The following is a 137,403-nucleotide window of genomic DNA, read 5'->3' as shown; positions in this document are numbered from 1 at the left end:
TGTTGCCCCTAGCCAGGTATGGGGTTGCTGCTTAGCAGTTCTTGCTCTCACTGGCTCTCTTCTCCCCCCACTGCCTGGTGAGGTGCACAGGATAGTGCACTGAATGCTCTGTTCTCCTTGGCAAAGAGGAAAAAAAAGCGGAAATAACAGGTCCTAACTTGCATTTCACATTCCAAAGCCTTTCCACTTCACGATCAGCGGACATCTGAGCAGGGAAGATGCCAGCCTCATCCTGCCGGACCATGTTCAAAGCAACATCTAGCAGGCCTCCTGCCCCTTTAGAGCAGGTAAGGCAGGGTTATTTGCCAAGCTGAGGACTAGCTTGTTGCTTGTGTTAAGGTGTTCTTCATATGTTTAAAATGAATATAACTAATAATTAAAGTGGCTGATGCCAAATGTTCTGCTTGAGCAATGACAGTAGCACAAGTAACCATGGCTGACACTGTGTGGCTTGGGTGGCCCTGACCCTCCCTCCCTGCCAGGGAGTGTTTGATACCATCACACTCACTGGTAGCACTTGTGGGAAAAGGTAGCAAGAGCGAAGTGTCTTGGTTTGAGCTAGCAAACTGCCAACCCCCCAAGTACAGAGAGAAAAGCCTCCCTCCTAACACCAAGGAAAGGGAGGAAAAAAGAGGGGAAAGAAAAAACACTTCAAACCACGTTTATACTAAAACTACATATATTTTTACAGAAAGAAAGAGACAATTAGAAGAGAGTACAAATATACACTCACACAAGTCTGCAACAACAAACAATTCCCCACTTCCTAACACACAAATTCTACTGTCTTAACTGCACATTACTTCAAAAAATTATTCCCCAAGGAGACAAGCTCAAGCAGAAAGCAGAGACCCAGAACAACACATTTTACTTTCCTGAGTTACCCAGTGAGCCAGTGGTGGGCCTGGCCCTCTCCATCCCCCCTGGGGCAGCATCGTGTGTCCTCCCAAGAGGAAGGCTAAGAAGCGACTGCCTTAACCACTCCCACACTGGTTCCTACTTCCCTGGAGATGATGTAATGTGGTATGGAATACAAACTTACTGGCTAGAAGAAATCAGCTGTTAGCTCAGCCCAGCTCAAGTCAGCTAACAGCTTCGGCCTAGTCTGAATTTCAGAACCCAAATTTAGGCTCACCTAGGTGAACCCATAACACAAAGCTTCACTAAAAAAATCCCTAAAATCTGGTGCTGGGTTAACATATACAGTGGAACATAAAGTGTAGGGTTTTCTTGTTTTAAAATGAAACATTCTTTCCAAGTCTACATTTCTAGACAATCTTCTACACAGTGTGCTTAACTTCCATCTACTCGAGGCTCGAAGGGAGTCGGTGCAGCAAATTATTTGTGAATTTCATAAAAAGCAGTCGAACAATAGATCTTCAAAGTATAAAAAGATAAAAACTTATGGAAGTTAACAACTGGACTAAATATTTATATAGATGAAAATATTCCCTCTGAATGAAAGTTTATACTGGGATATTCCCCTGATGAGGTGGGAATGTAGGAGATCTGGATGGGTGCATGGGTTACCTTGGAGAGAATATTTAATCTCAGTTTTCCATGTATGAAGATAAGGTTAATAAATACTCTTCTTCCAGCATTTTTTTAATTTGGTGTGTTCCAGCTTTGGAAGACAGTGGACAATTTGCAAGATGATCTGTGAAAGACCATTAAACAACTTTATACAATCTAAAGTTTATAAAGTCTAAACTAATACCAACAGATCCAGAACATGTACGAGTGGCCATGTGTGCACAGGGGTAGCTTTAAGGACTGGTCTGTCTGGTCCCAAGCAGATGCCCAAGGACAGGATGTGTTTTCAGAGAGTCCAGTTCTGGAACTAAAAAAATGAAAGGTTTCTTTCTGACTTGGATTCAGATGATAAAGGAACAGACAGCTTGCTTGGGTTTGAGGAAGGGGTTGAGCCCGATGACTCAGCTCATGTTTATCCCACTTCACCCACAATGTCCCCAGCCCAGCTCCTATGGGGCTTGTCCCTCCTTGCTGGGCACCTGAAGTGCCTGCAAGCTGCACATTGCATAGCAGTTGGAAAGGTAAGCTCGAACACCAAAACTTTAAAAAAATATTACAGAATCCATGTTTCAGTATTCCCTTAAACTTTTAGGGTTTAGCACAGCTTTGATTGTACCACATAGTTAACTTTGTCTCCAAAGCCAAAGAAACCTGGGATCTTAACTACAGAAATCAGTGTTACTCAAGGTATCAAAAAGCAGTTGTACATCCCAGCCTAGAGGTGGATCATACAGTCTAAACCTCTCATCAGTAGCACCCAAGTGGTTTAGGCACACTGTCCACTCCCCAACAACCTCACAGCAGCTGTTTCCTGCCTGGAAAGCTGAAGGGTTGCTGTGGGCAAGACCTGGGAGCTCCTCTACCTACCCACAGTCCTAGGAAAGGCAAAACATTCTCCCATTTCTCTGCTCCCTCAGCCAAAACCAGAGCTTGAGGATTTCTAAGCTTGAAGACCTCATGCAGCTGAGCATCAATTGATACCAGCCAGGAGCACCTCAGGGATCCCTCCTCCTCTACTCTGCCACTCACAGGGAAAGGGAGAGTGAAAAATGAAGCTGTGGGTCAGCCTGAGATTCAGCAGCTCCATTGCCTGCTCTGGTGCAGCTCCCAAACCCACCGACCCCACTGTGCTGCAAATGCAGCTGCTCTAGTGGCTGTCTGGGCAGGTAGGACTGGAAGTAACTTACCATGTTTGAGCTGTGGGGGACAGAAATGTTTAGAAAGCCTGAATTGTGGCCATCGTATTTTTGAGTCGTGTGGAAAAAAGGTTCTACTTGTGCTCCAGATTTTTTTTTAATGACTAAAGGAATCCAGATATGAATGAATAATAAATTTTCCTTTGTGAGGGTCCCTAGTGCCCAGTTCTGACAGGAGAGCACAGAGAAAGAGCCACCTTAGAATGTGTGCCTGCTTCTGCCAGCCAGCCCTCTTCCCTCTGCGCTTAAACCCTGCCTTGCCATCCACCACCTGTCCATGCCTGCCATGCCATGCCATGCCATGCCTGCAACCTTTTCTCTTCAGTTTGAGGAAGATATTTCTGTTTTGCTCCTGTAAGGAAGACCCAGTGGAACACTCATCTGAGGCACAGCCATGCTACAGCACAGCAGTCTCTCCAGGCAAGCCCGTACAGTGGTCAGCCAGCATGGGGGATTGGACCTGGGTACTTCCCTCTGGGCTGTGTCCAGGTAAAACACCAAGTGATATTTTGGCATCTACCATGTGCACCTCGAGATGAGCAAGGGGTAAACATGATGCCACTGGCTCTCTGTGCCTATGTGCACCTCAGCTGTCTCCAAAAGCAGAAAAGAGCAAAGGTTTTCACTCAGCTCCTGGTGTGGTGACACGACCAGGTTAAACCCTGTTCAGAGGAGGCACACGAAATCCTGAGGGGACAGACACAAGAGTGAAACCAGACAGCTGTTTTACCCAGTGAGAATGTATCAAAACTTCAGACTGGGAAAACTTTGGATAAAATCATTCTATCTAAGTTCCCAAACTGCAAAAAAACCCCAGCTTCTCTGGGGAATAGTGGATTTTCAGCTACTCACAGAGACGAAATCTTCAACATCTTTTGGAACAGCACAGCAAGGGGTGCAAAGGTAGCATCTCCCTGCTTCTTTGTCTGTCTCTTTGTGATTATTACAGGTCTCCTTTGACTAAGAATATAATTAATCCATTTGATTAACTAATGGGAGCAGGGAAATTGCTACACCTATGAAGGATATGCCCGTTTTTAAAATTAAATCCTCATAGTGAGCAGATCCTTAATTATATCCTCCTTTAGATTCTTCAAAGTATTTTTTCAATGTGGTTATTGTATAGTTCTAACTTGTTATGGTCCTTGCTGTGACCACTAGTGTCCCACTTTCTGGGGTATTGTAAGCTGTGTAGGAAATGACAAAGTGGGCAAGACTTTTCTAATGCACAGGAGGAGTAAGTAAGCAAAATAATGAGAATTAAGTAGATAAGAGGGCTGGAGTATCCACAACGGACGAAGTGTAGAAGAATGAGCTGAAAGAAGATTTTGCTAAAGTTTGCTGCAAAATGTGCAGGATAAAACCTATCTAAAAGCAAAATGTTTTTTTCTAACCATGGATCTATCCCTCTGCAAGGGCTCCTGAGCCAAAACCCAGTGGAAGGAAAACCAAAAAAGCTGATAGTTTTGTGATAACCTGCCTCAGCGCATGGGGATTCCCATGCAGAAATAGGTCCTCATGTACCTTTGAGGAGATGGAGAGCTTTAACACCAGTTTTGGAGCATGGCAAGGAGAGAAAGTCACTGTAAGAAAAGGAATTTGTTTAATGAGATGGGCTCCACAGAGATCTGGAGTCAGCTCTTCAGCTAATGTCATGGAGAAGACTCCTGTGTAAGTCTAGAGATGAGGGTCAGGTAATTGTCAGACAAATATGAACTGTCATGTCCTGCCCTTAAGTGATACATGTCACTTAAAAGCTTTTTTTTATTGCTTCACTCTAACATGAGAAGAAAAACAGTGGCTCTTTTCCCTTACCCTGCAGTCAGAAACCCACTGATAGTCTGTAACAATTGTTATACTTCAAGGCAGGAGACAGAAATAAGGGTGTAAGCAAGGTTGTTACTTGAGTTACTGCCCAGCACTCCATGTGACACCAAGGGCAAGACCACAGCTTTTGCCTGCCTGAGTAGAGTCAAACTCTGCTCCAGCCTGGATCCAGCCTCTCTTTGTCTTTCTCTTGACCAGAACTTATGGTGATAACTGGTTTTTAAGGAAATGTTAATGACAACTCCCTTTATCTTGGAATAGGTGCAGATTCTGTAAACTCCTGTGACAACTGAAAGAGAGGTGAAGGAAGAGTAGAAGGACTGGGAAGGGGGAGGATGGGAGCAGAATGGGTTGATTTCACCACTTAGTTCCTGGAGACAACTGCAGCTTCTTCTGGCTCACTAGAGCAATAGACTGGGAAGTGTAGCAAAACGGAGTGGAGTGTTTATTTATATTCTCATTTTTAAACAAAATGGGTGAGGTTCAGACATCCTAAACAGATGGGGTTTATTTATATGAAGTGTAGTAACCCTCTGAAAAACAACGCTTGGTTCCAAGTCCGCATTCCCTGGAGTAATCACTCTTACAGACTCATCTGCCTCTCCTTTCCCTGTCCTGAAAAAAAACACTGAATAGCATTTTTAAACATCAAGCTTCCAAGGTGTCATAGGTATTACCCTTTAAATAAGCAAACCGAATTACTAAATACCACCTTTGAGACAGTGTCACTCTGTGTCTCCACACAGATGGTCTGTGTTACCCTGAGGGTGATCCGGGCTGGGTTAGAAGAGGATAAGCAGAGCACGTCTGATGGCTTCCCACTTCTGCACATTGTTTTGCCCCATGGCTTCTGCACCCAAGTCAGCTACTGGTTACATGATGTTAAGCAAAACTGCTGACACTCTAAGCATTTAAGATATCCTCTTTGTAAGGTAAGGTATGCATTTTTACATGAATAAATACATTTCCTATGTTAATATTTTGGCAGAAGGATGAAGTGAAGTGTCTCGGGTGTATCCTGTTGTTTGAGCACTGTGGAGGTGCCATTGCTACCTTCACAAGTTTTGAAACACAATTGTTGCTTGAAGATGATTTGAGTACCCTTTATTCTACACACTCTTAAAGGAACAGTATGGTTCCAGAGGTGTAGCTGGGATGGCTTATGAGTACAAAGTTACTAAGGTGTTTGATGGACAGGAAAATTATACTTATCAGAGGGACACTGTAAAAATCTCTCCAGTTTCTATAAGAGCTTGCACCCTTTGGGGAATTTGTGTGGATGGAATTTTCCTGCAACACCTTCTGGTTTCTTACCCCTTCTGCAATTGTTCTATAAAGCATACAGAGGGAGAGAGCTCAAGGAAAACCTCCCTGGAAGTGCTGCAGATCACTCGTGCCTCCTACCCTATTGTTTGCCTGGGACAGACCTACAGTTGCAACCCTTCGACACCTGTTCTGTGTGTCGCAGTGATCCTTGTCTAACTCAGAAGGAGCATCTGGCTTTTGCCTTCCCTGCCCTCTCAGCTTGTTCAGGCACGTGGTAGCAAGGGAGGAGCTATGTTCCCTATCAGCATGAGCTTGTGAGTTGCCCCAGCATGTCATTCTGAGGGTGTAGGTGATAAATGGTAGCTGTCTCCAGCAAAGTCTGCGTCCCAAAGATGAAACTCACTCCCTTCTACAATTTCTGGTGGGGCAAAGTAAATCCTGGTTGCTGCTTCTGTCACAGAACACTGCATGGGGAAGCTTAGCAAATTTGAGGGAGAAGTCTGCTATCATCTCTGCTTGAACCAAGAGCAGCTGTCGGTGTATCCAGTTCTGGGTTTCATCACCCATCTACCCTATCAGGACTGGTGAAATGGATATGGGAAGGTAACCATGGTGTAGGAGTAGCATCTCTGATCATCTCTCACTGAGACTGGTGAGTGGCAGAGAGGATTTCCACTTAAATACCTACCCAAATAGCTAAAATCATCCTCTGTGGCATGTGGAAATATAAACCTTCATTTTCCCACCTGCTAAAGCCACCTGCTGTTGTCTCCTCCTGCTTTCTACTTTTAGCTCATTAGTGCCACCATGACTACACTGTGCTGTCTCACTGCCTTTTACAAAGGCATGTCAGAGGTAACTAAATGCATCCAAGCAGCTGTTTGACCAGTTTGCTGCTGAAAAGCAAATGGACCAGCATCAAGTACCTAATGAATAACAGCTTCAGGGAAGAAGCAGACACAAAATTCTGATAGCTCCAAATGCTGGCAAGGTCTTTTTGTCACACTCACCTTTCTAGAATTTGGATTCAATGATCCTTCCAACTCAGGATGTTCTATGATTCTATGATTTCTAACTTGTTATAGGTGAGGAAAATGAGCCTCCATGGCTATAGCGAAAATTTTGTGACAGCTTCTTAAATATCAGCACAACTGCTCATTGAAACATGCTGCTATCTTACTTTCTTGATGGTGATATCCATGCAAAAACTTCCCATAATCCTCTACTAGCCACAAAGAATGTGAGTAGTACTCTGAAGAGGTACCCAAGTGGTTCTAAAATTTCACCAGATGCATTAGATCGGACTTAATTGAGAACTTGATTCCCTTCCTTTGCTGGAAAGATGGTCTTCCTCTCTAACAAGAGAGAGCATTATCTAAACAAGCATCACCTTTATAATCAAAGTATGGTTCTTCCTTGGCAAAGATGAAAGAGAAAAAGCGTCATGTAGTAGAGAGAGACAGGCAGGATTTACCAGTCATCTGGGTGTGTGGCAAAAGCTCAACAACATTTGTGAGCTTTAGCAATGGGAATAGTGAATGCACCATAAGTGAAAAGAGAAAGGATGTGTAAGGCAGGAATTCCTTCTTGCTTTGCAAAACCACACTGGAACATGGACAAGGAGAGAGGAAAACAAGGTGCTAGGCTGAAGACAGCAATGCAATCTGGAAAATTCAGAAATTACTCAGGAAGTTACTGAGGAGGGGAAGGTTTGGGAAGGGAAGGGAAGGTTTGGGAAGGGAAGGGAAGGTTTGAGAAGGGAAGGTTTGGGAAGGGAAGGTTTGGGAAGGGAAGGTTTGGGAAGGTTTGGGAAGGTTTGGGAAGGTTTGGGAAGGTTTGGGAAGGGAAGGTTTGGGAAGGTTTGGGAAGGGAAGGTTTGGGAAGGGAAGGGAAGGTTTGAGAAGGTTTGGGAAAGTTTGGGAAGGTTTGGGAAGGGAAGGGAAGGGAAGGTTTGGGAAGGTTTGGGAAGGTTTGGGAAGGTTTGGGAAGGGAAGGGAAGGGAAGGGAAGGGAAGGGAAGGGAAGGGAAGGGAAGGGAAGGGAAGGGAAGGGAAGGGAAGGGAAGGGAAGGGAAGGGAAGGGAAGGGAAGGGAAGGGAAGGGAAGGGAAGGGAAGGGAAGGGAAGGTTGAGGGGAAGGGAAGGTTGAGGGGAAGGGAAGGCTGGGGTGAAGGGAAGGTTGAGGGGGAGGGAAGGTTGGGTTAGGGAAGGTGGAAGGGAAGGTAAGGTGGAAGGTGGAAAGGAAGGGAAGGAGGAAGGGAAGGAGGAAGGGAAGGAGGAAGGGAAGGAGGAAAGGAAGGGGGAAGGGAAGGGGGAAGGGAAGGGAAGGTTGAGGGGAAGGGAAGGCTGGGGTGAAGGGAAGGTTGAGGGGGAGGGAAGGTTGGGTTAGGGAAGGTAAGGTGGAAGGTGGAAAGGAAGGGAAGGGGGAAAGGAAGGAGGAAGGGAAGGAGGAAAGGAAGGGGGAAGGGAAGGGGGAAGGGAAGGGGGAAGGGAAGGTTGAGGGGAAGGGAAGGCTGGGGTGAAGGGAAGGTTGAGGGGGAGGGAAGGTTGGGTTAGGGAAGGTGGAAGGGAAGGTAAGGTGGAAGGTGGAAAGGAAGGGAAGGGGGAAGGGAAGGAGGAAGGGAAGGAGGAAGGGAAGGGGGAAGAGAAGGGGGAAGGGAAGGGAGGGGAAGGGGAGGGAAGGGAAGGGGAGGGAAGGGGACACAAGAAACAGGAAATTTGGAGAGAAATAGTGGAAAGAGGAAATTCTGGGACATGCTAATGGACAAACACACTGTGGTGAGAGCAGGTGGCTGTGGAAACTTTGTGACCTGTGTCTATGGAGGAGAGTGGGATTGAGCAAGATGAAGATGAAGAAAACATTATTCTTGTCCAAGAAGTTGCTTCTGGCAGTGGATGACATTACCTGGAACTTTCTCCTTAATCCATTTCTGCAACCAGTGTTAAAAAACCTCCTGCCAGTCCTTTTACATGTCCCCTCACCTGTCTGCAGCACTGAGAACAAAGTCACCTCCTCACTTCCAGCTGCAGTGAAGGTTCTCATTAACGAAAGTTGGTTTGTGATGAATGCATTTGTGTGGTATTTTGCTGAGTACAAACTATTAACATTTGAATCATTAACCATGGAACTTGTAAAATTTCATAAACAGCATAGATTTGCAGGGAGGAGAAGGCAATGTTTACAGTCTTAAAAGTCTAGCATTAATAAAGAAGCAAAACTTCAGTTTCAGAGAGAGCCACAAAAATAGTTTTATTTTTCTTGTTGCAACTAATACATTGTTTTTCTTCTGGAGTCAGACAACTCTTTAGCTACTGAGTGAACAATATGGATTTTTAACTGCTGCCTTCCTCCTTTTTTGTCTTTCCTTTATGCTGGCATGAATTCACTCTTCCTGTCATACATCGGTTACTGCAAACCCACAGAGATCTCATCTGCTTTTAACTTCCTCCTCTCAGCTCAGGGTCTGCACTACTTCTTCTATAGCATAGTGCCAATGTGTTGCCAGAAAGCCCTCTTTGCCGTAGCTAGTGTCTGTAGCTGATGTCTCTGAGCTTTAGAGCATGCTGACCCCAGTTTTTCCATCAGCAGCATGTCCCTGAGCCCATAGCTGCTCCACCCAAACCTCTGGTGAGACGTTACCACCACCAGAGTCCTAGTCACACAAGGTCAGTTATCAGAACAGAGTTGTAAGATACTTGAGCACTGTTTTTCAAGAACAATCCCATGAAGGGACTGCTCAAGCATGTTATATTGAACTGGTCTTTCACGGCCCGTTAGTGCAGTACATTCTTTCTCTGCCCCTCTCAAAACCCAAACTGAACACACAGGGATTTTCCAGAGCAGCAGTATGGCTCCAGCAAAGCCTGACTTTCACCAAATCTGTTCTCAGAGGCAAGTGGGAGCCCTGAAAATTAAGAAACCTACATGAGGAGTACTTTTGCCCATAGTTTATTGCCTAAAGCACAGCCATATTTGTGCTGATGGAAGCAAGTGTTCCACCAGCTACTGTTCAGGAAGGTCTAAAAGCAGGGTACAGGTAGAAGGCAGTGCCCTGCACAGGGTTCCCCAGGCACAAATGTTCTATAGAAATCCTGTCAAAAGGCTTCATCTTCTGACTTCAGCCTTCTGGTATGGATCAGTACAGTGATAGGACAAAACTGCTACCATCAGACACAGATACTCAGGCACAACAGAACTGAAGCAAACTCCCTTTGAGGAGCAGAGGGATGAAGGCTACAAATACTGTTTAGTAAGGAAGAGAGGGAAGGGAAGCAGGTGGAGAGACCATGAGACAGGGAATAACAGCTGGGGAAAGAAAATTAGGTGGGAGACTAAAGACAAGATTTGAAAAGGGAAGGAGGGTGGAAAAAAACCCTCAGATGAATTAGGAAAGACAAGGCTACAAGTTAGGCAAAGGAGAGTAGAGACTGAGTAAGAAAACAAGAAGTACCAGAGGTTTGTCACACTTTTCCTGTGTAAATACTCATCAAACTTCAGGACTAGCTGCCTCTGTTGAACAGCAAGGATCCTGTTGCCCTGAAAATGAATGTGAAGGCATCAGGGAGGACAGGACTGTATTTTATGAAAATAACAGATCCTGAAGAGGTCTGCAGGGACTGTGCCAGTACCCAGGTTGTGTGGAATCCAGCCTGTTTGTGGGGTACAGCTCCCACCAGGTGACTTGCTCTCTGGCTTAGCACTTTCTACCCTTTTCCCTTTTCCTTTCGCTAGCAGAGAAGGAAACACATTGAAAATCATTGCCTAGGACATCAGTCTTTCTAAGATTAGATTTACCTATAGCACTTGGAAAGGAGGGTGTGTTTTATCTGTGCAGGGGTGTGAAATCCACTTTCTTGGGAACCACAGGTGTACACGTTCTTCTTTCTCTGTCTTCACTGTCTTCAGTTCAACACTACAGCCAAAGAAAATGTGAGGAGCCAGCGTCCCTGCTAAGGGCATATGTCTGAATAGGCACAAGCTTAATAATGCCCCTATTTAAATATGTATAGAGCCAATTGCGAATTGTTAATGTAAAGCACGCACATGCTCAAACATTTTCGGGAGGTTTGGTTTTCCTTGGCGGTGAGGATGGGACACCTTCCACGAGGTCAGTGCAAAGGAAAATACTGGTGTCTTCCGTTCTCTCGCTGCCTTGAAATCGGGTTCTCTGTTGTCTTCATTCCTGGTCTTTTGTGGCTACTGCAAAGCAGCATCTTCCACAAGGCACCGTGTGTTTGTCCTCCAGTGGCTACTGCCCTCCCGGCGCTTTTCCATTCGAGGGACCCCGCCGCAATCTGCCGGCCCTCCCCGACCCCGACCCCCGCGCGGGCAGGGGGTGGGGGCGGGGGAGACGGGGCTGGGAAGGGATTTCGGTGGGGTGTGAAGGGACACTGGGCGGGCGAGGGGGGTTGGGAGTACAGCGGCAGGCAGCGGGGGAAGGAGGGGCGGCGGGGCCGCGGAGCCTGGGCTGGCGCCTCCCGGGGAGCTCCTGCTGCCGGCGGTCTCGCCGCTGCCCCTCGGGCAGAGGCACCCCCGGCCATATCCTGGAGAGGGGGCTCCCCGGCTTTGTCTGGGCGGGCGGCGTGAGGGCGGCGCGCCCAGCGCTCCCGGGCCGAGCGGGGTCTCAGGGTGCGGGCGGGCGGCGCTGAGGGCGGCTGGGGCAGCCGGGGCGGTCGGGGGGCGGCCGGGGGCCGGCCGGGGGCTTCCCCACCGCCTGCGGGTCCTCTGCGCATCCACGCCTGCGGGCTGAGCCTCACACGCTACTCCAGTGCGTGAACCCCACCCAAAGAAAGCATCCGACGGAAGCGGCTGTCTCAGGGAAGGGAGCCCGGAGGTGAGCCCACGAAGTGCTCGATACCCCGAAGCCATTAGGCCACCTTTGCCTCGACAGCGCCGCTCCCCTCTGCTGCCCACCCACCGCTCCCGCTCTCTCGAGGAGTCCAGAGCGGCGTCAAGCTTCGACATCGGCTGGCTCAGCCGTGCCTCAGCCCAGGCTCAGCCCAGGCTCACCCAGCCCAAGATCCTTCCCAAGGCTGATGTACTCCTTGCTCGACTCCCCAAACAAGCCTGTCCCCTACACATTGGCAGGCTTCTTATTTAGGCGTCAGGCGGCAACTGTTGCCCGCAAAAGAGAAATGGAAAGGGGAGAGCATCATCTATTAATTTTAAAAGCCTCCCCACCCATTTTTTTGGTGCATCACGGTGTCCTTGCAGTCAACACCCCACTGGGCAGAAGTGAACTTGATGTTTGTATTCAAGCAACCAGCTATAAGGGGACAGTGTCTGTGTGAACCCAAGTTCTACTGCTGTCCTTAAATTATCTGTTAGTGTGGTCAAGTGCTCACAGAACCTGTTTTATGATCCTGTACATGCCATTAAATCTGTTGCGTTCCAGCAAGTAGTGCACATTTCCATCCAGCCTCTATTTGGGAACTTCCAGGGTAAAACAGGAATACAGAAAATTTACATTTTGGAGTTAAAATGTTGTATCTGAAGACATCTACCCCTCGACCACCAGTGCAGATTTGACACTTTTGGTGGGACATTCCTGCTCTTTCTGAAAAAATACATGATGAGTGGAAAAAGAATAATTTCCCCCATTCCCAAAGGGCAGTTCTCTGAGCCCACAGGCAGATGTTTCAGGATGTGCAAAGAAAGGCAGCATTTCATCTGTGATGCTAATGAGCTTCACTCTTCACTGTTGTTCTGTTTTTCCTCTAGGACTTGGTAGCTCCAGTCAAAGGCAGCTCCACCACTTCTTTCAAGGATGCTTCTCACTACATTACTCTGTAGGGCTTCTTCCCCCAAGAACTGTTGAGCTTTTTCAGAAGAGAAGTTTGCTAGAAAGGAACCCATTCTTATTTTAAGGCAACTCCTTAATGTTAAGAGAGAACACTGGCCACAGCCAAAGTGAGTTTAAGATTTTGTTTTAAAATATTCTCAGTGTTGTTTTCTGTTTATTTTAGTTATACCTAGATCAGAATGCAAATCAGCAACTAACCATAATGCAGGTCCTCAGTCCAAGGCAAAGGCAAGTTTTCAACTGTCACATGTTTAGTCATTGATGGGAATTTCTGATGAAGTCATGAGTATTGTGTTTTGTTGTATCTTAAAGTTATTCCCAATTTATTTCAGTTATGGAAAATAATATTATCCTGGAAAGACTAAGTGCTGTGTTCAGTATTTAACTGCAAGAAATGCTTCATCTCTTGCAACAAAGCATTATTTTTCTGCATTGTTAATATGTCTTCAATTTTTTTTTAAGATTACTTCTTAATTTTATAAGTACTTCTCCAGGATTTAAGAATATTTGTATCCTTAGACTGTATTGAAAATGAATAATAATAATAATCATAAAGACATAATCTGTACAGTTGGTTTTGGAATTATAAAATCTTAGAAAAAATACCAGAAAATGCATTTGTTAAAGAAACAGTAAATTAACATTTTGGCAAGAACAAATTAATACTGGAGAAAAATTACATACTTTTGAAGTCTAATGCAGATACAAAAGAAAATATTAGGATTATTAGTTTAGAAATTCAAGTTTTGAAAATAAACCCTGGATTTTGTATATATTTTTACATTTTGAACATGACTTTGACAAGTATGATGTTTACAACCAACAATAGTCATTTGATAACCAGACCTCAAAGGTGTTCAGAGCTTTCCACTGCTTGACCTACAACTTCAGAACTGCAGAGCATGTCTTGGCTTGTATTCACCAGACTCCACAGAAGTTTTCAGATGAGACTGTGCTTGCACAGATCCAGTGTCTTATGTTATAGGTCTACAACAAGATGTCCAATGTGTGTGGGGGGGGGGCGGGAGGGGGAACACCAAAACAAAACAACCCCCCCCAACATCTTGTAGAAGAATAAAACTAAATCAATTGCAACTTCATTTGCAGCAGATGGAAACAGTGCCTGTCTGTACAAGAGGGCTTTGGGGGGATTTCAGGTATAAAAATCACATACCTGTTTCACTCATTTTTTCACTCATCATTTAGAGATAAAATATACCCTTAGGCTAGAGTTTGTCAAGGTTTTTTTGTTGTTTTTTAGTTCTTTTTGCTCAAAACAGTTTTCAAACTGTCTGGAAGCATATATGGGGGAAACGCTGTTTTTCTTATGGGGAAAGAAAGGTTTATTCCATCTTTCCTAATTATTAAGACAATTGAACTTTGAAACTTTACATTTCACTGCTTCTCATTGTAATACATCCATGAACCTCTTCGAAGTTTGTTTTGAACCTCTGCAAGTTATTTATCGAACACAGAAAACCATAAATTAGGTTGACAGCATTTGCGTCCAGAAAGCTGGTCTGGTTTGTTCTGTTTCTTAAAAAGCCAGCATTTGAAAATCCCTTTTGTAGCTCATGAGTCTAACATTTTAGCCTAGCCAGGGACAGATTTCCTAAGGAACTGCAGGGGCACCTGTTGTCCTTTGACTTGGTGGAGTCAGGAAACACTCTTGTCTTGTTCTGTTCACTGTTTAACTCTCTCTGCCCACACTTTTTCTCAAATTAAATAACCACAACCTGATGAAAACATGCACATCCAAAACTAGCAGTACTTGGGTGAGTTTTGTCTTCTTAAAGTTTAGGGCAGTATTAAAAGGGTGAAATCAAAATGTCAGAATATTAAAAAGTTATATTCCATCAAATAATTAGACTATATAATTGATACGAATCATCCCCATTTATTCTTATAATCTCAGAAATAGTGATTTCCTTCTTTTGATTATTTTGATATTTTTTTTTTTTTTTACTGAGAGAACTCTGTATTTCTACTAACTTACCAAAGCTGAAGGAAATTTAACTAAAACTTTCTGAATTTTAGGCTTTACTTAAGCAACATGAACACTCAGTTCAGTTAAGTTACTTCAGGTCTATGTTTCATTGATATCAGAACTGATACTTGGACTTCCTTTGTTTTGAAAAAAAATTAAAACCATATTTTGAGTAGAACCATATTTCAGTTCAAAATTAGTATTTCAGCATTGTGTATTAACATCAGAAATACACACAAAACTGAAACAAAAGGGTACAAACCACTTGAATTTTCATGGACCTGTCATTTAATGCAAAAAAATAGATTGAATCATGTGGCTGACATTTTTTTTCATCCAAAGAACAAAAATAAACACATTTTGGCATTTCTTTGGTAATGCAACTTTGACTATATTTTTTACACTGTTAACCTATGGCAAATAAAGCCTTGTCTCTAGCTGTTGCCTGTGAGAATGTTTCACTGACTGTTTACATACAGGCTGGGGCTTTATCACAGGTCTGATGCAAGAAAGCTGAATTTTTTCTCTGGCCTCTGTGACCCCATTACGGTACTTTGTTAGAGTGCATTCTGTGAGCTCAGCCCCACTCCTATAGCATGACTATATGTTCAAACAATGGACTCAAAACAGGCTTGCAAAAAATACCTTCAAACTAGGCTTGCAGGCTTAGGTTTACCGAAATACATAATTTGTTTCATGTTTTACTACTTGGTTTTCTAACTTTGGTTTAAGTAGTACTTTAAAAGCATTTAAACACTCAGATAAACTGTTTGCTGTTGCAAAACTTTAAAGAAACCAAAAGCATTTCTAGAAGGAAAACCTGACTGAAATTTTTAGAAATGATTAAGATATATTTGTGTGCCTCCAGTTGTATCAAGGATTGCTCAATTGAGATGTAAATTGAGCTTTAAATCAGGAATTAATTAGCATGAAAGTAATGCTATATGTATGCACTTTAATTTTGTCAGACTAAGACTTGTATTTATTTTCACAAGCTTTGCCTGATGGGATTGCAGGGGATTTTTGTTTTACAGATCTCTCTTCTCCTACTTAAATACTTACTTTTGTAGAAGTTTGTGTTACTTGATCTTAGTCTTGGAAATAACTAGGCTATATATAAAATGTCTCAGAAAGTAAGGCAAACTGCATTGACTATTTAACTGTCAGAGAATCATAACTTGGGGAGGGGGGAAAAGAAGAGGAATTCCTTATATAAAGAGATTGTGCCAACCATTTTATACTGACAGTTCCTACCCAAACAGATCTCTTGCAATCAAAGTTCCCTAGCTTTTTATATCAAAAATATGTGTACTATACTAAGGTAATCCATTGCAAAGGAAACAGTTATGTGGTATGAATTTCAGGAGAAACACAAAAAACTAAGCCTAATTTATTTTAAAGCAGATAAACAAAAACTGAAATGACCTAATGAAATTACTCATATATATGCACCAATGTCTGCAGGAGGAGTCAACAATCCCACAGCTCAGGCTTCAGCCTCATAGGTAGTTTTAAATTGCCATATACCCTATAATTCACAGACTCATCTATCCATTCTGCTTAAGAAACAGACCAGAAACAAAACTTGAGTATTTTAAACATTACGATGGTTTCTGATTGTTAAAAAAATATTATATAACAAATGATAAAACATACATATTTTGCATTGAGAAAACACACTTTAAATACAAACATTCATTACCACATTCTTCAAAGGATATATGCAATTAATGGTCAATTTAAACAGCTCTTTTCATGAATGTTACATTGAAATTGAAATGTTCATTCTTGATAAAATTTGTAGAGGACCAAACTCTTGCCTGGACTGGAAAACAATGAATTCTTATCAACCTCCAGCAAGAGAATAAATGTATTTAAAAATATTCAAACAAATAATTTTTAAAAATTGTAAACTATGAAACTTCAGCAGCTGCCATCTTCAGTTTTGCTTTAATACAACAAAATAACTAGCTATATCCAAATTAAGATTATTTTGATATAAATATCAAATTGTTGCAGAGATTTCTTAAAGGCCAGCATTGCATTAGAACTTTTAGTGGAAGAGAGATGATGTTTTCTTTTTAATAAAGAATGGCCACTTGGAAAGAACTCTGGGCATTAAAATCTAACCAATACTAGTTATTAAAAAACAAATTTAGTACTTTTTCTCTGTAATTTTAAGATATGGATAGTCCTGGAGCTGAATTCACAATAGACCTATGATACTGCTAACTGAAACCACTGTTATCGTACCAGTAAGGCAAAACAGTTTCTGGAGATGAGGGTCTCATTGTTTTCACCAAGAGGATTTCATGCTTGGGTTGCTGCCCCATTTTACTCCTTTCCTTGAGTTTTTTTTCCCTCTTGGCAAAAGGTCTCCTTGATGAAAGGAGGAGCTACAAGAAATATATTCTGATTTCTCTAAATTGTAAGAAAACAAAACCAGAACCAAAACCCATCTGAAACGAGTTAAAATGCACTTAGCTAGTGAGAAACACTTTTACTTTTTAAATAATGCCTTCATTTTCAGTTCTCCACCCCTTGTAAAAGCCCCACAAAATATTCTTTAGATAGAGGAAGCCATATTGGCAGTTCTTCCTGTCACTGGATCAAATAGACTTCTGAATTTGTCTGTCTGTAATGTATATGACATATTTATATTTTTTCAGCATACTCTTACCACACAATTGCAAAGAACTCAGGTTTCAGATATCAAACCATAATATGGTACGTTCTATTTTGAAAGTCTCATTTTAAATCCAGCGGTTCTAAGCAAGTGAACACTACTGAAAAGTTTATGTCCCTCAATATATATATATTTTAAAAGACTCTAAGCTATTTTCACAAAATTAAAATGTAGGTGATCAGCTTTTTATTTTGCAAGGTCTGTTTGCAAATATTTGAAAGCTGAAAACAAGATAAAGAGAGCAATCAGTACTTGAATATAGAGATCCCTGGAAAAAATGGGAAAAAATACTTACTTTCAAATCAGCATGTAGAGATTCGTTGTAAGCCACAGTCAGCACGTTTTATAAAACGGAATAATTATTTAGAAATTGTTTGCATTGTTTTTGTGCAGTAACATTGTGATCATATTGCATTACAAAATAAAAACTCCAGTAACTTTCCGGTCAGCAAAACAGTACAGACAGCTAACCACTTTGTAATTCTTTTTTTATTGGAAGGAAACTCGAGCAGAACTGGCTACAATGTTTTATCTCAAGCCCTGAAACTTCCGATGCATCGTGCGATTTATGCGTTTCACTCCCCACCGGCACCGCCGCCCGCCGCGGTTTCCGTCACCGATCCATCGGGTTTTGCAGCATTTTGTGATCAAAACTTCCAAGCCGGATCGCAGCGGGGCAGATCCCGGCGCTCCCGCAGGCATTCCACCGAGCCCCTGCCCGCCCCGGCAGACTCGCCGGTACAGGGGAAGGCGAGCCCAGCTGCTGCCAGCCCCAGTGGCGGGACCGGCCGCCGGCACCGAGGCGCCACCGCCTTCCCGACCTGACCGGGCGGGCTGGCAGAGCGCACCTCGAGAAGGGCGGCCGGGCGCGCCGGTCGGAGCCCGGGAGCACCGATCCCTGCGGCGGCGAGGGGCCGCCTGCTGCCGCCGACCCCCGGCGTCTGGAGACCCTCCCAGCGCGGGCATCGTGCGGCTCCCAGATGCCCATTTCCCGCACGGCAGCCGCACTCCCCGTTCCCGCACGGCGGCCGCGCCCACCGCTCCTTTGTTCGCCGCCACTCCAGGCGCGGCTGCGGCACGGCGGCGGCCGCCGGAACCGGCACCTCTGCGGCGTGGCACCCACTTACCGCCTTACAAAGAAAGACCCGTCCCTCCGCCGGGAGGGAGGGGAGAGGGAGGGAGGGAGCGGGCTGGCTGTCCCGTCCCATCCCACCCTGCCGTGCCCTGCCCTGGCCGGTGCCGCCGCGCCCCCGCCCCTGCCCCGCGACCGCCCCCGCCGCCGCCGCTTTCGCGCCACGCGCCCCAGGGGCCGGCGCGGGGGCCAATGGGCGGCCGCGCCGCGGTGGCGGGCGGCGCTGGTAGGCGCAGGGCGCAGCCAATGGCAGGAGGCGCCGCCGCGCCGCTTTACTACGAGCGGCTATGGCCGCCCGCGGGGGCTCCGCGCTCGGGGGCGGCGGGGACGGACGGACCGACGGGGCGACGGAAGGACACACAGATACGGGAGGAGGCGCGGCGGGGCCGGGCCGAGCCGGGCCCGGCGGGGCAGTGCGGTTGTCCCGTCCCGTCCCGTCGGCGCGGGTGTCCGCTCCGCGAGGACCAGCGGCTCCGCGCCCGCTCCTCCCGCAGCCGCCCCCGCCGTCGTGGCGGGGCCGCTCGGGGCCCGCGGGGGCTGCCCTCGCCCCTCGCCCATCGCGCCTCAGCCACAAACCCACGCGGCAGCCGTCCGTGGGCGGTTGTAAGCCAAAAAAAAAAAAAGAAAAAACCCCAACAAAACAAAACAAAAATCCTCTCCAAACCCCCAAGCCAAGCCCCCTCAAAAACATTTAATGGGAAATGCTGGGACTGCGGCCGGTCCGACGTGCTACCCACCTACCGTGGTCCGAGCCCAGAGACAGCGGGGGCTTCTGCCCTCGGGAGGGGGCAGGGACGGGGCGCCCTGCCCGCCCCCGGCCGTGGAAAAGGGTGTAGACGAACACGGTGGAGGCTCTCCGAGTCTCACCCGGAGGTGGGAAGAAGCACATGGTTGAGTTTTAATTCTAAACTGCAGAATGTCGTAAAAGCCTTTGCTAATTAAAGATTGGCTGTGCTTCCCTGTGTGCAATATTTATGTAAGTATTTTAACAACTTCTTGGCTTCCGTGGGCAATAGACATAAACAATTGAAATACAGAAAAAAAATTAAAATTTTTTATATTTTTTTTCTTACAGAAGTGAATAAAAAAATACATTAGTATGTGGGAATGCCTTCATGTGTGGTGGTGCATTTGATTTGTGACTGCCAAAATGAATTACATCTCAAACTGTAAAGTTATATTCTCAATAACCTTAACATTTGGGAGTGCCCATTGGTCTGAACTATGTTCATCTGTGCAGAGAAGTGGAGATTTGTCAGGCAGCATGAACAAGTTTTTGTTGATTTGTCTTTTTTGGCATTCAAGATGTGAAACTACTCTTGAAGCCACTAACGAACCTACACTTCTTAACAAACAAAGCTATACATTATTTAGATTTACAGAAAATAATTCAGCTTATTAGTAAGAGGTTTTCAGAGTATCAAACAAACAAACAAACAAAAAAGCAGGGGGAATTGCTTATAAGTAAGGAATTTTTACCCCCCAGTCATCTGATTACAAAGAGGTTTATGATGTTATTGGACAACTGATGCACAGTGTTATCATAAGCATTCAATCTTCATTTCTTAAAAAAATCTTCCAACAAAACAGATTATCAAACTAGAATATTAAATTAAATATATCCACCCTGTTTAGCAATTTAAGAGAAAATACCAGGTAATGCTATAGACCAACTATGTAGAAATGAGCACATGCAGACAGCCTTATAGATTCAGTGCAAATCAAATTTATAAAGAATACAATTAATCTGCAGGAGCAGTGACTAATTCCTTTCACAAGTTTAACTAAGAATTCAGTAGTTTTGAGGGAGCTGTTTTTAACTTGAATAAACAATTATTAATTTTAGCCACACTATACAAATTTGGGTTATGAAATACAAATTCATTTAGGAAAAAAATCCACATCCAACATTGAAAAGTCATAAACAGGTTAAATCTCAAGGAAAAAAAATCTCTCTATCCCCAAGATAATTATTTGCTAATTTTCTACAAACTGGAAGTTGTGATTAAATTCTGATTACTGAAACACAAAACACTCGATTTCCTCAATCACAACCTGGCAATTAAAAGTTCATTAAAATAACCCTGAGATTAAACAATTGATTGAAATTACAAATATTAGGGGTTTGGTCAGCCAGCCACTTAGATGCACACAACAAAAGGGCCATATCTCCAACTTACTGCAGCATTCACCCAGTCCCTGACAATTTCACAATGATCTGGGGCTTCAGCCCTCATGGTGAGCCATGTCTCCTTGCATCATCATGCCACCACAAGAGAAATCTTGAGAGCCTGACTCACCCTCCCCGAGCACTGGGTACCACCACCATCACCGCCGAGCTGCGGCGGCCGCAGCGCGGGTAACAAAAGCCTGACCCCAGGACGGCTTCCAAGGAGATTTAAATCACCCCTCTTTAACTGTAGACTTGTTAGAAGTTTAGGCACAAAACTAGGAAGCGTTCCTCTTTGCTACGGATTTCCAGACACACTACAGGACATGTGGAAATCCAGTCACTGCTCACTAGTAAAGGTATTTAACCGTTTTCCGAGGATATACCTATTAAAACGTACCACAAGAAGCCTATCATGAAATAAATGAAACCTTCGGCTAAAGTGCGCTGAATTATTAAACAAAACCTACTAGATCGCTATATTAAAAACACAGTGCTGGCTTTCATTTCCGTATCCTTTCTTCATCTTCAGGCAACGTTTTGTTTGCACTGGAAAGGCTCCACACCCCCAAACCCCTCCCCCCACAAGCCCACCATTGTATCTGTACGAATGTGGAGAATTATGAATGGTTCCTTAGACCGGGCAGGGGGAGGGGGGGAGGAAAAGAGGGGGGTCGCCAAATCCCTTTGTGTGCCGTTACCAGCCGACGGCAACGGTGCCTTCGCGTTTCCCCCCGCGCCGTTCACCATTGCCCAGATGGGCAGAGAGCGCGCCCCCCGCCCCTCCCCGGGCCGAGTAGCTCCCTCGCCCCAGGACTCTCCTCTTCTTCATCATCCCCCAACTCTCCTCCACCCCTTTGTCTTTTGTCTTTTTTTCCTCTCCCCCTCTTTCTCCTCCTTTCCATAAGGCTCAGCACAAGGGGCACCGCGAGTAATGCAGGATCATTACCATATGGGGCTCCTCCGGGGCTGGAGGGACCCCCCACCCCCGCCCCGCAGCCCCCCAGCACGCAGCCGCGGCGACACTGCGCGGGAGCGGATCCCGGTCTCTCCCCCGCCACCTCCCCCCACGCCCCCTCTTTTTCCTCCCCCTCTTCCTCCTCCCCCCAACCCATAGTGCCGGGGAGCGGGATCGCCCAGGCACGACCCCGATGAATAATCCCCACCGCCTGGCACGGCGGGGGAGGAGCGGGGGGGGGGGGGGGAGGGCGGGCATTGCGGTGCCTTTTCCCCTCCCTCCCCAGGCTCACACCCCACTCGCACGGGGGGAGGTGCGGTCGCCCAGCCGTTTTTGGGCGGAGGGGGTGCGCAGAGCAGTCTCCCCCGGCGGAAGGGCAGAGGCGGTGCAGACCGGAGCCCACCCAACTCCGGTTTCCCCTTCCCCCGCCCTCCGGCCCTCTCTAAACTTATCCTGTCCTGTCCAGCCTCCCCCCACCCCTCTCCCCGTCCTTCACCCCAGCCCTCCTCCGTGACTGTGTATGCGCCCCATCCACTCGCTAATTGAAGAGCTGGGATTCCTCACGTGAGAAGTTGATTTGTAGTTTGAACACGTGGCTCATTCAAAAAGCCGGAATATTCAAGTAATTTTTTTTCTCTCTCCCTCCGTCCTTCCCTCCCCCTCCCCTTCTCTCTCTCTCTCTCTCTCTTTTTTTTTTTTTTTTTTAATACGGAGAGGCGGCGCCTGCATGCACGTAGTGTGACATTTTCATAGTCCGCCTGCTGCTGCCAAAGGGGCTTGGGGGCAAGACAAAAAAAGTAGTTTTTTCCCCTCCCCTCCTCCTTTTCCTCTTCTCAGCCCGCCATCCGCGGCCCCGGCGCTGGGTGTTTCCCCCGAGCCCCCCATGCGCCCGGGTAGCACGGCAGGCACTTAGGGCTCGCGTTTGGCTAAACTGTTTTTTTTTTTCCTTTTTTTTTTTTTTTTTTTTTTTACCCCTTGAGAGGGAGAGGGAGGGACACAAGCTGCAGATCTGATTTTTTTTTTCTTCCTCTCCCTGTCCTCTCGCTCTCCCTCTCTCTTTCCTTCCTCCATCGCATTTTGTTTTATTTCCCCCTTCCTCCCCACCTCCTCTCGCAAGACGAGGGTTGCAGCCCGCGGTGCGCGCCTCCCCGAGCCGCCAGGAAGATGAACAAGCTCTATATCGGCAACCTCGGCGAGAACGTCAGCCCTCTCGACCTGGAAAGTCTCTTTAAGGACTCCAAGATCCCCTTCTCGGGCCAGTTCCTGGTAAAGACGGGGTACGCCTTCGTGGACTGCCCCGACGAGAGCTGGGCCATGAAGGCCATCGAGGCACTTTCAGGTGAGCGGCTCCTTCCACCACCCCCGCCTTCTCCCCGCAGCCCCGACGGATCCCGCCGCCCGCCCTCCTCCGCGGCGGCGGAGCGGCTACAGCTGCGGGCTGGGCCGCGCTACCGGACTGGGGGCGATGTTGGGGGGGGGTCCCTGCCCCCTCCGCCCCCAGGTGAGGGGCGAATTGTTTTCCGAGCGCAACCAGAGCAGCCCGGCCTTCCCACGGAGCGTTTGCGCGGGGCTTACGCTGCGGCGGCCCCCCGGGAGTAGCCGGGGAGTGGGGCCGGGGAGGGGCGGGAGCCTGGGCCCACGGACCCGCGGTGCGGCAGCTCCCATGTTTTTCCAAGCCCGACGGCCAGCCCTTCCCGGCCGGGGGCCCTCGCTGCATGGGGGGGGTGAAGGGGGGGAGAGATGAGTGCAGCGAGGCGGAGGCGGGCTGCGGACGCGGAGCCCTGCGCGGGGCAGCGGCTGCACACGCAGGCCCCCCGGGCACAGCTGGACTCCCCCGCAGCCCCTCGCAGGGGCCACCTCCCCCCGGAGCGGGCTGAGGTTTCCCTTGGCTTGGCGTAGGCCGTGGGGCTGGGGGCGAGCCGCTGAATTGCTCCAAACTTGGGAGGGGGGAGCCCTGCCTGACCCCCCCCCGCCTCGCGCTGCCCGGCTATTTATTTCGGTTTCTCTTCGCTACTCTCACGCACCCATCACCGCCTCCAACAGCGCCGGCTTCTGGCCCCGACATCCTGTTTTTGTGTGCTTAAAAAAAATAAATTCGCGTGAAATGGGTCTGCAGAGGTCTGCCGCGAGAGGCTGCCTCGGAGGAGATGGGCTCAGGTCTGCTGGGAGAGGCTACCTCGGAGGAGATGGGCTCGGGCTGCGCTCCGCGCCTCCTCTCGGCTCCCTTCCCGGCCGCTTCCGCGCTGAAAACCGCCCGAAGTTGGCAGCGCGGGGCGCGGCGGAGCCCCCGCTCCCCCTCCTCGAGACGGGGCCGAGCCCGGCTCCCGCACACAACGTTTCGCGGGCTGTTTTCAGCGCGGGGCGGGGTAAGGGGCCCCGCCGAGGGCAGCGCGGCTCCCCCGCGGCAGTGGCGCGGCTCCGGGCGCCGGGATGTGTCGCTTTCTCGGGCGCCGCGGCCCCGCTCCGGCGGTGGCCGGGCTGCCGATGAATGGGCTAACGTGTTGCGCTCCCGTTCCCTCCTTCCTATCCCTGCGAGCCCGCTCCGAGAGATGGGGACGCACAGCCGCGCTCGAATATTTTCCCCTTTCTGTTTATCTCGGCAGGTAAAGTGGAGCTGCATGGCAAACTCATAGAAGTTGAACATTCAGTCCCGAAAAGACAAAGGTAATTTATTTTTATTTCTCTCCACTCCTGCCCCTTGCCCTTAGTTACCCAGTGAGAAGCAATTTGAAAATGCTTAGGTTTGTGTTTCTCTTCCCTGTAGATAAATGGACTGCTTTCTTAAACGTACAGGCGTGCACTCAATGCTGTCCGAAAGGCTTTCTAGTATCACCCCATGTATTTCTAATGCAGTGTTTTGGCCAGGCAGCCGTGGTACTATTTAATTTATTTTTTTAAAAAGTGCCTTTTTGTGGGAGAGGCAAGCTATTCTGGTTTGATGATGAACAATTGCAAAGATTTTAAAATTTAAAGCTCTGTGAGAAGAGTTAAAAGCTGTGTATTAACAGGAAATGTGGTGTGAACTATATAACGGGCAAGCACGTGAGCTCTGCTTCAGCAACAAAAAAGCACCTTGTAAATATACTGATATATGAATTTTTTTCTTCCTGCCATGTTGGAGTCTGCAGCATTTTATAGGCATGTAGCAGAAGTCTCATCTGTATTTGAGAGGATTTTATCATCGCTATTTAGAACTGGTCTATAGAAGCAGCAGGAGAATGACTCCTTCCCTGTAAGGACAGGATTTATGCATCTTTAATTTCTAAACATGCCTTTAATTTTTTGTGAGGCAGTAATTTTTTTGGGCCTCGTGTGAAGAAGCAATACTTGGAATAAAGCAGGGTAGTATTTTTATGCTGTCTATAGCAATTCAGCCTGCTTTCACAAATATTTAGATTATAGAAAACCTGCTGTGCACTAGAGAGTGAAAAAAATAGATCAAACTTTGCACGTGTTTGTTCCTGTACTCCATTATTCAATCTGGGAAGTATGCCTGTCTGTGTAACTTTATTAAAAGGGGTTTCTATTATTTCAGGATTATTTTTAAAACTACAGTGTTTTTAAGATTGTTGATTGGAAAAAATATTATCTAACTGTCTGGATGAACATTGTGTCTTGGTATTTTGAGAATTAGAAGTTTGATCACTATTTAGGGTTAGAGGAAAGCTTCACTTGAGAAGCTACAGAGGATTTTTGCTCTAGTTAAGGGAGGGAACAAATCCTCTCTAGGCTAATTCATAGCATGTGTATCTTCATGATTTTATTTATTTGATGCTTTACATTGGAAATTAATATCCTGTATGTGCTCTTTCTAATTTATTATGCAAGGTATACAGTTTTGATTTACAGTAGCCTATATTTCAGGCATTTTGTATACCAAATTATTGTACATGGATATGTCTTTAGATTTAAGAAGAAAAATCCATAGGACATAGAAGAATTGATAATTTTCTGATTAGTCTCTACTAAATAAATTTACTGTCATGCTTATTAACTTTAAGGTTGCACAGATAGCATTCTATTTGTGCTGTTGAAAAGAAATTCGTTACCCTCATGTAAAGTTAAATTTAAAATCACTGGTTCTCCCCAACTTTTTTTTTTAATCACTGCTTAATGCCTTTAAAAGTATTTTCCTGTTCTTTCAGCTGTCAGCTGAAATGGTGTAAAAGTCCATTCTTTCTGTTAGGTAGCGTGTCCTCCTATTTGTCTCTGAATTAGCAATTATCAGAAGCATTTATCTGCTTGTAACTTGTTGAAAATAATTCTGTACTAAAGTTCTACTGCAGGCGTTTATTGCCTACATATAGAGATACTGAAAAATTGCAAATGTAATTGTATCAGCATACCCATATTGCTACTACCAAAGCCTTTATTTGTTAAAATACTGTTTTATTGTGTGGTATCATGTTGGAATGTATTAGATATAGCTCAGATTTAGAGAGCTGTTTAACAGAAAATTAAATTGTGTTTCTCATAACTGTGCTTCCTTCCCCTTTGTTTCTGCTCCCCCTCTCCCAAAATCTAATATAGAAAGACACGTAAAACTCATTCAGTGGTCTCCATATGTAAGTGACTTTCTTGTTCCTCATATAGGTGCCTAACACTTTTCTTTTTTTGAGTGGGGTCAAAAAGTTGGCGATTTTTTCCTTGTTTACCTAAACGTTGCTTACTGGGTGCATATTTAGGGTTAGTTACATTTGAAAGTGGAGTTTTCAAATGTTGAGTGTTGTTGATGAAACTGTTTATTAAGGTACTTTCCAAGTAACTTATTTGAAGTCTTTGTATCTTTTTGCACAAGGGAAAGGTGCAAATGCAGCTGGGGGGTGTGTCACTCGCCAGGCCCACCCAGTGTGTTTCACGCTGCTGCAAGGCCAGGGAGTGCTTTCCAGAGAGCCCTGGGTACTCCAGCATGTGAGATATGGTTAGAGAAGTGACGCCATTTAAAAAAAAAAAAAGGATGTGTCAAGTCTGTCTTTCAGCATGAGTGTCCGATTAATAGTTTGGCCAAATGATTACTTCATAAAAGCAAAAGTTGTTTTGTAGTGCACTGAAGTTATTCAATACGTTGTATTGACCTCTGCTGTTGTGAGGCTGCTTCGTGGAGATTCCTAGCTCCCTTCCTCAGAGCCTCCTTAAACATGATTATTAGAATGGTTTCTGGTTTTGTGGTTTTGGTTGGTTTTTTTTAATTTTTTTTTTTTTATTTGGGGGGGGTTGTTTGTGTGTGCTTTTTGTTGTTGTTCAGGTTGTTTGTTTGTGTGGGGAGTTTGTTTGTTTTGGTGGTTGTTTTTGTGTTGTTTTTGTTTTGTTTTATCAAAGCGTGTACATTATCACTCACAAAGGTAGTTTGCGGGTATCTTTCTCCAGAGATGGCTGAGGTGCACAGGAAGAAAGGGTAAGGGTTTGGTAATCCATAACCTTGTCACATAAAGGAAGGTCAAGAGGTGATGTCAGCTAGGGTTGCCATAAAGTTAGGTTGAATCTAGAAGACATGGAGTGTGTCTGGCTTGTTATTCAGGGCGAAATTCTTGGGCCCAGTAGTCACTGCATTCCAGCCCTTGCTGGATCTCCTGATTTGAAATGGGCACACCCAGGTTTGAAAATTGCCTTCCTACCTGCTGTGGAAGGAAGGAGAGGGCCGGTGTGTGGCTTTCGTCCTCCCCACACCCCTGGAAGCATTTAAAGACAGATGAGGGGATGTGTTGTGGTTGAAAGAAGGAGCCTGGTCAAGGTTTCCTAGATGGAAGGGTGGGGAAGTATTCTGGGGGAGGTGCAATGTATTTAATAAGCTCAGAGTAGATTCCTGACTTACTATTGAAATCTCAGGGGAATGCCAAAGGAATGCAGCATTTCTGCATTCAGACCCCTTGGTTTGGAAGAAAGCTATTCCAACGTTTAAGGGTTTAGGTCACTTAGTGCAAAAGTTAGAGGAGACATTGTAATGGTTTTGACTGCTAGTCATGCTCTGGGCAGGAAGGCAGGGCACTGTTAGTCACATTCACTGGTTAGATGAGTTTCTCCTTGCAAAGCAGTGGTGCGGGAGGAGGATGGTGGCAGCCCATGGCGTACGTGGAACTTGTGGTGCAAGGCTTCAGGTGTTACCTTGCTGCAATCCAAGAGCAGCTGGTATCTCACAAGGCGATATAGGCTGCAATCTGATTATTCAAATAGCCCTGATGTCACTTGTGCGCAATGAGGGTCAGGTGCTAACTCTAGGCACCTGGGGATGTGCCTGGTGCAGCCTTGCAGCTCTGGTTTCTGTGCCCAGGTGGGCTAACCACCCAGACCTGGTCCCCTATGCCTACTTCTGTGGCCTTCAGGTACCTAAAATGCTCACAAACACCTCAGGTGTGGTAAAGTCAAAGTGTTCTTCTAATTAGGAGGTTAATTAATTTTTTCCCCACCTTGAGGGCTCTTTGTTGAGAAAATAAATTCACTATGTCTCTTCTGGGGGGTCTGTTTGGGAAGGGAGCAGGAGAAATGGCTACAAAGGTGCACCCTATAGGTAATGTTGCTGTGGGGAGAGCAATGACTTGCCAGCTGTGCTTCACCTCTAATCAGAGGTGTCTGAAGGCTGATTTAAGGAAAAGGGGCCTCAAACCTCCAACCCCCCACCCCGTGCAGACGTCTCTTCCAGGGATGAGCACTGGATGGAAATTGGATTGTGTAGACAATTTTCAGTATAATGAGGGTTTGTATCTTGCATGTGCAAGATGGTGGGAAATGGTTTCAGGAGGCTAAAATATGTGTAGTGTCTGCAGTAGTCACAGTTAATAATAATAAAAAAAATTTCACTGGCATTGATTTGTCATTTTGTCTCCGTAAATATCAAGCAGGGAGAAACATACACAAAGTAAGAACACAAGATGGAAAATATTTTATTAGCCAGATTTGTTCTCTTTTCTGTGCCCAAATTTCGTATAATTTTGAGAGTAAAGGCCCAAAACTTCACATAGTGATGTAAGGTTTTTATTCTCTATTTCCACATGTATTTTTGCAGATGTGGACAGAATTTTTTGTTTTGATCTTTGAAAGCTTGCAATTAGAGTGGAAATGTGGTGATTCCTATAGAGAAGATGAGTCCTTATGGCAAGAACTGATAATTCTTCACTAACCATGTTAACTGTAACCTTGTTGGAAGTTCAGTTTTTATGGGTTCTTATATTGTTTGATCATGAAAAAAAACCTTGTTGCAATTTTTAAAAATCAACAGAAACACAGCAATAAATGCATGTCATGAAGGATTGGTCCTGTTCTTGTTTTTCTTCCTTCCATTAACGGAAGGTGCCCTGAGAACATACTTGTAGCGGACCTTAAATTGTGCATAGATATGGTAAATTTTGAAGGAGTGGAATATAGAATAACATTTTAGAAGCATAATTCAAGGGTAGTAAAAATATATTCAGGAAATGTTTAAGATTTTTTTTTTCATTTCTCCCTTTTTTCCCCTTTAAGCATGGGGTAATAACATTTTCCACATTTTTGAGACCTTGAAGGTGGTATTTTTGTAAAATGGGGCTGTGTTCATTTCAGTTGCTCTTTTAAAAGCAGAGCATAGGACTCTACAGTGCTGGAGTCCTTTTATGGCTTCTGGCTAGCTACTGGGTGGACTTCAAATGCTTAATTTTGACCTGAAAAATTCTTAAATGGCCTGAGATTTAACTACCTACCAGAAAATGTGAAACTTTCCATAATGGCTGTGAGAGAGAGACCCAGAAGTAAAATACACCTAATCCTTAACAATGGATGGGGCTAGGCCTTCAGGGAACCTCACAAAAATGATTCTTCACTCCTTAAACCTGTTCATCTCCTTATTGTCATCTTACCATTTAGATTCTATCTTTCTGGGATTTTGGTAAAAAATACACAGTGCCATGGGCCACGGGAAAAGACATTTCTGATGATTTTATCTTTACGTGAGCCCAGTGAGTCAGGCACAGGGTAAAATTGATGCAGGGCATTTTTTTCTTGTAATTTAGGAGTAAAGTTCATTTTTATTTGATTATTCAGAATCAGTAAATAGATGGAGAACATGTGCAAAAATTAAGTACTCTAAAATCTAAATATGGACAATAACTCTTCATGTTTTATATATAGAGAGGAATGAGTTACAAAGTTTAAATAGGTTTGATATCCTTATCAATATTGAGGTGCTTTATATATTTTCAGGGTTCAAGATGATTCTCTTTTCTCACATCACTCCATTCTACATCTCTAATGATGCAGAATATAGAATTATATTGAGTTATATGCTAATTACTGTTGAAAGCTAAGACAAGACCATAACTTTCCCTTATTTTGTCTAGAAATGTGACATAATCAGAAATACTTGTGCATTATTTTATAGTTTTAGTCTAAGGCTTCCATACTACTTCCTTCTTTTTTTTTTTCCTGAGCATCTTTGCTATGTGAGTGGTACATTTGCTATCCAAATAAAGAAGATATCATAGAATGCTCATCCAAAAATCTCCCCAGGTGTCCATGTTTGGAGTACGCTGGGGAGATCAGTAAGCCCAGTGCTCACTGGTGCTACCCAGCCTGTCTGGGCATATTTATCCATCTGGATACTTCAGTGGTAGTTGTTCCTTGCCATCAACTGGAATATGTAGTTTGGCTTTGAAAAATTTCTGTGTGGTAGTAAGAGCTCCAGTGTGCTTGGCACATTTCAGGTAACTAACAAAAAATTAAAATTTTGTATTGCCTCCTGGCTTTTCTTCTTTCCATATCTGCAGTATGTGCCATTCACTTTTGAGCTGGATGCAGCGATACCTGTGGGTCCCTTCCAACTCAGAATAATCTGATTGGCTTGTGACTGCGTGTTGAAAGATACATATATTTAACAGAGAAGTAAATCTTGATGTTTGTAGTGGCATACTTAAAAATGATGTGTGTTACCCTAATATTGACCCTAGTAAATGTTAAAATACTGTATGTGTAATGACAGTGAAAGAGTGGCACCAAGAAATGTGGTATTTTCAATTTTTTTCCTCAAGTATGTTGAAATTTCAAAACAAAACATTAGAAACTTGTCATTTTGCTGACGTATATCATCATGACAGCTGGCACAAGAGAAACCTGTAGTATTAAAGCTGTCTCCTGTATAATATAACCTTAGCATCAATGTGTCTACTCTATTGCCTCCTCCTTCATGGTACAGAGGAATCAGCATCAACTCAAACTGTCCTATTGCAAATCTGCATGGATGGAAAACTGCTACTAACAACTAAAATTAAGCATTCTGTACATTTAAATTAAAATCTGTGTGAGTACAGATAAAACAATGATTCAAAGAGGGATCTGACTCTTCTTGGGTATAGGACTAAGTACAAAAAATGAAACTATTTTGAAATGAAAAGCCCTTCTGGGAAGGGCTTTACTCCATTTTAAATTTTTTGATGACTTGATTATTTTGTGACCAGCCTCCACAGTATGTCTCGCCTATCAGAAGTGTTTCAAAGAGAAAGTGTGTATGTATGTGTGTGTTGCATGTGTGTGTATATATATCCACATGTGGGTTTTAAAAGACTGTATTACCATAAAATAATTTGCAGTTTAAGAAAAGACCAGCTAAAAGTATCTGGAGAATTTATAAAAATAGTAAGGCTGGAGTTTTGGGGGTTTTGTTGGCTCCCCCCCCCCCCCCCCCCCTTCCCCTCCACTAGTACCAGTACCCTTGAACACAACTGGAGCTGAATGTTCACTTTTGAAAGATTAACTTTCATGCTTAGCTGAACTTCAGGAATGTTATTTTAAAATATGTAGTCTGCACCATGTATCCAATACATTTTTCCTCTTTGAAAATAGCTGTGCTTTATTGTTTTGGTAAAGTGTCTTTTATTTTTAAATGCTAAATGCACAGATACTGTAATTTTTTTTCAAAAATGGAGCTTGCTTCATCATAATGGAGCTTCAAATATTTCCATGCAGAAATCAAAATTCCTGATAAAGGCAACTCTACTCTGTGTGAACAAAAATTTCTGTTGATAAATTTATTACTTCCTTTATGGTTACTTATTTTACTGAAATTTCATGTTAAAGAGCAGTTGGAGTAAAAGAACTTATTGTGTTCGGATTTAAAATTATTCATTAAGTATCTAGCATGCAAGGTTCAAGGTGGTACTTTGCTTTCTATGAATAAGCAGGGCAGAAGGGCTAGCCATGAGAGAGGAGGGATGGGGGAATCCCTGGCTTGAGCAAGTTGAATGTGCAGTTGCTCCATTCAGCTTTCATCTTAGGGCCTGATCCTGCAGGTGCTCTGCCCCTTCTTCCCTGCCATTGGAGGGAATCCTAAGTATGCTGTGGGAAGACTCTTGGGAAGTCAAGTTGACAAAACTGCTCTAGCTGTGACAGGGAAAATGCATATATCATCTAGCAAAGGCAAAAGACACAAGTTTTGTTTGTGTTTGTTTGTTTAAAAAAAAACCCCACCAAACAGTAGTTTTAAAACACAGATCAGATCATCCAGAAATTTAGTTTTAGTGGATTATTTAGTTTATACGGATTGGGGAGATTCTTTATGCCATGGTGGCTTCCTGGTTATCATGGAAGAAAAGTTCAATTTTTCTTCCTACATCTAGAGTGAAAGTTTCAAAACAGTATCTCTTTAGGAGTGTACTTGAAAAATAAGATCTGTGGGATGTTACAGGAATTTAGGTAGTAGTTTAATCCATGAAGCAGATTATAATGTGAAGCTAATCTTTTTGCTCATATGAATTAGAATCCTGATATGCATGTTTTAAATAATTTTCCACTCAAAGTTTTGTGGCAAACTTAAGCAGGTAGTGGTTAGGAAAAAAGAAATCTGTCTTGGAATATTGTTGGTAATTTAGAAATAATTTTTCAGATTATTTTGCTAATTGTACACCAACTTGCACAGGCTCCCCTTGCCTCTGAGATGCTGGTCTGTTCGAGATGTGTACTGCTGTGCTGTAAACAGCACATGGGTCTTTCCTACCAAGGGAACAGGATCCCTGAATGACCCACGCCTTTCTTTGTGGAAAACCTGGTGTGCAGAGGAACCTGTTCACCAGGGTCAAGTGAGAGGGATTTGATGCTAAGTGTCTCTTAGTGGTATCGATCACAGTAGGTACTGGTGCTGATATACCAGAATTCTTACATGGTGAGGTTTGTGTTAATAGAAGCTTGGTTATTTAAGCAAGTTCTAGGTGGTGGTGGGGAGCAGCATAACTTAGTGTTGTGCTATCTAAAAGCACTAAAAACTGCCACTGTTGGTCAGGAGGCACTACTGTTGATCCAAGAGAAATGCTGGTGTATCTCAACACTTGTTTGTTACCTTATTGTATGAACTTTCCACCTCCTTAAAGCTTTTAATGTAGGGTACTTCTGAGAAATGCACAACTGTTTTGTACTGTGAACAAAATACATGAGAAATGCACAGCTTTTTTTTAATATTGTGTACTCATTAAATTTCTTTTCAGAGTTTAATTCTGGAGCTCAGTAGTAGTGGTGTAAAATTGTTCTTATACTCCTAATACTAGCTAATTTGAAGGTGCACCAAAGTGGTTACTCTGCTAATATATTTTATTTAAAAACAAACCACCCCCCAAAATAAAACCCAAACACCCCACAGAAAGTTACCATAGTCAAAGAGTAGACAATCCTTTATTTATTACATACTAAGATTTTTTTCCTCAGTGATGGTCTGAGCCCTAATAGCAAATGGTGAGGTCCTGTTCTATTTGATAACTTGCTTTAGCTTACTGCTTATTATGTTTGCTTAGAGTGAGTTATATACCTCTATTTAGAAGGTTTTATTTGGTTTTTTGTTTGTTTGTTTTGTTTTTGTTGTTGTGTTTTTTTAAGTGCAGATGTGAGAAATTTTATATATAAAGTGATTTCTACCACTTCTTCCACCCTGGCTGCTCTCTCAAACACAAAGTGACTGAAGTGTAAATATACCCAAATTCTGCATTTAACATAGAATAGTAGACTTCTATCTAAAGTTGTGGTGTACACACCCTTTGTACAACTGAGCTTTATGTCAGCTGTTCAATTATACTCAAAGCATGAGCAAAATGATGTTTTTAGGTATGTGGTATATGTTTAACCTATATACAGTTGAAGCCACACCTTGTTCCTTGAAAGCAATCTCAGGAAAACAGTTGGAAAATTTGTCATTATAATTTCGAGAGCCTGTCAAGATTTTAGATTGATTTAAATATACCTTTGCATTTTACTTGCTTCACAAAAATCACAATTGCATTCACTTGCCATGGCTGGATTTTGCCTGCCTCTGTGGCAAATAATAAGCTTATGTATATTGCTTTTCTTCCTGGTCCTTGGGCTCACGTCACCTGTTCTACACAGTTCACTTAGTATGACTGTTACTGGTTTTGCATTTAAGTTCAGCATCTTAACGTGAATATGCTACTCCTAAATGTGTGAAGGGCAGTTCAGATCCAACACTACGTGTGTGATTGTGTCAGTCTCCCACTGTACAGCAATGCTGCAGCACTTCGAAAAATGGCCTTTCAAATGGAAGTTGAAGCTATCCTAGGTTTTTAGTTAGAGTGTGCTGGTGGAAATCATGAATGGTTTTGTATTCCAGAAAGCCTCTCTTTGACATAGTTCTAGCTTGTGTTACTGGATGTTTCATTTTGGATGGTACCTTTGTGAGAGGTGGGCAGGGGGAGGGAGGTATAAGGGGGGGTGAGGGAATGGGGAGGGAAAGGCAGAGCATGAGAGTCTGGAAAAGTCTGCCCAAAGCTTAGTCATGGTTCACCACGATGACAGCCTGCAAATTCCATAAGAAGAAATGGCATCTGGCTTGGTGTGTGCCCTACCTAATGAAGAGAGCTTGGCCTGATTTGGAGGGAGCTGAGCAGGTGTCCTGACCAGTTTATTTTCCTTCTAACATTCCTTGCACTCTGTGGATAACGGTGCATGTGGTTACAAACTATTAAAGCATGTCATTGAGGTTTGGGGGAGGAGAAGGGAGGGAGTGATTGCTGTGTTTTGAGGATTTTGGTAGCTCTGGTTCTGGTTGTTACTGGTAGTTGTTTCATTGTGTAGTCCAGTACTAGGCATGAAGCTGATTCCAGCATGGTTTGAAATAAGCTGAAATTCTGGGTGATGATTGTGGGGTATATGTGTGAAGAAGACATACAAAGAGTAGTGCTAGCAAAAAATGGTTAGTAACCCCTAAAGAAAGATGACTTTTATCTGTGGTTGAATCTCATAACATCATAGCCTTAAGCCTTTTTTTAAAGCTGTCTATTTTAGCTTTATCGAGCTCTTTTTAAAAGTTCTTAAATCCTCAGTTGTTGATCAGACCTATATGCAGATGGAACAGTTGAACATAAAGGTTTGAAAGGAATATTTAAACTATACTAAGCTATGCTCTCAGGTAAAAGCAACTTGATCTACTAGTGGGGGAAAATACCACCTAATTTAAGTCTCTCTTTGTAAATCAGTGCCATATGATTGTAAAAATGACATAGTAATTACTGCCATGGTGTGATAATAAGCTTGCACATCAGTATACAAACTAAATTTGAAGTAATTATCTGCTAAATAATTTATTATACTTGGTTAAAATTATCTTCTTCATTCAAATGAACTTTGTCCTAATCTTGTTTTAAATACACAGCAAAATGCTGTGTCTTTAAAAATTGCAAGTCACTAAATGCAAATAATCTTGACACTAATGATGATTAACTTGTAAATTATACTTATGGTTTAACTGGTTAGCTGTAATATGATATGCAGGCCTTTTTTTTTCTGCTTTAGAACTACCTGATCCACACTTAAATTTTTGCTTAGTTTAGTATGAAGTGAACTATAACAGTGTCTATTTTAAATGCTGTGTAAAGAGTGTGGTTACCAGTGCAGAAATGTAAACTCCTATTTTTTTGTTCTCTATTTGTGGCAGTATATTCAAATCTACAGTAACAGTGATCTTCATCCTCAAAATATATCCTATATTCTGTTTTCTTTGATAAAGAAACAAAAAATAATGGATTTATTTTAAAGGTGATAGTGTCTATCCTATAATTGCTTTATGTGTCACTATTTCAAGTCAGGGCAGATTTTTTATAGTATTACTAAAGTGAGGAAAATTATTAGATATTAACTGTAAAGGTTGCTAAAGAAAATGCACTTACACCTCTTATGTACAAGCAAGTTCTCAGCATAACTTGCCTTTGAAAGAAATGGTAGAATTGAAATGTTGCATAATTTAAAGTCAGTGAACAACTGACTTTTAGTTGTTGACTTTTCCAGTTGAACAGAATGAAATGATACTCTAAGGCTTTAATCAAGCCCTGGTATGAAAGCTCAGGGATTGCTTTCATATATTATACCATGTAAGCCTGTGTGCACTAATTAAAGCTTCTATGACAAAAGCACAGAAGATTTGTTTTGGTAATTCTTAAAAATGAAGTTTAATGAAAGATATAATTAACAAATTTCTCTTAAGTAAATATAAAAAATGGCAAGACTCTTTACACACAAACTGTGATGCTTTAACTATGCCTGTACAAATTATGTACTGTGCATATGTATTTACTAGTATAGATTTACTTACCCTGAACAAAATCAGTGCTCTAAAAGAATTATAAAGATAACTTTGCATGGTTGTTGTTTATAAATACTTTGTAAATGTAGCTTCATTTTGTCTGAGTGCAAAGTGTCTGTGTCTATCATTTAGTTCTACATACCAGCTGGAAGAAGGTGCATTCTACAGTTCATTCTATACTACAAGGGTATAAAATATTTTGAGGGGAGAATGTGCAGGTCTTCTGAATAACATGTAATTTTTGCTGAAAGTACAGCTATGAAATAATTTCATTTGGTGCTCTTCTCTCCACAGAGTTTTTGTGTAATTGAATAGGACTTAAATTTGGGGGGAAACTTCTTCAGAGAAAATTAATGAAAAGAAATGAAAATGTCTGAAAGCCATAAATGGAATTTGTTTCTCTTTGCAAGTAACTTAAGTATAGAAAAAGCATTGTCACTTTATAAAAAACTTCTGCATCTAGTGACATTCAGCATAAAAATGACAAAGCCAAACAGCAGAGTATTCACTTTCAGTGACTTTTGGATTTTGACAGGGCAAGACAAAGGAAGGGAAACTATTTCACAGTGGCAGGGCAAACCCCACATGTTCTAGTACTCCTCTGGTGAAGGTGTTATATCTCATCTGATTTAAGTCACTTAATCAGTTTAAGTCCACGTGGAATTGCCATTAGTAAGGGCCAGCACTTGAGTGCTCTTTCTTCGTGTTGATATTCAATTAGTTCAACAAAGTGTACTGGTAAAATAATTACTAGAGCATCAAAGTGAGAATTGGTTTCTGTGCAGTCTTGGCTACCATGTGCATCAGTGTATACTTTGAAAATTTCTGTTCTATTTTAAAGTTGTGTGAGTAAATTTTAGTCTACTGAAGCTACTGAGATGGAAGAACTTATTGATTTTAAAGGAAAGATAAGAGCAAATGTACATTAGGCTTGATATCTGTTGTAAAACTGGTGAATTATTCCACTTTATTCCTGTTAGTGTGGTCTAGAAGATGTGAAAGACACTATTTGTCTTTCCAGAATTTTAAAAATTTTTCTTGATTTGTCTTGAGGGTTTTTTTTTAATTAAAAATAATTGTCATGTGAGCAAGTTAACTGCAAGTCTTTGTTAGTCTTTCCTGGAATATCAGATGAGAAGCATAGTATATGTTTTGAATATTCACTTATCATGTCAGTATAAGCTGTCCTCTTGCAAAGTTGAGTAATATATATATATTTCTGAAAAATAGTAATAAAAACGGAAGTTTCAGTAAGGATGGATGCAGAGCGAAAGCCATGTATGCATGTGCACACACTCTACATTCTTTAAGTGGCTCTAAACATTGGAAAATAGCCTGAAAACCGCGGCCTTATATTTGAAAGTGTTCATTTACTCTGTGCTCTTATTAATTCTCCTTTTAGTTTATTTTGTTCTTTTAAGCAGTAGGATTATTCATATTTTTAGAAGTAGTTTACCCCTGTTAATATTATTTTATATCATGGAAGAGACTTGAAAATGTTGGGGAGCCTGTCTGGTAACTGAAGTGTATATACACACATAAAATCGGACTAGAAAGATTTTTCACTTACATCCTATAAGCTTTTTGAAATTAGATGGTGTTTTCAGCAGCACAAGTGTTTTAATGTTTCTATTTCCAAAACCCCACAGGAAACTTCATTTGTGGAGATCATTTTAGGAACTGGATGCTAATTTGTGTCAGCTTGTGTAAAGTAGCCTGAGAGAGGCAGCAAACAGTCTTTTCTTTAAAAAGTCTGTGTGTGGGGTGAAACAGCAAAGCAGTGGAGAACTGTGATGGGTCCCTAAACTACCCTAATGCCATGCTCAGTTTAAGTTCTGAATAGCTTGGTCTCAACCTGAATGTTTTCACTTGGGTATTTAATAGCCAAAGAAAGTAGCAAATAGAGGTTCCTTCTTGCTGAAACAATGTAACAGAGGTCTTGCAATTACACACCCTAAGTGTAAAGGAGAAACGACTCTTGCTATATTTTGCTACCCCTCCAGCTCCACAAACCAGAATTGAATTTGTTTATTCTAGAGCATACAGTGAACTCAAATTGAGTATGAGCAACCTTGGTTTCACTGGAGCATGACCTGAAAAAGACCAAAATAGGTTTGACTCCCTGTCTATCACTCTGGCGTAAGGAATCTGGAAAGCATTTCTGATGTTCTTTGCAAACACAGGCTTGTGGTTGAGCTGTTGGTCTCAGCAGCATGGTGGCTACTGAGTTTGTCTACGAGTGCTGCTAATTTTACTTAGATGTTTCAGTCTGAGAAGATGAATCACTGAGTTATTGTTAGATGAGATCTAATCTGGTGCCATACCTCTCATACAAAAATAGTTGCCAAAATTTTACCTAGTACATGCTATCTATGTCACATTTCCATTGGGTTTCTAGCTGATTTGCAAACTTATGTGAGATGGCTGTAGGAAAGATGTGCAAAATAAAGACATCGAGGCTACATCCAGCAGCTGATTAGAACAAAGTACCTTGTTGGCTTTTTAATTATTGCAGCCTTGGTACCCTCTTTTGCTTCAGAAATGACACTGAGGTACCCAACACCACTCAATTTCTTTCTCCTCCTTGGGCTCTTTAAAAGGAGATAAATTAATTGGAAATTAAAAAAAAAAAACCCAAACAACAAACAAACCAAAAAAAAAAAACAAACAGAAAAGGATTTTTTTTTCCTCATGCTCCCTAGCCATTAACTTGGTCATATATTGCAGGGATGCACTGTATGCAAGCTTTAATCTGGAGCTGCTTCTTACAGCTGATGTAAACTTTTGCAGTTAGTCCATAATGGAAATAGTGACTAGTTCAAGCAGCAGCCCCTGTGGGCACTAGGAAAACAGGTGATGGGAGCGAAGAAGTCTTTTTTGGTGGCTGAAGGAAAGGATTGGTTGGGAGGAGAGAGAAAAGATGAGTGTTGTGTTCCATCATTAAAGGATTAGTAGTTCATACTGGTTAGGATATTAAGTAGACAAACTTTTTTCCATGCTTAGATGTACTTCTGCTTTTAAAAGTGTTATTTTCAGTCTTTCACATACCTCTTTAACATTTTCAGTTATCCACATCCCTGTTAATAGCAAGTTAGTGGTGGGGTGAGGCAATAAATTTCAAGTGATTGTGGCTTGAAAAAGTTTAGTCAAAAAAAATCAGCTCAGTAGTACAGTTGTTTAAGGAGTAGAGACACCTGCTCAGAGAAAGAGGGAAAGAGAAAAATGTGGCATTTAGAAAAAACACACAAATATCCCCACACTCCATCAAACAGAGGGAAAGGAATCAAAACCAACCTGAAAAAAAAACCAAAACAAAAAACAAAGCAAACAAACTCCTGCCCCCTAACACTCCACCAGAAAAAAAAAAACCCAAGCAAATAAACAGTTTCTCCAAAGAGTTTTGGCATGGAGGAAGAAAAAATGTCATATATGTCACAAGCTACAAAGGTAAACCCATTTGTCTAGAGGACGCTAAATCTTCCCACTAAATTTAAAGTGATGCTTCATTCTCTAATTTAAAAGAAAGTCTTAACAACCTTCTCTCATTAACAACAGCTGGAAAATGAAAGATTTTTAAAACAAGAAGTTCAACATTATTATGGTAATGGCAGAATCTTTAGAATTTTCTTCTTAAAATGCCTTTATGGTCCACTCAAGGGAATTTACAAATAATGAATATAAGCTTTTAGTCTAATTAGTCATGTGAAGAATTGTCAAACTAAAATCCTAAAGCAAATGGTAACAGGTGAAATCCTACTATCCAGCTCATCTGCATAAACACAAGAACTACATTTGGGCTTACATGCCTTGATTTGCTTATTTTGCTTGATGTAACTTGAATGTGTCAATGTAAATCTTCTGGTTGTGCTTCTTGAGCTATCAGTCTGTTCACAAATACGCAGTCTCTTTCAGAGTATTCACATTAATGCTGTGAGGAGAGTGCAGCTCTCTGCCCAGTTGCTCCTCTGGTGGCTTTAGGGAGCAGAGCTTCATGGTTGCACTGACCCTGTGGACAGCTTTCTGATTATTCATCCTGGTGAAAAATAGTAAACAAACCTGATGTTTTGCAGGCACTGGTAAGAAATCTGATCATCAGCACAGAGGGATCTGTGAAGTAATCCAAGAGTCATATTTTCATCCTGAATGCTAAAGCAATGCACCCCTCCTAAGCAGCTAGTTTGGTGGATTGTATCCACAAGATGAAAACAAAAAAGTGTAGTTAGGAGCAAAATAGTATGTTTTGTGTGAGCTTTGAGGGAAAAAAAATTCTATTGTCTAAATTTTAAGGAAAATCCTTAGTCTGAGTGGTAGTACAGAGTGCTTTTAAATCTGGATCTGGGATTAAATAATGAGTCAACACAAAGAAGTATTGCTGTAGTTTGCATGTGGCTTAGCTAAGCTTTGTCTGCTTGAATTGCTGAATTGGGTCTGAAATTGGAGCAATAATATTTCTTCAAGTATTCTGCTGTCCAGATCAATGTGTAGAAATAAAAATTGGTGATGTTTCTTAAGCCAATATTTGAAACCATTCTTCTTTGTTCTGTAAGGTAAGTTCATCAAGATGAACTATCTGTTTCCCAAGCTAATGGCTCAATTTGATAAAATGTGATAGCTGTGTCATCAGTATGCCTTGTAATACATACTAGAAATTAATTACCTTTTAATAGGAGCGATATAAACACCTCTTTGTCACTTAACTGAACCTGAGTTGGTTTTTAAAAGAAATTCAGAATAACTTCTTTTTAGGTAGGAAGTGTGATTCTTTGGTTTTGTATTTATCAGAATTACTTGTTATGAAAAAGCAAATTGACATAGATAATTGCATGTGTATATATACATAAAATTTTATATATATAAAAATATGGCTTTGAGTGTGCAATCAATAGGCTTTATTTCACAGAATATGCTGAGTTGGAAGGGACCCATAAGGATCATTGAGTCCAGCTCCTGACTCTGCACAGGACTATTCCCAAGACTCACACCATGTGCCCCAGAGTGTCACCCAGATGCTTCTTGAATTCTGCCAGGCTTGGGGCTGTGACCACATCCCTGGGGATCCTGTTCCAGTGTCCAACAACCCTCTGGGTGACGAATCTTGTTCTAATATCCAACTTAAACCTCCCCTGACACAACTTAAGGTCATTCCCTCAGGTTCTGTCACTGGTCACAACAGAGCAGAGCTCAGTGCCTGTCCCTCCTCTTCCACTCATGAGAATAGTTGTAGACTGCGGTAAGGTTTCAGCTTAGTCAGTGAACTTCAGGTACTTTCAGGAACCAGCTGTGAACAACTTTAAAATGTTAAATGACTGCTTAAATCCACAGAATTCCAGTGTTTAGTCAGGGGGCAGGCAGAGACTGCAGCACCTCTTGCAGGACAGGTCACTAAGTGTCTAAATCTGTATCTTTACCTACCTTTACCATTAAGAAAATGAGAACTCCACTCTCTCATCTTCTAACTACAAAAATACTGCTGCTTTTTTCCCCAGTCACACTGATATGAATTCAGAGTTAGGGTTAATTTATTTTGTCCTGTAAACATGCCATACTTTTTTTCCTTCTTACTAGAACAGCATTAAAAGCAGATTCACTCTGATGTGGCTGGGCATTAGCTACTTGAAGCAACCTGAGGGGGAGAAACAAATGAACTGTTTGGGGAAGGGGGGTAACTTTTGTGGGGGTTTTTGTTTTTTTTTTCTTTTTTTCCTGTTTTTATTTTGCTGGCTGCAGAGTAAACAATAAGACACTTCTTCCCCTATAAAAGCAGTTGTTTACCAACAGTTTTCCATTTGGCTATAGGAGTAGCTAACTTTTTTCTATAGTTGTTCCTGTTAGAACTTTTTATACAGAACTTTTTTCTTGCTGTGTGGCATTAGCCACAGTTCTTAGAAGGCTTTTTTGCTGTGTGGTGTTTTTTAATATTTTGTCTCCAGCTGTCTATATTCGGTTTGGGCTGTCAGTGAAGCAAGCCTGAGAACTGACTATTTTTGTCTTCATGCAGCTCTTTGGAGCTCAGGGAGAAAAATGGTTGTTTCAGTGAGTAGGTTTGCAGTGGCATCACATGTAGCTGTCAACGGACCACGAACTGAGAGGCAGTACCAGCACTTGGTGGGTATTGGCATTCTCTGCATCTGTGCTACCTGGTGTGAGGTGCCAGGGCTTTTTCCAGGTAACCAGCATAGCAGTATCTACCTAGAACAGATGAAATGAATAAGTGCTTGCTCTTTTCACCTTCCTTAGAATGGCAAAGGTAGACCATTTACCTTCTGTCCCATAGGTATTGAGTTCAAACAGTTGAATGGACTAACATTGTTGATGTTCATTTGATATCCTTTCTAATATGTGTGACTCTTTTTCCATAGACTCTTGTTTAAAAGGAGTATGTTTGTGCTCTGTAGGTTTAAGGCATTAAGGTTGTGTGGAGTTTGTATGGCTGCTGAAGTAAGAGTCTATTAAGTGGTGTTTTCATTGAGAAATGAGAATTGAGGTGCAGGAGGCAGCAGGTCTCTGGTGGGACGGGAGGATGGTGAGAAGGGTCTGGTAAAAGTATAGGTACAAATGTGTAAAAGTGCAGTCACTTTGATACTTATGTATGTTTCCATCTGAAATATTCAAATTTTGACATGGCTACGAGATACAAAAAAATTGGCATTGTGAGCAAAATTGGGATACTTTATCATTCTCCACTTTTATGATTGTCGGTTTTCTGTTATTTAAAATTTTCCCTTAAGAGGATGTGCAGGTCTGTCCTGATTTGCCTTTGCTAAATATATTAAACATACAGTGAGATTCTATTAGTGAAAACATATAGTGAGATTTTATTTGATGCAGGGACACAAAAATAGACAATTTTGAGATGTTTTTAACACAAGAGGAACTTGAAATGTTGAAGGAAAAAAGTGATGTATATAGTGAGGGCAGAGAATGAAGGAAAGTACATATAAAGGAAAGAAAATACTTAAATTGTAACCTTTCTTTTCTTCCACCACCTTTTCCCCAAGGTATGTTTAATATCGTTTCACATGTGTGGAGGGTTCTTGTGGGTTGGGAGCACTGGGTGTCCCTGTGCATATGTTTGTTCTCTGTGTTTATGTAAGAGAGGTTACCCCTTCAGAGGTCACTAAGATGGCTTTTAGTAAATTATCCATCTTTATGGAACTTTGCCCTTTCTGTCTCTGTGCACACATATAGCACAAATATGCTGCTTTCCCTGTGAAAGGGCACAATGATGGCTTTTTGTTTTACCTGCTTTTAATGTTGTAGAGATATTCATTTCCCCCAAACACAAGGCTCCATGTCTCCATGCCCCCAGAATAAATACGTTTGCATATGGTCATCGGCAGTGGCTTAAAGTAACTAAATCCTGTTACCTGGATAGTCCCTGAAAAGAATTAGAATGCGTGCAATTCCTCCTAAGAAAAGTAAATTATTGCCAAACAATTGCTTGTGGGCTAACCTTGTAGAGAAACCAAAGAAGTCTGTTTTCTTCTTGGCCAATAAAAGATGTTTTGGGTGTCTTTGAAAAAGACAAATGAAGAGGAATACCTGTTCACATGCTATGAACATAGGTAGCTTTCAAAAAGCTTCACATGACAGGCTGATTTGCTCAGACTTTTTTTCAGTTGACATCTATTTGCAATGCCTATTTAGAATGGGAGAAACAAACTAAGAAATCTGCTTAAACTGGGAAAATCGCATGCACAAGACTTACCTGAGTCACACTGAGAGATGCTGGTAGTGTTTTTCTACAGGATTTATCAAGATCAGGTGAGCTATATTTTGGATGAAACTATTGTAATGAAATACCATCATGGCATGAGAGAGGACTATTTCTTGTTTTACGTGCTTAGTGTGACTTCTAGTAGTTGTAGACTAACAAAACTTGAGATTGCCTCAAAACAGAGCATAAACCCCTCTTTAGGATTCTGCTGCCTGGGATGAGATAGCTATAGGATCTTTGCATATACCATATATTGCCAAAGGAAACAGGGTCATGAAGAAGATGGAAATTATCCTAAAAGAGCTCACAGTCTGAGATGAGAGTGTATTTCCAGGAAGATGCTCCCATACTTTTCTCTTTCCTTTCCCCACCTGTTGTGTGGAGTTTTGACCCTATGCAAAAGTGCTTTCTGCAGTTGGAACCCATGCTCCTGGCAGCTGTTGCTGCTCTAGTAAATCCAGTCAGGACCCATCTTTGTCCCTTACTCTTTGCTATATATTTGCATTTCGTTTGGGTTTTTTCTTGAAGTTGAAAGCTGGTTTTCTGGGTGCTCACAAGCAAGCAATGGAAAGAGTGCCTGCAAAATCACTCGGCTGCCTTGCAGTGAGGAGATGTAAAGGGCTGCTGAAGTGCAGGGAAAGGATGGGAGGGAGTGATCTGAGTAGGAGCTCCAGGTTATTGCAGCGTGGGGCAGATCTAGTCTCTGTCTGCTTGCTGCTTGTTCAGCGCTCGTTCTGGTCCTGGAAACACAAAGTCCCACTCTGGTAATTTCTAACTATTCTTTGATTGTGGAGAAGGGCAGAGGGAGAAAGGGATTATAAGCTTTGTGTATTTTTAGGAATATATTTAGACTTACTTGTAACAGGGGCTAACAGTAATTGAAATGGCAAAATCTCAAAGGAGTCTAGATTTTATGCTAGTTCTGTGTGATTCTTCTCTTGGCCGTGCAAATCTTTCTTCAATTATATTTTTCCCTAATGCTAATTGTGATAGAGAAGTAATGTAAAAAAAGAAAATTAAATTTTCACATGCATCAGTAAACACCAGACTTCAAACTTGTGCATCAGGTGACAAGTTAAAATTAGTTGCAGGTAAGAAACTGATGAATGTGTTAATAGTTCCAAATTAAATGGTGTGTACATCTATCCCTGCACTTTTGAAGTGGCCTTTCAGTTTTGTACAATAGGTGTCTCACTATCGCCATACATTGAGGTACACAGCAGGACTGTACCCGTTTTGTGCTTGGCTTGCCATTTCCTTTGGCTGTTTATGAATGTAGCAGAGGAACTGGTAATTTTAAGGCAGCATTTCTTTCTTGCTCATCTCCCTTCTCCTTTTTTGGATGTTCATGTTATTTCCGTGCTACAAACGTTGACTGGCAGAAGTTTTAAATTGCATCAAACTGTACCAATTCTTCGAGTCATGTGGGAAGAAAAGAACCCCACCTTCAAACCTTGCATTAGTCCTCAACAATAGATAAGTAAAAGTGGATTACTTTTTTGAGTCCATCTTTCAGGCATTGGGCAGGAGAGAAGATACATGGGTTTCACGCAACTGCCACCTCACAATTCATTTCAAAAAAAAACCTACATAAGTGATTTTGGAAAGGACTTCCCTCCCCTCCTTTTCTCACCAGTGGATGTATCCAGCTCAGTGTGAGCATTTGTGGCCAAACTTGATGTGGAGCTGGGGTGAGACCTTTTGTTAGTGTGCTGGCAGGCAGGGCTGTTGGGCTTGGATCCTTCAATGAGTGGTACTCCTTGCTATGAAACTCATGAATTTTAATTGAATCTACAAGTGTGAGAGAGTAATGGCACAACAGAGTTTGAAGCACATTGAATAGCATATTAGCTGCCAATTTTGTGGTTTGGGGTTTTGCTGTATTAAAATTTCCCAGTATTTCTAATATTGAATGAATATTCCCTTTTATGTTCCACTTTAGGACCCAACTTCCAAGTTTCAGATCACCGTGTGAGTTTTTGGTATTTCAGAGCAGTATAGCACTACTTTAGGGTGACTGTTTTGTAGCAGGATCACTGGCTGACCTTACAGTTTAAGGAAAACTTTGCAAACTTCAAGAAAATTTTCTGCTCTCTATTACAGTGAAGCAGCTCCTGACTTTCCTTGCTTTAGTGAAAATGAAACCTTAAATGGAATTGTGTGTGGTTTGGGTTTTCATTTTCCTTTTCTCGCCTACTTATATGATCAAATGCTGAAATCTGCTCCTACTTGCTGAAGAGGGAGTGAAAACAGCTGGGAAATGCTACATAGCCAAGACCTGTTCATCTTTTCAGGCAAAAGCATGCTTGTTGCTTGATCTTATGGTTGCTGTAGATTTGGGGGTGACACAGCCTCATGAGGAGCTGTTTGGGCAAGGTGGCTTTGTGCTCTAATAGCCGGCTGTGCCTTGGACAAAGCCTCTTGAGAAGAGCATTTCAAGATGTAAAACGCTCACTGCAGGCCGGGGAGGTGGTGGCGTCAGGGGAAGGAATGTATTTTAAAAGGGTTTGAGGGGGAAAAGGAAATCTTTCTATTTTATTGCTAGACAGGAACATCTCTAAAACTTGTTTGGCTGCAAGACTTCACTGGCCTGTATAAGTTTAACTGTTATAAAAAGTCCTTAAAATGTGAAGCATTTTTTTACTGTGAGAGGTCAGTATTGAGCAATTAAAATACAAAGGAAAATTGTTTGAACCAAGACCCTTATTTTATCTGCTTTGGTGAACTGAAAGGTAGTTGAAAGAGATAGACTGCTCTCTGTCGCCTGCTCTCCTGTCCCCAGAGCCACCCAGGATGGTTAGGCTCACCCTACCTGAGCCCAGCTGAAACTCTGTTAATCTACACATTCTTGTAAATCCCAAGGGGTTTGTGGCATCTCTGGCATTTATTTGTTCTCTCACTTTGGGGGAAGGGAGGAGACAAAGGACTTGGCTGTGAAGGCAGCCAGAACACTGCTAGGTTTTGCAGTAGCATTTCAAAGTGAATGTCTTGTTTACTAGATAAACGAAAGCCGATGTAAATTTGGGATGTAAATTTGGGGTGAAAATACAAGGAATTTACTGACTCTTACCCTCTCCTCCCAATCAGAGAAGAAGAAAGTTAGTCATGTAAATATTAGAAAATAGTCTGTCATTAGATAATTGAAAAGCTTAATATAAAAGCAATTGTATAAATTTTTATTCCTTATCTTGAAGGAATGTAAAATCCTGGAGCCTTTTCTCAATGAATTCAAAAAACAAACTGACAACAACAAAAAACTCAAAGTGTGTGAAGGAGAACCCAGTACAAATATATGGGATTATCACACACGTTTGTAACAGAGAGTATTAGATACTGAAGGCCTTAAAGCTGAAATAGAAATAGTCTTCAAGAAAAGAGGAGACTTCATGAAATGTAGCAGCTGTCAAGTGTGTAACAAGTATTTTTGTAACAGCTCTTTGGACTTGAAATGGTTTTGACCTGATGTTGCCCCTTCAGCGATCTGTTGGTTTTTTTGGGTTGTGTATTTGGTTTTCCCCCCTCTTAGTATGACAGATGCTTAAATGTATGACACTGCTATGTACAGTCTATCTTGCAATGATTTATTTTTTATATACTATTTTCTTTAATTTATCTGCAGGAGTCGGAAGCTTCAGATCAGAAATATCCCGCCTCACCTGCAGTGGGAGGTAGGAAGTTACTTTAAAAAAATTGTATTTGCTTAAAAACTGTTTGTGTTTCTGTCTCTGTCCACAGGACTTTTCCCCTTCCCCCATCTTTTACTTGCTTTGCACACACCACCCATTCTGTACTGGAGAAAAATCCTTTGGAAGAGAGAACAATAGAGCCTTCTAAGCAATTCAGATAACTGCCTTCATTTCTGCTCTCTGAGCTAACCATAAAAAATGTTGAAATGGATTCTTTGAATGTTGACTTCCTGAAGCAGTCACTCTTAGACTGAAAGTTCATCCATTTTGGACCTTGCTGATGTTTGGTGTATGAGTTCAATAAACTTCATACAGGTTCATATTCCAATATTTGGCCAAACCTTTACAGAAGCAGAAATGTAATGCTGATCCTTTTTTTTGGGGGGGGTGGGGGGTGGGGGGGTGGGGTTGGGTTTTTGTTTTTGCATTTTCCTTGGTCCTCTGTAGTGGTGGTATATTGGCAAATTGTTTGTTCTTGCTATTATGGTTAGCACCAGTATAGTGTATACTTGCTGCACTACAAAAATATTGTTCTAATTTTTACAGTAGATGGGCTACTGTGAGAATAGACTTGTTTTCTTCACTATTTTTTTTTACCTTATTTGTGTGTTTAAAATGTTGTTTTCATATTTCATTAGCGATAAGTCATCCTTTTGCTGAAGGGAGATTAGAGGGTGGAAGGTTTGAGGGTACAGCTCTGGTAGCAGTTCTCCAGCAGGTTTGGTCCGCCTTCATCTGATTTCCTATCTGTAACTACTGCTTTGTTTGCACTGCCTGATTGTTTCCTAATTTTGAAGAAAAACAGAGGCATTGGTTTGTTCAACCTAGGCTGTTAAACCATGGGATTTCTGTAAGGCACCAGCACTCACTGCTTTTCATTGCTTCAGCCTGCCTTTCTGGTGTCTGTTGCCCATGTAAAGCTTCTCCTCTGCACTTCCCAGACCTTGCATACCCCTCAGCCCAACAGTGTCCACCTACTACCTTTTATTTCAAATAATTTTTTTTCAATCTTCTGGGAAGAGTAGTTATAGAAATGGCTGAGGGTGACTAATTTGAAGATTAACTTATTTTTTGGTACAAAATTCCTCTGAGGATTTTGTGTAGGAACCATAAGTATCAGAGCAGAGGCATACAATTCAGAGATGTGAATAAACAGGGATGTAAGCACTGTCGAGCAGAGTACTTAAAGATGTTTCTACCTGCCTATGCCTCCTTACACCTTTGTAGCTAATTTTGCTTGTGTATTACAAGTATCTACCCTGTTTCCTATCTGCTTCTTGATTTTTAAACTATTTCCCTCTTCTCTATTGCTGCAGTTTGCCTGGTAACATCTGGTCTGACAGATGTTTTCTCTGCCCACCTTTTCAAAACACTATCTTCATAACATTCCCAATGTTAAAATTGTCCCTATTAACATAATCTCAACCTTGCCTAGATGACCTCAAGTTACTCGTACAGACCTGACCCTTTGAGCACACAATTTAGAGACCCCAAAATTTCTACAATACTTTGGCATTCTCTTGCAACATCAGAGCTGTCTGCCAAGTATGATTTGTCCACTAACTTCCTAAAATTTTTTTTTGTAAGTACCAGCAGTATGGCACTTTTGTACTTAAGCAGGTAAGCTTTGTATGCTCTCAAAACAGTGCTGATGATAAAATACAGCAGCTGGTGATTAAATTCATCAGGAATTGTCTTGTCAGTTTACCTTGGGCTCCAGCATCTTTTTTGGTGCTAAAATTCTTGAACACATTTGCTTTGAGCTCTGCAAGAAGTTTTTGATTCCTCCTTAAAACAAGTCTTTCTTCGTAGGGAGAGTAGAAGTTTATACATATAGAGAGGTATTTTATATTGAAGCAATGTTCTTGCAGGATGTTTTCTGAGGGGATCATATGTGAATGCACATGTGTGGCAACTGGAGTGATTTTACTTAAATTGTGGTTTATAGTCCCCCTGTGCCAGTTTTTTTGCCTCATCACTTCTTTGTTAATTGCTTGAATCAAGACTGGCTTCTAATGAGTGTGAAATCCTTAAAACCAACCTAGCTAATCTATCAGCCCTCATGTATTTTCAATATTGAAATACAAAACACCCCCAGGACCCTGCAACACCTTTCCTTTTACTATGATGTATGAAAAGAACAGAAGATTATTGCTCTTGTGAATTTTTTTCCCCTAGTATACCCATTGTTAGTAAGGTTACACTGTCATTCTTTGCAAATGTTGAAGTAATTGTTTTAATTTTGTTCTGTATAGAAACAGACTTTTTATGTAGGAAGCCCATGAGTGTCCCTGTCAGTCAGTGTGCATGCCTCTAGTACAGTGCTTCACCACTCTTGTTGCCAGTGTACCACACAGTGGTACCTGTATGCCTTGGGCCACATGGAACTTGGACCCAGTGAAAATCTCTGTGCACGGAGATGGTCCTTGGCTTATTAAAAAAAAACACATACAGAAGCCTCTTATAATAAGGAAGGCATCCATAATGTTCTCAAATGCTGCTCATCAGGTTTGGAGAAAGCAGGTCTGGAAGTGTGATAGGGATGGTGGTCCCACAGTATTGCCGCCAAAGTGCTAGTAGTGTGAAGCATAACAGAATTTGGTAATCGTTTCCTCTGTGGTAATAGGAGCACAGATAATAGTTTTGCCTCCAGGTTTTGAAAAACACCTTCAAAAAAAACTTTCAGGGAATTTTGGAGCTTGATTTGAATTGACAATGTTTTGAGATCCCTCAGCTTAGGAAGGTACCCTGTTGTTGATACTCTTCCTTTGCTCTCCATGCAGATGGAACTGCCTTTTGAGATTCATGAAATACTGGAGTAAATCAGTTTCTGGTGAAAATTTTGAAACTGTTCCACTGGTGTACACTCTTTTCTAAGAGACATACATGCCTATTTAGTAAAATCTAGTGCCCTTAGTAGCACAGAAGAGAAGAAAATGTTGAACTTTAATGATAAGAAAACTTTCCCTTGGAAGTAACTGGTATCCTGAACACTCTTATGGTAGGACACTTGATCTGTAGTTACTCCATATAGATTGGGAAGCAGTGGTGTAAATGGCCACAGAGTAATGAGCAACATTTGTCATGAACCCAGTATGCAAATTCAGATTAGCCGTTTGTTTTTCTGGTTGTCTTTTTTGAAAAAAAAAATTCCAACTCGTGTTCTTCAAACAGGTTGAATTTACTGAACAAAATACTGACTCTTACCATAGCAAGGGCTTGTTGTTTACTCTTGTGTAATGTAAGACTTCACTGTGTACTTATCAGACCATCATGGTATAAGTAAAAAAGGCAAGATAACCCTTTTAGACCATATTCGGGTTTAAGTGGTGTAAAAAGAGGCAGATAATGACGTTCTGTAATCTGCTGAGTTACTACTTTGAAACAAAATCGCAAGGTTGCTATCCTGAAGAGCTCACTTGAAAAGTGCAGCTGTAGAAGCTACAATTCTCATTTATTCCAAGTCATTCAAGGTTAAGTTTGTACAAAACTTGTCTGGTAATTAATTTGAGCTTCACAGGATTTTTGGCAAGGTTCTGCAGGTTTCTGTATGTGTGGGTTGGGTACTTTTGTACTCTTTGCCCAGCTAGGAGAAATGAGGTGGAGGATAGGCAGCATTTCTGTCTGAACTAAAAAAAAATTCAGACCTTGCCTCTGACTGCAGTTAGAGTCTGGACTGGTAGGGGATTATCCAGGATCATGTTCTCTACTCATCCAGGAGGTCATTTGCATCTTCCCCCTTCCCTCCCTGAATGGTCTGTGTTTGAGGACTCTGATCAGTGGCTGTGTTCCATAAAAGCATCATCACTTCTAGCATGCATCTTCTTGCTTTTGCTTTGCTTACATGTAATTTGCCTACGGAGGTTATTGTACCAATTTAGTAATTTGAAGAACATGTGCATGATTAGATTTTAGTTTTTAAATAAATCATTTTATCTTGTTACCAATTCTGTTTTGCAAAGCAAACTCTCAAAGAGTCAGTGCATCATTTTTAGTGATAGGTGGATATAATTTCCATTCCTCTTTTCTATCCTTATTCATCAAATATGAACTCCAGACTGATGCTAAGCATTATGACTAGTGAAGGATTTTGCACACCACCTTTTTTCATTCTTCACATACACCAGTCTCACCTCTTTCTCATTGGAAACAACTACCCTGGCTCTCTGGTCACTGCAGAAAAGCAAATAGATCTCTATTACTCTTTCCTGAGCCACAGTCTGTAAGATGCTGGTTTGATTCCTAACTCATGGTGGCAAGTACTCTTACTTAGCTTTTGTGTATTCAGCACTGGAGGTGTATTTGCAAGACAAGATTGTCTTCTGGATGGAGATCTAGATGTAGCAATTGAAAACTGAAGTGTTCCTAGAGTTTATTTCTGTTTTGACATGATGGGTCTTCAAGTAGAGCTCTTCTGAGAAGGAACCATGGTGTGAAATGTCACCACCCTTTCTTTTCTTTCTTTTAAAACATTTTAAAACTAGCATCTACAGAGTAGAAGATTCACGTGATTTTCTTTCCAAATATTTTTTCCATGTTTAGTGAATAAAACACTAGAGACCAGAGTTTCAGGACAGAGATGGTGCCAAAAATGGCACTTGCTGGCTCAGCAGGAAGGTATCTGTTGAAGAGTTCCTACTTATCTTCTGTGGGCTTATTTCCTTATCAGTTTGATTGGAGCAGATAAACAGTGTTGATGAACTTGGTGACAAAAAAGGTAGACTAAAAGCCCAGTCTCTGAAGTGTGAACCTGTTGAGTGAGCAGAGAAAGCAAGAAAAATGCTGTGAATGTGTATTGCTGGCTTTGCGGTGAGACTTGCAGATTGCTTTCAGGGATAGAAATGTGTGGGAAGGAAAGGTCCATTTTAGCTCTTTCAAAGGCAAAAGGATGTTGCTAAACAGGGTTTGCTTTTCCTTACTTTTTGATGGAAGTGGAAAACGAAGTCTTGAACCTATGCTGAGATTTCTGTTGTTTCAGATTCCTCAAGCAGAAGCAGTAATTGAAAAGGATTCCTAGATCAGAGTTGCAAAGTAATTTTGGGTTCTGCACTGAGATTTGTCAATGTAAGAAAGGTTTAAACTATCTTCTCCCATCTGCATGTTTTCTAAGAAAACTTTGTTTCTTTAGAAGAATAGAGTGGGTTCTGACTGGGAGCAAATGTATGTAAGTATAGTGCATGTACCTGTTTGTCCTGAGGATCTGTAGTAGATTTTGTCACTACTTTGAATAAATCAGCTGTGTTGGGTGGCTTGTTTGTTTTTTAAATTGGAGATGCAGTGTAAAAACTAATCTTGATGAATGGTAGCTGCCTAAGATGCAGCTTATTTTAGAATACCAAGGATATGAAGAGTACAGGTGGGGACCTTCTGGGTTTTAAGAAAGGGGAAAAAAACCCACACATGAAACTATTGCAATTAAAAATAAGTTAGGATTATAAATATTTCTCATAAAGCAAATACGTAAAGAGGAATGAGCAGGCACTACATTGAAAAGAATTCTAGAAGTAAGGTGAAACAACAGCAAAGACATTTAAAATATCTTGAAATACAGCTTTTCACCTCAAGCATCCTCCAAGAATCCCAGCTTAATGTAGTGCTATAAAAATAATGTATAGCTATAAAAATGCTTAGCAGTATGCTAAGCATGCACAAATCTGCTACTGCCTGCTAGTTACGGGAATCTGGTAGGGATCTTTGAGGAGGAAACATCAGGCACTAAGCTGTACTTTTTGCTACTACTTGTCCTACTCAGCAGGTGAATGGGGAACATATTTTTCTGTTCTCTGCAGCAGTCATTTACATATTTGAAGACTTATGTTGCTCAGGGAGTTTTTAATTCTTTCAATCTCTTCTCGGGACTCTCATTTTTCAGGCTACTGATTGTTCTTAAGTCTCTCACCTGGAAGTATCTCATGAGGTTTGCCAGAGTAGTTTCTGTAGTTTAAGATCACTCTGAGCTCTTGTCCTCTGGCATATTGTTGCTTCATTTCAGCCTTGTGCCATCTTCAAGTTTAATAAACACAAATCTGATACAACATTAGGTGGGATGGTCCCTGCAAACCCTGTGAAATAGAACCCTTCAGTTTGACAGTGGGCTGGTAATGACTGTTACCTAACAGCAATCACAGGGTCAGCTTCTCACCTGCTGTTGCACTGTTGTCAGTGTTTGCCTTAAGAGTCTGTTGTAGAAGACAGTGTGAAAACCTTTTGAAGGGAGGTTGTCCTCCCTCTCCCCATTATAATGAGAAACTTGAGAGATTTGTCAAGAATTATGTACATCAAACAAAGTTTGAATCTTATTTTGATTCCTAACTACAGGACAGCGGGTAAAGCAACCTGCGGGGCAACGTGGAGCCTCAGAAAGGCACTGCATCCTCTTGGTCTTCATTCTATATTCAGGAGCATGGGGGGCTGCCCTTGCTGCTCTTCTGCCAAAAAGAAAAGAGAGCTGATAATTTTTCCTTCCTTTTGTCTGACCATGGACCTACACCTGAATTAACTGTTTTGTCTGAGCTGCACATATTTCCCATCATCCAGCTGAGTTTAGCTGCAGGTGAGGCAATCTGATACAGGAAAGTGACCATGTCTGTGGCAGACCACCCACTTTTGTACTTCAGACAACATATTGGCTTATGTTGGGATTTTAATTGCCTGGCTTAATTATAGGGGATGATATTTACAGGTATATGTGAGGTAATAAACACCTCTTGCAGGTGTTTAAAGTACAGGGTGTGGGAGGCAAGGTCCTGTCATAAACATGCAATAAGCATATTTCTCACTTGGAATTACTTATTCATACAAGTGTGTTGGTTCTAGCACTGCTGATAATTGTCATACAGTTGTTATTAAAAAAGATGAAAAATTTAACAAGAAAAGTTGATTTTCTTTGAAAACTGGGTTACAGTGTTTATTTAAATCAGGATTCTACTAAAAGCAGTTGATAGTGATACTTCTATCAAACATCTGCCCCTGTGTAAGAGATAATATCTTAGAAACCCCCACTGGAGATATTCTGCTCTTCTGTTATAGTTGTAGGCTTAGAAAAGTAGCATTGCATCGGTTAACACAAGTTTTTCTCTAAGAAACTTGTGTTGCAGCAGCTTAAGCAATGAATAGAGAAGTTAGAGGTGAGTTCAGGGCTCTGTTATGCTAATCACCTAGACAAGACAGAAAGTCGTCTTCCAGTCACAGGACCCAGACATAATGTTAATGCTGTTTCAAAGAAATCTGAAGGCTCACCAAGGCAGAGCTGGCTTGACTGACACAGTTTAGAGTGTGAAAGTTGCTATTCTTCCTCCAGGTGATCAAGGCGGTAAGATGAAAGAAGAGGAAGTAGATTTTGGGCTGTGCTGTAGGACATGTGGAGTCAGGGAGTTTTTTAGGCAGAGACTTTGACTTGCATAGGGAGAGGCAGGAGGGGTTGGTTGAGCAACTTTTGAAGAAGGTGCTGTGAAGTGCCACAACTTTTAGACCATAATCTTGACCTAGCTGAGTAGTTTGTGAGATGTTTTAACAAACTGTGGGAGAGGCATACAAAATGTGGAGGGAAACTTGCACTTGGACCTGAAACTTTCAATCTGTTGTCTCACCTGAGCCACAGAGCCTTGTGATTCAGTGTGTTATATAGATACCTGTGTTGGAGTATGAGCTGCTTTTGGTTGTGATGGACTTTGTCAGAGCACAGAGAACTGGTAAGTTTTAAATATTAAACATGGCCATTCCAACTAAGGCCTGCAGAACCTTCGTCTTTGGAGACTGTTTATGACCCTGGATCTTATTTCCCTTTCAAAATTCAGTGGGAGAAACAGACAAGTGAAGGGTTTAAAAAAAAAGAATATTTCAGTGCAACTGTTTGATAAACTTCTCCCACCATCCAACTTTGTTCCTTTGTCCTGTTTCTGAAATGAGACAGTCTGTTTTCTTTACTGATTTTTGATCTTCTGGGATAAAGGAAAGCACAACCTGTAATCCCTTAACTTTTCAGAACTATTCTATTACTTAAAACAGCTATTAGTGTGCAAGAATTTTGGCATTGTCACCAAGGGGTTGCTTGGCATTGTTAAAACAATGTGTTGCTCACAAGCCTAGAATAATATAGTTAGTTGTTTACCCTGTCACTGACCGACTCCAAAACTTGACAAATCTTAACAGACACATCAAGTTTGCTTGGTTCAAAACATGTTTTGGGAATCCAGCCACCAAACCTTAATTTTTATTTGTAATTCTAGAAAGGTGTCAGTGAATCTTTGTTAGAGGGCTCAGTTGCCAATGTGTTGCACCCCTTTAGCTATAATTTTTACTTAATGGTCACTTTAATCATGATGTAACCTCTTTATCCAGCATTGTGACAGGTTTTTTTCTTGGAATTACAAAACCATTGAAGTTGGAAGGGACCTTTGGTGGTCTCTAGTCCAACTTTCTGTTCAAATCAGCACTCTGTATTGACTTTAATTAACATTGGTTAAAGTTTTGTCCCGTTTGGAGACCTTGAGGAATGCAGTTCATGTAACCTTTCTGGGTGACCGGTTTGAAGAACTAATTATCTTGTTGGTGAGGATTGTTTTCATTGTACCTGGTGAGAACATTTGTTATGTCAGCTTAAGCCAGTTGTCTCCTATTTTCTGACCTTACAGGTCTGGGAAGAGCCTAGGTCTATCTGCTCAATGACCTCTGGGGCAGACTCTTGCTATGCTCTACTCAAAGCTGTCCAGTCTTGGGCTCAACAGGCCTGTTTCCCTCAGCCTTTCCTCAATGGAGAGGTATTCCAGCCTCCAGTCATCTTGGTGGCCCATCCCTAAACTCATTCCAGGTTCCCAGTAGGTGTCTTTTACTGTAGGTCCCAAAACAGGATGAAGCATCAACATGTGATGGGGTTATCCCCTTTAACTCAACATTCATTAACTTTCCTCCATCCATTGTTGTGCTTCTGTTAATACAGTCCAGGTTGTTACTGACCTTCTTTGCTGCCAGGACACAGACGTGGCTCATATTCTGCTTGCTGTGCAACACCACCCTGTGTGGTCTTTTCAGCAGAGCTGCTCTCCAACCAGTAAGTCTTTAGCCTGTACCCATGTGCAGGGGGTTATTTCTTCCCTGGTGCAGGGCTTTGCATTTATCCTTGTCAAATTTCTTTAGGCTGTTGTTGACCCTGTCTAGGTCTCTCTGTGAGGCAGCCCTGCCCTCTGGCATGTTAACTGTTTAACTGTTTCCCTCAGCTGGGTCACATCCCCAAACTTGAGAGTGTGCTGCAACAACTCTTTCAGGTTATTGACACAGACGTTAGGCAGGACAGGCCCTGGGACAAAACACTTGTTACTGGTCCCCAGGTAGGGTGTGGCCACATAGGGTACTGTCCTCTGAGCCCAACTGTTACTCAGTATAGCATCATTACTAGACATTAAGCTGGATATGGAATCTCTGCAAGTTTGTCACCTGTATGCACAGCAGGGCAAACATGGTTTGGAATGGTACTGCATCTCTGCAGATAGAACTTGAGCTGTATGCCATTGCTGGTTAAATTTCCTTAAACACCGTGATAAATTAACTCATTGTTCAAACCACCCTTAACTGAGGCAGCCCAGAAGAAAAATAAGTAGGACCAACACACTAACTGCTTCTTTCATTTCACATGAAATCTCATGATCTTGTTTCCCACTGGTATTCTTAATAGTATAAGAACCAAACTGCCACGGGACTACTTGGTGAAAACTGTAGCTTCTGACAACTTGCAATCTCAGATTAGCAAGTTGTAACAAAAATCCTAAAATACATTTCTGACCTATAAAATAATTACCTTTTTTTAGGAGAAAAATGTACTTATATCTGTTAAAGCTATTGACAAAGCTTTTCTTTGTCTTTCATACGGAAACTTTTTGCTAGTTATTCATGCCTCCTGACATAAATCTTGCTCAGTTAAGTTTTCCTCTGTGAAATAAGGAACCCATAGTTCATACTGTTGTTGGATCTTCTGCAGAAGTGTTGGTTTTAGATGCTGGGAGTGCAGCCCAAATATTCCTGATGAAGTTAGATGTTGTACCTTTTCTGTTGCGTATATGAAGCTGCTGGTAAAGCCACGTGCTTCTATAAACAAAGATGGCCTCCAAGTGTTGTAAGTTTAATGTGATATTAATGCAATTAAGAGACTGGTTAGTTCTCTTCTGCTCCTAGACAAAATCTGAACTAATTGCAAAAGACAACATCACTAGCAGAGACTGCTGCTTCAGACTTACTCGGATAATTTGAAAAGAATTGAAGGAAATGCACGAGTTATTCCTCGGGCAATAATAGGAGAAATGTTAAGAGCTTTTGTTCATGATTGCCAAAGGAACAGAAAAATGTTAACTTCAAGTGTCCTCAATGATTCCTAATCCATTTACCTGGTTTGTGCATAAAGAACAAAAACCAGCAACACTGAGTCAGAAGAGAGGTTAATGTACAGTCACATAACCCACCATTGCTGTGCCTTGGGAGGGATACAGGAATAAGGACAAGGATACAGTGATAGTTCACCAAAGCAGTCTACTGGCTTTTGGCATTTTGCAGCCCTGAAACCTACTGACCCAGAAATAGTGATTTTGTGTTTGAGAAATCAGTCTGGGGTTTCTGTGGGCATGTTCTTGAACCAATGCAAACTCCTGGCATCCACAATATACTGCAGTGAAGTGGCATGGTTTTAGGGTATATTGCAGGAAGAACCATCTCATTTCACGTGCTTTGAACTTCCACCTACCTCCCATCTCCTGTACTGGAAGGAAAAGGGAATAGTAACAGAATAATAATACCTTCATTACCTTTTCTGTTTCTATTTCCCTTATTATTTTACTGACTTTTATTTCTCAGCCATTTCTTTTTCTTGCTGAAGAGCTCTAGTGTTCTGAGGTGGTTTTGGAAGCTGCTTCCCATTATTTAATTCTTTGTCCATCCATGGGAGTTTTAATTGATTTGGAGTTAGAAGACCAAATCTGCACACAGTTATATCATTCATTTTATGTTATTTCACTTTAATAAGGTAGCTGCTGACAGAGACATCTGAGTGTGTCTTGAGTTTTGCTCCTTTAAACAAATAAGCAAAAAAAAAAAGCTGCTGTATAACCAATGGAAAGCTATAGAATGGGGTCTGCTCCTTTTGTCTCAAGAGATGAGCAAACGTATCTGTTTATGATGGCCATGGGAAAAATTGACATTATCAGTAGTGCAGATGCTCCTCTAGGCATGGTGCTGATTGCCAGGAAGTGTTACATTTGAATCCTATGCATACCACATGTTGACCTAACTTTATGCAACTGTCTCTTGTGTGGAGAGAGAGAGAAACAAAACATGATTGTTTCCAAGAGGTTGGCTAGTTCCAGTCCAGCTGATTCTATAAAGCAAGGGTAGTCAGCACATCTCACAGTTGTGCTTTTAGGTGTGTGGGACTTTAGTCTTGTTTGCTGGCCAAGTAGAAACTGGCTCTCGGGCTACCTCTCCAATGAGCAACTCTGCTGTGGTGCTGCTCCTGATAAAAGCCTTCCACTTCATTGCTACTTGTACGAGCACACTGCTGCATTACCTCTGTGTTCCCTCCTATGGTGACTGCTTTGGTTCTGATCTTGAACTTGACCATTCATGACTGCGGCCCCATCTGTGTCTCTTCATGTAGCTCCTGCTTGCTTTCATCTAGTGATACAGGTACATATTGAGTTATTTCTTGGGTGAGTGGGGAAAAGGAAGAAAATGAGCTCAGCTGTAGAGAAGATACGTGATTGAGGCAAGCAGTGAAGTTGTACCAAGCAAAGGGGGAATGCCACAGGACTATGGGAAGGCAAGAGACACTAACACTATCTGCACCTCCATGCTGACATTTTATCCAGCCTGCTAGTGCTCAGTCCAAGAGCCTGGATGCTGTGGGAGTTCAGGTGCTGGCTGCTGGGCTGAGACCCTGAAAAGCAGCAACGATGATATGAAAAATAGCTAAGAGATCTTTAAGATGTAGGTGAACAACAACTGATCCAAATTTGTTGAGCAGGGGGATGAGAGTGAAGTTCCGTTAATGTATTTTCCTTTTCAAGTTTTTGTGTTATTCTACAGCCTGAAGCTCCCTCTGATTCCATGTCCCAAATTGGTGGCCAAGTACATGTGGGCAGGGAAAGAAGGGAATGTAACTTGAAATAGCTCCCTTATTTTCAGACTCCGAGTGTTGTGGCAATCAAAAGGGGGGATATGACTAAAAAGCATCAAAACCACTTCCAAGCACATGCCTTTTAGTGAAGTAAATGAGCAGGATTTTTAGAACATAATGCAAACAGGAAATCACTCTGAAAATTGTAGCCCACCATTAACTTGCAGGGAGAAGGGAAGATAGATTAAAACTGTCCTTGCAAACAACCACTTTGTTATAAAGCCTGATAGGGGATTGAATGCATGTGTAAGAAATTAATCCAAATCAACATTTTTTGGATATTGGGGTGGGTGGGGTTTTTTTGCTCTTGGTAATAGAATCAGGCTGTTATGTGACTAGTAGATAGCTCTTCATGCAACAATTTCACTTATTTGCTCCCATAGTTCCTGTACTAAACTCACAGTTACCCAACCTAAGCAGCAACAAGGAGGCCAATCTCAACTATGCACTCTGAAGCAGAGGATTATAAATGATGTGCCAGTGGCTTCTAGGAAGGTATTCCTCAGCCCTTGAGTTGCATTGGATATGTAATTAAATCTGTGGCCTTCGTGACTGCCTATAGCAGCTCTCACCCTTTTGGATGTGGTCCGAGTTATGAATCTGCTGTCTGTTAGCACGTATTAGTGTCCTTGTGTCGATCCAGCATGCTTTAGGTCTGGAAATCTCCTGCATCCTACTTTCTCAGTACACATTTCATTTTCTTGGCATGTTGTTTTCTGGTATCTCTACTTCTCTGTCTGCATGTGTAGAAATTTACAGGAACCATCCATGTGATCTTAGTGACTTGTATTACATCCCAGCTACAGCAATTTTTTTTGTTTGCTTCTTCTCTGAGTATAGGACTCCTGTGGACCTGTAGTATTCTTGCAGGTAGTGTGGTCAACTCATTACCCCTGACTTTGATTTGTGGGTATTGGTTGTTGCAGCCCAAATAGTTGCTGGTTTAGGTTGCTGTCCTAAGCTAGAACGACTTAATTACTTGAGTAACTGCGTCCCTGTAGGAAACTTCCTTGTTGCCTCTTCATTTCAGCTTCTTATTAATGTTCAGTATATAGTATATGTCACTCTGTCAGTAGGTTTGGGTTTCATATCCAGGAAGCATCTCTTCCTGGTGACATCCCAGTTTTTTAAAACAGAATAGAAGAAACTGTTGCCTGATGCCGAAGTGTGGAAATAGACACTCAAAAAATGATATTAATGGAGAAAGATAGTATACCTTTATTGAAAGCTTTCAAGGTGCACACCAGAAGGTCTGCGACACATACACAGGCTCACACTTGCACACAGGCTTGCACATCCATGGCCAGGGATGTCACAGCTTTTATAACTTCTCCAGCAATTTACATATGAGATTTTGATAACCAACCATGATCTTCATTTCCCTCTGTGCCCCACCTGTAGGGGTCCTGAGAACTGCCCCTTGGAGATCTTCCAGGACCTCTAGGCCCTCTTCTTGTGTTTTGTCTTTTTGCTATCTACAGGTGGCTTCTCACAAACACCATGGCCTTGGCAGAGCATGAGAAAGCTCACAAATCTGTGAGAAGGAGCTTTAGTAACTCACCTAAGATGCAAACAACATAGGAGAATCCATGTAACCTATATAATCTCAAAAATCTACAAAATATACTAAAATCCTTAGGCGTCAAAACAGTGCTGTGGAAGCAGGGAATACTGCAAACCTGAAGTGGCTTCATGTCTGGGACCATAGTGGGAGTGCACAGAGGGGATTTATGATAGTGATTGGAGCTCTTCCAACTGTGTGATCATGAGTGAGTTGTGAGGGACTAGGAAAACCTTTAGCAGATGTGGATGGCTGTGTAGCAGATATGAACCTCTCTTAGCTATGCTGTGTACACCCACTACAATCAGCCTTCAGATACCTAAGCTCACTGGCTGTGAAATTCATTGTGAGATCTAGGAGGAGGGTGGAAGGACTGCAAAATATATCAGAAGAAAACATCAACTTTCACTAGCTCAGGAGCTGGGAGGGGGGTGGAGAAAAAAATCAGGTGTTGCTGGTAAAGTTTAGAGACAAGTGCCCATGACTTCCACCACTTTGCTATATGACAGTTTTTAGTCTAAGCCATTATCTGGTGATGCCTTTTGACCCTATAGAAATTCACTTGTTGGTGACTGTTTTATGTGGCTGTAGGTTATAAAAGTAACTTCTGTCTTCACAAAACAAATAGGAAAACTCTCAAAGTGATGTCCTCACCCGACTAATGAAATGTTTCCATTGTGAAGTGGCTGTTAGTTTCTCTGCTATTCAGACAATGCAATAATGCAGCTTCACAGAGGTGAGATAAGCAATGGGTCTTTGAGACTGCAACATGGAAGGGATGTTAGAGCTGCAGCCTCCAGTATCCTTGGATTGCACTGACTCCTCTGCATTGCTCCTGATTCTTCTGCATAGTACTATCTTCTGAGCTTCGTGGGATTAAAAACATTGCCCTGCTACATGTAACTTGTTATTGTCTGTCTTCTGCTTGACAAAGAAGGTATAATGCTGTCATTTCGTTGTATTTTTGATGCAGACCCACTGTTTTAGTAGTTGTTGGGAGCTTCACAACTGCAGAGGAGACCTTCAGATGTCAAGATTAGAGAGGGAACTCATCAGGTCTGTCTGGCCACGTGACCTTTCCTGTTCTGGGGTAGTGGCAAACCTGAAAGTCTCTTACTGATGATGCCAGGCTGCGATGTAAAGCTGCTTGGAGCTGACCTCCAGGATTCTGTTTATCTTGGGCTGGAGGAGCAGCAAATGTCTGATGGGTAAAGCACAGAAGTGCCTGGGATGCCCTTCTGTTGGAAATCACTCCGGAAGCCCATTCCGTACACTGCTTTGCACCAGGAAGGGTCACCATGAGCACATGTGTTACCCTGCTAGTGTGATTAGACGTGATTCTGCAGCAGCATCTGCATATCGCCATGTATTTTTAATGCCTTAAAAATAATTTTAGTAAACATGAACATGACCAAATCAAATATATAAATGCAAAGACCAGAAGGCTTCTGACTTGTAGCAGTATTTGACCATTTCAGAGGACCATGTGGTATAGGTTCCCTAAAATGGTGAAGTGGAAGTGAAGTAATATGCTGTTTTCTGTACTGGCCTGAAAAAAATCATGTTTGAGGAGTAACCAGGTTATAGACTGTACTATAACCAGTGGAGTTAGATCTTCATGCTGCAGTGGCATTTGACACTTTTTCTTTTTGGATTTTTAGTTTTTCTGCAAGTAAATACAACCAGAATTGATCAACAGCTGTTATAGCAGCACTTTGCCTACTTTTCTACTCTATGTGGTAGAAAATAAAATCTCTTCTGCATTCCTACATCTAACCAAATTCACGTGGTTGGGCTTGGGACAGAAGAAACTTGTATTTTGAAAGTAAGAGGGAAAAGTTGCCTTAATGGGAAATTTTCAAAGATTAATGATAAAGCCAGTGCCTAATGCTTAGGAGTGGGCATCACCAACTTCTTCCTACTAGAGAGCTCTGTGTGTATGTGGAGGGGAAACCCCTTTAAAGACCCTGTTGACTTCCACAGCTTATTAGGTTGATTAATTGTCACTGCTTTGTGTCATGGCAAATACTCTTTAGTTGTAAAAGTCGTGAGTTTGAAGATTTTCAAAGTGTCAAAAAATACTTCTCAAGGGTATTTATCTTTTGTGATCTAATTGGAGCAGATAAAGGTACCAATTTGCTTCCTCATGAGGTTTTTTTTCTCAGTCATTGGTAAGTTTATAATAAAATGAGGGATCATTTGAATACTAGGTTTCAGGACATTGATACCATCATATTCAATTTGTGTCTAAGAAGTTAATTATAGATACTGGATATTAGTTCTACTTTTCTTTTTGACATCTTAAACTTGGCAAAAGAAAAATGTAGATTATAAAAAGGTTGAAAATTAACGTCTCTAGCTGAGTTCTACCATCTCATGCACAGTTACTTAAACTTTAAAAAATGCTTTTAAATAGATCTTTCCAGACTGTTAGTCTGATGCCAGATGAACAGTTTAGGGGTATTTCTATAAATCATCAAAAGAAAATTTTGCCATTAAATGAATCCAAATTTTTGTCATCAAAGAAAAATGAAAAGTCAGACATGCCCCGACAACTAAAATAATCCAATAACAAAAAACACAAACCCAGCCCTTTCTGTGCTTGATTTGAAACCCACTAATAAGTTTTTTCATAACATTACAAAAAAAACCCAAAACAACACAAAAAACCTAAACAAACAACCCCCACCCCCGCCAAGACAACTGTGGTTGTCCATGAATTATTCTCTCATTTGAAGTCTGTCTTCTTCCTTGCGGAAGTATTTGCTTTTCACAAGTTTCTTTGTCTGAGCTGAGCAAAAAGTGAGCTAAATAATAAGCTTCCATTATCTTACCTCTTTTCTAACTTTTCTGCTCTTGATGTTAGTAGAAAAGTAATTGTAGGTGCTGCATGCAGTCCTGTTGCCTGCTGGAGTGTGTGTTTTCAGCAGGCAGTTTAGACAATTACTTCTAGGCTTGCAAACTGCTGGGTGAGGCTTCATATCTGGAGACTTGCTGCCACAAAAGGAAACTCCTAGCCTGTGATCCAAGGTCCTATCCTTTTGGCAAATATAACTCCCATTTTGCTTTCACTTTGACTAACTATTGGAGGAAGCTGCTTTTCTTTTCTCTGCCTCCCCATCCCACCCTTCCCTAGACTCTAACCCTGGCAGCTACACAGTAACATTGTTGTGCAGTATTCCCCAGATGCTAAAGGGACTCCTGGCATTTGGAGGGCATACAGCTTTCCTGGGGCTTTTCCCTCCATCAAAGACCAGGACAGGGCTGGGGGCAGATGGCATCTTTTATCTTCATTGTCTTTTCCAGGTACCAATGCCCAGTAGCATTTTTATGAGCTTGAGCTAAAGCACTTCGAAAATGTGTGTGGACTTTTAAAAGTTTTGTGTTACCCTGATGCCAAAGATGATGTTCTTCTTTCGGAATCATTTGATAGCCAAAAGTTGAAGGATACAGAGACAGTTAGCATTTCAGCAGTGCTTGAAGATACATGCAGAAAAGGGGTAGGAAATCTTAAACCTATTCTTTTTGGGGGAGTTTTAGAAAGTAGTAGTTGGAACTAAATAATTTTGAGTATTTGTTTCAAAAAATTAAGTAGATTTTTATATCCCTTTATTTTTCTTATTCTAGTGAGAAAATTAGTTATAGAAACACTATAATTGTAAGCATAAGAAATACTGGCAGTGGATGTTGCGAACATTACTTTAGAATTAGACCACTTCACTTGCAGGTTTATGGGTGCTTTCTAGGAGTTCTGTCTAAAATCTCTGCTATTCAATTTTAAGGAAAAATTGAATTAATTTTCTATATGAAAAAAACCACCAAAACCCACCACCACTGCTGTATATGGAACTGCAAGGAAGTTTTATATTGTGCTGATCCAAGAATGTATTCTTTATATAAAGTCTTTATATTCTCTGCTAAGCCACAACAACTCTTTGCACCTTTGGGAAATGTCAGCATGATATCAAATAAACACAAGATCCTAAATTAGCAAGACTTTTTGTTGTAGTTGTCTTGTGTACATAGTTATAGCCTATAGAATGTTCAGCTTCCATCAACTGTTTGTGGCTGTTAAGAATGCAAAAATGTATCAAATTGAATATGCAGGAGGGAAGTGACCATACATAAGCTTAGACCTCCTAACTTCCTATCCAGCGTTATCAAGCCATACTGCCCTATGGTTTTAGAAGAGTATTAGGTGAATTTGGGAAAGACTGATATAAAATAAAGGTTGTCAGCATTGCAAATGTTTCATATAGAACTGGTTGTGGATTATATTGTTCTGCAAAACCATTTTTGGAATCAGATCCTGGAAATATTTGTTCTGGTTCTGAAGCTTGCCTTTCCGTTTAAAATAGTCTGAGCAACACCTTCCTTGTTTACGGTTTTGAAGGTCTCCCTTACCTTGTTGAGTTCACAAACTGGTTTTTTCACCCCGATGCATGGGTTGTTGTCTAACTACCTGTCAGCTGATTCTAACTACTTTCTAGTCGTCTGGGTTATGTGATGTTTGTGGGTTTTTTCTTGCTGAGGCATAATGATCACCTTAACAGAGGTAACTATTGTTCTAATGTACATTAACTTATCTTCTCCTTTATTTTTACTAGCAATTCAATTCCTGTCATCACTGCCTCTTGTATGCTTTTGTGGCTTTGGCTTATCTGAAAGCATGTCTTGCAGAAGCGTTGATTTCATTTCCTTTGGAAAGCAATCCAGATGTAGCAATGCTGTCTAAGGAAATCCTGCTGCTTGACTCCAGCTGCAGCTATAAGGGGGTCACTAACATGGTCTTTGCTCTTTCCTTCTGTCCCATGCTATCGTAGCTGTTGTCTTCGCTGTTGTGTAACTGTTAAACCTATTATGCAGCCCAGCCCTTCAGTTTGTCAGTGAGATCTTTACTCTTGGGAGAAAAAAGAGAGAAAATTGGAGAGGAAATGTGGGAAACTAAAAGGCATAGTTTCCGCCTTTCTGTTTTCTTGTGATATAGGATACATATGTTAAATTTGTTTTTTACTCCTAATGGCTACTTCATTAAAATGATCACTGAGTAATGTGAGAACATGCTCTATCACCAAAATACACAAGCCACAGAGCCAGCACTCCCTAGGGTGTAGATACCAGGGTGCATACAGCTTGCACTGAAAATAATGTGATCCACTTTAGTCTGTTTTGGGATCATCAGAGACATTTTAATGGGCAGAGCACTTGCTCTTTAGTGTGCCTTGCATATTGCAATGATTTTAGTGAAATCTAAGTTTGTGTGTGGATGCAACACCACTATAAGTCAAGGTATTTGTCATTTGACTTTCTAGTTTGGTTTAGGTGAAGAATACATTTTTTTTAAATATTCCTGAAGTGTGTTGTGTACTGTCTCCTCTTGCTCATGAAGAGTCCTCTTTGTGGTGTACAGTGCTTTATAACTCCTTCTTACAGTACTTGAGGGAAATCTGTGCTCCTCACTTTGTCCCCTGTGATATTTCATTACAAAGGTTGCCCATGTCACCCTCTCTGGCTTTTCTGGGCTGTGCTGCAGTTGGTGAGGCTTGCCAGGATGTAGAAATGTGATTTCCATCTTGCAGGAGTCCTCTGGGTGGGTCTTGATGTGCACAACCCTTCCTGATACTGGCAGGCTCCCTGGGTTTGGCTGAGGCTGAGATGTTCCTAGAGTGCGAATGCTGTATTTTGTGTGCTCTGGGTTGGGAGAGTGCCCGTTTGGCTGCACCCCTCCCTCAGTGAGGGCCCAAAATAAACATTGCGCAAATCGTATGGCCCTCAAACAAGCAATCAGTGAAAATTGCTGTGCTTCCACTAAGATTAAGACTAATCAAAGTGGGCAGTGATGGCAGGAGTGTCTTTGCTTGGAGTTTTTTCTAATAAAGTCTTTGCTGCCCCATGAAGGCACGGAAAGATATGAAATGACACAACCTACAAAAACTTTACCACTAATTGCATTTTATGTTGCTCTGCTACACCACGATCTTTCTTGGTCTCATTTATTTTGGTGGAAAACCCTTCTGGTAAAGAGGAAAATTTTATGTAGGCTAAGGAAGTAGGAGACACTGAGTTCTTGCTATGAGGTGAAACAAAACCTCTGTGGTAAATGTACTTCAAAACACACATCTAAAAAAAGAAAATTAAAACCCCTTAAATCATTGAATTCCTGTGTGTCTGTAATTAGTTTAAATGAGTAAAATAGAATGTATTGGAAATATATATAGTTTCATTTTATGAAGTCTAGTTTACTGTGTGAATAATTCTTTATAAATGTAGCTAGTGATTATTTAAGTGATGACTCATTAATGGTTTAAAGTCAGTATAGTAAAAATGAAACTTGGTTGTTTGTGTGAGCTATTTTTGTGGGTTTTTTTAAGTTATTTTGGGAGTTACTTTCAGTGGAATCCTATTTGATCTCTACAGCATAACTGTGATTGTTTACCTTGCTGGTTTTCTTTTTGCCTTTAACGCAGTGGCAGCAACTGGGAAATGTTGATGTCAGCAAAGTTAAGCAAGGGCAAACGTACAACTTGAAGGAAGAGCTAAGAATGGAGCTGATATTCAAATGATGGTAATTTTGCTCCTTGTTGCAATACCAGATCATATCCTGTAACTGTACTGAAGTAATGATTAAAACCCAGTATAATTCTGGGTTCTTGTATGTTATCTGAGAAGTTCTTGACTGACTAATTCTGTTATATGAAGGAAAATTCTTTTCCTTGAACATTGTTAGTAATCTTAGTATGAAGAAAGAATTTAGCTGTCATTAAGCTTGAGAAGAGTTAAAGCTCTACATCTTTTCTTACAATATTAGTTCCTTAGCGAGAGGCTTCTTTTTATGGTTAGTTACATAAATCACTGTTTTATTTAGCACTTTACTGAGAGTATTGGACTTAAAAGCAGTGTGCATATCTCCTAAATTTGCATCAATATAGGAACTAAATTACAGAGATTAAAAAAAAAAGGAAAAAATTATTTAAATTTAAAGAATTTTCACTACCTGTCCATATTACTACAAAGGTTTGTTTATTTATGGAGCTGCCAGATTAATGAGATGGATTCTGCTCTTGAGCAATGTGTCTATTAGTGATATTGTTACCTTCACATCTTCCAATTAGCAGAACTTAATTCTAAAGATAGGCATTTAGGCTGAGCTTAAAGTAACGGGAACTCCAAATTCAGTGACTTGTGGGAGGTTCTAAACCAGTCTGCATTTCTCAGCCTTGCCTCTTCATATGTGTATAATCAGGTCTTGAAATCCATAGTTCTTTTCCATTATCTAAAAGATGTACATGATTTTGGAGGAACCTTCTGTTAGACCGTCTGCTCATCTGAAAATCAGCAACCATGTATTCAGAACACTTCCAATGAAGAGTAATAGTATTACCTGAAATTTTAAAATAAAACACTTGCCTTGTATACGACTGTAATATTTTACCACTGTTAAATTATAAATATTGAACCACAATTTATAAAGAAAATACTGGCTTGTTGGACACTTTGTCTGACACAGTTTTAACAGATGTCACTGAAAAGTTGTTGCACTTCATATTAAGATAATTCTTCTACAACAATATTTACTTTCATTTTAGGCAAATTAATTCAGATTTAAGAGTTTGAATTATATAATAGTTTGAGGCAAAGTGATTAAAAAACCAAAACCCTGATCATATCCTTGATGCTTTCAACTTTTTGCAACTATATACCCATTTTCCTTTTTGGGGGTTGGGGGATGGGGTTGTGTGTGGTTGTTGTTGTGTGGTTGTTTTTGTGTTTTAACTTTCCTACTGCTTTTCCCTTTGCTGCTGCTTCTTTTCCTGAATCTTGTGTGCTCTCCTTGGTCCCATTCCAACAGAGTGCATCCAGCTTGAATACCATGTGCAAACTCCTGTCTCACTGAGGCAGTTCCAGAGGGTCAGAGCTTGGTGTAGGCAGGCTCTGCTGCGGTGAGGTTGAAATGGAGGGTTAAAGGTGGCCTGGGATGAGACTATTTTGCTTTGCATGATGGGGCGTGGTGGGGGAAGAAGGGCAAAGGTAGCCACATGTCATACTTGAGATTAAGGTTTTCAGATCAACGTGCAGCAACACAGTTAGTAATTGCTTGGGCTTGGAGGGCAGACTGCCTGTACTGCTCACCCTTGGGCTGTAGGGTTTAGCTGGGTGATTTTTTTTTTTTGAGCATAGGGCATACAAAAATCTTTAAAGTTGGGTTCTCTAAACTGCAGCTGTGTGGATGCTCCCAAAGCAGCCATGCTGGGCTTGTCTGTGAAATGTAACCTGTGGTTTGCACAGATCACCTGAATAGTAGCACAGGAATATGATCACATTTAGATGTATCAGGAGAGAAGTTGTAGTATGGGGATTAGGCCCACATCCTGCTTTATTTATACAGACACAACTATCTTGTAACTTGGAACCCATTTTTGTTTTATTCTGTTTTCCTTTATTCTTTTAGTAGCAGGTTTTGTGTGACATGTTTTCTATGAGCCAGTGTTGAAACCAAGGTAGTGTTAGGCAAACATCTGTTCCTATGGCGAATTAATGGGATTTATGTTGCTCAGCAGCTTATTTACTAATGCAGCCAAAAAAAGATGCAAGTATGTCCCCACTCCTTGTTTGTTGTTTTTTTTTTCCCTTGAAGTTGTGCTTGTTTGCTTGCTTTGCTGGCAACAGTTATTTTACAGACTAGTTCCTGTGCTGTCTGTTTTTACTGCCATTAAGAACAGTGCAGTGTGCAGACCAGTCACAGCAGCCAAGGCCATACGAAGCTGTTAAAGCAACACTCTCATTGTCTGTCTGTACCTTTTGCCGTCCACTCTTGCCTTCCAGCCTGCTTGCTAGTTGACTGTCTTTTCCTGAACTCTGTATGAACACTGGATGTAGTTGTCACAGGTACTTGCTGTTGGAGTATCTGTATTCTGGGGACCATGCTGATCAGCATGTAGTGCTTAAATGTTTCATTATACATTGGAGTTTTAAAAGATAATAATAAAGATACTCTTGAAAGTCCTGTGTAAAGCTTCCTAAAACAGAACTTAAGGTAGTATCTCATACTAGTGTAAATAGATGATGAAGTCAGTGTAGTTGTGAAGATTTTCTATGCAAATAGAAAATTCAAGTAAACTGACTTAGGTTGTTTTTTTCTTTCAAACTTCTGTCTTCTGACTTCAGTCCTCATAACACCTAAATGACTTCTTCCATTAGAGCTCTGGAGAGCATGTGGCAGCTAGTTCTTGGTCTTCGTGTTCAGAATGAGTAGAGCATACCATGGACTACTATTTAGTACCTGCTCCAGTGTTTCTGTTTCTTGCAAACATGTTGAGGCTGCTGTGAACTGCCTACTTACTAAATTGTAAGGTTTTGTGTTGGGATAGGCACAGACATAAGTTTAAATAAAACAACTTTTGGGTACAGAAACCTTTTTGTAATCTTAGTCAGAATCCTGTTATCTAGATTCTACTTTTTGTCCTGTTAAAAATCTTACTGTTGTGTTTATTGCCATGTTTCAGGTGGCTCAGTGCATCATAGTTATGTTCATTTACATGTGGCATCATATCCTTTTCCAAGCTTTCTGATTCGGCTTGTGAGAGTTTGGTGACCTGACCTTGCTGCTGGACAAAGGAGGCTCTTTTGTTGTTGTTGCTTTTTGGGGTTTTTGTTGCTTGTAGATGGCCTAAGTACAGCTCTTGTGGGACCCCTGTACCACTAGAGTGGGGAAAGCAGGAATTGATATTCAGTTTTCTGGAATTGCGCATTTTCCCATCCTTGTTGTTTTCCTCACTACAGAGTTTATTAGCTAACTGGAAGGATACTCCAGGAATCTGCCAGTGCCTCAGCGTAAAGAATTTTCTTGAAACTATTCAGATGATATTTCAAATAAAGGACACTTGCTAATGAAAAATGCAGCATACTTGCCTGTGAGAGTGGCTAGAGATGGTTGCAGGTATATAGGTATTAATTGAAAGTAGACAATCAAGCATTATATGTATTGATAAAACCTTTGGTAACTGTTTTTATTAAGGAATGAGAGCTACCAGATAACATGTGACTTTACAGTATTATGCAGTGTGGTTGAGTTTTGAAATTATTGAATAACATTAGAAATGGTGAACAAAATAAGGCTTATTGCTTCCTCTAGATGACTGTACAGGCTTTCATCTACAGATGAAAAATTTTTCTGGGTTTTTTGAACAGCTGATGCTAGAGGTAGTGACAAGTTTGAAAATTAGTCATATGTAGAACCTAAAATAGAAAAACAGTGGGGAATGCAAAGCCTTTGACACATACACTTTTTTTTGTAGACCCCTTATGATTCTTGCCTATCTGAAACATTTACCTTTCAATTGAAAGAAATTAATATAGTCCATCTGCTTTCAGTTTGCTGCCCAGCCTCTCCTGTGCTGCTTGGGTATTTTGATTGCTTGCAGCCATTTCCTTCCGATAGTATTGAGCTCAGGGGTTGTGTCAGGAGCACTGATGCTGCCCCAGTGAGTCACCCAGTAAAACCAAAGCAGTCCTATGTGATTATTCACACACAAAGTTTGGGCTCATCTGTCTGTAAATAAGCATGTGCTTGTCTACCTTGTTTTTCCTGTAAACTGCTGATGCAGTGCAAGTGCTTTCTAGGCATGTGCCCTTGACACACAATGCTAAAAATAGGGCAGTTTGACATTGCCACAAACTCCCAGGCTTCCTAATTTTCTAAAAAATTGCTCCCCTATTTAAGCAAGTACATGAATAGGCATGTTTTCCCTCAGATGTTCTAGGAGGGGTTTTTTGTGTTCTACTTAAACATGTAGAGCTTCCAAATTTATTTCTTCTGTATATGAACAAAGTTAGGCATCATTTCTGTTTGTAATGCTCTCAGTAACTTTGTATAATCTTATAGAAAGAGAGCAGAGGTGAGTTTTGGTCTTTTTAAGGCACCTGTGTGAAACTACTTCAGATGTGATTGAGACCTTAGAAGAATAATCAGTTACATTAGCCAAAGCCAGTCTACTTCTGTGACTGCTTTTGTCACACCTATCTTCTAAAAAAGCTGAACTAGTTAAGCCCCTGAAAGCATTTCAAGCTGTTTTACTGGTGCGACACTGCACACCATGTGAAGGTTGCTGTACCTCCCTCAGATATGTTCCACAAAACTTGTGCCTTGAACTCTTGTTCTGTGCCATGGTACTTTGTGGCATTTCCCCTGGTTATGCAGGAAGCAATTCCTCAGCACAGCCTGGGACTGGTTGAAGCACAAAGCGTGTAGTGGTGCCTGAACTCAGGAGGCAACTGTCTGTGCTGGGAGTAGGAAGGGGGATGTTTGGAGCTGGGGGAGGGGAAGAGAGATTTATTTTAACTAACTGTAAGTTTAATGTAGCTTCCTTCCTTCCTTGCTTCCTTTGCCCCCTGCTTTACCTTTACGGTAAGTGCATACAATAGTCTGTGTGGCTTTATCTCTGCTGCCCAGAAGAAATGTGTTTTTGCCCCAGATCAAGCCCCCAGCATGCCTGTGACATGTGGTGTGGCAGTGGTGCAAGGGTGGCACAAGCAAGGGCAGACTTTGGGCAAGGGAGACTGCTTGGGGGATGGTGGTTGTGTGGGCAAAGACACTGTGTTCCCTCCCCAGCCCAGGGAGAGGAAACATGTTAATCTGGCAACCCTGAAGACTTTGCGTCAGTGGAAACACGTTGTGTGGTGTAGACTGAGCAAGCAGATTTCATGGGCCAAGGACAGGCTGTGAAAGTGTGGGAGATGGGACCAAGCTCTGATTTTGGCAGGGATTTGCATTGCTAGGTTGGTGCTGTTGTTGCTGGTGAGCGCAGTGGTGCATCTCATGGCCTTCTTGCATTGCCCTGCTGTTCAACCTCCTGTTTCCTTGATGCAGTTGTAGCCTGCTTATAGCTCAGCATATCACCTGCTTGAGGTGGACAAATTCCCTGTGCTTCCTCTCTCTCCACTCCCTCATATATATCCACAGACTCAAGATTTCCCTCAAGGTTCTCTCTTGTTATTGGTATGAGTTTTATGGTTGTTTCTTGGAGGTCGTGTTTTGTGGGCTTTGGAGGGCTCCTGCTTTATAGGCTGCCGCTGCCTTTAAAGCAGTTAATGTGTTTCTTCAGGTAGTGGCACATGGAGAGCAAGCAGGGCTGTGGGGAAAGACCCAGTGGGACTAGTCAGGTAGAGAGAAGAGCCATTGCAGGTTCAGTGCTGGGAAAAAGCATTTGTAAGAAGTCTTGTCTGTGCAAATATAATCTGGCTTGTGCCAAGGGCTGATTGCCCTTGCAAATAGAATAGCTCTCAGGGATTGCACTTATCCTGCTTTATACCAACCCTTAGTGTTGCAAGAAATTCCTTGACACTTAGATCCATCAAACTCTTGAGTGAATTTCTCTTTAAAATAATCCAAGATCCTTGAGAAAATGAATGTTTAGTCTCTGTACTTCATCACTCTCTATTGCTTTAGAAGCAGAACTGAGGAGTGCACAAGCTGCGATTAGTTTCTTTCCCAGCTTGAGCCACTAAAAAGTACAAGTTACACAGAGACCAGGCTATAAAGCAGGACAAATTAAGCTGTGGATTTCTATATCATGAATAATTCTGAAAACTTTGTTGTATGAGAGAAGCTCCTGCATTTTTCAATCAGATGCAGTAAAGGCATATGGCTGGGACAAAGAAAAGGGGAGGAACGTGACTTGTGATGCATGAAAATATATAATTCACTGCAGTCTTTCACAACTCATAAGCAACACTCTAAAAGGAGAAGAAACACAGCTTTTAAAAAACTCATTTGTGGGTTAAAGGTCTTCCTCTGTTGGGCCCCAACAGTTTGACACCCTTACTGTGGTGGCTGCACAGCTTTGTAAGCAGTGTCTGGGCTCACTCAGTGAGATTTGAAGTCAGCCACTCTCTCCAGCCTCTTGCCCCAGTGTCATTGTCTGCCATGGCTTTTGATGTTGGGCTCCCTGGCTTGGCTGGAGCTGCAGTGTGGAGCCACAGTGCAGGAGAACATGGGCTGCTGCTGGGGAAGTCCTCTTTTGGATGCCGGGCATGCATTCTTTCTTCTCACTTGCCTACTTTGCTCTGAGGTGCATGGGCAAAATGAAGCTCTGCCTGCTGCAGCCACTACCAGGTGTTCCTGTGGGGGAAGCCTTGGGAGTCTGGTTTTGCTCATGTGTGCTGCGAGCACAGGCTCCTTGCCACGGATGAGCATTGCAGGGCATGAGCTCATTCTCATGACACTTCGCACAGCTGTGTGAGGCTGAACTGCTCTATCTTGTCACCAGCTTTGTGGTCTTCTGAGCTTTTCTGGGGAAGTTGTTGTTGTAAACAGGCATGTGCTTCACATATATGGCGTTGTGCTTGTGTTTTTAATGAGGGAAGGACACCACGCGCCGCACCACTAGCGTGCTTTGCAGTCGTTGTACAGATGGCCGTATCCTCACGTGGTCTGGCTCATACCAGATTTACAACTGCATGCTCATTATTAGATTCGGAGCTGTGTGCAAGTGCTGTTCGTATAGTTGCCTGAATATTTAAAGGTTGCATAGATACAAATCTCCTTGCTGATGCATAGTAGAGAACAGTGTACCTTTCTTTATCCAGCAGCTGACATGTGAAAAAATAAATCCTAATATTCCTGTTGTGAAGGTTTGATTTCTAAAGCCAAATAAGTAAGATTGGACCCAGTTCTGAGGATCTGGAATATTTACTATCTCTGCTGAGAATGGCAGGGGTGTTGAGCTCTTCTGCTGACTTGTTCTGGATTAATGAATCTAAATTTCAACATCCAAGTTGGAAAACTATGCACTCTTTTTTATTTGATTGGTGGTTTGTAACCACTGTTACAGCACAACTTATATTTGTCATGGGATAGTTTAGAGGTATGCACAATAAAGTATTTATTCAGTTTTATTATTATTGGCCAGTGTGAAGAAATGATTGTATTTTACATGAGAAAACAGAACATTTCAGCCTCTCCATGGATAATTTACCCCTTGGAATTTTGTAATTATGGTTGTAGTTAAGCTTGCAGTTGGTAACTCCAGAACTTGAACAATTTGTCTTCTCTTTAATGGTTAGAAAATGAATGTTTAATTGAAAGGTTTACAGTGACTGATATCTGCCCTTTCCTCGTGGTGTAACAAATGAAAGACAGACATACAAACAGTTTCCTGCCTGGTATTCTCATGCCACTTCTTGGAGGTCATGTGCTGGTGATGTGTACATGCATATTGCAGTTAAAACTCTTTGTAGTTTTAAAGCTGAGATTACAAGATTTCCTCAAACTTTTTAAAGCAAATTTAATAACTTTATTTTTCAAAACTGATTATAGTTGGGCATTAATGGATTTTGTAATTTGTGCTGTTGTATCTTGGTGCACCTCTCTTACAAGCTCAGGCTGTTGCCTGTTGTTTGTGGCATTGCCACATGTGGTAAAGGTGTTCTTGTGTTGACACTTGCTGTTCTGCAGTACTTAGTGCTAAGCTTTTTTTGGTCAATCTCCATTGCCATGTTTACAGATTTTGTTTTTTTAAAAAGGCGAAAAATTAAATGCAAAACTCCTCAACCTCCAAACCTCTAATACAAATCTTCACTAGCATTTACTATTTACAGCTGTGGTCAGCTCTATGTAATCTTAGCATTTACCAGGTCTAGAGCTTTGTTTTCTCTTTTTCTTCAAACCATCACACACCTACTTAATACTACTTCTACAGTGCTCTTCATTTCCATTCAAGAGCACAAATGAAAGTGGATTTGGAAAGAATAAAAGGGAAAAAATGTAAGTTCTTGTAATTTTGCTTTTTTCCTTACATGTTTGGTATTTTAAGGGCAAGTGTATTTACTCAGCAGTACATGTTTGCTCTCCCAGAATGTGAACTGTATAATAGATGGATGATAGTGTTTTGTGCCCATGCACTCATGTACAGATTTATATTAACAAATCATGTTTTGCTTTACAATCCCATTTCTGTCTTTTAGTGCTGCATGACTTCCACTTCATAGTTGGCTCAAACTGAGAATGAAACTAAGGAGCTTCCAAACACCTTGACAGTGTTTCTAAAGCAATAGAGTGATGAAGTGCAGAGTCTAAACACTCACCTTCTGAAATATCCTGAATGATTTAAAAGTGGAATTTATTTAATGATTTGATGAATATAGGCTTACTCTAAACCAGTTACTGATATATCAAATTATAATTGTAGAGACAAGGGTTTTAATAATGGTGTTTTCCCAGAGCTGAGTGGAATGGCTGTAGGTATTTCCCCTTACTTCACATTGCTGCCTTCTTTGAGATGAACTTCCTCTTCTCAGGTACTTCTTTCATGTTAGTCTCTTTAGCCCAATGTCCCTCTGGAGCCCTGGGTGTGCTCTTTCTGTGCCATTGTAAGAAGTATGTGGACCACTTTGTGGGCATCTCCAGCAGGACAAGTAAAACCTGCTCTCCAAGGAAAAGCTAAGGTCATTAAGTCTTTTTGCTGCCCTCTGTGAAAGTGAGTCTTCAACTGCATAAAATGTTTTAATATCTGCTGCAAAAGGGTAGAGATCTTAATAAGCATAAAATCTGGGATGATATGGGAAGTGTATCTGTAGTAATGAGTGTCTAAAAATCATCCATACTCCAATGGCACAGATTCAAATATTGGCCTGAAATTACTGAGGTGTAGCTGGTTGCCTCTTTTGACCTTTTATAACTCTGGTGTTGGTGTTTCATATAGCTCTTTCCAGAACTTGAGGGCCACACCAAAAGTCAGGTATAACTTCAGTCAAGGATCTGATTCACCAGACCAGTCTTGGTTCTGACACCACATGGCTGTCATGGGACAAGTTCTAGACCTGTTTTTCAGCTGCAGTTTTACTGTAGCATGAATGGTGGTGGTTGGATTGACTTCAGCAAATAGTCATCAAGAGCACTTGTCAATAACATTTGCATGTAACTTTTAGTGTGTCTATATTGACATTACCTTCTTTGAAATAGTGTATGTTGTTTGTGTGTATATATGGAAAACACCACAGACTCCTCAATATTAAGAGAAGGGAAGACATGTTCAGGGTGTTTGTGTGTGCAGAGTACAGGGTTCAGGTCTCAGAGTGTGGGGTTTCTGACTCATAGTAAGAGGCACATGAAGCCTGTCAATGCATGGATCTACTGAACATCTTTTCCTACATTAGTAATTTTTTGTGTTTCTACCATGTTGTAAAACTGTTCATGGTACCCCTGCTCTAAGCTGCTAATGTGAGTTCTAGTCATGGTTTTTTCCTGTTTTGCCTAAGGAGTATTTAGTTTTGAACACCTTTAGGTATTGCTTGAACTGTATTTATCATAATAAACACATAATGCTATGACAAGATATTGAATTCAGTCAATAGTATTCCATATGTCCTACCAGATTTTGAGATGTCACTTCTAAAATTAACAAATCATGAGTGAAGTGACCATTATTCATCTTAGGCTAATGCTATGTAGAGTTCTTTGAGATGTGTGTGCTATGCACACATCCCACAACCTATATTTTTACACCTGAAGTCGCTTCTCATATCGGCTTGCTCTTCCATGCTGACTCCTCCTACCCTTCAAGTGGGAGGGATATTGATGAATATGCATAGTGTGTTGTGTGTAGATATGCGTTTCTACACAGTAGAAGGAAGTTATTTAAACTTCTAGAAAACATATATAGTCAGCTGTATGTATTCAAGCACAAGCCACTGTAATCCTCATCTGTAGCAGCAGTAGTGAAAACCTGTGCAGAAGTGTGGAGAGAAAAGGGGAGCTGGACCACTTCTGGGGAAAAAAAAGTTATATTGAGGATGGATTTGCTAAGACTTATGTTTGTCAAGTGCTGAAACAAGTCTATGTTTTTGTAAGAAGTTTCTGGGAGATTGTGCTAACGTAGTTAATATGACAAGTATCTTCGCTGTCTTGATATTCTCGTTAAAGCCTGCTTTTAACATTTCTCCTGTGATGAAAAACCAGCTGAAGGCATTGGTACCTGCACTGTAACAAGAAACAGATGAGGAAGTGGGTAATGTTTATTTGTTGGCTTTTTAAAAAATTAGATTATTTATGTAATGTGTAGTCACAGAGGTAGTCAGAATGCAGATAAATCAGGCTTCCTTTTCCCAGAATTTGGACAGAGATCTCTTGAGTTATTATTTCCTGATTTCTTGTCTGAAGGTATAAAAATACCACAAGCACTGAACATTTTAATGGGAATTTTAACACAGCCAAAACAGTGAAAAACATAATTTTATACAGGCATCACTGTTCAGAAACTTAAGTTCTCTGTTAGTGGCATGTACACATTTCTTCTCTAGCTAAATATTGGGGGGAAATAACTTATTAAGGTAATTTTGCTTTTCTGCTTAAAAAATAAAAAGGAAAAAAAAGGGTAGGAGTGGCGTGGGAGAAGAGAGGAGTGAGTGATTTCTGAAAGCCCACTGCTACCTTTTGAGCAGCTTGTTACTACCTGGTTTATAGTATTAGATCCATTATATGCAACTCCCTGCTCTTCTTGTAAATGTAGTGAGGAAAAACTTGTGTCCTTGAGTTTTAGGAAAAACTCACAGAAGAAAAAAGACAAAAACATAAAAGAAGCACTACAAGCTAGTATCGAGATGACTTCAAGGGAACATTGGATGAGAATGGAGCAGTCAGTCCAGAAGGCCTTGTCTTTTCCCCATCTAGAAACAGGTTGCTGACATTTTTGTGGATGTCCATTCTTGTGATGATCCTTCTGAAAGAGTCAAGGAAAAAAACCCCAAACAAAACAGGCAAATTGAAAGTCAAATCTGTCTTGTCTGACTCTGAGCACACAGAAATGAATATAAAATGAATCCTTTTACAAGTTTAACTTCAGAAGACTCCAGTTGGCTGAAATTCATATGTAAGACTGTATATCTAAATGGCTGGCAGAAAAAGGTGCATCCAAGGTAATTTTTAAAAGTTAAGTTTATCTCTGATAATGCCTGGTGTGTACACTTCAGGAGCTGCTCTGATAGGCACTGCTGGTAGAGGTTAAGGGGCCCCTGCATTGTACTGGTAGGAGATAACACGAGGAATGAAACTTGTATGTTTCCTTGTCACGATCTATTCATATTTTCAGAGCGTTAACCCTGAGGTGATTCCTTTATCATATTGGAAAGTATGAGAGCCTTTATTAAATATAAGGAGGACACACCCTGTGCATGTTTTAGTGTGCAGAGGCAAAGTGTGTTTGCCTTAATTGTGCTTTTGTTTCTGAACGCCCCAGAACCCAGGCTCAAGAGTGACAAAGGGAGAGTCTAGGTAGGGTTCCCTCCCCTTCTTTGAGTTAAGACCAATGTAATCATCAAAATATGTTTAACTATCTGCCTCTTTCTTGTAAAATCTCATCATTGCAGATAAGAGTATATGCAGAAACCTTCCTGCATGCTAGTTAACAGCAGATAACTTGGAGCCAGCAGCTAGGATGAGCATGTTGGAGTGTCTGTTTACAAATTAAGTATTGGCCTGGCATGGCCTGCCCTGGCAGCAGAGCTGTGTGCGCACTAAAATTAAGGAGAAGGCTGGAAAGGGAGACATTCCTCCTGTTCTGGGCTGGTCTCATTGGTTCAGCGGCATGTACCACTACTGTGCTGCTGGCATGGTAGCCAGCACAACTACAGTAGCACATTGTCCACTGGTGGATAAGAGCTCAACAATAAGGGACTAGAAAAGATCACTTTCCACAGGGAGGTTTTTAGAAGGCTGACTATTACCAAAATAATTTTACAAAGCTATATAATCTGAAAAGCAACTGAAGCGACTGCCCTTGATCTTCTGCCAGACCTCATGGGGTATTGCTTTCCACAGGCTGCTGCAGCACACTTGGCCATGTCACCCCATCCCACTTTTTTTTTCTGGCCATAGTTGAGCTTACTATTTATGCTGGTTTGAAAGTTAAACATGCTCTCAAGTAAGCAGAGGGAAAAGTGATTTTATTGTTGCTAGGTGGAAGAATGGTCAGATGCTTGCATGTATTTTTAGTGGCACGGAGTGTTTAGACTTCAAATTCTACCCAAGGGTGTTCAGGTTTCTAAGCTTGCCTCTGTGCCTGGCAGCAATTCTTCTAGTGTTGTCAGCCCTGCTGCCAATGACGTTGTGATGTCCTGGAGGGAACAATATGACAGCCTCTTAGTCTGCACCTCTCAGATTTGTTTAAAGTCAAAGACCTTAAACACTTGTAAAAGGTCTCCAATGTGTAGAATCCTTTATTTTTTAAAGTAAAAAAATTGGGATGCCCTCAGCTTTTCCCCTGCCTTGGAGTTCAGAGCAGTAAGTCAGCAGAAAGGTTCCATTTGTAGTGCTTCCAGGAGCTGTGGTGGTGCAGAAGCTGTTCTCCAATTCAGTGTCCATGTTTTGTTTAGAGCTTCTGACACATTCTCATTGTTTTTTGGGAAGTTTGCTTCTAGTTTCATGGGGAAGGAAGGCAGTTTGAGGGGGTTTTGGGAGTGTTTTTTTGGTATTATAACTATTTTCATCTCCTCTAGGATGCTGTGCTGTGTGTGTCTCATGGTCATTATTTGTAATTTAGGAACATGTTTTTATAGTAGAATATGTGCAACAGGCTCAGCTTTCAGTTGACTCATGTTTAAAGACTATCTTGGGATATCTCTGTGCTAAGCACAGCTCTGATGGTCTTTCTTAGAGGGTCTTGGCTGTCATGTTTTTGATTCTCTCCCTTTCAAGTATCTGAGTGACAAAAATCATGTCACTGGTATAGTCTCATGTTTTCTGGCTTCAAGGCTTCTTGTATATGACTGCTTCTGCATGCTGAGCTGTTTCCATCTGCCTGAAACCAAGCACTGGGAGCTCTGTGTGATGGTATGTATAAGGGAGTGTGTACTGGTTGACTTCTGAGGCTTCTGCGGGTGTGTGTCTCCATCTCTCATTTATTCCCTTGCACTCAGAATCTGCTCTTGCAGATATCCTTGACCTAGGACACCAATGATGTTCCTATGTGCTCCCCTCTCTGACCCAGTTGTGATGCAGCTTATCCCTAAACTCTGTTGTACAGAATTTCTTGGAGACTCTCATAATTTCCCTCGTATTTTATATGCACCTCTAGTACATATTACTTCTACGGTACTTGGAGACTTCACCCATGTCCTTTTCTATAAGGCGTAAGATCAAGTTCCATGTGAAATCTCTCCTGAACAATCCTGCCTCACTCTTCAGCTCCCTCCCCAGAAAAATGGGCAATGGCACTGGGCCTCTGGTCCTTGGGTCCTTCTGTGACCTCTCCAGCCTCCCAGCTGGGTTGCACTTCCTTCAGCACTTGAGCTGCCTATTCTTCATTTTGACACCCAGACACCCATTGCCTACACCTGTAGGATCTTTGGGCCACCCTTGTTTGTTGCTGCTTGTCACATGCAGCTGCTGATCTAATGAAAGAGGTGAGCACTGCTAACGGTTTGAAATAAACCTTTCCTCTGTTCTAGCAGTCTCCTGCTACTGCTGTCTGAGTCTACTTACCATCCTCAGCTCTGAATGGCATGTTTCATTCTCATCCAGATGCCATGAGTAGGGATTTAGGAGCTGTGGCTCCCTAAATATTCAACAGGCGAATAACCAAGATTTCTTAGTTCCTCTTACACCGCCTCCTCTCTCTTCTATGTCAATAGCAAAGCACTGAAGTACTCTTTCCCTCTGTGCCTAAAAATCTAGTTCCCCTTCTGTTGGGCTGAGTATTTAGCTATGAATCAGTGAAAAATCAGAATGAAGTGTGCATTCATACAGGCGTATACTGGGGATTTACACTCCCACTTCCCTTATTTTAAACAGTGTTGACTTTTTAAATGTCAAAAAATTAAAATTTAAATTTTAAGGAGAAGGAGTTATTTTGACAAGGGAAGAAGATAGTTTATTGTACAGTAAATGTAAAACTGATAAGTGGCATACAACTTCTCCATGTTCTGCAGAATACTTCACCTTTACTCTTAATTTATTCCTACTACAGATGGATTTGATTAATGGTCAGAGAGACTATTGCTGTAGAGAGTTAAAGTACTTTTAGCAAAGACTTGTTCAACTACTTATGGAACAACAGTGAAACACAACTAGAGCCACTTATTCAAATATTTGCAGTGCCTGATTTAGAACATAAGAAAGAGGTTGCATCCAAATTGAGTGTCCAGGTTTCTGGAAAAAAGCAGGTTTATGCTGGGGGGGGGGGGGGGGTGCTCTTAAAACCAGGTGTATCAATCTACCAGCTGATGTTACCAAAATGCTCAGATCCTTGCACAAGGATGACTTTTGCAAAGAAAAGCTCTGCTGGGTTTGTTGTTGTTTGGTTTTAGGGGTTTTTTTCTTTTAGCTACTAAAGCCTGATATGTTCAGCAGAAATGATTCGTTGAATTTGAAACTTAGTTACAAAATTCAAGATAGAAACTTGATTCTAGACTTCCCTGTAGGGCCACGGAATCCAGTAAGAGCAGAGTAGACCTTTGTTCCATTGTATTTGATTTCTTCTTTTCATAAATAAGTCTGAGGAATAGCAGACGATTGACGATGTTCCAGGTGAGCAATTCTGTTTTTGAATAAAGGAACAACAAACAACCCAAAGCTATATATCATTTATGTTATTTAGTTAATTGACCCTGAGATTAGCTCAGTTGGTTAAAACTTGGTTGCAGTAATGCCAAGGTCATGGGTTCAATCCCCTGTGTGGGCCATTGACTAAAGAGTTGGACTCGATGATCCTTGTGGGTCCCTTCCAACTCAGAAAAGTCTGGGATTCTGGGATTCTGTATGCCCTCTTTCCTCTGTGAATTCCAATGCTTGTGAGAAACGAGGGCACTTGCCTCATTTGTGATTGCATCTCTTTTGTTTTCCCTTTATAAGAAAGGGAAAACATACTTTAGTTTTATTAATGAACAATAAACTTCAGAGTTGAGAGCTTGCTGGTGCCTGAATACGTCCTGAAAGCTTGCAAATGGAAAACTTTGTAGAGGGCTCTGAATGCAAGTAGATGGAAACAGAGATCACTCCTACACCTTAGGTGTAATTAACTCAGTTATGATCATTCTCCTTGAAATGTTCCAGTCATCTTACTTGTCATTCAACTGCTCCTTCAGAACTCACTCTCGAAAGTAATTTATAGTCTTTAAGTGGTCAGCTAGTACTTAGCATTCACACTCTGAATTGTTTTGTTTGGGTATATATAGGTCAAATGGTATTAGCATAGTGCATCTCTTGCAATCTTAGTTTCTAGTTTAGATAATTGCATTCAAAAGTTTCTGGCTATTTGTGGACATCCTCTTAAACCTTACCTTTCAGATTAGTGCATGAGCTGGCCTTAATGCTGGGATTCTTTTAAGAAGACTGGGAAATCTCGTAGATCTTGGTAAATCTGTGTTTATAAGAATTTCATGGTAGTATCCCTTTAATTTTAAGGGGGACTGATAATAATTTGGGTTTGAGTGTTTAATATACATATACTTTCATTTTTTATGACTGTCTGAATGTAGCTGCTAGATAATGTGTTTTACTACAGAAATTTTCTGCACTCAAAAGTCCTGCATTTTCCCTTTGCTCCAAGGTTCATGTTTTTGCAGTCTGAATATTTTGACAGCATGTAATTGTTGTCGTTTGCACAGCTCTCATCGCTGTGGTAGCATTGTGGAGGCCTTTATTTCAAGTCAATTCTGCAGCTCAAGTAACTGCAGCACTTGAAGGTGGTGTACTTGCTTTACCAAGATCACTCCTCCTTGCTATAAATTGTATGTAACTCTTGCTTTTGTTTGATCCAAGGCTTGAGTTCTTGAGTCCCGCTACAACCTCCCCTGCTTTTTCCATTGCCCAGTCCCCACAGCAGGGACTACGTAAGGTTGTCCTCTTCCCTCCCTTCTCGATGGAAATACCTATAAAAAACAGGAGAGATGGGTTAAGGAAAAAACAATTTTTTCCAGTTGCAGAGATTGTTACAACTACTCAAGTAACTGGGCTGTCCTGTGAGTTATGAGACTGCTACTGATGGTCTGCATTCAGATACAGGAATTTTGTCATGCCAGCAAGTTAACTAGGGAGGTGAGGCAAGGGATGTGCACTGGTAGCTCAAAGGAAAGCTTTGTATGAGAATATGCAGCGACGTGTGTCTGTAAGCCTCTGGAAATGCAGATAGCAATTCCCTCCCTTCAATAGTCTCTTGTATTTCAGAACCTTGTTGTTTAGAAACCAAACCTGATATGTTGGTTCCATAGCAGTGGTGTCCCTTAGTAGGAATGCTGGGAAAACCAAAGACTTAGCATGCATCTTATGGATGACCATTTTAAAAAGGGGAAAAGGGAATCTTCTAAAGATAACTCTAGAAAAATGCTTCAGTCTTTTTATAGTTTTTTCCTAGTTATAAAGAGACTGAAGGTATTCATGAAGTGATGTTAAGAATTCTTTTTCCTGAAAGCTTGTTATCTTGTATCTTGTGCAGAATAGAGGGAATGTCTTAGATGTGATCTCCACCTGAGTTCTAATATAATTCCTTTTTATCTGCAGTAATCTGTGAACTACAGCTCTTTTTATAGGATTTTCCTCTGTGAGTCCCTCTATCATTTTTTGATAATTACAAGCAGATCTTGAAGGAAATTCTTAATGTTAAATATGGGGCAACCTTCCCAGGAAAGGTTTCCCTGGTGTCAAGCAATAGCTGGATCTGTTTCTATAATGCACTGTCATACCTGTACCAGAGAGAAGACTTTTCATACATATGGCCTCTTGAAATTATGCCTGTGTTCTTGTGGAGATATTTCTTGGAATTTGTAATTGTTGATAGGTTCCAAAAGATGATCTGAAAAATCTTTTTTTTTTAAGTCTGACAGATATGTTATAATTGCAGGATTCCAGCTTTACAGAAGGCATTTTTAAAAATGAACAAACTATTATTATGTGGAAACTAAAAATATCAGGCTAGTACCAGCCTTGCAGAGCAGTAATGAAGCGGCATCAAGACTTTTAAATAGCTTTTAAAAGGGCTATTTTTGTGCACACGTACACAGAGAAGAGAATAAATTGTATAGGAGAAACACTATTTTCCCTGATAAATCTTACAATCAAAAAACACTTTTTCTCTAATGACATGGAGTTAGTACAATTGAGAGGACTGAAAGGTGGAAGGGGAAGGGAAAAAAACATAACCATTCCTGTTCTAGTTTTTGTGGTCTGGAGCTTGTTTTGCAGGGCTGGGCCACAGTCTTCCTGGTGGAGACTGGTGCTTGATGCCTCCACAGGAAAGTGTTGAAACTGCCAGTAAGACACCAATTGCGTTTTAGTGTAGTGATGTGAGTAAAGCAGAAAAATGGTTCTTTATCCCAGTGTCTTTCCCAAACATTCTTTTAAAATTTGCTGTCTCTTTTGCTTTTGTGTAGTCTATCATTTAATCTGAATTGGGCAATGGGTGTTCACTGGATGGTAATGCTTTTATAGCTTTTTTTCCCCTTCCCTTTGGCAAACTACAAATGAGATTGTAGAAGTAGTGAAGAGTGTTTCCACTTAAACTGGCCGCCTCAGTGCAAGAGGAGACAGATGAACACGAGCTAGTGTTGCTGCTGCATCCTACTACATTTCACAACACCCATCTGCCAGCTCGACATGTGATCCTTCCCTCATGCTGAGCCAAAGTGGTGTCCTGGTAGCTCATCTGCCTGAAGGGGAGGGGGGACCTCAACAGTGTCCACGAGCAGATTCTGGGGAGGGGAATTAGCTACATAAAACAGCAATTCCTGTCTTTAAGGACTAATCTGTGTATGACAGTGCTTTTTAATTTTCTGGAAATAGGAACGGATACTGATCAGGAATATGTGCATTAGTGCTAACCTGGTTCATAAACTCCAGTGTTAGCTGAAATGAAGTTACACCTTTAGTGTAGAGGGGAGAGATTAATGAAGTATTGTAGCAGATACTGTGCACTGCTTAATGATATTCAGATACTGTTGCATAAATAATTATTTCTCTGTGTTTTCAAACTTGTTTTCATTTAATTTAGATAAAGGGTGAATAGAAGCTGCCAATTTGGCCATCTCTACATGATTCGTTATTTCATAATACCTGTATCAGATTCCCTCTCGCTCCTTTCCAAACTGAATTATCCTGCTTCCTTTAATCTCTTTGTGAAGGAGGCCTCTCGTGCATCTAGCAATTGAGGGGTTTTTGCCTTTCTCTTAAACATTTCTCAAGTACTTTTTTTAGCCTTACAGACCATTTTAATGCCATTTGTCAGCCTTGATACTATGATTTTTTTTCACCCCTCCCCATCATATGCCTCTTAACTGTAACGCATGTTAATCTTTCCTCCCTATCACACATTCAAGAAATTATTTCCAGTTTAAGGTGTAATGTGGGAACATGAAAGCACAAGAGAACTTTTAAAGTGCTGTATTCAGCACCTGGGCTAATTTTCAAGCCCAAAAGTTTCTTTTGCAATTTCTTCTATTTTCAGAGTTTCATTAGAATACTCTGTGATTCCCCCCCTCCCCCCCTCATATGAGTTTTTATTAAAAAAAAAAGGGAGAGAGGAGATGTTGATCTGTAATGATTTACCATGTTGCTTATACTTGCTGAATTCCCTTTTTCTTTTTTAAGAAGCCAGCCTTCTTCCACTGGTAAATCATGCTAAATATATTTAAAGCAATTTTTGGCTTAGCAGATTCAAGGCAGGTCCTTTAAAATGTTGGTTTTGATATTGGTGTGGTTTTAAACCATTCAGTTCTCTCTTTCTGTTACTTTTTTTTATTTTGTATACATGGGGGGTGGGTGTGTGTATAGATGTGTGTGTGTGTGTATATATATATATATGGATATATATACACATACACACACGACACACACATTTAAATGGTCCAGCAGTATTATCTGGAAATACTTACAAACACATGTGGTATTAGAATTGGTTAGAAGAGCTGTAGTCATGGTTGCATGTGACGCTCCTACCTGAGACCTGTTTTCAGTTGCTTTCTATCTTTTGATTAATTTGAAACACAAAAATTGAGATAGTCCACATCATCTTTTTCCTCCTTATTTTTTTAATTGAGCATTTCAGATGTTTCATAATGAGAGCAAGGGAAATAGGGACTTAGTATTTGCCCTTAGCACTGTTGTGAAGGACACTGGCTTGGGCCAGAGGAGGGCTCTGCAGTCACTAACATGTCCAGCCTGTGTCATGAAGATGACTAGTCTGTAAGAGTTGTGACCCAGTTACTCACCACATGCTTTCTTAATTTTGCAGCAAGTCGAGGACTTTCAGGAAGACAAACCCTTTTGGTTAGAGGAATTGAATGTTGCCATGGCAAACTGAATCCTGCATGTTCTTGTCTCTGGTGCTGTACTAACTCCTTAAGCAGAAGTTGCTATTAGTTGCTAACAGTGTGTCTTGTCTTCAGCCTGTCTTGTGATGAGCCAGAGGTCTTTCTTGCAGAAGTGCCATGTTCTCCTTACTACCAAAAGTGTCTTTGAAGCTGCCTTTTGAACAGGCAGACGTGCTGAGCACTATGGAAAAATCAAGCCCTTGGTGTCCAAATTGGTCACTCAATTACTAGTTCCTTTGACAATTTTGTCTTTGTTCTCTGTGGTTCAGCATTACATTCTTAAAACCCTGGTAATGCCACCTAAACAGAATTGTATTATAGGGTAAACTTATTATTAGTTTTGAACATTTGGATGTAACTGTAAGTTCCCAGGAGAAGAATTCACTCCAGGGTTTGTATGGGATGTGGTAAGTAAGCCAGAGTTATTGTTTTCAGGGGCTGCCTTTCTGGTGTGTGCAAACAATGACTTCAGCAGCTTCCAGGCTTATTTTTCTGATTCTTCCAGGCTATGATCATGGTTTCATGAGACAGTAAACTGGGTATTGGAGGGCCTACAAGATGAAAAACACCATCACCACATGCTGCAATGCATTGAGCCATTGCAGACTGGCTTTGCCTATTCAAATGCCTTCATGAGGTATTGGAGGAATAACTGTCTCGGCAGGCCAATGTGCTGGATTGGATACTCCATGTCCATGCTGCTCTGCCTTTACAAAGAACCACCATGCTTTGACTTTATATCTGGTGAAAATGGACCAAGTTGCTATGTTTGGGCTCTGCATGGGTGGTGGTGGTGGTCCAGACAGGCTGCTCAGGCCGAGATGGGTACTGGGTGACCTGGAGTCACTCAACTGTGTACTACAGCCTCCATTCAGGCACTGCAGTGTTACCCAATTATACCTTTCAAAAATGCCTCCTTCCTCAGGAATTTATTAGGGGCTTCTTGGTATTTAATTTTCCTTGTGAAGCCATGCTATCTGGGCTCCCTGCTGGGGATGTGCATTTTACCAACAAAAAGATTAAGCCAAACTGAAGAAGCATTAAAAACTCTTTTTGCCATGGTCAATTCTTGGCACCTGGTGTGGCTGCAAGAGCAATGACATCTCTGCTGAGGTAATTTCACACCTCAAAATCACAAAATGCCCAGTCTGCTCCTGCTGCACTGAAAATTCTAATACATCTGGCTCTGATGGGGGCCACATCAGACTGATTGGCCTTCAACTTCTTCACTCATATTGTTGCCTGATACCCCTCATTTTGTTTGTGCAGTACACTCAAAGACTTTGCAGGCAAATATTTCCATGTGTTTTTTTTTTTTTTACTGAATTACCCTGATCCTCCTGTCTCTTTTTGCCTCTGCTATTTATTTCAATGGTGTTGACTGATTTTAACTCACAATCAGTATGACTGACATAAGTGTAATGGAAACAAGGGTGGTGGTCTAATGGATTTGCCCTATGTGAGTGGAGAAATAACTTCAGGTTCTACAGTACTACTGTGAAGTTTCCCATTACTAAGTGCATCTGTGAGAAAGAAACAATATGGATAACTGTGCTTATGGACCAGATGTCTTGAGACTAATTTGCTTATGGTGTACGGCAGAAATCCTTCAGCACTATAAGAGGTGTATGAAATAGTCTGTTCTCAAAGTACAGAAAACAACTTCTCTGATTTGTTCAAAGGTGCTACTTCTAAACCTGTGAAATGTGTATGAGAACTGGGATATTTTAAAGAGTTTATCAAACTTGGCTTTGCTAAAAAGTAATGTTTTCTTCTTTCTTTTTTCCATGTAAAGCAGCCTCGATTTGTGGGGCTTGGTGTAGGGTAATGCTGTTTATAATGAAGTCAAAATTGGCTTTTAGAGCCTGATGAATGAAAGTCCACAGTATAAGACTGCAGCTTTTTGTGAGAGAGACATCTGTGCTATAACAAGAGCAGGAGACCCAATTTAGACAACTGCTAGAGGGAGAGCTCAAGAAAAGGAAAGACCTTTTTTTTTCTAGCTTAGATTAAATATTTGTACAAATAAACTTTTCAGCTGCTCATCAGAATTGCTGCTGCACCACCAACTTGGCTTTGAATTTTGTTCTGATTGCCCAACAAGGCTGTACACCAAGCGTGTTACGGAAGAGCAGCTTAAACAAAACATGTTTGTTTTGCAGCAGAACTAGAGGCTTTGGGCTACAGAGGAAAAAAGTGGGATGAGGGAAAAGATAGTGAGAAGGAGATATACGAAGAAATTAAAGATGAGAACAGAAACTGACTGTTGCAGTAAATATATTAGAAGCAAGAAACACATGCAAGAATTGAGTTCTGTGTTTTGAAAGTGAATTACAATAGAGGATCTGGCTTTGAATACCGCTGCAGTGACTTCTCCCAGCTGGATCAGCTGGTTCAGTTAAATGTTCTCACCCATGAAGTTTGCTCCTTACACACACACTTATACCCCGACTGCTGCAGAAAATTTCTTACTAGTGCGTTTTAAGAACAATCTAGTTGAAAGGCTACCCCTGCGGTGTTTATCATGCCTAAAATCTTACTGCACAAGGCTGATGGTGATGAAATTTCAATTTTCTACTGAGGACAGTGCTGTGGAGAGCAAGTGTCTTTGGCTGAGGAGGATTGTTTCTCATTTCAGTTAAAGCAAGCTCCAATCCTTTGAGGAAACTTCTCATAAATCTATTTGGTAAAGCAATTCTGTTAAGAATATGGGAACTGAAATCACTTGGATTAAAGTCCAGATGGACACTGTCTCTGACTGAAATAGCTCAGAAGAGGATTAAGGAACAGTATAAGTGGAGAACTCCTGGTGAAGAGGGCTAGGATGCTCAATGAGCTGCCCTGGGCTGCTCCTCAACATTAACAGCAAAGGAGACTTTTATGTCTTAGGCTTCTTGGTGTAGATGCAATGCATAGAGTGTTGAGATGTTTCTGATGGCTGATCAGAAACATGCTGAAAGTAGTTTTTAGAGAGAATGTAGTGTCTTTGAAAAGTTGTGTGGATTCAATTTTAAAGTATTGCTTTTCTTGGTGAAGCTGGTGACTTCAATGTCTGGAGCTTAATGTAGAGGTATGCTTTGCCCAGAATATAAACCTAATATAGAAATACCTTACAAAATATCAATTATCATCCAGCAAACTCTTGTGGTACTTCTGGCATCCTAGCTTTACTCTTTTTCTGTACGATTAAGGATGAAAATTAATTTGTGTTGTTTTGAAGTGATGCAGCTTTGGGGCAGACTGGGTATGAGCTGGTGGTCAGTTCATATCAAATGTAATAATAACTAAAGATATGTTACTCATGTTGTAGTATGGTTGCTACCTCACAGATGCTGGCATATTGTAGGGGTAAAGAAATTGCTTTATCAGACTAGTGAACTCTTCAGTGTTCTATTTTCAACTGAATGTCTCAGAATGGTTCTCTAAGCCAGGGACTTGCTTTGCTTTTCTTGTTTTTAAACCCCTGACACCACCTGAGGTTCTGTTCACCAACTGATTTCAGTGGATCACTTTAGCTGTCTGTGGAAGAAGGCTTTCCTCTAATCACGTGTGGTGGCTCTCTGGGCTTCTGTGGAGGTACAGCTGCAGACATGCAAGATCTCGCAGCTCTCCCACTTGTCTGTGTCAACATTTTAACTGTCTCAAAAGGATCTTCCACAGACTTTTAATTTATTTTAATCCCCTGGAGCATCTTTACTTCAGTAATATTTAGCACATTTCAGAGCAAATATTCACTTAGTTTCCAATTGTCAGATCTGGGGAGTGGCGGAAAAAATTATTTTTAAGGGATTGAAAAGGCAAACTCAGACTAGGCAAATCTCTGCTTTGTGGAAGGAGAGGACAGTTAACAACTTGTCTATGAAAACAAAACACTTGCCAAGAAAACTTACTAGAGTCTCTAACAAGAAGGATGGGAAAATTCTGCAGTTAAAAGCAGTAATGCTTTGCTTAAACTTGGTGAGCACCACATTGCTTTTTAAATACCTGGTTTGAAAAGTCACCTTTGAAAATTCTTATGCGCAGTTGAGATTTTACTAAGTGTAAAGAGTCTAAATGATACTGATATAAGTTGTCTCCAAGCCTGTGCATATAAACAGCAATTTATCTTAAAAATGTCTTTTACATATACCATACAAGGTATATGGCACATTCATAGATTATAAATTGGAATTTTCACTCTCATGAGAGTGCAAGGCTGAATTTTACATTTTTAAGGACTGTGGTTTTGTGCACCCTCAGTTGCTGGTTATAGCAAAGGGAAGTGTATTGCAATGGGAAGCTGCACAGAAATTTTTATGCCTACAACTCTCCTTCTGTCCTTGCTTCCTGCTTTCCTTCCTTTCCCAAGAGGGTTTTCTCCCTTTCTCTTAGTGACATTTCATCTTAAGAGACTAGCTGGAGAATGACACTTCAGTCACAGAAGAGATTGGAAGTTTACTTCTTTACTTCTCGGTGTAAATTGTGAACTTTTTCTAAATCAGTTTAAGTTCTGATACAAAACATTAGGATTCAATACACCACAATGATGTACTTGTGTCCTGTGCTGGTTGCTGCCACAGTCACTGTTTTGTGCAACATTATTTTTCACCAGGAAGGAAATAAACTATATACCATATGAATTTTAAAGTGGTACACCTGTGGGTATTCTAATGCTCTTCCTGGAATACTCTGACACTTTGATTTTTTCCCCCAAAGTCTTGATGTTCTTCCCCCTTCTTCATCCTCCATTTCACTAGAACAAAGGAAGTTATGCAAAACAGAACTACTTTATGCAGATTCTTTTGTCCCTTGTTATACCTGTTTCTCTCTAGTTTTCTACTGAAGGAAAAATGAGTTGTGACTTTCAAATAATGGTGAAGACACTAATGTGAGTCGGTTCCTCTGGAATGGATCTTTGGGAAAGCTGTCAAAATATCTCCAAACAGGGACATATTTTCTTGGAATACATTGAGAAAGTTTTATTCCAGTTTTGCTTTTCTAGAATTCTTTCTGTTTCTACTTCAGCACACTTTGAGAACAGGTGACTTGGATGTTTATTTTTGAAGTTTGGGGCATACAGTTCAGTGTGACTTCTTAGAGTTATGTTCTGTATTTTCACATTAATGAGGTTTCAAATGCAGATTTTCTGAAATGAGGGAAATCGAGCAATGTATGGGATTTTTTCCCCTTCTTTCTTGTTTAAGTTGCTGTCTTGAATGATCTATGTTCTTGTACAACTATTTATATTTACAGATTTTAGTGTTTTCACAGGCTTTTTTGTTAATGTGCTTTGAGATTTAAATCTGTCATTTGTTTTGCCTCTTATAGGTGCTGGACAGTTTATTAGCTCAGTATGGAACAGTGGAGAACTGTGAGCAAGGTACAGCTTTACTCTCAAGTTGCTTTTAAATTTGTAGTGGGAATGAGCGCACACTGAACTTAACCTCTTTCCATTGCATTTACCTTTGTAGTGAACACTGACACGGAGACTGCAGTTGTAAATGTAACATACGGCAATAAGGACCAGGCTAGACAGTAAGTATCTTATTTAGTTGTTACTGTCATCTAACTTGCATTTTTGGATTCATGTTATTGTGATTTCATATGCAGCTTTGCTTCTGATTGCATCTCCATTTTAACAGTAAATTAAGCATTGACTTCTAAGAAAGTCCCTCAGTATTTTTCCCCCACCAAATCTTGTGACCTTTACTTTAATTAACTACTTTTATCCTCCACTTTTCTTGTGCTTTGGTGAAAAATAAATTTTAACATTTAAAAAAATTGAAAAATTAAGCAAACTTATTTGAATGTGGAGGGCAGAAAGTTAGTAATTTGCCAGTGACAGAGCATGGGAGTTATTGTTTAATGGTTTTTAGCCATGTTTTAGCAATACCCTTCTACAGTGTTCATTGTTTTGTGTCTATTTCTTAATGGAAAATCATAGCAAAATAACAGGGGAGAAAAAATAGAAGAATGCAGTTGCTAACAAGAAGACGGGGTTCTTTTAGATTTGAAGATTTAGTGCTGATTCCAAACTCAAAAGTCACATTCCAAAAGTGTAATCTGAATACCTAAAATAATTTTTTTGGTATATTTTGAAATTTAGGTCACATATTTTATGCTTCCTTATATCTTCAGTAGCTGATAACTTTTAATCTAAATATTACATTTTTAAAATACATTTTTTCATCAGTGATTGTAAATATTTTTCCTTTAATAATTTATATTATGTACAGGTTATGCATATTATATGTAGGTTTAATTTTGCTTTTCTACCACAGGTGGAAAAAAAGACTTGTTTGTTCCTAAAGTTTTCGTCTGGTGACATAAGCATATTTCCCCCAATTTCTAGTCATAACAGGTCAAGCAAAACTGAATCCATGGAATAGCCTACAATGAACTCTTATTTTATCTTTGAAGTTTCTGCCACCTTGTGGCTAACTAAAACCAGTAGTTAAAATGCAGACTGTACTTATGGTATGCATTAATTCAAAATTACAAATGAAATAATATTTGTACATATAATTAAGTAATTATGAGCTGTGCATAACTTGAATGCAACACGTGCATTTAATCTTTCAAAGTGTTAGGTTACTAGTTAGTATATTATAAACAAATGTGATGGGAAACTTGTGTCAGTGGTATCTCTCATGTATGCTGGAGCTGAAGGAAACTGTTTTCCTTGAAGTCACTATTTAACTTTTCTCAAAACCTGAATTGTTCAACGAGTTTTTCAGATTCTTCTGTTGCTTTTGATTCTGTTGCACAGTAGTTATGAAAAAAGTTGAATTTCTACATCTGAAGAAACTTTTGGTCAAATGTTACAGATGAATACTACATGTGCCAGTTTCTCCTTTGAAAATGTAAGAAGGAAGTATCAAAAATACTCTGGAAAGAGGCATGGTATTTTTTTTTAGCTGTCTGTGATGTGGGTTCCTGGACTTCTGCACACCCTTCTGAAACTGAAAACAATGTGCAGTTTCTCCCCTTCCAAATTGTACTCTTAAGATCAATCCTGGGGAAATGCTGGGACAAGCAAAGACTGAAGCAAGTGTCCAAGATAAAATTTTGTTTTGCGTAAGAAGTCACGTGACAATAACTGCAAACATCTTGAGTTTGAAGCAGCTGAATTGGTACTCAGTGTTGAATGTTGTGGGGAGCTTGAAGTGGTACAGGTTGCATGGTGACAGTTTGGTTGCCTTGAACAGGTAGGGCAAGTGGAGGAGCCTTGATTTGCATTTGTGAGTGGTTGCATATGGACACAGGGTTTTCTAAGCAGATGAGTCCATGTTCCATACAAAAAACTGTTAGCTCAGGTTTTCTGAGTTCAGGAGGTGACCTTGCAAAGATTTAGAAACCCACAGGTGAAGTGGTAAGAATGAAGAGTTTTTATGGAAAAAATCTGAGGAATTGCAATGAAGGACTACTACAGGACCTGTATGTGTGTGGCTCTGCCAAAGTGACTATGGTACTCTTTCAGTTAAATGGTTTTCTCAGGTGTGACCTAGCTTTGCTTCTTGGAACTGCCTGTGGTGGACAGCAGTGCTGACAGCTGATAAAGGCAGGACTGCTGATCCTGTGAAGTACATGCAGTAACAAGAATTGACTTTATTGGAAGATATTTAGAGTTGTCAAGAGCTGATAACAAGCTTGGTGGTTTCAAATTTAACTGTTTAAGGCAAATGATGCTCTTCGCCATGAGTTTTGGATCAAACACAGTCACATGAAGATTTCTATGCTGACCCATACAGTGGGTCCCTAGTTCTAATTGCACCTTTTCTGCACTTACTAATGTACATACTAACCTCACAGTAGTGCTGGCTGACAAAACATGCAAAGCTGGTGACTTCCTACTGGATAGGTCTGTGGCGTTGCCATGTGTGTTGCGTGTACTGGTGACGTCATGCAAGGAAGGTGCTGTAACATAACCTGGAGGTACTTTTGATAAGTGGTTCTACAGAAGTGTGGTAAGCATTGCTTGGAAGATGGTACTTTTGAACAAAAGTTTTGGTTCCAGGCAGGTGGGAAACTGAGACTACTTCTGTCTTTCAAGTCTGAGTTGTTGTGGCAGAGCTTTTTTTCCTCTAGGCTGGTACTACAGTTGCAACATGTTCTATACAGGGCTGCATCCAAAGTTAACTTGAAAACAGAAATCATCCAAGAATGCTGCAGTCTTTTTGAGAAAGAAGTCTTGGAGCACACAGCACCCAAAATCTGAGATGTGTACTGTTACTGACTTCCAACTGGGTCAGAGGTCTATGTCTTTGGCCTGTTGCAGTGATGCCTTTTTCCTAGCTGGAGAGGCATGAGGCTGTCTTGCCAGAAAAAGCAGGATGCTGTTCCTTGACTATGTGGCCAGAGCAGGGGAAGCCAGCATGGCAAATCAGGTACTTCTGGGGAGCCCAGTAACACTGTGGACGGGTGTACAGAGCCATGCATGGGCCTTGAAAAACCACCCTTTTCTCTCTGGGACGGTGAGTAGCAAGGAGAAGGTTGGGGCTACCAGGGTGTGTCTGTGGTCACATTCCTCTCCTGCAAGCACTTAGGAGGAGGGATCCATCTCTCAAACTGCCTCTGCTCCTGTCCTTCCCAGAAACTGGAGAGGGCCTTACAAAGCATGTGCATGCTTCTGTGGCAGTGTAATTGCTTAACATTGTGGTGGGTTTTGGAATATTTGGAAGAGAGGGGCGGGTGACTGACAGCACGTGTAGCCTGTGGTTCATTCTGAAGAATCCTACCAGCCGCATGCAAGTGCTGTGGCAGCTTGGAACATGCTTGCCAAAAGACACCCTTCCTTCTCTCAATATCAATCCCTGGCTGCAATGAGCAAGATGTGCTGACGGTGTCCTTGTGACATGCTGCCACTCAAATTATGGCTATTACCTTCAAAAGTTACACCAACTTCTCTTTTAGTCCCTCAAATATTCCAGCGTAGGTGTCTAGCACATGCTGTGGTATTTAACTCTGCCTGGGGTTTTTGAAAGTTCACTAGTGGTCATCTCTCCATTAGCATACTTGCAAAAAGAATCTTTTTTTTTTCCCCTTTCAGTGAAGGATGAGTCTGTGTGTGTGTACAACATGTATCCTTGATGAACAAATGAGAGTTCACATAACAAATACTTTTATGTGCCATTGTGGGTCAGGGTTAATGTTGCCATAGGAACAATAGTACTGAAAATTCAGTGATGTATGATTATAAGCATAGATTTATTTTTGTTTTTAGAAGTACAAATTGAAACTATTTTTATTTAATGTAAAAAAAGGTGAGTCAAAGAAAATTTGCCATGTATATCTGTCTTCTCATATGCAAATATCTGTTCAGGGAAGAAAAGAGAAAGGTGATGTACATACAAACTGCATGTGGGAGTGAAATATGTTCTCAATCTAGTGCTTAATGTCATCATGCTATCAGTGGAAGAATGATTTCCAGTACAAGACTCAGTGCTTTTACTGTAATCGCTTTTCCAGGATGTTTAACCTCCACTAGCATCAGAAGGAAGAATGATGGGCAAGCATCCTCTCCTAGGGAGCTCATGAGAAGATAGCAGTGAGATGTCATTTTAATGGAAAAAACTCAAGTGATGAATTTACAGAATATTTTTTTAAAGGTTTTATTTTTATATAGGGATTCTCTTGTTTCTGAGCAGGTGTTACATGAACATAAGTCAGGCTGTTATTCATTTTATCAGTGCATAGGCAGTAGTCACTGCAGTCTCTTAATGAATTTGTTTTATTAAAAAATTCCCAACTACTCCAAGAGATTTCTGTGCACCAGGTCTTGATATATGAAATGGAAGCATTTTGCATTTCTACTAAATATAAAATTTTAAATATGTTTTGGGGGAGGAGAGCACTTCTTAATGAGGCAGTTTACTGAATTTTTCTCTATTGTTGTCCTCATTAAGTGACTCTAAGGCTTTTAACCTTTGTGTAAAAGACGGTTTGTGGGTTGTTTCAGTAGGTACCAGCAATGCTCTCTGACAGGGGTAATCTGTATGACCTTTATTAACTTGTGGTCATGTTAATAATGATGACCACCTTCCAGCCCCCAACCTGTTCGGGAAGAAAGAATGTTTGTGGGAAGGCAGAAGTGGTGGTGTGGTGGTGTTTTGGTTTGGACTTCAGTTTCCAAGGTGGTTGGTCAATGCAAGTATGTGCAGCACAAAAGGAACTCCATTTAAACTGTATTTGGTGGACCACAGCAATGATGATAGCTTTGACTGAAACAGATGGCTCTAGCCCTGTGAAGAACCAGTCACTTGCTTTTTCTTCTGCATCTTTCCCCCCCAACCCCTGAAGCAGTGCCTAGATGTTTCTAAAATTGAGGGTTTTATGGTGCTGAAGGGCTGCTGAGTCATCATATTGCCTAATTCCACCCCCTTTTTGTGCCATAAAAGTGATTTAAAATTAATTCAGAACAGCTAAAGAAAGGTGTATGACAATGCTTTTAAAACCTAGTGAAGATTGTCAAATACTGGAATGTGAAGGCCAGGCTCAACAGCCTTTCAAAAGGACCTTTCAAAAGCTGAGGTTGTCTTGTGTAAGAAATGGAGCAGAACAGTGTATGTTGTGCATCCACTGAACATCAGTTACCCTGGCATTCCACTGTGTGCCCAAATCACTGCAGAATATGGGACCACCTACTCCAGACATTCAGAAAGCTTGAGAGAGCGGCATTTAATTACTGACTCTTCTTCTGACTTCTCATTGCTTGAACAAGTCAGATTATAAAACCAGTCAGCCTATAAAATATGAAGAACTCTGTGACTCACAGGGTGAATTAATATGTTATTTTTCCATGTCATCATATGGCTTTGGTGGCCAGGGATTGTTCACTGCTGACATAATTGGTTTTCCACAATGTCAAATGAACGTTTCACAGTTTGCATTGAATTTAAGATACTTACAGTCATATGGAACCATTTAGGAATTTATAAACCTTTATGAAGTAGAAAAATTCCAACATTTTTTCCCAGGAAAAGGATGGTGCATGTAGAAATATATATATATATGTACATACTAGTTACTGCTGTAAAGTGTTTGTTGTGAAAACATGATAGGTATGTAGCTTGATTGCAAACAAAAAGCCTAGTCTTTTCTTCCCATACCACTTCTAAGGAATTCTCATGCACTGACTTAATGTAAGGTTTTATATTATGGCTGGGATTTTGGTCAAGGATGCTTTAAAGCCAGGGAAGACTGACGCATTTTGAGGAAAGAAGCAGTGTCTGAACTTGTCAAATGAAAGCGTGAAAGGGAGTGAGTTGGGATGGTTATCAACCTGGAGCCTACCTGTACATTCACAAAATTGGTGTTCATCTCTCCAACATCTTGTGGTCTGATTCCAAAAGAAACAGGTCTTGTGCAACTTGTAGCTGTAGTTTTCCTGGTAGTGCTGTTTCCCTCTCTGGTAGCAATTCAGCTTTTCAGCTGATTTCAGTAAAGCTCAACCCAGAAACAGAGGTCTCGTATTTGCAACCAACAAGAATTTGGTATGTTCAGGTTATATTAAAAGGAGAGGTTCCAGACCCCTTTCCTAGACAGAACATTCATAGAGAGAGAGAAACTTCAGTGAAATGCCTTTCAGGCATTGGAAATCTACCCAGAAACTAAAATTGAGAGAAACACAAGTTTTGTGTTTTGTAAACTTATTTTATTGTGTAATAAAATGCTCTTCAGAGTTCATGGAGTAAAAGTTAAGAAATATCAGTGCTGAAATAGCCTCTCAAAAGTCTAATACAGCTCCTTTTTCTTATGCTGTAAGGGATTCTTCTGTTATGGGAGTAATTATTCTCCTGCCCAATTCCCAAAGGACGTGGGTTTCATTTGGTTAACAGAAGTATTTAATGAGCAGTGATCAGTTATTCAATATTTTGCTTTCTTTGTTCATTGGTATTGCCTTGGGCCTTATTTATTACCAGCCCTTATTAAATACCGTTCCAAAGACACAAATTACTTGTTTTCACATAAGCTCTTTATTGCCTGACAGGAGTATTTTGAGGATGCTGGATCGACCCCAGGGAGATGAGGGGCATGTTGTTACCCTCAGTACTCAAATCCCACTTATCTGCAAAGCTGCTGCTTGGCTTCAACAGCTACTAGAGAACCGGGCTGTCAAATGGGACACCTAGAAGACAAATAGTACTTGTCACTGGCTACCCTTGAAAACGTAGGAAATTGGCTTAGCACCATACATAATCTCTGTAGTAGAGACAGGAGCAAAAGTGTTGCAAAGGCTGTGTGTTTGGTAAACAGGCAGCAACTTCCTTTAAACATGTGTGAATGCATGGACTGGGTTAAGTTTCTGAAAGCCACAAGCCTTGCTCCACAGCATATGTTTATTGGAATTTTCCTTTGAGATGGAAAACCCCCTTTCTCACACTACTGCTTTTAATTTAAATTTTATCTTTAAAGAAAATCTGTTGGTAATCATTGGTCCAAGATTAAAACTGGCATTTTAAAACTACCCCAAACAAATGCATATTCCAGTGATCAATATATCACACATAATCTGAATAATAATACCTTTTGGAGTAAGATTTTGAAATTTCTTTCTTAGGCAGATGTATTGGTTTTTCTTCTTTTTTTTTATACTACTAGTTCAGTAGCGTGTTACATGTAGCTTAGTTACTCCTACTGTTGGCTGGACCTTTAGTTGTATTGACTCTACTCTGTGAGTGGAAGGTATGCTATCTCCAGAATAAGTTTTCAAGTTCAGTTGTGTTCACCCTGTGAAAATGAGACCACTATCAGGTCAGTCTGGCTTGCAGATTTGTCCCCACCTTGGTTAGAGAGAGGGACTGGGCAGAGGGAATGCTGAGCAACCAAAAGGCTATATTCACTGTGATGGACCCACCAGCGTGTGAGTGGCTGTGTACATTTGAGTAGTATCCCTCTGTAATGTTTAACTAAAAGAACAAGAGAAGTTGAAACACCATTTAAATGCCTTCTAACAACTTTGTATCTATGGAGAGTTTAACTTATGCATGGGCTTTAATTTTCTATTTAAGTTTTAAACCTACTTACAACATGACTAGCTGGCAAGTTGCAAGGTGCTGTTGTGGTCTGCTAAGTGCTGTTTCAGATGCCATTGACTGGCTTTGAATGCTTCATTTCCTGCTGAGAATGAACAAGGTGCTGTCTTTTTCATACGTATGTAGTTTTTTTCTTTTCTGTCACAGCTGTATCAGTTATTGCAAAAACTACAGCCAAATAGCTACACTGTCAAAAACCCTAATGAAGGTGCTGTGATAGCAGCTAAAAAGTTTTCCCTCCGGTGCAGCTTTAATTCTATTTGGGAAATTGATTTAAATTAAATCAGGCAAAAGAATGCTTTTGAGTGTATAAGCTCTGTCTCCTGTGAGGTTTTGCTGATAGAGTTGGACCAGCAAAACATTTAAAGTGCATGAAAGCCCTGAGGAAGCAAGAACTAACTTGTAGTTCTTAATATGGTGACTTTGTGTAATCAGAATCTTGGTGACTTTGTGTAATCAGAATTTAAAATGTAACTTTTCATCTTAGAAGCAGTTTCTAGCCTCGCTGTGCAGTTCAGAAGAAGCAGAAGTCTGTATCTGAATGACTTGTCATTTCATAAGGCCTTGCATGTGATTGCAGGTTTTTTTAATCTCCTTTCTCCTCCTCTTTGCAAATAACAGAGCAATAGAAAAACTGAACGGGTTTCAGCTTGAAAACTATTCCTTGAAAGTGGCATACATCCCTGATGAAATGGCAGCCCAGCAACCCCCACAACAACATCCCCAAGGAAGACGTGGATTTGGGCAGAGGGGTCCTCCTAGGCAAGGGTCACCTGGTGCAACCACAAGGCAGAAACCACAGTCAGATGTTCCTCTACGGATGCTGGTTCCCACACAGTTTGTAGGAGCCATTATTGGGAAAGAAGGAGCAACAATCAGAAACATTACAAAGCAGACACAGTCCAAGTAAGTTACTTTACAAAGCTGTTATTAATAGCTTTAATATTGTGTTCTCATTGCTTATGTAAAGAGGAATTTGTAAAACTTCACAACTAACCTGTGTGATCAGAGAGTAAATGAAGATGATGGTGAACAGAATGTTTTGCAAGATTTATTTAAAGACTGGATTCTGTCCTTGACATATGTTCAAATGCTAGTTGACTTATTTGTCCATTTTTAAAAAAAGGGAAACTAGGCAGTGCTAGCAGAATAGTACTTTGTTGGAGAGTTTTGCTTACAGATGTACTAATATGGTTCTAGCACAGAAAGTGAAACTGAAAGAGCTGTTGTACGTTGGTCTGTAGGGCATGCAGTCAGTGTGCTGACATATCCAAGTCTTCAAGTGTTTATTACAGCTTTAGTTTTATTTAGGGCATTCTTAGGATTTGTAAATGTTATCAATTCAAGAGGATGGGGGAAAAAAAATCAAACAACAAACCCCCTTCTTATCTCCTCTCACTACTTCTTTCACCTCAACCCCTTCTATTTCTGGAGAACAGATTTGTTGCTATCAAGTTGCAGACCACACCAAAACAAAGATTAAGGAAATGCACAGGAGGCAAAAAGCAAGCTGCTAAGTGACTTAAGAAGCTTAGAGCACTGGGGTCTGGAGACACTGGAGGAGATTGTTTCCAGTGCATATTAAATCCCTACCCACAAGGAAGAGCTCAGTGCAGAGGGAGGTGGTGTTCCTATTCCAAGACTTTTTCCAGGATACCCCTAAAAGAAGAGTGCTAAGATGCTTAATTCAGCAATAGACTGGTAGGAACCCCCAGTTCTGTAGCTGCAGCAGGTGGGATGTGGAAATAAGCTGTGTGTGAGGGGTATGGGGCAGGTGGCAGCTTCAGTTTTGAGTAGCTAATGAGGATAAGGGAGCCCTCTCTAATTACACCCCAACTCCCAACAAACAGGTTTCCCCTCACCTCCCCACCCCAAACCCACGATTATCATGATGCTCCTTCCAACTTCTTATTAACATGTTGTAACCCAGAAGACTATTTAGTGTGTTTAGCAGCACAGGTTTGAGAGTTTTGTGGTGTCCTGACAAGACTTGGCTGTACTTTGCCTATGGGTAACCAATTTTTCAGGTGATACCTAAAACATCTAATTCTCTGACTATAAAAATCCTGGAAAATAAACATAGGAAAGCTTTATCTCTTAGAAGGGTGGATGGAGTAGAAATAATTACAGGTTGCTAACTTCACAGATTTGTGACATCAAGAATGATGTTTTCATTGATTTGGGGATAAAAAAAGAAATTTCATCTGCTTCCAGTTCTATCAAGGATTGCCATAGGCTTCTTGGAAAATGCTTCATTGTGAAACAAAATGAATGTTCAGCACCAGAAATAACTACAAGAGTAAAGAGCCTTATTGAAAAGCAACATTGTTGTTTCAGTTTGGAAACAGCTATGATTTGAGGAAGAGGGGCATAAGGAAAAAACAGAGATGGAAAGAGGATGTGACCTGCAGTTACTGGCAGAGGACCAGTAATATCCAAGGCATTGTCTTTAAGCAGGCTATACTTAATTTTTTAAAAATTCCTAGAGCTACATAAACCGTGGTGTAGACCAAGGCTAGTAGTTTTAAAGTGGTAGAGGCTGGAGTTAGTGGAAAGGTAATGTCAGGACAAAATCCAGGATGAAAAAGTGTAAGAAACTAATCTTGAGGATGGATGCAAGTACTGTGGGGTGATAGCCCTGATAACTTCTTGATGAGTTAAGTGGTACTGTGATGCTACTTGCTAGCAGAGGAGTGCTGGGAAACTCTGCTGCTGAGCTAATTAAAGACAAGATGGGGAAAAAAGCCTGACTGTCCCATAGCTGCACAGTCATTCTTAGTCAAGCAAGGGAGCTGGTGGTGGAGTACTGGGAAATCTTGATGGGATGTTGTCTGCAGTGGTTTATCACAGACTGTCTACCTAACAACTCCCCTGAATATCTTGATGGGAGTTTACTGAGAAGACAAGATCCCTGTGTCCACAAAAATAGGGTTTAGCTGGTAAAATCAGGATAGTAGAGACTCTTTATAACACACAAATATTAGTATTTAGGATATGTTAACTAGTTAACTTTTCGAAATGAAACTACTTAAAAGTAGTCACCAATAGCTCAAAATAAATTAATTTTATGAGACTTGGAAATACAAAAGTGTTACGATAGACCACATGGTTACAGTTAGTGTTTTTCTTTCTTTCAAGAATTGATATTCATCGTAAAGAGAATGCAGGTGCTGCTGAGAAACCAATTACTATCCACTCAACTCCTGAAGGCTGCTCAACGGCTTGTAAAATTATTATGGAGATCATGCAAAAGGAAGCTCAAGATACTAAATTGTGAGTAAAAAGCATTTCATTGTAGAAGCATTAAAAATTCTGAATTCTCATTCACTTCATTTAAAGATATAGTCTTTAAAAACTGTTAACCAATGAATCTTTGTTGCTGTTACCCATTTCTAAATAGGTAAAAGAACTAAGACATTTTACCTTTCAAGACAGTCTAGTTGCTTAATTAGCCCCAGCATACATCTACTGTGTTAGACATTGGCTGTGATTTTGAGATGAACTGGAGCAAATTCAGAAGTTTCTTGAGCAACTGATACCTTTTAGAGTGAGCATAATAGGTTATGAGCTCTTGCTACAAGCTTTAAGATATACTTTCTTCCCAACAGCTCTTGCTGCCATTTAGCTCAAGGTGTGTTACAGTGAAGCTCTGGGTGATAGTTCTGAAAAGTCCATTACACCTGGACTTGTTTTGCATCTAGTGTAAACTTGTGTGTTAGTGAATGGGACTTGGGGACATTTCTATGGAAATTAAGTTTATCCATAACACACATAAAAACTTGTGCTCTGGTCTCCGAAAGTCTCACTGGGTATAACTTCCATTACAGTACAGAAGAAATTCCCTTGAAGATATTGGCACACAACAACTTCGTTGGCCGACTTATTGGCAAAGAAGGAAGAAACCTGAAGAAAATTGAACAGGACACAGATACTAAAATCACAATATCTCCGTAAGTTTTTGGTAGCCTAATCTTTCGGTGAGAGGTCTCAAACAGTAGTAATGCTGCTGTGGTACTTTCAGGTGGAGTTCTTAGAAAAATATTGAGTGTTGAAGACTGAGATAACAGCCCTTCATAGGCCTTTCCATCCTGTGGATGAAACTGTTACTTAAGCTCAGTTAAATTTTATGTAAACAGTGAGTCTTCATTGTAAACTCAGTCAAGAGCAAGCCTAAAAATAACATAAGCAATGTGGAGCCTGTGTAAGACCATATTTTAACTGTTGGTTGTTTCTAACATTTTATACTGTATGTAATGAGTGTTTGAAACTATAAGCCTGGATCAGTTCTGAGCTATGTGCAAAAATGAGTGAAATTACTGATGATGCAGTTACTGGTATGTAGGGAATTTTTGGATTAGAGGGAAGGAAGTGAACATGAATACTGGAAAGAGTATTTTTTGTAGCAGTTGTGTCCCTCTTGACCACTAGCAGTCAAACTGTGATACACTGGCTAGTCTGTTTCAAAGTAATAGTTTTTTAGTCTATGAGTTTGTGAAGGTATCTGAGATACCTTCAAATTTAGCTGAGATTAAACAAGTTTTCACCTTTACTGGAAATCTGCAAATCACTGATGAGATCAACATCTCTAGAAGCTTGGCAATCGATAGTAGTTTTACCCTGGAGTAATATCTTCAGAGAACCTCCTGTTTTGAATAACGAATACTCTGGCATGAACTTTCAAGCATTTGAGGGTATCTTGGATGTGGCTTTAGCCAGAAAGGGTGAGAATGAGGCTTACAGACTGTAAGAAAGGAAAAAAGTTTGCAAGACACATGAAAATGTATGAAGACATGTGAATACATGCAGGAGACAAAGAAAAAGTACAGCAGAAAGTAGCTCAAATGAGGACAAAGTTGGGAGTGAATCTGTCTCCTCAAAAAGAGAAAATCAAATTTGGGTGAAAAAACCTGAAGCCTTCCTTAAAGGTGTATAAGTGTTAATGGAATTAGTGTGAGGAAGAGAAACAAATCAAATGTGTACTTCAAGGATAGATTATGTAAGGCCAGCATGCTATATTAAATGTGCTGGCATAAATATTTTGTTTCCAAACAGTACACAGACTGTTAATGCTGTTGCTTAAAGGGGAAAAAAGTGTACAGTCTAAATGGGATAATGGTTCTTATTCTGTGAAATCAACTTGTCTTTATTGATGATGACATAAATAACACATTGTCTGTAAACACTCACAGTGTATTTTTTAATTTATCAAGTTAATGGTTTATTCGCACTAAAATCTTGGCCTCAAGATTGTATTCGTCATCCCATGCCTGAAATAGCCCCGTGAAATTCCTGGTACATAAAAAAGCATGTATGCTCACTGCTTTTGCTCTATCTAATTAGTCTTTCTCCTGATCTCTTCATTTAGACTTTTTTTGTTAGCTTGTCCATAAATTTAAAGTAAGGCATGTGGTTTTGGAAAGTGTTTCTCCTCTTTGGGGTGTTTTCCATCATTTTCTTTCTTGAGGCAGTAACTTGGTGCTTGTTCACTGGAAACTTAGACTGCTTTGTGGATGCATTTTGTACTTCCCACTGCTTAACTAAGACACACAGCTGCCTGCTGTGCAAGAAAGCAAAGCCTTGCATGCTGCTTCCTCTCTGCTTTCTGTCATGGGCTTCCTCACTCCTGTATCTTGCTCTGCACTTTGTCTTCACCTGTTTTCCACCATTTCTCAGTACATGGGTATACCATGGCTTCCCAGTTTGTTTATTCCATTTTACCATGGAAACTTCCTATAGAAGGTTAGCATTTGTTACCAAATAAAGCACCCATTTAATGCTGACACCCTTTTGTTTTCCCAGAGGAGTTATTAGTGTTTCGCATCAAATGTTGACTTGCACACAGCTTTTCTTTTTCCCATTTTGAGTATTTGGAGTCTTTCCTGCTGTTTCACTGAGGGTTGGGCTTTTTGCCCCTCCATCCTTAAGGAATAAGCTATAGTTCTTGTGGAAAGAAACAGAAAGAAAGTTTCTTATGATCTGTGTTTATGGGGTGTCTGAAACCCTCCCTGTTGGTAGGGCTGGTGTGGCGTGTGAAGCAAAATGTTGCCGTACTGCTCTGCACCTTGTGTTCCTGTGCAGCATGAGGGTTTCCATTTGGCATAGCACCTAAGCAATCTCGACCATCTGATGCCAAACCTTGCTGTGGAAATTTATCTTGTGTTTTCTATGACAAAAGAGTTTCTGCCAATTCTCTGTGGACTGTATTTGAGCCCTGGTATGAATTGATTCTATGGTTCTTTGGAAAGCAAACTTGACATGCTCAGATGTCATTGTGTTTGACTGGTAAACCTGGATTACCCTCTATTATTTCCTAAATAATTGTGCTTCTGTGTCATTTGCAGATTGCAGGACTTAACACTCTATAATCCGGAAAGGACCATTACAGTTAAAGGCAGTATTGAAACATGTGCCAAGGCTGAGGAAGAAATTATGAAGAAAATCAGGGAGTCCTATGAAAATGACATTGCTGCTATGAATGTGAGTTTCGTTGTGGCATGGACTCCTTCTGAAACTAGAACCATTGAAAGATTCAGGTGGAGGGACCCCTGGACATCACCTGGCCCAACAGGAGATTTGTTCCCTACAGGTCCCACTTAAAATTTAAACAAAGTTATGCAGGGCTTGTCTCCTCTTGAACATCTCCATGGACAGAAAGCCCACAGTGTCTCTGGACAGTCTGTGTCCTGTCCCACTGTTCTCCTGGTGATTTTTTTTTGTAACATCAAAATTTTTCTGTTGCAGCCTCTGTTGACTCTTTTATTAATTGGGGAAGGAGGGTGGGGAGGTAGGCATGTGCTTATTTATTTATATATGTGTGCTGTTTTACTGAAGGCTTTTTCTTGTTAGTTTTGAGTGAGGAAACTGAGAACTAGATTCAGATTGAGGAAATGAATGAGCGTTTCACTTTTTTCTTGTTGCAAAAACCTGAAGGAAGGTGTGTTTGTGCTGTTATGGTTTATGTGCTCTAGCTTGCATGTTTTTAGAGTAGTGATTCAGTGTCTTCATGTAAAAAGCATAACAATGTATGGAAGAAGGATATCTCCTGTTTTCAATTATTTAATTTAAGAAGGCTTTATTAAGTTTTTTTTATAATGATGATAAAGACATTTAGCTATTTGTAGAGGATTGGAGATTATGTAATGAAAACAACATACTTCATTAGTTTGCCAAAGTATTACTAATGCATGTTGAGAAACGATTGAGACTTTTGATAAGTTATAAAGAGCTTTTTGTGTATGTGTATCCCAATCTTATGGTCTAGAATTAGACTGGATATATTTTTTCAGTTTATGGTAATCTTGACTTGCTAGAAATGTCTGTTGTGTTTATGGTTTTCCTACTGACACTTCCTGCTTTTGCTCCCTGCCTCCCATGTTAAGCAAATTGTAGGACATAATCTGCACATGAGGACATGAAGTATTTTATTGTGGTGCATTTTTGTTTCATATACCAAGCAGGGGTGAGCTAGAGACTGCATTGCTGTTTGGCAAAGGCGTGGGAAGCTAAAAACTACCTCTGCTACTGTATAGATTTCAAGTTTAGTTTGTAGTGATTATTAAGGTGGATTTTGAGTTGGTCAAGTTTTGGAGGGTTTTAGTGTCTCCTGATTGACTTATCTTAATGGCATGAGATAATGTTTGTCCCTGTCTGAGGCATTTCTAAAGCATGTTCATGTTACTGGGCAGTAATCTGGAAAAGGGTACTGAACAGTTTTGTACCACTGACAATAAATGCTTCCTAACACATGATGCTGCCACTTTTCTCAGGTGTGGTCAAACAAGGGACATGCAAATTTACAGCTGATCCTTTCCCAGCAAATGCTGGACATACATCACTTCATCATTTGCAAGGCATGGGAGGGAAAGGATAGAGGAGGGAGGATGTGGTTGTAGTGTCATGTATCTATGTCCCAGTGTATGAAAAGTCATAGTTTGTGCATGATCTTTGTTTCCACAGGACAGTCGTTTTAGTATAGGGCCAAAACTATTATTTTTCTGATAATTGTTTGCTCAAAGTAAATTGTACTATTATCCAAATGAATTATCTTTTGCTGGTTAAGTTGTAGCAAGTGATTCACAGCTGCCTTTCCTACTATGTGTTTTTAATATTACTGGTCTGTGCATATGTCTGGGAAATAGGTTTGAAAGAGTCCTTGGGGTAATGGAGTTGATTTTATTTTTAAATAGCATCCCAAAAGGTTAATAACCTATGCCAACTAGGATTTTATTAAAGTTAATAACCAGGACTGTAAATCTTAAATAACTCTTCTGCCATTGCAGCTTCAAGCACATTTAATTCCTGGATTAAATCTGAATGCCTTGGGTCTGTTCCCACCTTCTTCTTCAGGACTACCACCTCCTGCAGTGAGCGTTGCCTCTGCTGCTGCTGCTGCTTCATATCCACCATTTGGGGTAAGGGAAACTCTGATTTTAGATGATTTTGGTGGATGGTGATACTATCTGTACAATGCTGCTGTTATGAACTAAGCAGATTGCTGCATCTTTTGCAAAATTACCTGAAAAACCTGGGAATGGTGTTTTGGTAACTGTGTTCTGTCAGTTTATGAAATGTTTGTCTTCCTGCTTTCACACTGAAAACATTTCTTGTGGCTGCAGTTGGGAGCAGGCACTCACTGCTCGTTTAGTGCAATGGTCAGTGAAACCAGTAAAGAGTGTTTCTTACAGGAGTGTTAGATCCTATCGTATAGAGAACTTGAATTACTACAGAGAAGGAATCTCATATAAAATAGATTTTAAAAAATTATGAAATTTGGAATTAGTAATGTTGTTCTGCAAGTTTATTCATGTTGATATGGAAGAAAAGGAAATTATCCTTTGTCATAAATTGGAAATCTATATGTAGCTAAAGTGTTTGTTTTAATCTAGAAGTTTTACATATGTACAAGCCCTATTGAATTGCAGTACTGCTAGATATATAGGATTTAAATTACATGAATTAATCTTCAGAAAGCTGTGACATACTTGCCGCTTTGCTCTCTGATAAATATGTGGGGAAAGTTCAATAGAATCTTACTCAAATTCAGTTCTGATTAGTAATCATAAATGAGGTTTTTTGCTATGAAGCAGAAGATAATTTATATCAGAAAGCTCCAGAGTTATTTCTGGAACTGAGATGGTGCTGTGCTATGCAAGAAAAGACAACTTCATTACACAGAGGGGGATTTTTCGTCTTTTCCCTCTTTCTGGTGTTGGTTGTTAGCAACTCAATGGAAGGTGAATTTTCAAAGCAACTCTAACAAGTGGATGAGAGAGCTTTACAAACTCTGATGTGCTTGATTTCATCCTCTTCTCTGCCCAACAGTGACATCTAGAGAGCTAAGTATGAGACTCCTCATAAACTAGAAAAGTGAAAATGCAGCACAGCACACTGAACTTTATCAAATAACTCAACTTACATTGCACTAAAGGGTATTTGCTGCCTAAATATTTTTCCCAGAGGAAGAAGGCAAGAAAAAAAAAATCTCTGCAAAGAACAGGAAAAATTCCACACTCAAGCACTATTTGTAGGAATGAACAGGTTTGGTGTTATGAATGTATTATGAACTATATTGAGTATAATAGTGGCTTTATCAGAAAAAAGTGCTTCAATGAAAACTACAATGAAAATATGTTTATATTCACTTATTTTACTGTTAATAGTATAATCTATCTATGACAAATTGTTTCCCAGTCCTCCACTTTGATTAGATTGGCATACTAAACTAAACTAAAGTTTCTGCTTCATTGTATTATATAAAATGCCATCTCTGTTAATGGATTGCCTCAATATATTTCTTCTTTTCTAAAGAGAAACTGGATGTGGTTTGTTAACAGTATATAACTTTCTTTAGAGGTAATTAAAAATGTGGCTTTTCTTTTCTTTTTACTCCAGATTTGCAAACTACTTTGCTATTCTTGAGATGCATACTGTAAGCCCACAGTTCTGTTCATCACTTGGTTTATTTTCATTTCTTTCCCACTTTTTCCCTCTGTTGTGATTCTTTTTGCTTTTGCTTTAAATATGCACCTAAATAATGCTGAATTTGGTGATTACTCCTGTCTGTCCCTCTGTTGCTAGTGCACCTTTATCCCGCCAGTTGCACCTTTTTTGGCCTGCTAAGATCTCTGGCAGTTTCCAGGTTTCTGGAAATAGGATAGTGGCAACATCTGGAAAAAGGCTTCAAGAAACAAGTGTCCTTGTGTAAAAGCATAAAAACTTTGCAGCTGGAAGGACCACACTGTCTGAACTCTCTTGCTTCTGTTCATGCTCAGTCCTCTGAAAAACCTCTTGTTCCATACAGTCCAGATGTGTGACAAACTAATGTGCAAAAAGAAGGGATAAACTCACAGATTTGGAGGATAAACTCTGACAGCTTTTGTGGAGGTTGGAGGTGGTATCAATACAGCCTCTGAACCTGATACTAAGGGCTTCTAAAATAAATAGACAATTTGAACAATTGAACATGAACAATTGAAACTATCTCACCTTTTTGTACTTGTGTGACCATATTTGGAAAAGAGCAGGGTTTCAGGCAAGTCAGCCCATCAGATTCCTTGGAGTTCCTGTCCCTCTCTGGGGAGAGAAAATAAGGAAAAGTGCAAGTCTATTATTTTAATGGTTCAGTTGTTTAGAAACCAAAACTTCCATTTTGAAGACTTTTGGATCTTCTTTGTGCATGAGTTCACTTTGTGTAATTGAGTTTTACTCTCCTATATTTTTTTTTCCTTTAGTAGAATAATTTTTCAGACACTGATTAAATACTTTTTGGGGGTATACAGAAGTAGTAAGGGCGGGGGGAGGGAAGTGTCTGGCTGTATTTTCAAGGAGAAATTGAAAAAAATTGAAAGGCTAAAAGTAAACATGAAGGGAGACTTAGGGGAGCTCATAAGTGATTTAAAAAAGTTGAGATAAAATCTGTGACTAAAAGAGGCTTCAGGGAAAGTAGGTCTCAGTAGAAACATTAATGAAGAATTCACAAAGAGACTTTGTCCATTTACGTACGAGCTATTTGCTACCAAATTCCTTGTTTTGGCAAAAGCTTCAAGCAAGCCTTTAGCTTTTTCTTGAGTGGATGTCCTTTTATGCTTGGGAGTACTGGTTAGCTGACATTGAGGATATCCTTTTCAGTCAACTGAAAATCCTTTCTGAAAACACTGCTGGTGTTGGGGTATAATGAGGAGCATCCTGCTGCTGTCTTGCTTCTTTTTGTGTAATGCAAATTTTTCTGCCTTCTCAGGACTGGACATGGGTGGCTTTTCCCTGTCTCCTGTTTGTTTGATTGAGCAAAAGTGTGTTCCTCAGCAATTTCAGCTATACCATCAGGGGCCTCTTGACATCCAAATGTCATTTAAGTCTGTTTGTGTGCTTATAAACCATATAGTGAGCCTTGAGACTCCACTGTGATGTGCCTGAAGGTTTTTATGAAGCTTTTGTTGTAATATCTTTGTATGGACCCTTTATTCACCTCGTGGGAAGGGATTTACAAGTGGCTGTCTCTTGAGCTGGAAGAGGTAGTTGGGTGAACTTTGGACATTTGCAGCAGAGCTCCCATATGGCATGGTCCTTCATAGGTGCTATTTTGCAGAGACAAGGTGTTACTATGACCCTCTGTAGGACTTGTTAGCGAAGAAACAGAGGTGTCATCTTAATTATTGCAACAAGTATCTGTTGCATTTCTTCTGCTGTTTTTTGTATGGGTGTAAAGAGGAAAAACCTTCATAGTAGACAGATCTAGGATTTTGTCAAGCTTTAGTGACAGGTCTGAACACCCAGACAGCTGAAGCCAAGTATTCTTAAACTGAGTATTCAGGAGCTTGGGATTGAATAGTCGGTTTTAGCTGCCTTAATGTGGGTTTAGCTGTGTTACTGTGTGTGATTCTTCATTCTATCCCTCTTCACATAAACCTTTATGGCCTATTTGGCAAAGCATACACACTGATCACCAGATCCTTCAGGTGCAGTCTGGTGTCACAAACTTAGGAGATGGAGATATTATCAAACACTAGTTTGCATTTAGCTCCTTGGACTGGGCCACATTCAGGAGAATGACTTACATGTGACTGAGAGCTTACTCCCTAATGACCAGCTCCATCATGGTTCACACTGTTGTAGAACCCCAAAGCCTCATCTAATTTAATGAGATGCAGTTTCTGTCTCACTAAGAATCTGGGTGTTGCTTTACTCTGTCCTGGCATTAGAGTCCACAGAGGGAGGCAAAGGTTGCCCTTGGTACTTTTCTGTTTACAGATACAAACATGCATGTGTACACATGTCCATTGCATGTGGCTAATAGTGTCTGAGAACCACATCTAGTGACATGTAGTGCAGGCTAACCATCCTTTTTATTTTTGTATTTTTACCTATTGCTAGCAACAATTCTTGACATTGCAATTGTTTAATTTATTTGCAGAGTCCAAGCTCCGTTTTCCTGTTTAAAGCACTCATTTTGTGCAGTCCCCTGAAAGGGATGCAATTTAATTGTATGTTTCGTTTCAACTCCTGCATTTTTCTCTCTTTGCAAAGATCTAAGATCTGTTTAGATTTCTCTATACTTCTAAAAGACAAAGCAGAATATTAGGAATCACTGAAATGTTTTAAGGTTTGAGCAAAAAGTAAGATAAATAAAAATATTAGGCATTAAAAATTGTTTTTGCTGTCAAATGGGCATGATTTTATTCTTATGATCTTGGTGTTATGATCAAACTTTTTTGTGATTGATGTATGCCCTTGTGTGACAATACTAAGGATCAGTAGCTTTTCTGTGCCTATTTGTAACTATTGTCTTGTCCAGCTGCTTTTGGGCTTGGAGAAACCACCACTTTGTTTACCTTTAAATCTTTCTCCTTAGCTCTGCATTTAAATGCTTTTGTGTGTTGCAGTTCTGACACAATTGCAAAGAGCTTTGTTAGTCTGCCCACTGTCACTCATAACAAGTGTCATGACCTGAGCACCTGCACAAAGCATTGGGATTTGTATGAGAACTAGAAGTGAATGTACCCCATGCTCTATGTTTTCCAGAAGACATGTTGCCACAAAAAATATTTTAACAAGTATCCCAGCCAAACTGCTTCAGATGTAGTGTTGTACTGCTCAAAGCTGTTTTGATGGAGTTGTTGCTTGTGTTTCTGAACTGTGGGGAGAATATGCATATACTTGTCTCTCAAGAATAGAATTTTGTTCTCATGCAACACTGAAGGTTTTAAAGCTACAAACAAACAAGAAATCCTTATCTCAAGATTCAGCTGTGTACACTTAAATACACCTGGCCCAGCAACTGGAGTTAAGCAAGTTGCACACTTCCTTTAAAAACTGGAACTCTATATGTTTAATTTTACATCAAAATGTATTTCTTTTGTAGCCTTTGTGTCTGAAATTTGGCATTCCAAGGGCATGGGGGAAGAAGGCCTAACCTGTGGAGACTACCTGCTCCTGAATGTCCTGAAACAGGGCCATAGAATTAATTCTTTGTCACATGGCAGATAAACTAAAAGTAAGGTGAGAATTAAACAGCTTTCCTCTCCAAGAGGTGTTCACATCAGCTGCTCTCCTGCATCTGTATAGTCATGGAAGACACAGCTGAACTGCCCTGTGAAAGTTAGCTAAGGCGGAGAGACATTCCTTCACTTGCAGTGGGACTGCTTTCTCTGCTGGTCTCTTTGCATATCTGTTGTATCTTTTTGAAGCTTTGCCTTCAAAAAGCAGGCTTTCTAACCTTTTCTTTAGCCTCACAGATAATTTTTGGGTTACATGATATGCATAGAAATTTCTAGGAAGGGAGGGGGGGAAAGGAAAGAAAAAAAGAAAAAGGTAGCTTCCTACAGTAAACAAAATCAAGAAATCCAACCGCCTTTTTATAATGACAAAAAGACTTGTGCAGCTAGCCTGATAGGTTGCTTTCCTTTATTCTTTTTGCCATCTCTTGAAGCTTTTTGTTGCAGGTGAGGAACATGACAATGGAAAACTTTCTCCTTAGAAGATGTTGTGGTCAAGAGAAAGAGTTTCTTTATTCTCCAGTAATTTTCTTATAATAGTAAAGAAGACATCTTCTATATTGCATAGAAGTAAGAGAAGAAATAACTGTATTGTGCTTTTGGCAGGAAAGAAAAGTAATTTAAAATGAAAAATTGCTTCATTGAGGGCCTTCATTTGATGCCCTGAGCATAGATGAGAGAGAGACAAGGAAGAGGAAAAACTGTCCTATGTTTCCAGGTACTTTGACTCTTACTCGGTCAAGTTGGGCTCCTTTGGATGTCTGGGTTTGATAGGATTAGCTCTTGCAACTGTTATATTTGACCTACCCAAAGGTAGTAACGTTTGTACATCTATAATGTGTGTAGTCATTAGTGCCTTTGCCCTAATTTGGTTAGTTTGTGAAGCAGTAGATGATTTTGTGAGGAGCTGTCCTACAGCCAAAAGAGGATCTGATTTCGGGGAGTGAAGAAGGATTTGCCAGTGTTCTTACAAAATGTTTTTCTACATGTGTTTTTATACATATATAGCACACAAAATCTTGAGGACGGCACTACAGGGAAACAGCATTGTCTGAAAAAAAAATATCTACTGCTAATTAGACTTCTTTTGAAGATTGTAACCTCAGTGCCTTGAAATACACCTTTCTTAATGCTTGATTTTTTTTAAAAATTCATTAATGATGCAATTTTTGGACAACTAAGAAATTTGCTTCATGGTGCATAACAGTATGAGATTATTCTGGCCTGTGGAAATAATGGCTGGTTCTCCCACTGCCTTGAAATTTTCCTGTTCCTACCATGCTGTGTTGGCAGGGCCCCATGTCCGGAGCAAGCAAACTATGCTGCCTCTGGAGAAGGACCGTCCCCTCAGTGGGGGAAGCAAAAATGTAATTGGCACCACGTGATTTACAAAGATCTGGCAAGTCTGTGGCAGTTTTTTTACATGTTGAAGTCTCCAGTTATTCTTAATAGGTTTGTTTTTTACAGTTCTGAATTTGTCATACATCAAATAGCATCACTTGCTAACTACTAATCCATGATTTGTAAAATAAAAATGGCTTCTTCTCTGCGGGTTTGAATAAATGTAGAGATATTTGTAGTTTCTTGGGACAAAAGGGTAAGAATTTTTGTCCCCTGCTCACAGATTCTTGTTGTGGGAAGATGTAATCTGTGTTCCCTTGAGCAGCTCAGACTCTCAGGCTCTAAGTACCAGGCTCAGTACCTTCTGAATGTTAAACTAAATGGGAAGTCTAATTGCCCGAGGTGCCAAATATTTTGTTACTGGAGTGTACTGAGCTCCTCCAGGCCAGAAGAAAAAGTAGGTCAAATCCTTGTTCTGTTGTATCTGGCTCCATCTCTTGTTTGTTTGTTAGTTAAACATGATGGGAAAATGGGATCTTTGTGTTTGCACAACCTGTTTCTCTGGCGGCTGTCATGGAATCTGAGAGCAGTGTCTTTGCAAACCAGAGCTGATGAGTATTTGTGTCTTCCAAAGCTGCTGATTTTTATGGGCAACTTCTATGAGTTTAGAGTGCCCGTGTGGCTCCTGTGGTACACTTATGATTTTTGAAGTCAGTGTTTCTACACATTTACTTTCTGGTTTGGTAGTCATACATTGTTGCAACAGCAGATACCTATGTTTGCTGCTTGTCAATGACCAGCAAAACTGCTGCTTACGTAGTTTCACAATCTGTTCCTTATGTTGATTTCTGCTTTTGGCTGTTTATTCAGAATAAAAGGTGGCAGATTGCTTTTTTTGGCATTGTGGCCAGTTAGATTTTCCAAAAACAAAAAGTTCGTGCCATGTTCAGAAATATGTCAGACCAGTTCCTGCTTGTGAAATGCCTTATAACCAGCATGCCAGAAAATGTTCTTTCTCTGCTTCTGATTTCTACCCCCTTATTCCTAGCTAGGCACTCCATGTTGGAAACACTTCTGATAGGTGTGGTCCTGTTAGTAAATTTTAGTAGTTTGAGGAGAATCCCATGGCTTGCCAGGCCGAAGGCAATAGTGATCATAAGTACTGTATTTGAGAAGTGGAGTGAGTAGAGTAAGTGAAATTACTTTAGTAGCATTTCACTACTGATTGCTGTGTAATAACCTGCTGTCTTTGAAATTCAGGTGTTTAAATGCAGTAATCTCCAAACTGGAAATGCAGACAGTGGTCATTGCTTGGGTTTTCAACCAAGAGGAGAGGACCAGCTCAGCTCCCACATAATTTCTGGGTGTCTGGGACTAATTGAGGGGAAGAGAGGTATTGCTTTATATCCTTGCCATGGGTTCTGTGTCTCAGAAATGTTTGTGCTCTTGGTGCATCTAGTCACATGTGTTTCATGTGTAGCAGCGATGCTTACAGGGGAAAAGGGACCTCTGCTCTGAACACAAGTTCCCAGTCCAGGACCCAGACAGTATAGGAAGGTAAGAGAGCTCCTGACCACACTAGAAAGTTGCTACAAGCATGATGTTGAAATGGAGAAGTTGCTTGCCATACTTGGAAATCTTTCCCTTTGCTCCTGCATCTTGTGTTAACCTGGGGTTCATATGAAGGTGAAATCCTGGGTGGGTGGTGGCTGTACTGTTTGTGTATGGGAAAATGGGCAATGCTTCAGGGTGTGCAGATGGAAGTTAAAAATATGCATTGCTTCTTGACAGACTGAATTCAGCAGTGAAGAAGAATTCCATTGCCTTCTGATTGTAGCCCTGGCTTTTCAGGCAGTGAATATGGCCATAAGCCTTAGACTTCCATCATGGACTTCAATCTGGTCAAAATAAACCCAAAATCTTGGAGGGTGGGGGGAGGTCAGGCTACAGTTTGTCAGTCTACACTGGCAGCACCACTTCATCTGATGTACAAGATGGTGATGCAAGGTATTTGCAAGGATGTTGTAAGACTGTGAAACATGTTAGACCTATCTACTAAGACTTTAAGTTGTCCTTAATGAGCCTCTTGTTTCCAACAAAGGCTTAAACTTCTAGCTTTAATATTGAAAAATGAATACAGTATGATTTCTTTCATGATTATCTAAAGCTTGTTTCTTATTACTGCATTGAATCCTACTATACTGTCTTCAAGGATACTTGGCTTAAGGTTTATTTCCCCTTTCTGCAAGTTTTATTACTAAATAAGAATATTTAATATAGCTGTAGGCCAGGATAATTCTTCACAGTACATTGCAAAAACATGGTTGAAATTTTGGCTTTGTGTCTGGTACAGAGTTTGAATAAAATAGTGCCTAGCTACCTGACAAAACTTGGGGTATTCTCAAGACTAAGTCACCTGTAAGTCTGCCTTGTCTTGATGATGGTGACAATGGCAGTTGGGAAGTGGGAATAGAGAACTTTTTAATGCAATTACCTGCTGTCTGTGTTTACTTTACAAAGTGGATTTGTTTATTTTTTTAAAAAACCCACTAGTAGCCCTCTAGGCTTGATGGTAGAAAAATGTAGTCTGAGACTTCTCCATTAAAAATGATTTTTAATTATTTCCCTCACAACTAAAAAACCTCATGCTGACTAGAATGGATAATGTGACCGTGATTTAAAATAAGTGTCTCATACTAAGGTAATTAGTTTGCAACATGAAACATAACAGGCTTAGAAAACAGCAAAGATCTAATTCTGCTCCCATTGATATTGATCTCTGGCATAAAAAAATTTTGTGCTGTCAGCAGGCTTGCAGAAAAAGGCCCAGAGTAATGCTCAAACTACCTTGAGGGACATAAATAACAAACTTGACCTCTTACAAGCCCTTCAATGAGTAGGATCACACACTCATATGCTGACTGTGTGACCTGTGGACTGACCTAGCAGCAGCATCCATTGAAAGCAAAAGAGGAGGGGTCATCATAGGGAAGAACTGAGGAGGCAAAACTCCATTGGTTTTGTTGTGTGTTGTTTATTGTTTTGTGCCCTGGTTTGTTGTTCAGATTTCTTTTTCTGTTTTGGGTTGTTTGTTTTAATACCATTCTCTAAATAGAATGTCCACTCCCTCCGATCTAGTAGTTGGGACCTACTTTTTTACTACCTCATCTATCTGGAGGATTACAGCTTTCTTTGAGCTTTCAATGTTGCCTGCCTGTGCCTTGACTGTTACCCAAGTATATGATGAGGAAGAATGCTTTTCCTTCTGACAGTCTATCAGGTAAAGGAAAGCTCTCCTTTTGCGTGATTTTGGGCAGTTTGGAGGACTGATGCACCAGGAGCTGGGAGAGAAAGGTAGCCTAAGGGCAGTTGCGTACAGATCTTTCTAACCTTGCAAGAATTGCAAAAAGAATGAAACTGCAGATTTTCTTGGCTGGGAGTCCTCAACTTCTAGCTCTGGTGTGGAGCAGTATCCCTTATGCTAAAGGACATGTGGCAATATTCCAAGGAGGGGAAGAACCTCACTCGTGCTGAGGCAGTGGAAACCAAGAAATGATGGTTATGCTAAGCCAGTTTGCTAAGAGTTAACTATAAGGTGGTAGAGGTGGCAGCAGAGAAATTATTCTCCCATGAAAATCTCCTGTAGGGCTGCAGGGTCTGATTGGAGTGAAGGAGATCATCCTGATGCTACCTGAAGTGCAGGGGCTACAGGTGATAGCAGTATAATAGGGAAGCAGCCAGGCCTTACAGGATTTAGGAACAGATTATTCTGTAACTTGGGTAGAGGTAGTGGGAATTTAAAGATAAAATAAAAAAAAGTGTAGTTGGTATGGATGGCAGGCTAGGGACAGATCGATCACTGGTTCTCAGGGACTTGCAGGAGCTATGGAAGGAGGTTTATTTAAGCTGCTCCAGGAAAAAGAGTCAGAGTAGTATAACATGTTATAGCTAATGGTGTGAGCAGCAGTTGTTTAGTGTCATCCAACGGGGTAGATTTATTTACATCTTTGCATTAGATCACTGTTTTCAATTGTGATTAAATGAGCAATCAGGAAATTGGATTTAAGTTGACTCATCATATTTTACATATGTACTTAAGTTACTTTTCTGAAAGCCTTTGTGTAGTCTGTATCACCACAGCTATCCTTTGCTAACAAAGTGAACATATCTTTCTATTTATACAAGTTTGTAGTTTGCCATTTGCTTTGGTTTGTGTATTTTTTCCATTTTCTGTTAAAGAAAAAATGAATGATGCTTTTCTTATTTGCTTGATTAATTTTGAACTTCTGATTTTCATCAGGCAGCATTTGGATGGAAATTGGAGTCCAACTAATGAACAAAACCAGCATTTAAAATTGTTTTCATTAGTTAAATGTTCTAGATATGGACAAATATTCCTTATCAAGCCTGTTTTGTGACTAAAGCTGACTGATTTTTGTAGAAATAAAGCAAGTATTATTAGCTGTTTATGAACTGAATTAATTGTTTCTGATCACTATGCTCTTGAAGAATCTGGTTTTGATATCTAAGAAACCTCAGTTTCTGGAGCTCTTCTTGGACGTAAAAACAAAACAACAACAACAAACCAAACCAACCAACCCACCCAGAAAACAAAATAAAACCACAAAAATGCACAACAAAAAAACAACCCACAGTGAAACAACCCAGGGTTTCTATCTGAATGACCACCCTAGTGGCATCTGTGTGCCACAGCTACACAAGACAAGCCTCTCTTGTTAGGATGAACTAGTCATGAGTTCATACTGCAAATATTGTTGGGGCAGGAGAGGTGATCTTTGCATCACAGATACTGCAGATGGTTACTCACAAACTAGGATGGATGTATGAACTATACATCTTGGTGAATCTAAGTTACTGCTTCTAAAGGTTTTCTTTCCATTTTTCTGTCAGTTGCCAGAGTTGTGCTGGCTTTGAATAAAGTATTTTCTGATGTGGTGAGAAAATAAAGTGAACAGGGAAGAGGAGAAAATTGTACAGGAGACCATACTCTTGTCAAAAATATAGACGTATGTATATTTTAATCTTTAAATTTTAAGTATATGTTTAAGCAAGCATGACTTTGTTAGGGCAGTGAATGTTGAAGCTCAGATTGCACAGAGTGGGAAATCAGTTCCCTAAATTCAGTGTTTCTAACATATGTTTAAGATCTAGGAATCTATTTCTGAAATACCTCATGCTAAAAGTTCCTGGAAAGCTCTGACTTATGTGGCATGGCATGGGTAAGATTAAATTATAGCTGATTTTCTTCCATCCAAAGATCCCCAGAAGCATCTGTAAGACTGATGGGCTGTGTAGTCATTGCATTATGTTTTGATGTGTTTTCTTTTGCAGGATAGTCTTGTAAACGCAAAAGGGTTTAAAAATTATTGTGAGTAAGAGGGTGGACAGATAATAATTTGAACTTGATGTTATGATGCTCTAAAAAGCCTTAGCTACCTTGGTTTCTTCCAGAAGAAAAGTTAGAGCTGTTGGTTTGATGTTTGTGCTTAAAAACAAATCAAACACTGTTTTTTTCAAGTGGTTAAAAATCAGTGTGGGTAAGGAAATGGATGCAATTTCTCCAAATCCTGTCACGTTATACCAGAGATGAGTTTGATTATATGTGTATGCCAATGTGCTTCTCCGGATAAGAGTCTGAAAAATGAGTGTACAAACACTTCCGTATTAACAGATTCTCTGCTGCTCTTTAATAAACATACATCGCTACTACACCAAAATACAAGTTCAATGTTAAAGAACCTCAGTCACATAAAAAATAATTTAAGTCCTTTAGGAAAAAGAGAAGTTGAAATCTATGAACAAGTCAGAACTATAAAGAGAGATAGGGGAAAATGGTACAGTGAGTTGATTGTACAGTTAGGCACATGTACATCATCTCTCTTTCATTGTCTTTGCCAGCATTTCATATTTATGGGTGAGGCAGCAGAAAAGAATTTCAGTGGTAAATTGAATCTAGCAAAGAAAGTGGCTTCAAATGAAGCTTTGAGAAGAAGAGGGGAAAACTGTGCTGCAGACAGTTGGGCAATGAAGGGAACGCAGGAAATACATGCAAACAAAAATAATGAGGTTTGATTTGTTTCTATGGTACAGAAATGTGTCTAGAGGTAGGTTTTGGTAGAAGCTGCATAAATTCTTGAAAATCAAGTCAAGTTAGATGTTTGATTTGCAGCAGAGTTGTACGAATTGCCTGGAAAGTGCATGTGTGTGTTAGCTCAAAGTTCAGCTGGAAGAGGCGTCTAGAGTTGCATATAGAAGGGAAAACTTCAGCAATGGACTTTTGCAGGAGCTCAAGCATGTATGGACAATTGAAGGTAGGGATCAAGGAGATGAGCAAGCAAGGAGGGTGGATTGGAATGAGAGGTTGCCTCTACACCTGGTACAATTAGTATAGGCTCTTGCAACCAAACTCGAAAAGAACAAATGTGCTGTGAACTTGTAACCATTTGAAAAGAGTTTTCTGAAGTGGTAAGATCAAGTGAGTGCCTACAGTAGCATTTCCAAACTACTGAAAATCTTGCTGGATTCCCAGTGAACATGTAAAAGGACTTACTATGACAACACTCAGGATTTTTATAATAGGATAAGAAAAGGAGTAATATTCTGGAAAGAGGTTTAGCATATTTACTTCTGTGACTGGTATCTTTCATGGTGAATATGTAGTTTTAGGATGTAGCTTTGAGATCATTTTAAACTGATCTATAGGTGGATTAAAAGGGATGCTCCCACATTTTCCTTTTCCCTGATCTAATCCTAGTTGCTTTCTCCCTTGACCCAGACAACTGCTTGTGTGGTTCTCTGATCATTCAGGTGAGGTACTCGCTGCCTACCTTAAAAATAAGCTGGATCTGCAATCCTGCTAGCCACAGAGCACATAGGGCAGTGGGGAGGCTGGGTGTGGAGGGCTGCATCCAGGGAAAACAGGGGTTTCAACCATCATTATATGACTGTGAATCCTGATGGGGTTTAAGTATGAAAACACAGGGTAAATTGTGCAACTGTTGCAATCACCTAAAGCGACTGGCAGCGTGTGTTTCTGTTCTCAATATCCTATTTTGGGGATTCTTCACCTGGTACATGGAGCTGTGCCTGGAATTTGTATCCCTTGAGGTTACAGTGGACTTAGTTTACCAAAAATAAAGTGGTAATACTTGGAAACAAGCATTTTGTTCTGATTTAGTTACGGTTATTGCAGCGGGACTTTGCTTGTCCTTGAAAGCAGTTATTGAAACTTACAAATAGAGGAGAGAGTGTTTTTAGGATTGCAGCTGCTTTTTGCTTTGTGTTGCATATAGCAGGATTTTTTTCAAAAAATGTCTTAGACAAAGATGCTTTGGTGAGCTGCTGTGTCTGTATCCCTACCAAAATACATAAGCAAGCAAAGCTAAATGAGCGTGGTTGGTCCCATGTGCACTGCTTGCTGGTGCTCTGTGGTGGTCTGCATTGGGGCACTGAGAAACCAAGGATGAGTGTGTCTGCATTGTCTTAAAAGACCTTGTAATGAAAAGGGCTTGTTGGACTTGTCTTGTTGAGGATGAGCAAAACAAGTTTTGAAAACACATAAGAAGGCTACAAGAGGAAGTGTAATGTGTTAAATATCAACTGATTCAAAGAAAGGTTTGTGTGCAATGATTCTGAGAGGTAACCCCGATGTAAGTAGAAGGATTAATGGTATGATAGTGTAGTGCATGCTCGATGATGCTCTATTAATCTGAGACAGGCTCTTCTGAGGCTGGTAAAATAGTTATGGCTTACTGTGGCATGTGTAACCCTGCGGTTTGATCATCACCATGCAGCACATAGAGAGGATCTTGAGTGTTATGTTGTGCTCTCCCGCTGGGATGTCTGCTTGAAAGCAGTAGGAAGTTGCAGTGATGCCTGATACCCAGTGGGTGCAATGGTAGAGTCCTCTTGCTTTTAAGAACTTCTAATGTGGTGTTTAATTTACTAGCCTGTGTGAGGACTGCTGCCAAGGCTCCAACTGTTGCATAATGTTACACAGGAGGAATCACTGGCAGATTTCAAGCTGGCTATCATTCCAGATCACTCCCACACAAAGGGAATTGTAGCATCTATGTAACTGAGGTTTTTCATGCCACACAATGCAATCTAAAATTAAACATGTAACTAGGAAATCTAGAAAGTTTGCCTGCTCAGTCTGTAGCCCCTCTGCTTGTAGTAGCTTCACCTGCAGAGTCTTGCATGTGGAAGAGAATTCAGACAGCGACAGGTAAGAGCAAAAGCCTCGCAAAGAAGCAACACCTCAATTGTTTTTTAAGCTCTAAGCAATAAAATTGCAAGTATTTTATACAAGATGAAAGAATCCTCTTTTGGCTCAAACTGTTTTTCATATTCTGTGAATTTTATGATTCCCAGAAAAAGCCAGACTCTTAATATTCAGATATCACAGGGGGAAAAAAGATTTCCCCCTTATTTCCATGCATGCCAGTTCCATACCTATTTTCCTGTCAGTCTGATTCATAATGTTCAAAAACATTCAATGCATTTTTCCTTCTTCCCCACAGCAACAGCCTGAGTCTGAGACTGTTCATCTGTTCATCCCAGCCTTGGCAGTTGGAGCTATTATTGGCAAGCAGGGACAGCACATCAAACAACTTTCTCGTTTTGCAGGCGCATCTATTAAGGTATTATTACACTGACTCTAACTTTCTGTCTATTCTACGTGACACTTTTAGCAAGTTTGCACAAGCTGTGCTTTCGTGAACATCCTCCTCCACTCCGTGCTTAGAACGTGATGTGATAAATGGTACATTTGTTTATAAATCATCTTTTAATCTTCCATAAGACAAGATAATTAGAAGCATGTTTTCAAACGTCTCCTGAGGTGTGAAATATAAGCTGCAAAGAAAACTACTTTGGTGGTCTCGATTTCTTAGAAACGGACTTGCATCTTAATGATGCAGTGCTTAAAGGCTTTCTTCTTACTTTGAGGTGAATTCCCCTTCTAAAAACGGCAGCACAGGCGAAGTTTCCTACTGCTGTGACTGCTCTTGCTCTGTTCCAGATGGATTGGTCTGGGCTGTCAAGCTCAGATGGCTCCAGGTGTTCTTCAACACGTGTTTACCTTGTTACCCAGGCTTAACGTCCAGCTGTTTGTGAATCAACATTTTGTGTACAAGATGGTTTGCAGAGGTTGATCTTTTGGTGAAATCTATCTTAGCTGGTGTTAGGGGTTAGTACCAGTTGCAGTTGTAGGAAGGCCTTGGCTACTAATGCTGTTGTAACCACAAGTATCCTCTCTAGATGCTTGAGCATTTTTTTCTTTTAATGAGGCTGGTCTGATATTTTGTGCTGTAAAGACCATGTTTTGGCCTAAAGTAAAAATAAAAATTAAAAAACCCCCAAACAACAAACCAAACAAAACAAAAAACCTACCAAAAACCAAAACAAAGACAATAACAACAACAAAAGCCACAAAAAAAACCCCAATGAAAATTAAAGAAGTGCACGCTGTTGGATTGACATTTTCCTGCACAGATGAAGCAAAAGTTTTCTTCTCAGGTCTCTTCACCTTTGCTCAGGAGATGTGGCCTGTTTAGTAACTGCAATGGCAGGGAACTGCCAAAAGTCTGGGGCAGAGGGGCAGGAGCTGGCTATGCTGAGTTGAGCTTGGCAAAGCCAGTGAGCCTGGGCTTGGCTTGGAAGGTGTTCATTTAAGTCTGCAGAGCAAAGTAATTGGGGAACCCTGATGAATGTTTTTTCTGTGTGATTTGCCCAATGCCAAACCATTTACTGGCCAGTTAACCAACTGATGCGCTGCCCAGTTCCATCCTTTTTGGAGCAGTATATTAAATACTTGTTATACTACCCAAATGGTTTACATCAATTAAGAACTAATAATCATATTTTTAGGGGGAAAATTGAATAGAAGAAAGTGAGAGGTGCTGATTTTTCTTTATCAAATCTGTTTTGCATGGAGGTGTGATTATCACATGGATTTCCTCTTTCCATTCACACAACTTGTATCTAAAGATTAAGCAGTGTATGGAAGGTACTGTTAGGTGGAGAGAGAAATGTGAAACAACCTGGACTTCCAAGAACCCGTCCAAACTAGTTCTTCAGTTTGTCCTTTAAAGACAGTTTAGTGAAAAGGGAGTTTCCAGTGTTTCTCATGCACCTGGCTAACAGTGGCCTCAGGCTTCCTCTACTGGCTGGTGCCCCTTTACCCAACTCATTTAACATTTCTGTATTAATTGAAATTCAGTTAGAAGTTTTCTGAAGTGCTGGTCTTTTGTTCCTTTAGTAGGAATAAAGTAAAGAAATTTTTGTGAAAATAGGATTAAATCTTAACAAAACTGTACAGATATAGGGTATATTTGCTAAACTGGGAAGTTGCATGTATGCTTATCAATTAAAATAAAAATGCAACTTCATCTGTAATCTGGCAGAACAATAGGGAGCATTATGACTGCTTCTCTGTGAAAGTATTAAATATGATAGTTTGTAAATTATTCAAAACTTCTCAACTTCCCTCATGCTGACCACCTGCCCTTTGTTATAACTTTGGAGCAAAATACAAATTGTGAATCAAGGAAACTGTGCTTTTAGCTAAGAGTTGAATGGAGTGCTATCTGAATAACTTTTAACTTGCCAAACTGCCATAATCATATTTGTGGAGGAAGTATGTGTCTGTGCCTAACACTCATTTTGAGTTGTGCTGTATCTTGTTACAGCTGAAAACATTTTACATCCCCATGCATCTGCTTTGTGCTCATGCTGATCTTTGTAGATCTGATGAAACTTGTTAGCTACAAAGTAAGACTAAAATTGCAGATGCATGGGGGTTCTGTACAAGCTTGCAGTGTCCAGGCCCTCACTTCAGAGATGGATATGGCTGTTAATGAGCTCAGGTTGTGTCCCTGTGCTGGCTGGTGATCATTGCTTGGCAATGCAGGATCAGTGTGGGACTCCAGGAGACTCAATTGTTCAGTAAAAAAGCCAGGCAGAGACTTCTGAGCTGTCTGCTGCCCATTCTGTACTAAAGTGCTGGGGTCTGTTGGGAACCCATTGTCATCTCCTTGGTTATAAATTCTTTCCAGAGTACCCTTCCTGAGGGAAGGATGACCCGTATAGGTTTTGGGTGTATGAAGTTGTCAGCTTGTGGCTTGGTGTGTGGAAAAAAGGTTATTTTCTGGTTAGGAATGTAAAACTATTTAATCTCAGAAGTTAAATTCACCACTTATATATTATTTGTATGTATATAACTACTTTTTCCAAGAGCAAAGAAACAAAATTAACACAGAAGTCTTAGGTTACCCCTTGAGACATTGAAATGTAGTTGGTATATGTTTCTTTCATATCCCTCAGACATGTTTTAACTCAGCTTCTGAGAACAGGACATTCTAAGACAAAAGCAAAGCAAGTTATGTCCAAGAATATTTAAACAAATGTAAGATGTAATGAAGGCTGTATGGAAAATATTTTTCTTAAAATTTCAATAAAGGTGATGATGCTCACTAAGAAAACATGAAGTCACTGAGCCAAACTACCGTGTTCTCTTTACATAAATGACAATTTAGGCTGAGCCCTGTTCAGTCACCTGCCTCTAAATGTGCCTTGAAATTTTGCCTCGCTAAAATATTTTTGTTCCAAAGAATGAATGGATTTAGTCTGTACTTGCTCTTACCACAACATCAGGTCATAAAAATGTACTGCTTTTAAATTAATGTGTATTTTTAGATATATCCATTTGGAATACAGAAATCATGAAAAAGATATACAAGCCAGATAACTAGGATGTAATGCCTTCTCCATCTTAGGGTACAATATGAATAATTTTATAAACTTCCTTAGCAAAATTCTTTAGTGAAAATGATGCATGGTGACTGGTAATTGGTCTGAAATAAACTACAGCTGTTAAGTATGAATGACATCCTTGTGCCAACAGCTGAGATGAAATCCTGTAGTGCTTAATATCTTGCTCATTCAATAGCAGCTATGTAATACTAGATGCAACAATGGAAATGTCAGTTGTGATAAACAAAAGATTCATTCGGAATGTCAGAGGCCAGTTTGAATTATTTAATGTCATTGGAGCCTGAGAACACCGACAGAAATCTTACTGTTGTGGTGACATGAACTCCTAAAGACCCTACAGGCGTCTCTGTCTCAGCTCTGGTGGAGCTCAATTTTTATTTGGGTCACACAAATGTCTGTAGATACAAACCCCTTGGAAACTGCAAACTCATTGTCCAATATAGAGGAATGTTTTGGATCTGATTAGTTACAACAGTAAAGTGATCTTCTCTTCTCAAGGGGACAGGGGCAAACTTTTGCTAATGAGCAAAACTCATTCAAGCTAATGGGTAGGGATGAGAATCTTGCTTTATTAACCATATTTGTCTTTTTGAAGTCTGTGTCTTACATCACTCATAGCCACATGAAAATGGCATGTGTGATTCTACCATATGTGGATGAGTAGCTGTGTCTTTATTTTCAGAAGGAAATTTGCTTATGGTTTAGCCTGTTTCTCCATATTACATTATGGCTAATTAATGCACTTGAGAGAGAATAAACCTGTTGTGACTGAAGTGTGATGCTGCTGCTGTAATGAATAATTTTTCACTCTTGAACAGAATGTGAGACCAAAATGGGGGGAAGGTGGCTTTAAACTATTCTACCAAAAGCTATGTTTATCCATTACAGATTGCCCCTGCTGAAGGACCAGATGCTAAACTGAGAATGGTTATCATCACTGGACCTCCAGAAGCTCAGTTCAAGGTACAACATATAAAAATTTGTTAATCTGTAGTGACCTTTGGGCAGTGAGATACGATATTGAAAATAAAACACTTGGTTTCAAGGATGCTTTATTCAGAATTTTAGTAAAAGCTGGGGTTTTTCTTTCTTTTTGTTGAAAAGTGTCTCATAAGAATATGAGTAACACAGTACTATCAGAGGACACATTCTGGTCACCGAAAACTAGGAGTTTCATATAAGTAGGAATCCAGTCTAGTATGAAAATATGGCCATATTACATTCCTAATTTCCCCTTTTATCTGCAAGCACCATTTAGTTCAGTCTTTTTAGTTTGTCTTAATATGTGCAAGAGCTTCATATGCTTAATTGAAATAATAAAGCTGACAAGATGAGAGGTCGAGTCTTCCCAAGTTGCTGTTGTATGCCAAACAGAAAATGCTTTTTTGATAGCTCTGTGGATAAATGCAAGATTTCTAATTGTATTTCCACTACAACTACAGGTTGGTACTCAACCTGATTATCACATTTATGTTTAGAATTGAGTTCTGGAGTGGCCTTCTGCCTTACATTCTAAGGGATGAATCTAGTTACCCCAAAAGGAGTTGACCAGCCTAGGAGCGATGCAGACAGCTCAGTGCAGCAGCCTGACCTCACCACAGATAAGGCCCAGAGCAGATAGAAAGTCAGTTGAGAATTTGTCCTGTCATTGTTCTCTTGCCTCTTCTCATTTTTTGACTTTGTATTTTTGCTTCAGGGCATCTTGTAAGAAGGAGATGCACAAACTTCAGGGTATCTAGAATCAGTTGTGGTTTTGGAGATGTATCAGGGCAGGTATTTTCCAGTTTTAATAATGAACTAGATGCATTTGGGATTGTTTCTCAGTTACCAATACGCATTTGAGAGGCTATTAAAGGCAAAGCTCTGCCTCCGTGATGTTTTCTGGGTACATGTGGGCTTGGCCACATGGCATGTTTCACATATGGGGTGCTCTTATGATCTGGGGTCTGCATAAGGTCAGATACTGATTACCCTTTCTTTCCATGAGATATCAGTGGACTTACCCTTAAGAAGTAGCATCCCTTAGCTTAACTTTTTGTGCAGGCAAAGGCTTGTCCCCAGGCTTCCTCCCTAAGATAGAGTTCTTCTGGCAGCTCTTCTCTCCAACCTGGATCATGCAAGGGGTAAAGTTACCCTTTTCTGCACCTCCTACATAGGCTAAAATTACATCAGTCAAGCATTTCTCTACTTGGGCTTTTGCTTGCAAAGGTGGATCAATGTACTATCATAGCTGATGCTCCTGAGAATGCTGGTCTTGTGAAGAAAGATTATCTCTTGGGGCTTCCTTCAGCTCGAGTCCTTGTTGTGTTTTAATTACTCTTTTACTAATGACCCCTTAACTAAGATGGGCAGAGGCAGAGCTCAGTCCTTTCTTTTATTGCTAGTGTTAACCTGAAACATGCCTTATGGTCAGGGCCAAGACTTATTAGTGTTCTCCTTAAGCTCTGTTTAAGAAGGGTTTTCTTTCTCTGACAACAGGCTATTGTTTGTTGGGCACTGAGAATGTAAACTTGCGCTCAACAGCATGGACAGGAAATAGCTGCTGCTATTAGGGAGTTATTGTCATCCCAGAGACTGAGTTTGGCATCCTTTCCTTACTCTGCCGTCTGTGTCGTGGCCACAGTAGCTGTGCCCCTTCTTCCTCAGCTGCAATAGTGTGAGGATGTTGCAGTGTGTAGGCCTAGTTATTAGCAAGGCAATAGAAAGAGAATATGCCACTTCTTACAGCCTCTGGTGCAGCGCTCCCTAGAGTTTTAAGTGCAACCATTATACCAATACTCAGGGATGACTGTTGCCTGGAATCAGGGACATATGTAAATTAATTGGAATCTAGTGTAGACAACATATTTCAGCTACCGTTTCACTGAAGGGGCTGTATCTCAGTTAGGTTGTTTCCTTTCCTTAAAGACTTTTTCAAGAGCTAAAAGATTTGGGATATTGGAAGAACATCTCTAATCTTTTTAAAGTCCACATCCCACCTTGCTTTATAATTCAGCAGTAATTCATGCTCTTTTGAAGCATTAGGCATAGATGATTATCTTGTTACCATTTCTCAAGAATTCACTGATGAACAGCAGGGAATAAGGAAATAAAGTATTTAAAAATCAGCAGGATTCACAAACTTTGTCTTGGTGGACATTCTTTTTGCTACTTGGCACTTCTGTTTCCCTGAGAAAGGAACTGTGTGCTAGTTAAAGTAATACTATTCCCATGGTACTAGTTAGATCTAGGTAGTTTTGATTTTTCACTAGAAAATTGAGCAAGGTCAAATTTATTTATTTTTAAACAATATGTTGTAATGGATTGTAAAAGCAACCTGTTTGTGCTAATTGGAGTGTTTATCCCATGACTTGTTGGGGGTGTTGTGGCTTTTTTAGTTTCATATCCTTAAAAGAATTGGTTTCTGAGTCAATTAATTGCATTCTGTGCTTCTGGGTGTAATTAAAAAGAGGTTCAACTAGACAGTTTTTCTCTCCACCACTCTTCACCTCTACAGAAATGCAATAGTTTCTTTAAAAGAAATATTCTTGTGAATAGCAGAAAAATTATTCCTGTTAAATGTCTGTTTGATTTCCTGGTTTGCCATGCAGTCTTTAAAGCGGGACAGTGGTGCTTTCTAGTTTGGTACAAAGATTTCTTTTAGAAAAATAATGTGATTATTAGGGAAAACACTTTGTCAGGATTGTGTACCGAGAATTCTTTTTGTGGAATTTCTTGAAGTTAACTGGATTCCAATAAGCACATTCTCTAACTGAAAACATTTCTGCAGGCTCAAGGAAGAATCTATGGAAAACTTAAAGAAGAAAATTTCTTTGGACCTAAAGAAGAAGTGAAACTTGAGGCTCATATAAAAGTGCCATCCTATGCTGCTGGTAGAGTTATTGGTAAAGGAGGCAAAACAGTAAGTAGCTGAAATAAAACTTTCAGTGTTGGTCAGTTATGTTTCTTATTTTGGTGTGTATACACACATAAGGCTTAAAGCTTTAGCTAATAGCTAGTCCTTTGGTGTTACATTAAAGCAGGAGCTATTTCCTCAGCTGCACTTGTTAGGCTTTCCTTTCTTCTACTGTGGAGTCAAAAGAAGCCAATTTCAGAATAATTTTTTTTTCCAGGTAAAAAAGAGGGAAAAAGAAAAAAATAGTCTAATGAAAATTAATAGCCCCACTCACATCTGCAGAGCTTTTATTAATAGAAATGTAGTTCTTCCATTTAGAATTAACACATTCCCACTTAAGACCTGCTTCTGGCAACATTAGTTTGTGCCAGATTTTGCAAAAAATACTTTCACTTATTTCACTAAAATTGAATTGAATGCCTCCAAAGGTGGCCTTTCTGGCCAAAACTGAGTGAAAACATAATTTCTAAACAAGCGGTAGGAAATTAAGACATGTTCAGTCCTCAGTATTGCAAAAAACCTGTACCTGTTTTTGCTTCAGTTTAATTGATGTTGTTTCTTTTATAAAATAACATCATGGAGATTTTTCAATCCTGAAAAGGTGCTGATACTCTAGTATTTTCATATGGTTGTAAGTCAGGATGATATTTGCAAAGAAATGGTTTGGTCTTGTGTGTCCATCCTTGAGTACAATGGGGTCTTAAGTGTAAGAAGGCAATGTGGCATCTTCCATTATTTGCAGTGGTAAGAGGTTTAAGGACAAACATGCCTGAGAAGCTGTTCATCTAAAACATGTTAAATTAAATAATGCTATACATTTCTAAAATAAAATGAGTGTAAATGGGACAGACTTTAAACTTACCTCTACTTAAAACTGTGGAAGCTGTTAAGATCCTGAAAATAATTTGAACAAATAGAACTTCTCATTGTTCTGTTTGAAGTTCTGCATCTTGTGGAGGTTTTTCAAGGAAAAGCATATAAACCCTTGGGCATTTTTCTTCCATGCCTTATACGAGTTTTCTGACCTTACACTTTTAAGCTCAACAGTAAACACTGTGGAAACTATTTGCTTTTTTTAAGTCATGTATTTAACACCTTCTATGTGTTGTATTTAGTCTTTAAAACACTTATACAAACCCAGCAAAGCTGGTGCTAATTTATGTTGAGACACAAGAGGCTAATTGTGCACAGTGCATGCTGCATAACTTTCTGTTACTCAGTGGGTTTTTAACTTAAGGGAAGATTTTTCGGGGGTTAGTATCTTTGAGGCTTGGTGGTTGTGCAATATTTGTTAGTTTAAGGTTTTCTGACTTCTACTATCTATTTGTAGGTAAATGAGCTTCAAAACTTGACAAGTGCAGAAGTTGTAGTCCCTCGTGACCAGACACCTGATGAAAATGATCAGGTTGTTGTGAAAATAACTGGTCACTTCTATGCATGCCAGGTAGGAGGACTGGAATCATTTTCTGTATCAGCTTGATGTGTCCATGGTCTTTCTTTTATAACCATGTGCAGGAGCCAAGGGATGGAAGACTTTTACCCAGGATACAGAAAGCACTGCTTGCCAGGCTCCTCTGGTTGTCTTGCTGCAATTCACTTTCCTCAAGCTTGTGAAAAAGATTTATAATAATACTGCATGGTTACATATGTAAAAAAAGCTCCTTAAGATCTCCTGTCAATATATGTTGGCTCTGGCATTGCTAAACCTTTCAAAGCAAAAGAAAACCCAAGCTGTGATTGGACTGAAATGCAGCAGGAACGGAGACACAAGCCAAATCAGTGGCGAGAACTGCACCCAGATATGCAATTTGTCCACATTGCCTAATTTGTTGATTTAATATCATAAAGAAAAGGATCACAAGATTCCTTCCCTCACTTAAGTCTTAGCTCAGACCAATTCCTTTTGATACTTTGCTACAGGTGACCTGTAGTTCAGAAAGGAGAAAACCTCTAAGTCTGACCTTCTGGACTCCCTGGTGTATAAAAACTGTGTACACTCTTAAAACAGTGGTTCTTATGAAATATTAGTATCTCCAGCGTAGTAAAATGAAGGTAGCCTTTAGCTTCAAAAATCCTAACATTGGTAGTCATCTTCCTATGTTCATGCTTTCTATATTAGAGATGTGAAAATTGACCATGGCAGGTAGTTGTGGTAGGCAGAAAAAGAAAAATTTATTTTAAGTTGTACATCATGACTAATTCAAGGGTATTTTAACTAATGAGTAGTCTTGTCAATATCAGGAATTTGGTCATTCTAGATTTTCTTAATCCCCATAGCATCCATTTTTGTAAACAGCAGTCACTGCAGCACAGCATCATGATGGGTTGTTTCTTCTTCTTTGTGTCCTTCAGCTTGCTCAGAGAAAAATTCAGGAAATACTGGCTCAGGTAAGAAGGCAGCAGCAACAGCAAAAAACATTGCAAAGTGGACAGCCTCAGCCAAGACGAAAATAAAGGTTTAGGAAATGGCCCATCAGAGACAGATGCCAGACCAAAGACAGACTGTGCGACAGAGAGACGGGTGGTGAGCACCTGTTGAAGTTATGCAGAAGATCCACCAAGCCAATCACCTGTTCGAGGACCAGGCAACCGTTGAACGCTGTCTCTGAGAATGTATTCTTTAGGCTCTCTCAAACTTTTGAAACCCAGCTTTAAAATAAGGACCCCTTCACTTCCCTTTTGTTCTATTCTCACAATTTAACATAAACTTGTTAGTCTTTTTTATTGTTCTTATTACTCCCCAACAATTTTAGAACTTGGTTTAATGAAGCTTTCTCTTCTGAGTTCACTGGTTAAAAAAAAAGAAAAAAAGAAAAGAAAAAAACCAACAAAAAAAAGAAAAGGCATTGCTCTTATAGGTCCAGTTGTAAAAGAAGAAAAATATTTGGAGGGTGGGATCGCGGGTGGGCTTGGGTTAGAGCACGGGTATTGACAAGAGTTTAAGTGTTAGTCCCAATGTTGAAACAAGTGGCATTTTTTAAAAAGAATTTGGTTGCATTTTTACATAACACTGCCATGAATAACCTAAGGGAAGTGTTGAATGGTGTTGGCCAGGGCATAAAAAGATAAATATGCATTTTACTAAACTACCTCAGGCATTTAGTACCTCAATGAGAAATTGTTCCTTTTTTGCTTTTTTTTTTTGGTATTTTGTATACTTTATAAAGCTAATAGTTCTTGAGCATTTTATTTTTTTAAAAAAAAATTAAAATTTGATCAGCCACCAGCCAGGAGTACTACAGACTTATCGGGGAAAATTATAGTAGAGCACTTCTAGCTGCTGGCTGATTAGGAGTAAGGTGGGTAAAAAAAACACAGCCTCAGATTTCCTGAGGGCTTCAACACCATCATTTGTTTAAAAAAAAAAATTCAGTGAATGTTCAAAAGATAGTGAATGATGCCAACATTCTGATAGCAGCAATGCCGTTTAGTTTTCTTTTAAGATGGGATGAAAAAGTTTGTGACGGTACTTTTTTGGGAACAGGACAAGGAAGTGATGGCAAGAGGCTGGGGTTGGGGGAAAAATTTAGAAGGCTGCAAGAGGCTGAATTTTTTTTTTGTGCTACTTGATTGAATGCATGAACCCTTTGTGCCTTTGACCATCACTACCTAATAATGCTACATTTAACCATTTGCAGCCCATTTGGACTTTGCCATTTTGTTCAAAGAGCAAGCTTCATCTTCAGTTTGATAGAACACTTGATCTGCTAGAGCATATTTGAGGCCAGGAGGGTCTTTGCTGTCTGCAGATCACATCTTACTGCTTTCAGTTACCATGATGGGGGAAGGTCAAACAGTGTTTGACCACATTGAAAGATAATGAAAGGCTAAGTTTACATATCCAGCCGCCATTATGGGCCACACTAAGCCACTTTGAAGGTTTAAAAAATGATTACAAGAAAAAAAAACAAAACAACAACCTCTTTAGCCTGGCTTATAATAGATGCAGCAGGATTTATGCACGTTCTGCAACTGACCATTAGAAAAGAACAAAAAATGTCAAAAGGCAGGGATAACAGGAAAGTTACCAAATTTTTTAATTTCCAAATATAATTTGAATGATGATTGTGGTAATAGTGACACATTCAAGTTTCTACAATAAACTTCAGTCTACCTCAGTTTAAGAAAAAAAATGTGGCAACACATGGTGCATAAAGACTGCTGTGTGTGTGTGTGTGCGCGTGCGCGCCTGTGTGTGTGTGGTCGACAGAGCCATGCTATTACCTCTGAACCTTTTTTGTGATTTTTTTTTTGTGCATGAGATGATCAGAATCACCATGCTGCACTGATTTGAGGGGCACAGTGAGCAAAAAACATTTGTTTCATCGTTTTGTTATCTACCTCTTAGGTTCATGTTGAAATAGAGGCATTACTACATAGACTAGATAATTTTCCCAAAGATCATTGTTGTACAGATTAGATAATTTTGAAAATGGTCTGAAGTGTTTTTCCTGCATCTCTTCTTTACTAATTGGTTTAAAAACCACAAACTTATGTTTTAGTTTTAGCAAAGAAAAATGAGTTTCTTTTCCTTTTTTGACAGTGACCTTCATCTAGCCTTTAGGATAATTTTTTTCTTACAATGAATTTAAAATTACTTAAGTATGAAAAGTACATAGCATTTTAATTTTTGTTGAGGCTTAAGTCAGTCTGACGTTCCTTTCTTAACATTTGAGAAGGATTTCATTATTTTCCATTAAAAAGTTACTTTGCAGATAGGCGCTGCATTTACATCTGCTGATTTAAATACTGTCATCTCTTAAAGTTCTAGACTTAATATGGTAATTCATGTTTTTCTTTTCAATTGAGACTTGGTAATTTGGAGTATTTGGGAATAGCTAGAAAGTAAATACTGTAAATGATTTCAATATCCACCAAGTATGGATCATTTTTCATCTGTAATGTGCCCCCCAATGCAGCTCTACTTGCCAGATGCCTCTGAATGGAATAAAGAGTTTAACTCCTATCATCAGATAAAGTTGTGTGGTGTTTTTTTAAATTAATGAGGCATAGGGACAGACTGTTCCAAGTATTTGCGGTGCTTTGATCATGTTGGTTTTCTGTCCATAACAACCAGATAAGGATGAGGAGTCACCTACAGGTATTCCATATCTGCTAGGACAGCCACGTTACAATGCTTGCACTTCCCAACACAAGCAGTTGACTTCTGTGGCTTAAAATTCATTTCTCCCATCTAACAATGCCATACAGTCTGTAGTACAACCTATAGTTCATGGATTGCCTTGTGCAGTTCTCTTAGGCTGATTTTGATGTGGAAGGGATGTGGACTTGTCAGTCGTGACCCAGGGCAAACACGAAGGAATCTTTTAACAGGTTTGAAGTGAGATGTGAAATGTAGTTTTGGCAGTTTTTTACCCAGTCTTTACTGTGGCATTTTGGCATGATGAAGCTGTGTAATGAACGCAGCCCTAGAAGGCTGGATAGGCAGAACAACTCACACTAGCAAGAAAAGGTGCTAGCAACTTGTATGTCACTCCAAGCATGACCACCCAAACACACACACTTGCCAGTGAGGTGGCATGACAACGCATTTAGATTCTGGTTAACATTATTTGGAATAGAAATAAGACTAGATGTTTAACTGAAAGCTTCAGAATGAAAGGAAGGGTTTGGGGAATGAAGGGAACACCATGAATTACACAATTCTTTGTTTCTTCAGAGGAGTGGAAAACCCAACTTGTTTTCCAAACTCTTGCACCCTCCTACTTGTCTTCACAGTTCATTGCCTAGGGCCAATCAGCAGAAAGAGGGAGTTGGAGAAATCATGTCTGTAGAAGACACTGCATAGAGTATTTCATTTCACAGGGCACCCTAAACTCATTTTAACATGTTGATATGGAGCTATCTTCTCAGAACCAGCATCCTGCCATTTGAGCAACATAAGAAGTTAAGCCTTGCTCTGTACTATATTGTGGGTGCATTTATGACAGCTCACCTCCTGTTTTAAGCATTTGCTTAATCATGACATTTTTATTTGCTTCTAACCTTTCAGAGCTTTTATTCCTAAGCTGCAATTTTCGAGGCATGCGCTCTTTGTAATAGTTCCCATTAAATGGAGAATGTGTGCTGTGCAAGACAGCCGGGGCTTGATATGGTACTAGAGTTTTAAACAAAAATGAAAACAAACATGAAAAATTGTGGAGAAAGCACTGAAGTTGGGCTGTTAACAGAGAAGTTAGCTCAACTGATGGACACAAACAGTGCTTGAAAATGAAGTTACTCAAATGCAGTGCAGGAAAACAGAGAAATAATGAGAGAAGTTTCACTTTGATTTCTCCTGTTCATACCAGCATCAAGGGATCTTGCACAGACCCAAACCTCTGTACAAGAGGACTGAATGATG

The 137,403-nt window shown here is 40.4% G+C and overlaps 1 protein-coding gene across 2 annotated transcripts; it reads left to right on the top strand.

The window, feature by feature from the left end:
• Positions 1-22,691: 22,691 nt before the first annotated feature.
• On the top strand, positions 22,692-133,920 carry IGF2BP3 (insulin like growth factor 2 mRNA binding protein 3). Of its 2 annotated transcripts, XM_071560923.1 has the most exons (15): positions 22,692-22,894; positions 24,159-24,219; positions 47,428-47,476; positions 92,812-92,863; positions 92,955-93,018; positions 101,139-101,423; positions 103,656-103,790; positions 104,345-104,467; positions 106,859-106,994; positions 108,797-108,928; positions 123,892-124,011; positions 128,033-128,107; positions 130,914-131,045; positions 132,370-132,483; positions 133,392-133,920. In XM_071560923.1, the coding sequence occupies exons 1-15, from the start codon at positions 22,720-22,722 to the stop codon at positions 133,491-133,493; spliced, it is 1,755 nt and encodes a 584-aa protein (XP_071417024.1). In that variant the 5' UTR covers positions 22,692-22,719; the 3' UTR covers positions 133,494-133,920. The 2 variants fall into 2 exon arrangements, with proteins under 2 accessions (XP_071417024.1, XP_071417025.1); XM_071560924.1 differs by lacking the exon at positions 132,370-132,483.
• The last annotated feature ends 3,483 nt before the right edge of the window (positions 133,921-137,403 follow it).

This window comes from Pithys albifrons, chromosome 7 (assembly GCF_047495875.1).
Source record: "Pithys albifrons albifrons isolate INPA30051 chromosome 7, PitAlb_v1, whole genome shotgun sequence".
In the NCBI taxonomy this organism is placed as follows: domain Eukaryota; kingdom Metazoa; phylum Chordata; class Aves; order Passeriformes; family Thamnophilidae; genus Pithys; species Pithys albifrons.
The sequence above is the reverse complement of the archived record's forward strand: the minus strand, read 5'-3'. Positions and strand labels throughout refer to the sequence as shown.

Excerpts from the sequence above, each read along its gene's own strand:
- IGF2BP3 (XM_071560923.1), top strand. The coding sequence starts at position 22,720 with ATGAACAAGCTCTATATCGGCAACCTCGGCGAGAACGTCAGCCCTCTC. Across the intron at positions 93,019-101,138 it reads AATAAGGACCAGGCTAGACA|AGCAATAGAAAAACTGAACG; the intron begins GTAAGTATCTTA and ends TGCAAATAACAG. Across the intron at positions 128,108-130,913 it reads CTCCAGAAGCTCAGTTCAAG|GCTCAAGGAAGAATCTATGG; the intron begins GTACAACATATA and ends ACATTTCTGCAG.